Raw genomic sequence first — 136861 nt, 5'->3', positions numbered from 1 at the left:
GATGTACAAAACTTTCTCTGAATTTCGAGGAAGTTTGAGGACACCAGGAGAGGGCCAGGCCTTCTCTGGTGCCTTATTGAAGGTACAGAGCTCGCTTCCATCTCTGGTGAGGTTAGAAGTTTCTATGTTTCCATACCACAAAGGAACCTTGTGTGGGAGGAGAGACCAGATCTGGATGGCGTGAAGACCCCTGGGTCTCCCCAGAGAAAGGAAGAAATTTAAGAACCATAATAGCTTGGTCCTCAAATGTCTTATAAGTCATATTTTCTCAAGAGAAAAGCCTCTGTGTTTTCAGAAACTCTGAATTCAGAAGAAGAGAAGGAATGTGTGTAAAAAGAAGGCCACTGCTTGGAAAAAATTTCCCTCAATTTTTTGCTGGAGGCTTGGTGAAGGAAATGTGAAGAACCGAGTGACATGTGACATACCCCATGGAATAATGTGAATCTTTTTATAACACAGTGTTGTCATCTGGGATTTTTCTCTGAAGTATAAGTATTTCAGGTGATAATTTAAGCTGCTTGATCACACTTATTTGTGCAAAATTGATTTTTGTTTAATGTTAATGTTTTCCTGCTTAATTTTATATAACCTCAGAATTAGAAAGACTTCAAGGGAAATGAAAGGTCTTTAATTTGAGGAGCTGCATGTGTACTCTTGAACTGATAGGAGCGTCTGTTGTTGGTAGCTTCAAGTAATTTCTGTGGCAGTTTTTACTGTGCTGATTTTTAAAATAAACTCAGTATTTAAAGTACGTACATGTCTGTTTGATAATTTACATCGCCATTTTTTCCCCGCAGGCAGAGTGAATGTGATTTACAGAAACCACTGAGAATACCTGTATTAGTGCATTCTTTGCCACCCCGTCCCCCCAGAGAGAAGGAGATGATAGTAACACTGACATTTACCGAGCACATACCGTGGGTTAGGCCTGCTCTAAGTGCTTTCCATGTATTGGTTTAGTCACTCCTTGTATCATCTGGGTGAGGTGGATACCATTGTTATCCCCATTTTATAGATGTATAAAATGGGGCACAGAAAGGGGAGATAATTTGATCGAACAAGCCTGTATTCAGCAGTTCCGTGGTCATGGATTCACTTATCCCCGTAAGGATAATTGTCGCTATTTTGAGAGTTCACTCAAGTGCATTCTCCTGCCTCTTGTTGTCCCCGCTCAGCATGTCCTAGACGCTGTCCTCGGGAGCAGTCCCTTTCCTAAGCACTTCCTGTCCACTGAAGGGGTCAAGTCCGGGCTCCTGTGCTTAGTGTCAGGATCTTTCCAGTCTCTCCTGCTTCTCCCCCTAGATGGGTCTCCCGTCTCTGACTTGTGAGTGAGGTTACACCTGCCTCCGTGTCCCGTGTCTGCTTATGGCCCTGGCCCGGGTGAACTTCTGTGGCCAGGGCATTCTCCAAAGATGCAAAAATAAACTGCAGGAAGTAAGAACTTTCATTTAAAAATGGAAATTAAAAAAAAAAATAAAAATGGAAATTGAATCCTTACAAAATGAATTTTCCTGTTTGTAGCCTTGCAACTGTCCCAGACCTCTGGGATTTTTGTTCTTCTTGAATAAAGGCTGATCGTGTTTAGGTTGTTCTCTAATGCCCTTCAGTTTTCTCATGACCTAGTCTCGTCTTATTTTCAGAAACAAACGCATGGGTGTAGTATTTCTGTGTTACCTAGGCTGTCCCGATTTACGGAGATGCTGAAATTCTAAGAAGTCCCCACTCTGATTTGTCTGGCTTCACAGCCCCCGTTCTATGGGGTTTTTACCTGTTTATGTACTTGCCTGCAGTCTGCTTAGCTCCTTAAGGGCAAGGCCTCTGCCTAGCATGTAGTTGGTGCTCAGTAAATTCTTTTGAATTAAGGAAGGGAGGCACACGTTTTCTTGGGATTGGTTTTGTACAGGGGGTCTATCACATCTCTGTACGGTCCACAACAGTCTATGTTAACCTTTTGAATATAGGCAGGATGCCACCTATGAAGAACTGCCTGTCTCCCAGGCACTGATGCATTCGCAATTCCAACTCAGAATGTCGAGAACTTGCCTCCCTCCCATCTCCCAAAGGGTGCACTGCAGCCTCATGCTACTCTGGGCCCTCAGAGTGCCTTGGTCAGAGAACTGCAGAGAGGATGCGTGGGCTGGCAGGGCTTGTGGTGGCCCTGGACTTGAGGGCAGAGAGAAGTGAATGGGGGACTGCAGAAATGACTCTGTCTCCATGCTGTGGTCCCTTCTCCCTCTGCCTGTTGGTGCTGGGGGATGGAGGAGAGACGGTGATGAGGGAGTCTTCTTCCTCACCGCCCTTCCCCCACTCACAGGTCCTGCTTCCCTGAAGGTCCAGGGGGAGGGGGTGGATGGAGGAGTGGACTGCTGCATTCTGTGCTGTGGGTCTGGGAGGCAGGAGTAAGGTCTGAGTGAAGCCCCCAGGGCCAACAGGAAACGAAGGGGCTCTATACCCGAGTCGGATGGTTTCCAGTTTTCTCTGTGGCACCGTGTAGGTTTCCTTAACTCTTGTGTGTCTCTAGGAGGAACTCTGTTCTAGCGGCTTGTAAGTGCGATGAGAATTCCCTGCAAAACCTGAACCAGGGGCGTCTGCATCACCATTCAGTCATCGTCACCCCAAAAGTGCCCTTTGGAAGGACCAGCTGGTGAGAGCTCATGGTTCCTCGGGCTCTTGAAAAGCAGCAGAGAGGCAGTGACGTGTCCATGTATCTTCATAAATATTGGCCTTCTCCCTTCAGGTCTCCGTTGGTTCAAGAGCAGAGATCTCGGATCTGTTTCTTCACTGGCACGTTTTATTAGTTGGTTGAGCCCGATAACATGGGCTGGGTTGGAAGGACTTCCATCAGACATCCGGAGTGCTTCCTGTCTGTCCTCAGTAAGGGCCCCAGGAATTCCCAGATTGTGGCCTGGGGCCGGCTGTCAGGCCCCAGTGAGCTCAGTCAACTGATCCATCAGTTCCATCCATTCATCAGGATGATGGGATCCATCAGTCTCAGCCCACCTGGAGCGCACAGCTCTGATAACCAGACTGTTGATTTCATTTGTGATCAGGTCCTCCCCTCACTTGCCAGCCTGCCCTGTTCCTGTAACACTGGGCCCTGCTCTACTCTGACCAGTCTTCGCAGGGTCTGAAGTGTGGCTTCTGACCCTCAGCCTGGGGCGGGGAGCCCCGAGACTGCACCTGCCCTCCCTGATGAACCACCTTTATCTGCTGTTCTTCCTCGAGTCCCCTAGCTGTGCTCCATCCGCCCAGTAACTGTCATCGATTTTTCTTGAACCAAGCCTGCTGCCTCACAATGTTTTGTGGCTGACTTGCCATCTATCCAGCTGGACCTTCTCCTGTGGCCTGCAGCTGAGTCCATCCATTCCCACCACTGAGTGCCCCCTCAGCGCCCCAGCGGCTGTGTCCAGAGGATAGGCCCCGCCATGTCCTGCTGCCATGGAATAAGTAAGACACCACCTTCCACCTCCTCTGAGCCCTGGCTCTCCATGGGGTCTGCCGTAGGGGTTGCTCCCCTCCCACTCCTGGAGGATCCAGGAGAAGCCATTCGTCTCTCCTGGCTTCCATTGTCTCCTCCTGACCGCTGCTCTGCCCTGGTCACAAGATGGCTTCTCTCCTTGGGAAGTCCGAGCCATCGCATATGCCGTCCCCTTTCTCCCTGGTGGTGTCCCTCACTCCCCAAGAAACCCCTGGGTCTTAGAGTTTTTCTCCCTCCCTCCACCCATTTCAATACCTTAAAATCCTTTGTAGAGAACCTTAAAAAGTCTTCCCTGTAGTTTCTGGAGCACCCTTCAAAAGCTGCTTAAGCTTTCCTCCTCCTCAGCAGCCCGACTCTAAGTCCACCTCTGGGAGCTAATGCTTGCTCAGACACTACAGTCCTCCTCTCTGAAAGCCCTCGTCACAGGCTTCGCTCCCCCGGGTGCTATGGGCCCTTTGCTTTCATTGCAGCCCTCTACCTGCTCTGGGGATCTCCTCTTAGTTGCTTTCCTTCCCGCCCTCCCCCAGCCCCAGCCAGTCCTCACTGCCTCTGTCCCCCCCGCCCCCCACCCCCCGACTGAGTCCTGCATTTCCCTTCTGCTCTGCTTGGCTCCCTAGAAACTCCTACCCACACATCGTTCCTCTGTCTTCACTTCGGTCTTGGTGGGGTCAGCCTGAGACCTCCCCCTCGTGGGCTGCAGAAGGTCGTCGTGCCTGTGCAGAGAAGCCCACTGCACATTCCTGCCACCTCCTGGGTGGGGCCCTCAGGATCGCCAGTCTGTCTCTAGCCACACCTGGCCACTCGCTTGGGAATGGGAAAATTCCAGGGGGACTTCCTGCTCTGAAACTTGATCTAGGAAGCCGCTAGCAGACACTGATTCCTCAGGAGCGTGTGGGACCTGGAGTCCAGGGAGCTGGGGAGAGGAAGCTGGCCGCCAGAACCTGTGCAGCCACCTTCCTTTACGGCCCTGAAGACCTCCCAGGAGAGAGTCCTCTCTCCAGGGCCAGGCTCAGGAGGAGAGGTGGTTCTTCTTCACCCCCATCATCCAACACCCCTGCCTTGGAGAGTCAACCTGGAGGCCAGGAGAAGTTAGGTGAATACTTTGGGCGTGACACCATGCCCCATCTACTTAGCACTTCACGATTCACAAGATGCCTTTCAATCTGTTCTCTTCTCTCTTTCGGTCATCATAACCACCCTGCTTTGTGGAGCAACAGTAACTCTGCTGGTTAAGAACTGGAGCCATGAGTTAAAATCTCTTGTGACTTTGTTCCTCAGTTTCCCAATCTGTGAAGAGGGGGTAACAGTAGCACCCACCCAGGGTTATTGTGCAGACTAAGGAAAATAACCATGCAAACACCTAGAATAGCGCCTGGCAGATAGTAAGCGCTCAATAAATGTTACTATTGAGTTTATCGCCGAGAACCTTGGAGGAGGAACCGTGTGGCCTTAGTTCTGAAGTGCTTTCCTTGCCTCCTCCTTCCCATTGTGTTCTTTCCTGCTGACAATCCTGTTTCTCCTCGCCTTGCCCTTCAAACCGAACGCTTGGCAGCGCTTTTCCTCGCCATGCCTGTGGCTGCCCTGAGCAACGAAACGCATCTGGGTCCCCACTCCAGCTGCTCTCCCGGGCCGCCCCAGGTAGATGTCCCTTTTGGCCATGGGGCTACCTGCACCACGGACAGGGCTCCTGCAAGCTTGTTCTAGGGCTTCTAGTGCTGGCAGAAGCTTCTGAACTGGACCACATCTTTACGGGGCAGGCAGATGAAGTATTAATAGCCCCTTTTACAGACGAAGAAGTTGAGGCCCACAGAGATTAAGAGACTTGCTTGGGGTCATACAGACACACAGTGACAGAACCAAAACTCAGTCTGCATCTTTTGACTTCAAGCCTTGTATTCTTTCCACTCTGTGGCATTCGTCTTTCTCTCAAGTAGATGATTCTTAGATGGTCTAGAAAATCTTAGCAGATGTCAATTGTAACTGCAATCTCCATTTTTAAGTATCTGCTATGATCCTGCTCTATGCCAGGCGCTGTGCTTCGTTCCGGGCATACAAAGATGACTGAGACGTATTTCCTCCTTCCTAATACGGCCCAGCGCAGCGGCCCAGACGCCCAGAGCCGAGCTGCTGCCTGTTTCCATCCTCTCCACGGTCCGCCTCCCTCATTCCCGGCACTCTTGCTAGGGCTGGGCCCTGCCCAGAACCCAGCTCACAGAGTGACAGGGACGGCTGGAATGCCGACTTTGTACTGGGTGCTTTGTTTACGTGATCTCATTTGAATCTCACACTAATACTGAAATAGAGATTATTAACTCATTTTACAGATGAAACTGAAGCCAAGTGAGGTGGAGGTTTTCCCAACTAGAAAGTGGTTGTCACCGGGTCTGACTACAAATTTTGGCTCTTCCCAGTGCCCCTCAGTGCCCCTCTCTGGGCCCTGGCATCTAGCTTGCTGCTGGCCAGGCTGCTCCTCCCAGAACCTCTGCCAGGGGCTGGGGCTCAGCTCAGAAGGCGTGAGTCAGGCCGTAGCTACACACTGTACCGTGGGCTCACCTGTTGCCTCACCTCCCGTGCCAGGGGCACGTGCCAAATTGGACTTGCTGGCATCAGCCTTGCCCCGGTGGTTCCTGCGCTTGCTGTGCCCGTCAAGTACCGTTCTGCAGATGGTCTTCTGCTCCATCCGGGCCAGCCCCAGTGGCAAAGCCAGTGTCCCTAGCCCTCCAGGTAGTTTCCTCTTCAGCCTCCTAAAGGCATCATTCTCAGGCTGCTCCTTCCCACGAGGTGGCACCCTGGGCACCAGCAGCCCCAGCTTGACATTCTCCCACTGACAACCACAGCAGAAAGAAGCCCCTCATTCCCAAGAGTGCCAGCCAATGCCCCTGCGTTACTGCTTGTTGGCTCTGATTGGCCCAACTTGGGTAGCAAGCCGTCCTCTGACCTATTCACTGTGCTCTGATTGGTCAGATCTGAGTCACATGCCCACCCCTGGAAAAGGGATTTGCAACTTCTCAGCCTCATGGACTGAACGTGGATAAGGGGCAGCTTCCCAGAGGAGAACCAAGGCCCTGTTACCCGAAGCAGAGGGAATGGATACTGGGCAGGCAAAACCTGCCGGTGTGCTCTACAAAAAGGAGCATGTCTTCTTAAGACTAGGTAATAAGACAAATTTCAATTTGCATTAACATTCATTTAATGATTTAATGTTCACTGTATGCTATGGAAAAGCAGAGATGGTTAAGGCACAGACCCTCGCCAGGCGGAGCGAAGACCAAGGTGAAATAGAGAGGAAATCAGCACGCTGTGGTTGTACCTGGAGTGACTCATTTTTACTGAGTGAGGCTTGTGAGTTTGGAGGCCTTCACGGAGGAGGTGGCATTTGAATTGGACCTGAGTGCGTTTGAGGCAGTGAAGAGTGGCTTCGGCTGCTCATGACCCCTTCCAACAAAGAATTTTTGTCCAGCTTCAAGAAGATGCCCTTGAACAGGAATAAGCAGTTTCCCTCACCGCGTCCACCCTCCCTTCCCTTGAAAGCATGATTCGCCCCAGATTGCTCTTGCTCAAGCTTCCTAATCTTTATTCTGTTTCTAAATGGGGGAGTCCACTGGGGGCCCCAGGCCCCTGCCAAGCACTCCATCTGTATTTAATCAATCCCTTCTCTGAAATCCAATCTGTCATAAATTCCAGCCTCACAATAAACGTTCCCTGAGGTCTGCAGGGACGGGCTTTTATAGTGAATGAGAAACAGAATCGCTGCCCAAACTATTGAATTGAGAACAACGGGACTCCGAGGGAGGTGCATGCAAGAGGGGCAAATGGTGAAGCCTGAGCAACCGCGATGGGGGAGGCCGCGGAGCCCCACCCGCGCAGGGCCTGAGCCTGCACCCTCGGCAAGCCGGGCATGGTCCTCAGCCTGGCTTCCTCGCCTTTATTAGCTCTTGGTAAAGGATTTTATATCTGCTCAGTGTGACGGAGGCATCTTGGCAATCCTCAAAGACCTGCAGAACCTCCTCCCAGCCTCCAGTGAGAAGCCAGCAGCCTTCGTCAGCCACGTAGGTGGCTCTCCAGCCAACATTTACTTTGGTGTCAGAAAGAAATCCCAGGCACGTCTGAAACAGATGTGGGGCCCGCTGAGCGGTGGGGTCTTCCCCAGGACAACCCAGGCTGGGCCTTGGGGCATAGGCCTCTGTCGGGGTTGACCCTGTCCTTGCCTCTGGAGGGCGCCGGCCTGGCAGGCCGTCCCGCATTCCATGCTGGGCCTGAGACTCGCACGTAGAGCACTGCCACAGCCTTGTGACCTGTGGCATGTGTGACAGAAGGCCGCCTGGCCGTGGGAGGGGAGAGGGATGTTGGCTTGGCTCTGCCAAAGCTTTTAATTAACTCAGATAATCGTTCACAGCTCTAGACATGAGCAAGCCCCAGACTCCCTACACTAACTCAAGGGCCCTGCTTCCCATCTGCACAAACGGATGGACTAAAAGAGGAGTTCTTGCTATTTCGAAGGCTCAGGATCCCTTTAAAAATCTGGAAAAAGCTATGGACCCTTTCCTCAGAAAACACACACATACACACACATATATATGCACACGTGTATACGCATATGCACATGTACACACATGTATATACTTGCATGTATACACATGCACACGTATACACATACACACGTACACACACGTACACACATACACATGTACACACACTTGCAGTTTCGCATCTAGTTTCAGGGGGCTCACAGTCCCTAGTTCCAGGCAGGCCTGGATGCCAGGTTAAGGAACGCTGACCCCAGTGGTCCTGGGGCCCGGCTCCTTCCGCTGTAGTACCCTGAGATTGTCTCTGTACACAGCAGGGGCCCCACCACAGAGCGTTTCCAGTCTCCTACTCTGAGGTGGACAGAGGAGGATTTATCCCGTTTGCTGCAGATGAGAACAAAAGCCCAGAGCGGGGGCGGATCTCATGGGAAATCAGTAGTGAACCTGGGTCTAGACCCAAGGTCTTCTCTCCAGCCTGGTGCCCATCGCCTCCATCACCGTTTCCTCTAACTTTTTTGTGCCGTGCTCCCTTTTGATGCATGAAAAAAAGTCTTATTTCCCCCACCCCTGGAATTTCTAATAACCTGCTGTGGGGAGAGGAGCAGGAATCTACCTCCCCAAGTTGAGGTTCACAGTATCGTAGGCCAAGAAGGCTTTTGTTAAGTTTTATTTTCTATAGCTTGAAATATAATTTGAACTCTGAAAATCATAGTTGTTCATATTTCCCAAATATGAAATATTGTAATGTTGAAACATTGAAAACCATACAGCCTGCAACAGCCCCACCTAAAAAGCACTGTGGAGGGGCTGACAGCCTCTTCGTGTATTGGCATGGTTGATCTAGCCCCTTCAGGAAGTTTCCTGCAGAGGATGCACCAGGACCCTCAGGCACAGAGTGCCAATCACAGATGACTCTAGGAAGTGCCTTGCTCACACACCCCTAAACAGCAGACAGCAGCACTTTCCTGAAGGTTTCTGGAAGCCTTAACTTTGGCAGGGCTTCGGGAGTGAGCTTGGGGGGATTCTGGGGTTAGTGAGATGACACAGCCCCCAATGTCTAAGTAATTTGGAATTCATGATGCAGCCTCTCCTGGAAATTGTCCAGCCCTTCGAAGTATATGACACTCCCAGTGCCTTGGAATATCGTCTTATGGATACAGGAGCATACCTCCCTCGGCAGGATTCTCAGAGCTCCCTCGCCCACCCCGGAGGCTGGAAGCCTGGGGCATGCCCCATGTCCCAGGCTTGGCCAATCAGGCCTGGCTTGAATGGGTGGTGCAGAGATGAGGTTCCTTTGGAACTCATCCCATGGTGGACGTGTCCATGATGAAGAGAGCAGCCGTCAGGCCGGAGTCATTCTGCTACAAGATGGCTGTTGCGCTTTATGGTTCTTGGCTTTCTCAAGCTGCCTCAGTGCCTCTCTGCTCTCCAAGCCTGTCCTTGCAGCCTCCTTTGAGTCTCTGAGACCCTGGTAGCCTTCCCATAAATTCCCTTTTTGCTTAAGAGAACCCCAGTCTGTGCCAGTGACAGTAAGAAGCATCTGTGTTGCACGCACACTGTCTGGACCTCGTATTACTTCTGCCTGTGCACCAGCAACATTTTGCTGCTTCTCCTGGCAGCAAGGGAGGGGTGGAGGGGACACGGAGAGAGAGTAGAAGAGACTCGCTGTCACAAGCCAGTGACCATTGCTCCCTACACCTCCACGGGAGGGTGTGGGGAGAGAGCCCTAAGCTGGGAGCCTGGAGATCCTTTGCCACCAATGCCCTGGTTTGACGCCCTAGGACCTGGGGCCCAGCTTCCCCGTCTATACAGAGAGGTGCTGGATCCACTGAGCTGGAGTTGGATCTGGTGAGTACGGTCTGGAGGTCCTTCCAACTCAGACAGCCGCTGAGTCCAAGACACCCTTCTAACTGTTAGACTGCCTCCTGGGCACAGAGGAAGCCCCCCGCCCACGCCCACTTAGGCTTCACTCCCAGGCACTCTGAATCTGAAAGCAAAGAGCAGTGTCTTGCCCGCTACCCAGTGGGTCCCAGTCCATCACGTTCTCTAGCGCTCAACACCCCTCACACCTCTCCCTCCCTCCCTTATACATTTTGTCACTGAAAGTCAAGGTTTCCCAGGAATATAGTGCTTTCCTTTTGGTCTTTGCCTTCCTGCCTTTAGAAACTGATTTACATAAAATAACCAGAGGGGATTTCCAGAACTGCCTCTTTATTCACTCCAGCCCTTCTGGGCCAGGATGTTTCCTTGATGGACTGCAATCCTTCAGCCGGTAATTTAATTGGCACCTGCCCCGTGAAATGTCTCCCACCGCAGTTCACCGGGAGCTGCTCAGAGGGGGATGTTTCCGTCTTCGTGAAAGATTGTGCTGCCTGGATTCCCCAGAGTGTCCTTGCACTCCCCGAGTAATCTAGTATATCTTTAATAAGTGGAGTCAATTCACTTTCGAAACCCTTGTAAAATTCAGCCTTTTAGTCATTCTGACCAGATGCATTCAAATTCCAGTATGAAGAGAGAGCGCGTGCGGGAGATGTGCCCGAGGATATTAGGTTGACAGCCTCAGAGGAGGGAGGCGCTGACAGACTCGGCTGACTCAGATTCTCCACCTGCCCGGGCAGAGCACCTGCACGTGGGCTTCAGGAGACCCAGCAGCAAAGGTTCTGGGAGACTTGTGTGTCTGGTATAGACGAGGAAGCTGGAGACAGGGCGCGGCCGTGAATTGTCCGAGGCTGCGCCCAGAGTCAGTGGCACAGCCTCAGTCTCTTGCTGTCCTATGTCTTCTTTTTGTCTTATTGGTGTTTTTTTTTTTTTTTTTTTTTTTGTCTTCTTGCTTCTAGTGGTTAAGGTGGGTCATGGGCATCAGAGGGCTTGGGTTGGAATACTTGGTCCACCACTTATTGGCTGTGTGACCTAAAGAAAGATAGTCTTTCTGAGCCTCAGTTTCCTTATCTGTAAAATGGGAATGGTCATAATAATGCCTCCCTCATGTTGCTATAAGGGTTAAAGGAGGTAACACATGAAAAGCCCTTAAAACACTCCAAGGCACATAATCGTCACTCAGCAAATATTTATTACTGTCATCGTTATTGTTGTTGTTATTATTATTGTGTTGTTGTTACAGTAGGAGAGAATAGAGCAGACAGGAGGAAGAGCTTCCCAGCTAGCCTAACAGGTCTGAAGGTTTTAGCAGAGTCTGGAGGCAGGAGTATGGACAGAGTGACCCTTTCTTAGGGGTTCCCTCCACCTAGTGACTGTCTAGGCATTGATTCAGCAGCTGCCTGAGCCCCAAGCAGTGTGGGGTCCTCCCTGGGGAGTCAGGACTAACACACTTTGAGATTTGTATCAACAAGTACGGATTTTGCCTCCACAGCACGGAGCAGTGTGGGGTGGGCCTGTAGCGGGAGCTTTCGTCACACACGGGCGACAGGGCTGCCAAAGTTTACTTCTGCTGTACGGGAAGCCTTTCCGTGCTGACCGTAGCTCAGACCCCCACCTCCCTTCACCGCCTCCTGGGGAGGTTTGTGGTGGGTGCCACTGTGTTTGACGTGGAGGGAAGAGAGGAAATTTGAATCACAGACTGAAGTTCTTGCTCAGCGAGGCTGCAGCTGGCCTGCTGGCTCCCAGGGAGACTGCCAGGCGCCCCGGGGAGGCGGTGGAGTGTTCTGAGCCCGCGGAGCCCCAGGCTGGGAGTCAGAACACTTGGCTTCTAAACTAGGGCGAGTCACTTCCCTGCTCTCGGCCTCGGTCTTACTATCCGTCAAATGAAGGCACTGGCAGAACACCCTTTCTCCAGAGCAACTTGGCAATGCGATATTTAGGGAAATGTGGATGTTCCCTGCGGCCCCCCAACCCCAATGCAGTGTGTGCCCCAGAGAATCTCTCACACAGGAACACAGGAAGTGCAGGGGATGTTTGTCGCAGCAGCATCTGTAGCAGTGAGGAGCTGGGAAACCTAAGTGCCCAGTAAGAGGGGATTAGAAAAGAAAGGTAAGGTGTTTTCACACTCTAAAATATTATGCAGCAGTCAAAAGGAACAAGCCAAATCTCCAAATATCAATGTGGATAGATCTCAAAAACAATATTAAGTGGAAAAATAAGAAGCAGAACATGTTATCCACCAGGTGCCATTATGTGATGTTTTAAATGCATCCATACAGGTTTGTAATGTTCGTGCATATGCAGATAGGAGAAAGAGCTTTTGAAGGTAGATTGGGAAAACACATGTCTGGAGGAGAGGAATGGAGGATGAGGACAGAAGAGACCAAAAAAAAAAGACTGTGCCCAGACTCATGGAAGATACCCAGAGCTGAGGAGTAGGACGGTAACACCAACCCTATTATATTCTATTACATGCATCTCAGGTTACAACGAAATAAATAAGGATGGTTTGGGTCTAGACGGTTCCCTCAGGACCTTCCGGCATTGCCATCACTGTTTCCGTGGTACTCGGCCAGCAAGGCCAGAGCTGGAAACTCACTGGGGTCTGGAGCAAGGCCCATGCAGAGTGCTGGAGCCTGAGAGGACAGCGGTACCTGAGGCAAGGTGTACCAGAGCCGTAATAGGCGTAGACTGTATACTAGGTACAGATAAAGCTGCCATCTATTACACAATCTATTTACATAATCTGACTGTGATTTCCTGCCCTGGTTGATACCAGGTTGATATCAGGTTGATACCTGATTACATTAGTAATCAGGAACCACAGGGGATTTTTCCCCGTTGATCTATGGCTTCCTTAATGCCTTAACATGTACAACTGTTTGGTTTTCTGAGTTCTGGAATCCGTCATAAATAAACAGATAAATAAATAAATTAATTAATTAATAAACATTGTCTCCCAGGGCCAGGACAGGGGCGCAAGTGGCCGAGGTCAGAGCACCTGCATTTGCTTGTTTGGGCCCCCGGCGCCGATGGCTGCTGGCAGGAGTGCAGACTCGAAGGGCCCTTCCTGCAGCAGGTTCTAGATTTTCACCGGGTTCCTCATCTGTGTTTGGTCTGAGTGTGACTTGAAGAGAGTGGGCTTGCTTGGGGCCAATCTCAACAGTCCTGCCATCAAGCAGACACAGAACGCAGCTCCATCTGTAAATGCTGAGGGAGGGAGTGAGTTGTTGCTGACACTTCTCCGGGCAGAGGAGGAGGGGTCCTCTAGAGATCACCCAGCAGAATTTATTGGGCAGCCTCTTAGACAGCTGGTTCCCCACGGTCCCCTCCTTAGAGCAGCTGCTACATCTCTCTCGTCTCCATCCCACCACTCCTTTTCTTGAAAAACCTACCCCTCAGCCCCTCCAGACCTTCTCTCCAAAATCCCATCTACCAGCACCCCCCACTCAGTAAAACAGAGCGAGCTACACAGTGATCCATGAAATGAAACCCAGACCTGAGCCTCAGTCCATCTCAGCACTCACGTAAAACTGACGAGGTCCTGTCCAACCGGCTCTGCAAAATGTCCCCAAACATCTTTTGAAAATGCTGCAGACACACACATGTGAACGTCGTCCAGATTTCGCAGCCCGTCCTTGTGGGCGTAGAGTGGGTAGAACATTCGGCTTGCTCTACTGGCTGGGTGTCTGTCCTGGCTGGGGGCCCTTACACATGGGGGTCTAGGGCTCAACTAAGGGTCATTTGCTGATCGTAAGGGAATCTTCCTGCCTCTGCAGGAGACCACAAATGAGACCCTTGGCAACCCGGTGCCTCCTATAGTTATAGCATCTGCCGTGAGGCTGAGGCCATGGTTGTCAGCACAACTGCTGAGAATGGGCCCTCACCGGAGGGGATGGGGACAGGCAGCCTCCTAACCTTCTCGGGGTCCAAGGTAGAAGCACAGACAAGCTAAGCCACAGTTGCCAGTAAGGAGGAGAAGGACGAGCAGGGCTGGATGGTGGGCAGAGTAGGGGACAGCCTGGGGCAGGAAGGCGATGGTGAGAGCAAACCAGCCACTCTCAGAACTATTCTGGAAGGCTCCAAAGAAGAGCATCTGTTGCTGGGGCTGCTTTTGTGATTGGAGGCGGTCCCCATGGCAGTGGACAATAACCAAGGGACTTTGAAGTGTGGGAACCAGTGAGGAGGGCACCAAGCAGGGCATAGAGCCGGGCCAGGAGACACTGCAGGGAGGAAGGCATTTCCACAGGTTCCGGTGAGAGACAAAAATGTGACACTGGGCACAATGGGCAGTGGGACTTCCCTGTCACGGGCACCTTTGCTGAAGGGCTTGAGCTGGCCCAAGTCCTGCCCAGGCCTCCTTCCACTGGAGTCCATCGGCAGTGCGCACGGATAAGTCGCTTGACCAGCCCATTGTCCTGCTCCTGGCTCCCGTGCTGTTCACAAAGCCACCGTCAGCGCTGGGCAGCAGCTGAGCCAGGCCCAGCAGGCACGGCAATGCTGATCTCCACCAGCCGCAGCCGTGTCCAAAAAGGAAATGAGTGTAGCCTGGCATGACTGCCTTTCCACGGGGCCATGTTGGCTCCCAGTACTGTCACTTACCTTTCCAAAAGCTTGGACACCACCTGTCCAGGGTCGATATCCAGGCCTCAGGTCTGTGGTGTTGGAGTTGTCCCAGCCAGCTCCCACCCCTACCTGCCTGGAGCTCTCCGATCTGACCCCATCTGTGCGCACGTCCTCCCGGGGAATAGGCAGCTCTGGCCTCTGCACGTCTTTTCCAGTTCTCTGGGCTGTAGCGCTTGGCTGGGCTGGAAGCAGCTGGCCACTCTGGAGGCAGAAGCAGAACAGACTGTGGTCAGAGGAAAGGGCCTGGGCAGCAGGTCCCAGAGGAAGAGTTTGGTCTGGAACCCTGACACCGTCACTCTCGTCAGAGAGCTGGGAGGCCGGCTTCTGCTTCTCTCTCCTGCAGGCAGCGAAGTCTGCGTCTCTAAATTACTAGTTATTCCTTTCTTCAATTAAGAACGGTTCTTCTGACGCAGGAAGTTAACTCCCAACAGTTAATCTAATGGCCTTGAGTCCTGATGTGTTTGCTCTGTCTGAAGGCAGGGTCGGAACTTCCTTGGCAGCTGGCAGCAGCCAGCGCATTCAGGAGCTGCCCTGGGGGGCCAGGGCCCCACACCCCCTGTTGGATTCCAGAGCCACGCGCCAGGGCTGAACTTCAGAGCGGGGCTGGGGCTGTGGGGAAGGCTGAAAGAGGGGAAGCCATGATGGAGCCCGGTGTCGGTTCTCCTGTGGCAAGTCCCCTCCATCTCTGACACATTGTCTTCCCGTCTGAGAAATGGCCGTGGGGCAGGGGGTCTGGCTAGATGATTTCTGCAATTCCCATAAGCTTGGCCCCTCTCCTTAACTGCCCTGCCCACCCCCTCCCAAGTGTTTGTGGTGACTGGACTGCGTGGTGGGGAGGGTCTCAGTGCCCACCTCAGGGAGCATCTCCCCTGAGCAGGATGTGTTTACCTGTGTGTGTGTGTGTGTGTGTGTGTGTGTGTGTGTGTGTGTGTGTGCATGTGCGCCAGGAAATAGCAGGGTCCCTGCCAGATTAGGTCACTGTTGCCATTGTGAGCCAAGGGCCCGGGGAGGTGCTCAGGCCCGGGTGTGTCCTCTCTGAGGCAGGTTTTCTGGTCCTTTGTGACCACTCACACCCACAGACCAGCTGGACATTATCCAGGCAGTCAGGCACAATGACAGAGCACAGGCCTGAAATCTAATCCTGCATGGTCATGAGCATGGAACCTTCTCAGCCACTGTTCCCTTATGTGTAGACTGGAGATAACAGAATACACTTCCGAGAGTCCCTGAGGGTTAAATGACAGGACGTATGTCCAATCACTAGTCAGCGCTCTCTCCCCACCATGCCCCGCTAGTGGGGACGGGCTGCAGGGATCCGTCCACACTCTTGGGTGGTGACACTGGTGAACAGCTCCAGCATCACCACCGGAGCTTCTGGAGTTCTGTCTCCTGGAGTCAGCGCTGCTGTCTGGTTCCGAGATCCAGAGCTCTTGGGACTCAGGGCTCTCCTGGGATGCGGGACTTTCAGTCCTAAAATCAGGACAGTCTCTGGCAAGCCAGGATGGTTGGTCCCCATAGGTGAAGCCACACTAGGGAATCTGGACAGAGGACCCTGGGAAGCCTTGGTTTTGTTGGGTGAGGCATCAGAAGGACCCATAGGTGGGGCCTATGAAATGCAGATTTCAGCTCAAATGAGGGAAAACATTCTCACGGTCCACACCATCCAAAGAGGGATGAGCTCTTGCCTGAAGCATTGAACTCCCTGTCCTTGGGTGTAATCAACTAGGAGCTGAAGGGCCACTTGGCGGGGATCCTGTGGGTGGAGTCAAAGCCCCAGAGGGGCTGCTGGACTAAATGCCCGTGGAGGCCCCTTTAGCCCCTTGTGTGCCCAGTTTCCATAGAGTGGCTAACGGGACCCTGGAGTCAGGACTATGGCTAGTCCAAGGGTGAAATTATCTGATGGACCTTTTCCCTGGAAGGTAGGGGTGGGACAGGGTGGGGTGGGTGCCTGGCTGCACATTGTAACTGGTCTTTAGCCCTTACCGATCCTCAGAGGAAGCAGAGGGCATCTTCTCAGGGGAGGGCTTGGTGGGAGCTAAGTCAACTGAGGAGCAGCTGCCCCCTCCCCCTTTCCAGCAGCAGGGAGCCAGGCAGCTGGCTCCGGGGATGATGGGAGCTGCCAAAAGCTGGTCAGACATCTGTTGGGCCCACAGACCTGGCCCAGCCCGGAACTAGGGAGAGGACTGCTGGTCCCTGGGGCCTCCTCCCGCCTGGGCACCAGTCAGGCACCGCCCAAACAACGGCTATCTCCTGCCCCCTGTTGGGGCTGGGCTGTGGATCCCTGGCTGCCACCAGGCAGAAGCCACAACCCACATCTCCCCAGCCTTCCCCGAGCCTGTTCATGAGAACGTCTCCATCCCAGGTTTGGGAAGTGGAGGGGGTTCTGCTCACACCTAGGCTACTGGCCTTCCCAACCTCGGCTCCAGCCTAGAATGGCAGGTGGGATTTGCATGTGTTTTACATGTTCCTTTAGAGTTCAAGGCACAGAAAGCCCTTCCCCTCTGAGGCTAGGTCAGACCCTAGGAATGATCCAGAACTCCTGGAGCAGGGGCTGATGAGGGGTCTGCTCCTGTCTCTGATCCCTGGAGCCACCTCCCTCGTGGCTTGGTGGGAGCCTCTCTGTGCCCCTCCTTCCGTCCTCTCCCCTCGTCTCTGCCGGCTCTGTCACCGTCCCGGGGCCAGGCTCTCTAGTCGCCTCGGAATTTCTCTGTCTTCCCGTGGGTGTTTCGGCCCCGGGGTGTCTCTCTCGCGCGCGGTGTCTCCACGCCCCTGACTCCAGTCCGCGTGCCATCTCGGTCTGGACCGCAGTGTCTCCGCGTCTCTCGCGCGCTCTCTGCTCCACGTCGCTGCGCCCGTCCGGGTCTCGGTCGCCGTCGCCCCTCGGCTGCCGCCCCCCGCGCGGGCCGGAGCGGGGCGGGCTGGAGCGCGGCGGCCGCGGCCCGGGGCGGGGGTGCGGGCCGGCGGGGCGGCGTTGGGCGCCCTCCTCCGTCAGTCCCTCCCCGGCGGCGCGGGGGGGCCGGCGCGGCCGCAGCTCGGCGCCTTTAAGGGAGCGGGAGGGAGCGGCGAGGCGGCGGCGGCTGCGGTGGCGGCAGCCGAGGCAGCGGGGCGGGGGCGCGGGGCGCGGCGCGCAGAGTCCGCTCGGGGCCGGAGGCGGCTCGGCGGCCGGGGCCGGGCCCGGGAGCCGCGAGGAGCGCGGGCAGCGCAGCCGGAGCCCGCCGCCCGGGACATGGCCAAGGCGGGCCGTGCAGGTGAGGGCGGGCGCCGGGAGGGCAGGGCTGGTGGCCCGGGGGAGGGATCCGCGCGGCTCCAGGAGGGGCCGCCGGCCCAGGTGAGCCCCTCGCGCAGGTGGGCGGAGGTTCCGGGAGGGCGGGAGCGGGCAGCGGCGAGGCCGGACCCCTGCGCGTGGAGAGGGGGCTCCGCGCGCCCCGCGTCCTTCCTGCGCCCCCGGTCACCCCCTGGGACACCGCGTCCCCCTCGCCATGGCCCCGCCGGGAAGGGCCAGGTCTGCGGCGCCCCCGTCCAGTCCGGCTGCGGGGAGCTCTCAGCACCCTCCGCGGGCCCTGGGAAGACCCGGGCGCGGGGACCGAAGGGGCTGTCCCGCGGCCGCCGCTCCATCCCACGCCCCCCAACGCAAACCAGGACGCGCCCCCTTGTCCTGCCGCTCGCTCGATCCAGGACGCGACAATCCCCCCGCCCCCAGCTCAGTCGGGAGACCCAGATTTCTTCTCGGGAAGGAGGGGTGCTCCGCGCGGCGCCCGCTAGTGAGCCGTCCCGCCCCCTCCCCCCACCCCGACCCTGGAAGGCAGAGCCTCAGGTGCGGGGGTCTGAAGGTGGGGCCTCTTGTGGGGTCCTGTGGGCTCTGCACTCCCCCAGACTGAGGCAGTGTAGCCCTGGTGCCAGGGAGTGGGAGTTAGTCATTCGTTCATTCATTCAGCCAGACGTTCATTCACCAACATCTGCTCTGGGCCAGGCCCTGGGCTGGGCACTGGGGATCAGGAGGGGGACCAGACTCTGCCCCTGTTTGCACCCTCTGGGCCGGATGGTGCCTGGGGAGGCCTGGGTTGAGGAAACCCCACAGGGCCGGCCCTACAGTGGGTGGCAGCACGCCTGGACTCCGCAGGCTGGCTTTGTGAGACTGGCATGTGTAAATCGACCATAAACTCACACCCAACCTGTGACGTTGGCAGGTGCCGTGCCATCCCCTTGGACTCAGCATTGGCCTGGCATGAACTCTATCTCTCTACCCATAAGCCATGACAGTGATGGAATGAATGTGAATTCACCGGTACACTTGGTGTGAATACCACTGGGCTGTGTGCAAATCCACTGCCACCCACAAATGCTGCCCTGGACCCTGGGCCGGGTCCCAACTCCCCTGTACTTGCTCTGGGCATGTGATTTCGGTGCCTGAGAATGTACTCCTGTTCTGTCCCGAGGAGTCCTCTTGGGGTGGGGCTGGTTGTGTGAAACACAGCAAGTATGGAACATACCTAAACACCCCTTCTCACTTCCCTCCCTTTTCCCCTCCAGAGGGAGGCAGCATGAGATGACACCAGTGAGGCTGGGAAAGGCTGTATTCTCCTTCCTCACGCCCGGTCCTTTCCCACCCCCACTCCTCCCAGAGGGCACATGGCAGGGTGTGTGTCCCGCCTACCGCCCTGCTCTGTGTGTGCATGTGCATGCACACCCCGTGCACAGATCACCTACCAGGGCACTGTCATCCTAACGGCAGCTAACAATTGCAGCTTGTACTGTGTCCCAGGCAATGTGCTCCGCACTTGACTGTACAATGCTCCTGGGAGGGAGGAAATGTTACTCTCCTCCTTTTAAACATCTGAAAACAGGCACTCGGAGAAATAGCTCCCTGGACATGGCCCAGAGGGTCTGGGCAGAGCCTGGATGCAGAGCCGGCTCTGTTGGACTCTAAGTGATGTTTTTGTCCATCGCTACCCTGATGGGTCAGCCCTTCACCGAATGAGGGTGTGGTCCCAGTCCCTCTCCTTTGGCCTGTGGGTCCTTTGGTCCCTGGGCTGAAAGTCTGTGGGAATTTGTTGTAGTGACCGGTGGAAAGGCTGCCCTGCTCTGAGCATGGGTGCCTCTGCTGATCTAGCCTTTTGTCTTTCCTGCTGCATTCTCGTGCTCGGCCCTAAACCTCAGGGCAGCGCAGACTCCCCTCCTCTGTGGATCGAACTGCCCAGGCTCCTCTCTCCCTGCCTCAGCTGCCACCCCCAGGAGCCTTTCGGGACTGACTCCAGCAAGATGGGATTTCTCCTCCTTTTTCAGCTCTTCCAGGCTATTGGCATCTTGTAAATGTCTCTTCTTTAGGCTCCTAAGCCTGCTGAATTGAAAACAGCAGGCAGTTATGTGGGTCCGAGGAGGGTCTCGTCTCCCCATGGGCAGAGGCTTGTAGAGTAGATGGGGGAAATTGAGAGTAGAAGGAGTCCTTGGAGATCAGGAGCCCAAGTCCCTCTCTTTACAGCTAGAGAAACTGAGGCCCAAGGAGGGGATATAACACAGAGGGGTGGCTGTTCAGGACCGTCTACCTGAGATGGGCAGACTGATGCTCAGAAATGATCGGGTCTTCACTCTGGGAAGTGACACTAGAACCAAGGGAGGCTGAAGGCTAGGGTGGAGGCTGTGAGATCCTGGCCTATGAGTGAGGGGTCTGCTCTGTGACCTGTGATGTGTTCCCTCTAAAAATTAGCCAAGGGACCACCTACTGAAAGAAGAGATAGGGGGTTGGCCCCAGGGCTGCCATGGTGCATGATGCCAGGGTCATCATGTTGTGGTCTAGTGAATAGCTTCCCTGGGCTCTTGCAGTGCACAGCCTGAGCAGCTAGCCATGGACAGGAGCTGTGTCGGACAGGAGCTGAAGGGAGGCAGAGGAAGAACTTTCACGTTGCCAGGAGCACCCAGGTACAAGAGAAAATGTGATCAGGTCCCAGAAAGTATTGGATACATTGCAGAGGGTGGATCCCAAATGGGTTACTACCAGTTCTCAATCTTTGGGGAGATTTTAGTCACATAGACCAGGATCGCTATGGTGCCCCACGTCCAGTCTTGAGAGGAAAGACAGGGAAGGAAAGCCCTTGGCCTTGCCCTGAGGGAGCTCTCAGTCTGCTGGGCAAAGGAGGAGGGAGACCTACCTTTCAGATGAAAGTCAGCTGTAGGGAGGTGGGGGCCTGGGGTGGGGGAGGACCCAGGAGCTCCATTTAGGAAACTGTAATTTACAATAGAGAGCTCCCGGTTGGCAGGCCTCCAGTGCAGCACAGACAGAGAGGAGGCTGTGGTGGCCTGAAACAGTGGAGGCTGGATTTCTCTAGGATTTGGACAGGAAGGGGGCAAGGAGCAGGCTTTCAGGTGGGAATCACAGCTTGAACAGAGGCTAGGAGGTTGGAATGGGAAAGATGTAAGTGTGGAGGGACTGCTGTAGGGTGGGGATGCAGTGGGTGCACAGGAATGCCCAAAGGTGGAGAAAGCCGTCTGGCTGGGGTGGAGAGTTCTTGGAGGAGTGCAGAGAGCGGAAAGGAACTCTGGAGAGCATAGAAGACGGAGCGACACAAGATTGGGTGTTTCCACAGGTCCCTCTGGCTGCTACGGGAGGGCTCCTGGGAGAGTGGAGAGAGGCCAGCCTGGCAGAGCTGTCTGTGTTGGGAAGGGTTTGTTCTGGTTCCTGCCTGCCGCGTTGCCCCTCCCTCCCTATGTGGCCCTCCCTCTGCACCCAGAGGTGTCTGCCGGCCTGGGGCAGTGCGAGTGGCTGGCCCCTGGCTGGGCAGGAACGTGGGGAGCAGTCAAGAGGGTCTTGGAACCTCTCAGGCTGGGGCAGGACTGTCTGGAGAGGCAGGGCTGTGCCACAGGGCTGGGCCTTCCAGGCTGGAGGAACCAGTTTATTTGCTCCCAGGTGCTGGCCTCTGCTCTGAGGGGAGCGGCCGGTGGCTGGAGTGTATGAAATCCAGTAATTCGAGTCAGTAAAATACTGATCTGCTCCAGATACTCACGTTCAAAGCCCTGGCCAAGAAGGGGACACTGAGGCCTAGGGACATGTAGGTATTTGCCCAAGGCCACAGAACAAGGTGGTGGCAGAGCTGGGCCTAGAACCTGCGTTTCCAGAATCTCTCTTTGGACCTTGCTCTGCTGAGTCAGCTGCCCGCTCACCATCCCGGAGCTAGACTTCCTGGGCCCTCTCCAGGCCGTCTCCACCGCCGCCAGGATCAGGGACCAGTGCGGATCTCTCGGAGGAGGGAACATTAGAAGGCGGGGAAAGGGAACAGCACTGGGATGGATTCTCAGGACTCGGGGAGGTGCCAGAGGATTCGAGGCATGACTCTGAGAAGCTCCCAGGCTTAGGGTACCAGGATTGCTTTGTGTATATCTTGGGAAGGGCATCACAGTCTGCAGGGAGATTGCAAATTCACCTTCTCAGGTGCCCAGGGGGAAGGCTGGGGTCAAATCAAATGCCAGTGTCCCGACTCAAGGCCTTCCTAAGACTCTGCCTCCAGGAATCTCCGTGGGCTTCCCTGCGGGCGGGAAGCGCTGGAACGGGGCAGCTCTCTTGTTCCTCTGCTGAGTTCCCTGTCACAGCGGCAAAGCTGGCAGGCCCCGGCTGGCCCCGGCAGGCCCCAGCGTGAGACCTTTGCTGCTTCTCAGCCCTGGCTGTGGTGTGCTTGCATGAGTCCAATACAGCGCAGCTCAAACAGAAGTCCCGCCTCATGCGTGTGACCCGGGGCCTGTGACCCCCATCCCAGCTGGAGGCCCCTGTGACCTGGTGTTTGCAAGTCCAGCGCTGGGACACAGAGCGTGAGGACGAGGCTGGATCCTCTTTGCTGGGGCCGTGTCTGCGTCGGATTGGCCATAAGGTGTGATGTTTTCTCGCATCCATCTTAGTATATTGTGATAGTTCACAGCTGCAAGAAACTTGGAGCGCTTCTAGTCCCACCTGTTAATTATGCAGGGCGGACACTGAGGCGAGACAGGCGAAGGGCTCTTCTCTGAGGTCTGGTGTCTTCAAGGACAGAGGTGTGAGCTCCCAGAGACCAATGAGGCTTTGAGGACTGGGGGCGACCCAGCTGCCTCCCAGGGATTCTCTGGGATTCCAGGCTTGGGCGAGGGAGAGACGGGGTCGGGGTTAGCATCCTGGGAACAATCGGGCTTGTTGTTTTGTAGCGGTCTTCAACCTGCTTTGCTATCCAGTGGCTCCACGGCATGTTTGGGGTAGGGGCAGTGTTATTCCTGCTTTAAGGATAAGGAAACCGAGGCCCAGAAAGGTTAAGTGTCTGGTTCTAGAATCACACGTGAAGTTGGAGGCAGAGCTGGAATCAGAACTTAGGTCTCTTCTGCTCTTGGATTCAGCATTCCTAGGGGTTAAACTGTGTAACAGAAAAGAGACCTGGCTCTGTCACTGGTTGACCTTGAACTGCTCCTCTGGGTCTCAGTTTCCTCATCTGTAAAAGGGGAAGGGAAGGGAAGAGTTCAGGGGTCAAGATGAGCTTTAAGTCGCTCCAGCTCTGACACTGCTCTGTCTTCTTTCTGGACTTCCCTCCCCTCTGCCTTTATTTAGCCTTTAGGCCTCACCTCCTCCCATCTCCCACCTCACATGGACCCTCCCAGAAGGGTGATGGGGTTGGGGGAACAAATGGGGAGCTGAGGACTGGGGGTCCCAGGCCCCAGCCCATCCCCACATCTGCAGCCAGGAGCCACGTGGAAGGGGGTGGCCAGAGGCCCCAGGGGCAGGACTGGGGGTGGGAGGGGGAGGAGAGAATGCATAACACATGAGTTTAGAAATCAAATGAGATCTGAGCTCCCCACCCACTCCCTTAATCTCTCTACACTCTCTCTTTTAAAATTCTTGTTTTCGAAAGAGAAAGAGACTGCTAAATTGCACCCCCTTTCACAAAGGAATGGGTGCCTTAGTGAGTCACTCCGGAGGTAAATGCCACCTCCAGGGCCCCACGTCTGCCTGCGGAGGCCTGCACAGCTGTGTGGCCACCAGCCCCCATGGGGGTCCGTGTTTGGGGAGGGTGGATGTGTGTGGGGAGGCTGAACAGGGGGTGTAGGAAGGGGGAGCCTTCTGCCCATCTGTGGCACTGGGTTGGGAGCTGGGTCCCTGCAGTGGGGCCCCCACCCTGCATCCTCCAGGCTCTCCCCAGGGCTGCATTTGTGAGGTTCACTTGTGGATGGAGCCACGGCTCAGGCGGGGGCCAGGCTGAGAGCCCGGGTGGCCACATCAGGGCTCAGTTTGAGGCTAGGGTGACATGTGGAGCTTGGGCTGTGGCCTGTCTGTGGAGTGGATTCAGGCCTCCAGGGGGAAGGCTTTGTGGCTGTGGGGAGAGAGGTCAGCGTGTGCAGCCAGGGCCGGGAGGGGGCAGGTGCGGTTGCACCTGCCTCTGGAAACCAGAGTTCTCAGGTGTCAAGCTCTTCTCTCCAAGCGTCTTGGTAAGGTTCTCCAAGGCTGGCAAGCAGGAGACCTCGGAGCTGATGACCTGCCAAGGGAAGGTGCCCAGGGGTGTCCGGAGCCTCATCTTCCTTTGCAGGGGTCAGCCTGTTTATTTGCAGACCTGGGGCAGGGGAGGCCAGCGAGGAGGTGTTCCCCTTCCCAGATGACCCATTATTCTGGAGGGAGGGGAAGTAGCCTTCTGTTAGCCGAGGATGCCAAACAAGGGTTGAAAGCAAAAATAGAAACGCGGCGGGCTCTATCTGGGAGGGGCGTTGGGTTCTGGTGGATCTGAGAGGCCTCTCCTGAGCCCTCTGCTGCTGATGCTGTGTTTGCTTGCCTCTCTCTCGGTGTTTGCAGAGCGCGTCATGTCCTGCTTTCCTGGCTTCCTGGGTGTGCAGGATCCAGGATCGTGAGCTCCGGGGGCTGCAGCTCTTCTAGGAGTCTGTCTTTGGGAGGTTTGGAGTGACTGTGGCCCGTCACTCATACACCACTGACCTTTTCTGGACTGCTCCAGAGTGGTCCAGGTCACTGCCCTTTGGCGCTGCCGTAGGCCCCGTGGCTTCCTTCTCCTCCCCTCACCCCCACTTCCCACCCCCTGTGAGGCTGGTCCCAGCTGAGCAACTCTGGAATCATCCCTTGTGGTAAAAAGAGCTATTTTCAGCCTTCCCATTACTGCCCAGTGGGGGGGGGTTTATCCCTGGCTGCCTCTTTGTTCCCTTCTGGTACAGTGTAATGAGAGCATTATGCAGCCCCGCCTGCGGGGTCCTGGCTGGCAATTCCCTGAGCTGTAATTTGGCACCAAATGGAGAGCCTGGGGGCAGAGGCAACCTTGGGCCTCATCCTTGTTCAGTACCAACCCGAGTGGCGGGTGGTATGAATGGCCCACATGGCGCCACCTTGGCCCTTGCTAGCGGGGGCCTGCTGCTTGCCTCAGGCTAATGGTAGCCTTTGGTGCCCTTACCCAAAAGCTGGCCAGCTCATTGAGGTGGGAGTCTCAGAAAGTCCCCGGCATCTTCCACGGAGTCTGTGACCTCAACTCCCCATGCTCTGGTTGGGTGCCGGGGTCCTGGGCCTCTGTTCCCTGCTCCCCACAGGGGGCCCTGGGGTGATTGGAAGGAGTGCCTTCCTGCAGCTGCTGAGGGGACCCTCTGTCCTGTCTTTTGGCCCCCCTGAGGAGCCTGGAGATGGCAGAGCTGTCAGTGGTGCAGTGGCAGGTGCTATGGGAGCTCCCTTTAGAGGGAAGAGAGAGCTTCTTCCTTATGGAGCCAGAGTCTGGCGGGACAGAGGGGGGACATCTGGGGCTTGGGAGAATTGTTCCAAATAACTCAGAACTGTTGGGAGCCTAATTGGCAGAGCAAATGATAGTACAATAGATAGCCAAAGCTATTAATCACTAATTATCTCCTAAATAAGGTAATTAATGGGTATTTAAATGGCATATTTATGAGATACCAGCAGGTCTTCAAAAAGCACATCTTTTCCAAAGCAACTGGTTTGGCCAACTGTGTCCTGCTGGGAGACTGGGATTCTAATCCCACCCCAGACACCCCGGGGGAACAGGGAGGGTGACAGTGGGCAGGTCAGCTGCCTCCTCTGAGCTTCACTTTCTCATCCGCAAACAGGGATCAGAGCCCTCCTCACCTGACCTCACTGGACTCTTGTGAAGATGATGGTGGAGGCCATGCAAATCCTGGGCAGTGGTGTAAAAGGTTGCACAGAGTTTAGTGCTGGTGTGAAAATATCCTTGAAGTTATGTGATACAGCCTCTTGATTGTGCCTGGTGCTGTTCATGGCCAGGGTCAGGCCACAGTCGGTGATTAGAGTCATTGCTTGGTGGGTTGCCGAATTTGTGGCTGGGTCTGTGACTGGGTCAAGGCTTAGTCTGTGGCTTGGTCTGTGGTCAGCTTCATGGCTTGGTTTGAGATTGGGGTTGTAGCCTGGTCTGTGGCCAGGTCGCAGCTTGTTCTGTGACCAGGGTTATGACTTGATCTGTGGCCAGCTCAAGGTTCAGGCTGTGGTTGAAGTCAGGGTAGGGCTGTGGCTTGTCTCAGGATGATTCTGCAGCCTGGACTCTCAGCCTCAATCCTTGAGTCCATCCTGGACTGGTGGACCTGCCTGGTCACCCCGGAAGCTGGATTCCGTCTGAGTCCTCCAGGATCCGGGCTCCAGGTGCTGGGAACCCCAGAGGACAGGCCTTTCCGGCATGTCCCCAGAAACAGCCCAGCACACAAGCTCATCAGTGGCGCATACAGCAGTTTGGGAGATAGTTAGGACACGTTTCTATAGCAACAAACCCCCAACCAGCACTGGTTGCCTTCAATAATGCATTTTTCTGGAAGCAGCTTCTCCTGGCTTCTTGTTTCTCCTTGGGTGGTCCCCCAGCTCCTTGAAGGCTGAGCATGGGCTGGTTGGCCCAGGATTGGTCTGGTCCCTGATCCATCCTGACCCAGAGACGGGTCCTGAGGACATGCCCTCTGAGACCCTTCCCTGAGACGGGGCCCTTCTGAGATCTACCCTATGCTGGGCCATGCTGAGCAATACAAGAGCTTTCTCTGTTCCCAGCCCTGGACTGGGAGAGGCTATGGGCCTGGAGAAGATTCCTACCAGGTGTCTGCCTGGGAGAACCCACAGCCCAGTGGGGCAGGCAGACCTGGAACCCGTCTGCGGAGAGGTGCTGTGATGGGCACGGGTGAAGGACTTTCTGGGAGCACAGAGGAGGCAGGCACCCGGGCCAGCCTGAGGGTCATGGGAAGCTTTCAGCTGATTCCTTGGCTGATTCTGTTTTTTTTTTTTTCATTGGTAAGATTGGTTTATAACAGTATATAAATTTCACTCGGCTGATCTGAAAGCATGCCTGGGGATTGGGGGGTGGGGCGGGGATGCAGGGCGTTTCCGGCATCAGGACCTGCAGTAGCGAAGGCTTGGAGGAAAAAAACGTAGTGTCGGGGGCTTCTCGGTGGCACCGTGTTACAGAGCCCAGACTGGTGGGTGGAGAGGCTGGAAGAGAGTGTGCGTCCTGGCCTTGGGTAGTTCAGGTTTGGGGGGCAGAGGAGCCCCAACCCCTGGGAGTTGCACTGGGCGAGAGGAGAGAGGGGTCAGCCAGGTACCAGGAGTGGCCTGTGAGCGTCAGGGGGCAGGCACTTCCAGCCTCAGGGAGAGGAGGGCAGTTCCTCTGCTGCCCTCTGGGCTCCCATTCCAGGGGCCTAAGGAGAAGGAGAGGGCCCCACCCCTGAGAGCTTCCACAGATGAAAGGACAAAAGTCGGGCCTGTGGATGATCATGATTTATTTATTTTATTTAACAAACCCTTTTGTAGCATATGCTAAACCTTTTCCAAATATTCATTCATTTAATTCTCACAGCAACCTTGTGTGAGTACAGTGATTACCCCCATTTACAGAGGAGGAAACTGAGGCACAGAGTGGTGTGGTGACATTCACTCAGATCACCAACTGATAAGTGGCAGAGCTGGGATGTGAACTGGCCCCCAGGGGGAGTGGGACTGGGACCATGGTTCCCATGAGAGAAGAGGGAGGCCAGACTCCAGGGAGGAAGGGCAGAGGTGGGGTGGGCCTTTATTGCCACCCACCTGCCTATGGGGGGCCTCACCCAGACTCCACGTGTCTCACACTCTACATCCTGTGTGTGGACCCCTGGGACCTCAGGCCAGGACTGAGGAGCAGAGAAGGGTGATTCTAAATGTGTGTGTGAGGCTGTGTGTGTGTGCGGCTGCGTGAACTACATATGGGCTCCGGGCTCTACGTGTCCACGGGGCCCCCGCTGCCCGTGGGGAGTCCAGTGGCCTGAGTATTTAGCAGGATTGATTGTTAGGACTTAAACTAGACGCTGGGCTTGTAGAACCTGCCATTCTCCTGCCCCTGTGTGTGTGAGACAGTGACAGAGAGAGAGGAGACAAGGGGCCCACTGGAATGAGCCTGCGGCGGAGCAGCCAAGCCTTTTCTTCTCTTGGCCCCTCTCCTCTTTGGAGGCACAGATTGCTTGAGTCCAGCAGGCAGGCAGGCCGTGGTTTCAGACACAGCCTCAGGCAGGGCTGGGCACAGAAGCTGCGGCCACAGCCCCAGGGGGCAGGCCCAGTGCCGGGCACCCCACCTTGGCCCACTCAGAGGCGCTTGTGGCCCCCTGGGGGTCTGGGAATTGGCGAGTGTTCCTTGAACACCCGCAGAGCCATGGCTGTCACAGCAGACACCCATTTCCCCGCCCTTGTTTTGATGAGCCACACTTCTTACTCTTGGGGAGAAAGTTCTTAGACCTGGCTTCTCCTGGAAGACTCCTGATTGCTTTGACCCATGTCCCTCCTCCCTCCCACTCTGCCCCAGCCTGGCCAACCCTGCTCACCCTTCCTTTAAGGCTCAACTTGGGCCTCCTCCCCCAGGAAGGCCTCTGGGCTCCTGCAGCCTGCAGGGTCCCTGCCTTGGGGAATTGCCATCCGCACCTATGGGGCACAGTGTGTGTGGCACTTAGCCCAGGGCCAGGCTGCCCGCTCCCCGCTTGTCCTGTGCTCCGCGCAGGGCCAGCGCAGGGCTGGGCCCTGAGGCTGGCACCCGGGGTCAGGGACTGATCCAGTCCAGCTCTGTCCTCAATTCCTTCCTCCTGGCACCATCTGGCCCGAGGTCTGGCCCAGCAGAGTCGGCCAATCCCTGCATCCCTCACTTTACTGGGCCAGGGCTTTCCTCGCTGTGAGTGTCTGTCTCCTCAGTCTGGGCTCCTGAGAGCAGGTTGGTGTCTCCCTTCTGGTGGGGCTCTTGCCCTCAGGCTGAGGCTGCCCTGGGGTCCCTGGCATGGAGCAGCGCACCCACAGCAGCCTCCTGTCTGTCTGTCCATCTGCCTATTCCTGTGTCCCTGGGAGCCAGGGCTGAGGTGGGGAAGGTGTGTAAGTGCAGTCAACGACCTGAGCCAGGACCTCTGGCTGCACCCATGCTGGGGAGACCCAGGCCTGTGACAAGGTCCATGAGGCCACACTGGACCTGCAGCCGGTGGGTAGAGGGGCCAGAAGAGAGAGTGGGGATGGCTCTCGGCAGCTCCTCCCACCGCAGGGCCCAGCTTGGAGCTCTCCTGGGAGATCTGGGCACCGTGGGGTATGAAGGACCATTTGTTTCTCTCTGGATTGCTGGGGAAGGGTTGGGGTATCCCCCTTTCTCTTTTTTCCTGATTTAGAGTTTTAAATAAATGTGCTAGTGAAGGTGGAACAGAAGGAGAGTCTACTGGAGGATGTAGGCTGGGCCTTGGAGGACACAGAAGGAACTCTGCAATCTTGGGGAGGGCCCCTGGAAGCTGCCTGGAAGACCCCCTGGGCACAGGTGGCTGCTGGAGCCCTGCCTAAACCTTCATCCTGCAGCTGACGAGGGCCAACATCTCCCGAGGGCCAGGCAGTGCCGGGCATGTTAGTGGATGGTCTCAGATAAATTGCCTAACAGTCAGGTAAGAATTATGATACCCATTTTACAGATGAGAAAAGTGAGGCTCAGAGAGGTTAACTTGCTTCAGGTCATAGTAAGTGTTAACACTGAACCCAGGTTCGCATCGCTCCAAAGCTCATGCTCTAATCTTTCTGCTAAATTTTCAGCTATCGCTGAGAGCTGATCTGTGTGTGTGTGTGTGTGTGTGTGTGTGTGTGTGTGTGTGTGTGAGACACAGAAAGAGAGAGAGAATATATGGGAGCCTGCGTGCCTGTGTGTGTCTTAGGGATGGGCTTAGGAAGGGAGAGTGGCTGGCTGGGGAGGTTCACACACTCTGAAGAATGCAGACACACATTTAGATTTTCACACAGACACAAGGATACCCAGACTCTAATTTGCAGACCTGGTGGGCAGATGGTTCTATAACTGGGACAGCTGCCCTGGGGCTGGAACACCCAAGAGCAGCTGGGGCAGGCCTCCGGCACCTTGCTCGGCTAGCCAGCAGCAGGTGGGGGGATTATAATTGGCCAAGAGAGCAGGCGATGGAGAGAGGAGAGACCTGGGAGCCCCTCCCTGAGCTCTGATACGGAGCAGCCAGCATGGTGGTCCTGAGCACAAACCCCGGAGTCAGATGGATCTGGGTTCAAATCTTGCCTCCATCACTTATTCGCTTTATGACCTCAAGCAAACAACTTCCTGTCTCTGAGCCTTTATTTCTTTAGCTGTAAGATGGGGATTCATGATACCCACTCCACGGGGCTTAGTGAGGATGCCCTTAGACGGCACTGTGAGTCAGCTAGCAGAGCGTCTGGTGCACTGTATTTACTCGGCAGATCATTTTTATCCATTTGCTTGTTTGCCAAACACTTCTTGGCCCTCTTCTGCCTGGGACCGTGTACTGGACACAGGAAATGCAGGGGTGTAGGGCAGGGACCCACCTCAAGGGGACTGTGCTCCTGGGCCTTTGCCGTCACTGTTCTGGGATCGTGGTGCCCACCTTCTCTGACACTCAAGACCATGTGTGGCCTTTGGCACACCTGACCTGTGCCCCCTGCCCCGCCCCTCAGGAGGCTCCCTGACCCTCTTGGGTGTCTGTGTGCCCCTCTTCCTGAAGTGTGCCGGCGATAGACTCTGAGTGGGGGTTGGAACCTTAAAACCCGCCTGTTCTGAGCTCCCATCCACGACAGGCCCCCCCCCGCCTACTTTGCCCCTGTAGCTCCTTCATCCAGGAAGGCTTTCATCCATGCACGCTGCCTGTCCACGCCACACGTGTGTGCGGGAGCGTGCATGCATACACACACGGGCACACTTGTGCTTCGCACGTCTGGCTCTTTCTCGTCATTCAAGCCTCCACTCACCTGACACCTTTTCAGAAAGGTTTTTCCCTCACACTCTGAAGAGATTCTGTCCATCACTGTTTTCCTTTTTCGAAACACGACCTTTGCCATTTGCTAAAAAATCTGCATGCTGGAGAAAGAGATGAAGGGGGCATTTCCCATCTAGAAGCCAGGTGATGGCTGCTTCTGAACGTTATCTGTTTTTATGGGTTCTTTTTTATACAAAGATGAATAACCGAGATCCCCCCACACACCCACCTTTCCAGAGGTTGTTTTGGGCAGCCCCTGCCTAAGAGGGCGGAGGCATTTGTAGCACATTTAAACACACTTAGAGTATATATTTAAAAACCAATGCAGGTATGCATTTTGAAAACAAAGAGGATAACAGTAAACAAGATAAAATATACCTTTGAAAAGAAATTCAAATATAGATTTGGACCACAAAGGAGAGTCAACAACCAGGTGAAAGGTTCATCTGAAAGGAGAGGCACAGTGTTAGTTCAGCGTTTATGACTTGAATAAATGACAAAGCTCTTTTGATGATTGGGCCTATCGCTCTCGTCATTGTCCCTCGGTGGATGTACAGACCCACGTGTTGGTGCCTGTCTATTCTTTAGGCTACAATTACACTGTAAGAGGAAGGAAGACACGGTGGAGGTAGGAAGAGAGAGGTTTTCTCTTCTTCACAGCACTTTCTCCTGCTGAAATTATCTTTGTGGTTTACTTCTTGCCGGTCTGCCTCCCCCATCCCCCTGCAGAATGTAAGTTTTGTGAAGGCCCCACCCTGTTTCTCTCATTCGCCTTGGTGTCCCCAGCACCTAACTTAGTGCCTGTGGGATGAGCAGCTCCCTTTGATACCCCGAAGTCCCCTCCCTCTCTGCCCACCTGTAGCTGGGAGAACATCTCCCTCAGATGGAGCTGAACTGGCCTCCCCTCCCCTCCCTCTGCCCACTTCTCCCCTCTGGGACTCCCAGGAGGGCCAGCCCATCACACATGTTATCAGTGTAGCAGTGACCTAGGATGATGGTGGCCTGAAGGGTTGGACGCAGTGGGAGTGGTGAATGAGGGACAGGTTCTAGAACTTTCCTCCTTCCTTCAGGCTCTAACACATGCTATTTGTGAGGGGGAGGTTGGCAGAAATGTTGTTGCCTCTGTTCTTGGGTGGAGTGTGTCCTGTATAGAGATGAGGGCCACCACATCCAGGACCTTCTCCCTGAACCCTCGCTCTTCAAACTCAGGAACCAAGTAGACTCAGATAAATCTTCAGATGATCCCTTCACTACTGACACTTGCTGCTTGCCATCCAAAACCCAGGCACCAAATAGATGAGGGTCATATGACTGCCCCGACCATCCAAATTCTTGCTTCTTAGGAAGGGAGTAGATTTGGACAGCAAGGGGTATTTGTGTAGTAACATAGTATGGATGATACTTTTTATACCTTTAGTGCCTGTGAATTGAGAAAATATAAAATTATGAAAGATTTTGTATTTTTTGTATTCAAAAATTTTGAATCACAGAAATCTCCACATACATTTGATTGATGCCTAAGCACTTCTTTTTATTTTATTTTTATATTTTTGGTGCTATTGCAAATGGTATTATTTTTTAAATTTCAGATTCCATTTCTTCATTGCCAATATATAGGGGTGTAATAGACTTTTGTATATTGATGCTGTATCCTGTGATCTTGCTGTACTCAATTATTAGTTCCAGTAGATTTTTTTTTTTTGTAGATTTTGTAGAGGTTTTATTTTCTATATAGACAATCAGGCCATCTGAGAATAAAGGCAGTTTTATTTTTTCCTTTCCAGTAAGTATGCCTCTTATTTTTTTTTCTTGTCTTATTGTGCTAGCTAGAACTTCCAGGGTGCTAGCAGTAAATCCAGGGCCCATGGGTAGGAAATTGCTGACCAGCCTGTCATGCTGTCCACACTGGTGGGTGAGAATCAAAAGCTTAGAGGGTCCCCATGGGGAGTGTGGGGCAGATTCAGCGTTGCCCTTAGAGGTGACTCCAGGTGAGTGTTCCCTGTGGCTTCTGCCTTTTCTGTGTCTCAGAATGAGCTTCTCGCCTGGCTCTAAGCCATGGAGCTCAAGCTGTGTGTGTCTGGGAGTTTGTGGTGGGTGAGGCAGGAGGGGGGGCAGGAGGGCTGTGTCCCTGGGCTAACCGGGGCTGGCCTCTCCCTTCAGGAACAGTTTATGTTCTCGGATCTGAGCTCAGGGCAGGGAACAGTGCCAGCATCCTGCAGGGTGACAGGGCGTGGTGAGCTGGGGCTGCATCAGGTTCTCCAAGGAGTGCATCGTAATGTGCACTCTAGCCATGGCTGGGGTGAGTGCCCACCCCCACTTTTTTTTTTTTTTTGGTGAGGAAGATTGGCCCTGAGCTAACATCTGTTGCCAATTTTCCTCTTTTTGCTTGAGGAAGTGTCTCCCTGAGCTAACATCTGTTGTCAATCTTCCTCTTTTTGCTTGAGGAAGATTGTCCCTGAGCTAATATCTGTACCAGTCTTCCTCTGTTTTGTCTGTGGGACACTGTCTCAGCATGGCTTGATGAGTGGTGCGTAGGTCCGCGCCCGGGATCTGAACCCGTGAACCTTGGGCTGCCAAAGCAGAGTGCACGAACTTAACCACTACACCACCGGGCCGGCCGCCCCTACTCTGACTTGTTTATTGACTTCTGCTATGTACCAGACGGGCTCCTCAAACATCAGTCAGAGTTGAACAGTTTCAACAGACAGTCTCTGTCAGGTTTCTCATTGTACAGACAGGGCGTCGCTGATACAGGAACCCAGATCTCTCTGGAGACAGGACATGTGTGCCTGGTGGCCAGGGCTGAAGCCCCAGGGAAGATGTACCCTGTGTGTATGGTGGTTTTACTGTTTGCCATTGAATCTAAGATGGAATCAATTGTAAGATGCACCATTATTTTAGATACTCCAAGAAAGAATAAACAATGCCAATGAAATTGTGACATGCCATCATGTAAGATGCACCCCAATTTTAAAGATGTTAAAGTGTGAAAAAAGTGTACATCTTAAAACTAATAAAATAAGATGAATTTATAAAATTAATAATCATATGAAATTACATGTGCAGTGTAAAAACTGGGTTTTCCCTGCCTCTTCTATCAAATTCTACTCTCTAGAGATAATCTCTATTGACATTTTGGTGCGTGTCCTTCCAGACATTTTAATGAGTCTGTAAGTATATTTATACACTTGCTCTGTGCTAGGCCCTGTGCTAAGTACTTTGATGCATTTTATTTAATCTTTACAACAAGCTCATGAGGCAGTTATGAGCTATCCTCACTTAATAGCTGGGGAAACTGAGGCACAGAGAAGTGAAAGGACTTGCCTGATATCACACAGCTTCTAAGAGGTGAACTCGGAGTCTGAGCTCTTAACTAAAATGCTGCACGTATCCTCAGGATGCAGATATAAGTGTGTTTTTCAAGAATGGGGTCAAAAGAAACCATTCTGGGACCTCCCTGCATTTTTTCTCCTAACCGTACTCCATGGGCATCTCACCACGTCAACACATAAGGAGGTAGTCCATTTTTCTACCAGTTGCAAAGAATTCCCTTTATGGCTGTATTATGAACGCACCTTCAGTCCCCTATGGATGGACGCTGGGATTTCTGCCAGTGTTTTGCTGTTAGCAGAACACTGGCGTGATCAAGTGCACACTTCCATCTTCGTGTACTTCTCTGATTATTTCCTCAGGAAAATTACCAGGTCAGTTTTCTTCTAGCAATTGTATAGTTTTAATTTTTACAATTATATTTTAATCCATCTGCAATCCCCAGTGTTTCACGTGTCCAGGGAGCATGTGGAGGAGTTCATGCGTGTGCTGGGCACCAGCTGGTTCCACATGCGTCCCGAAGAGCCTAGTAGAGGGAGTTCAGAGGGCTGGGGGTGGGGAGAGAGGCTCCTGGCCCCAGCTCTGTCTCTGGCCTCCCTCCCCCTGGTCCTGGGGCAGGAGGTGGGTTGGGGCAGTGTTCAGGGCACGAGGCCACGTTCTCTGTGTGTCCTTGCTCCTGCCTGCTCCGAGAACCCCACGTCCTGGCCTCTGTAGATGTTAATAATAATAGCTGTTCTAACGATGCTGTAACTGAGCCTCCTGAGATACAGGTGCTGAGCATGCGTTATTTCTGATCCTTCGAGCTCAGGATTGATTGTTCTTGATATTTTATAGGTGGGGAAACTGAGGCTGCGGTATGGAAAGGGAATGGCCACACAGGCTGCCAGTGGCAGAGACGGGGCAGGTCTCAAGCTCCCCCTTCCTTAGTTGGGGTCTTTCTTCTCTCTGGAGGCTGCACTCCTGGCTGGGCCTGCGTGTGTTGTGTGTAATGGGCATTACCGGTGCTCATCAGGATGTCTGCTTCTCCCCTCCTCTCCCCTCTTGAAGTGGGCGTCACCACGTGACTTGCTTTGGCCAATGAATTGCGCACAGAAATGTGTCCCTTGTGGGAAGAAGCATTTACAACTGGGCGTGACTTTCTGAGCTCTTCTCTCCTACTTCTGCCGACCTTGAATTCTCACTTTGAGGTGGTGGCCTCATAAAGTGGTGCCTTTGAGTGACCGCCATGAGCGGGGCCCCCTTCCACCCTGTGTGTGAGTGAGAAACGAACCATGGTTGTTTTAAGCTGCTGAGATCATTTGTTAACACAGCAAAACATACTCTATGCTTACTGATGTGCCTTGTTACCTTGGCAACGTCTCTTAACTTCCTCCGGTCTCGGTTTTAGTGCACGTGAAATGGGCACACTCGTTCCTGCCCCGCTGAGCTATCTCACAGAGGCATTTGGGGCTTATGTGAAAGCATAGTAGCAGGAGGGCTCTGTGAGGTGCTGAGGCTTGAAGGGAGAGGGCAGGACACTGACTGACCCTTGGTCCAGGGGCGGTCTGGGTTTACCTCCCGCATGCCCGGAGGTGGTCTCAGGCTTGTCTAATGGGTGTGTTCCCTTTGGCAGGTGGCCCTCCCCCGGGCGGCGGTGCCCCTTGGCACCTTCAAAATGTCCTTAGCGACTCCGTGGAGAGCTCGGATGATGAATTCTTTGATGCCAGAGGTGAGTGAATGCCAATCTCCCATCACTGGCTGGATCACCTTCGTAGAAGCCCCAAGAAGGAAATCCCTGTTGGGAGTTAGTATCCCACCCCACTCAGACACTCCAGTTCCATGCTCCATACTTACCCAATTGGTGGGTTTCCTGAGGGCCGGGCTCAGCATTCATTCCTTCACTCCTTGAGATATTTGCTGAGTCCTTGATGTATTTCAGGAGCTGTGGTAGGTGCTCAGGATACTGCAGTGAACCAACAGCATGGTCACTGCCCTCATCAAGCTTATAGGCTGTGGGAGAGGCAAAGACTAAACAATTACAAAGGAAAATAGAATCACAAATGGGGAATAATGCCACTGAGTGCAAAGTACCAGGTGTTAATAGAAAGGGTGATCACGGGGGCTCCTAGTTTAGTTAGGGTGGTTACCTCATCTCTGCAGCACTGAGGGTAGGAATTGCCTAGGTGAAGAGTGGGAGAAAGAGCCTTCCAGACAGAGGAGACAGCAGGTGTGGTGGTGCTGAAGCAGGAAAGATGAGAGCATTCCAAGAACTGAAGGAGGCCTGTGGGGCAGGGAGGTAGTCAGCAAGCAGGGAGGAGAGATGGCGCTGCCTGTGACCCAGTCCATGACTTGTAAGATCAGCCCATGGATGGGAGGGCAGCTGGCGTGGAGGTGGGGACCAGTTAGAAAGGCTATTGCAGACATTCAGGTAAGAGATGAAGGGGGGCAGGACACGAGCTCTGCGTCCTGTGCTGGGTGCTGTCCAGCACGCGGGACATAGCAAGAGACGCTATTTAAGTGGGGGTGGAAGAACAAGATGCATTGTAAGTAGTGGAGGAGAGGCCCCCAGATGGGTGGGCATTTCAGGCAGAGAGATCAGCCTGAGCAAAGGCTCAGAGGTGAGAACACACAGGGCAGGTGTGGGGACCAGTGGGAGGTGGAGTCTGCCTGGAATTCAGGAGAGAGGACCCTCACGGCCATGCTCTCCCGGGCTGTGTGGGACGAGAGGCACCAATGGACCCTTCCCCAGCATAGAAGCGTCGCCACTTGAGAAGCTTAGCCCCACTCTGGGAAGTCATCGTGTTTTGGGGGGTTGCCTTATTCCTGAGATGGGGCCAGCTTTGAAATGCCTGGCCAAATGGGATCTTGAAAGAGAAACAGACTGTGTGCTGGGAAGACATCTGGACCTGGAACAGGACACTTGGGACATGGTCTCAGCATACCAGTGACTTGTTCTGTGATCTTGGGAGAGTCTTTCACCTTCCCTGGGCCTCGGTTTTCCTATCAGATCTGTGCCTCCAGATTTTCAGGGAAGCACGCTGGGCAGTGGAATGTTGTCCCAGCTCCAGCGCCCCCCCAATTCCTGGCTCTGGGTGGAGACCCCCCTTCCTGACGCCAACCCTAAACCAGCCCATTTGGGGCTCATTTCCTGTCTCCCATTGGCGTTTGATTGGAGTGACCGCCGGCCTGAGTTTCTCCACAGCAACTAACCCACAGTGTGACAACAACGGCTTCAATGTTTTGGTGCTTAGAACACTTTTATTTAAAATATTTTTGCAGTTTACCAGGGCCCTAGGTTCCCAGATGACGATGATGGCTTGCTGCGGGAGGCGTCTGCCGGTGGTGCGGGTCAGCTCTATCTCCATCCCTCGGGGCCCTGCTCACCTGCTTTCCCTCTGAGCAGCTGTGCACACGTCCTGCTCCCCACCCTGCTGACCACGCCTCCCTCAGCATTCTGTCCTCCCCTCCCGTGATCTCAAGGCTCTGTCGCTCTGTCTGCGCTTCCCACATTGGCCTCCTCTCTCACTCCTCTCTTATTGGCCGGCCCACCTCCTCTTCTCTCCCTGTGTCTCATCTCCTCCCCGCCTCCTCATCTCCATCTTTCCTTCTCTCCACTATCCCAAGACCCCAGACTCTCCCGTCTCTCTCTGTCTTCCGCCTCCCAGCACTCCCTACCTGACCTCACGTCTCTGCTCTACCCCCATCTCACCTCCTCCAGAGCATTTCTCCGAGCACATCCCAGCCTTCAGCCACAGGACCCGCCCACAGGCTGCTGGAACCCTCTTTTGTTCTGAGTTGCCCACTCCCCACCTCCTGTCTATCCCATGCAGCCTCCCTGGACAAGGCCTTTGAGTGTTTCTTTGGCTCAAGGCAGTAAGAGGTGAAGCTGTCTCCTTCTCTGCTCCCAGGAGCTGGTCCAGGCCTGACCCAGCCAGCTCTCTCAGCATCCAGGGTGAGGCCTTGGGTGTCCAGTGTTCTGGGGGTGCCTGAATGGCTACTTCCCTGCCCTCTGTTCTCTAGCCCAGGCTGAGCCCAGACCCTGACCTGGGATGTGGCTCTGTCGGCACTGAGTAGGACCCTGCATCCTGCTGTCTCTGCGGTTCCGGCTCTCGCCATGTGGAGCCACACGACTGAGTGTCAGTGCTGGACAGGCCCCTGGAACGTCACATCCTCCTCCTCCGTGCACTGATGGGGAAACTGAGGCCAGATCATGGAAGGGACCTCCCAAGATCACACATCAAGATGGGGGCAGGGGAACCCAGGAGCTTACTGTCTGGGTCAGGCCTTTTTCTTTGACTTATTACTGAAATTGGGACCTTCCACCCTCCCTTTCTTCCTTAAGCTCCAGCCCATTGGCCCTGCACCAGAGTTTACCTGATGGGACAGGAGACCCTCGTGGCTCATGGTCTGGTAGCAGAGAGGAGACTCTTAGGCTCTGGGGGGCTCTGGTTGTGTGTGTAAGGCATGGGAGGGTTGGGGGACACTCAGACAGGAGTATGGAGCTGTCTGGGTCCATAACCCTTGGGCAGGATGCCAGCTCCTTGGGCCATGGCAGCAGGCCTGGGGCCTCAGGGTGAATAGATTCTGCAGGGTGGGTGATGGGGTCCAGGCTCCCAGAGCCAGAAGAGGTGGCACTCCCCTTACTGTCAATACAGCCAAAGGTTATCTGGGGAGACACGGCCCAGTCTACAAAGGTTGGAGTTCAGGGTGAGGGAAAACCCAGGGTAGCTAAGAGTAGGTGTGCCTCAAACCCAGACCCTGTCAGAGCTGGGGGGCCCTCAAGGTCTTTGAGTTCAATATCCCTGCCCCACTTTACAGGCTGGGAAACTGAGGCCAGAGAAATTGTTCAGGGTTACATAGAGTCAGGCAGAGCAGGGGCCAGAATTCAGACCCATTCATTCACTTTTTAAAGTGTTTATTGAGCATCTGCCCATCAGGTACCAGGCACTATTCTAGGTGTAGGGGATACAGGGGCACGTAGACCCTGTCCCAGCCCTCCTGGAGCTTATAATATACAAGCAAGTAATTACATTGATAATTACCATAAATAAAATAACATAAAGGAACAGTCACCAAAGAAGACATATGAATGGCAAAAAATGAAAATATACTCAACATCATTAGTCATTAGGGAAATGCAAACTCAAACCACAGTAAGATACTACTGCATACCTATCAGAATGGCTGCTTAAAACAACTGACCAAGATATGGAGGAATTGGAACTTGCAAGCTCTGCTGGTGGGAATGTACAATTGGAAAATACATTGTAGCTTCTTAAAAAGTTAATTGTAGTTAACTAGCACATGAGCCAGCCCTTCTACTCCTAGGTGTTTACCCAAGGGGAAGAAAGCGTATGTCCATGTAAAGAAGTGTCCATGGATGTTCATGGCAGCTTTATTTATTATGGCTGCAAACTGGAAACAACCCAAGTGTCCATCAGTGGCTGAATGAATAGACCAGTTGTGGTGCATTCACACAATGAAATACTACTCAGCAAGAAGAAGGAACGAACTGCTGACGCATGCAACAATTTTGATGAATCTCAAAATAATCATGCCGAATGGAAGGAGTCAGACTGAGAAAGAGCGCATCCTGTAGGATTCCATTTATATAAAACTCTAGAAAATGCAAACGCATCTACAGTGACAGGAGCAGATCAACGGTTGCCTGGGGGTGGGAAGCAGGGATAGAGAGGGACAGGAGAAAACTTCTGGGGGTGATGGATGCAAGTTCACTATCTTGATTGGGATGAAGGTCTCATGGGTGTGTACATATGTCAAAACTTATCAAATTGTATTTTAAATATGTATAGTTTATTGCATGTCAATTATACCTCAGTAATGCTGTTAAAAAATGGAGGAACTCCTCCCAATATAGCATGAGGGGATATGATAGAGTGACTGGGTGACTGTAGGAGGCTCCCAGAGGATGCAGCCTTGAGCTGAGAGCTGAATAACAGGAAATGAGCCATGTGAGGATCTGGGGGAAGAGTGTTCCGGACAGTGGGAACAGCCAGCACAAAGCTTTTACCGGAAGAATGAGTAGGAAGGCGGGTGTGGCAAGAGTGAGCAAGAGGGCACTCGCTTAGTGCCGTTGGCCTGCTGCCCCAGCAGACCCAACCTAGTAGCCTCCAGATATGCTTTCCTGCCCGGGCTCGGGGATGGCCCCGGGACCCCTGCCCTGCAGGAGGCCAGAGACTCGGAACTCAGAATCTCTGGTGCAGGATGGACAGGCAAAATGGAAACGTGCCTGGACCTTGAGTGACTGAGCTCATTGTGGGTGGTGAAGATTGCTGGGTGACAGGTGGTCTGGCCAGAAACCATGGGTAAGGAGAGCTCAATAGGCCAAGGAGGGGCATGGTTTCACATGGTTCCTGGCCATGAAATGCTGAGTTCTAGAGAGAAAATGGAAATGTCTTTTGGAGTCGCTATTCCTAGAAGGATGCAGGTTGAGGCTAGAACGGCCACTGTGGCATTGGGTGAGTTTATTGGGGACGTGGTTGGATACGGCAAGCACGGCCTGTTTCTATAGCAAAACGTGTGTCTTCGTTTAGATAATATCACGTGCATCTTTGACTTTAACCTCCTCCTCAGATGCAATAAATAGTCCAACTAGAGGAAATCTTAAAAGCCATCAAGCATCTAGGTACCAACAATAGTTCTTACTATGAACTTAACTGCTGGAAGGTTGTGTTAGTGAGAAATGGCTTGAGGTAGCAGGCAGGAGACCTGCGTTCTTGGCCAGCCCTGGCCCTGCGGTGCTATGGGCCAGTCGTGCAACTCTGCATCTGTAAATTGAAGATGCTGGGCTTCACAGTTGCAGAGAGGAAAGTGTTGGCAGGGCTGGGGGTGAGAATGGGGGTTGGGTGGGAGGGGCGGAGCCAGGGTTTGTTTTCAGGGCACATCTGGCCCTGGGTAGCTTGACAGGGAGCAAAGCATGTGACTCCCTCCCTGGGCAGGGGGAGGGGGTTTCTCCTGGGTGGGAAGCTGGCAGTTTCTGCCTTTCCGCCTTTTGCCCAGGTCTTCTGTGTCCTCTGTTCTTTTGCTCTCTCCGTGCCCCGCAGTGGGGATCCTCGCCTCCCCACCTGGCAGGAGGCTGGGGGCTAAGGAGCTGGACTCTGTCTGGCAGAGACCCTGCTCATTGCCCAAACTCCCTGGTTTCTCATAGTGACCAGGAGAGGAAGGTAATGTAGGGGTAATTCATACCATTTGACAGACAAAGGCCCTAAGGGGTGGGCAGGTCTCGTGGAGAATGAGGGGCACCTCCCAGATCTTCTCCTCCCTGTCTGGGCTTTTGCTGTGATCACATGGTTTCTGAGGGTTTCCAACACCAAAGGAGGATGGGGAGAGTAGAAGAAAGCGATGCAGGTCGTCTGGGGTCAGAGGATCCAGGTTCTCATCAGGGTTGGGCCACCGACTAGCCACTGTCTGACCTCAGGCAAGTCTCGAGTCTCTGAGCCTTGGTTCCCCCTCTGAAACATGGCAGGGGTAGGGCTGTTTGTCTCATGGATATAGTGGGAGGGTGTCACTGTGGGAAGCTGGGCACAGGAGCCCTCACAGAAGCAAACCACAATGTGTGACTGACCCCTGGCCCTCCCTCTCACTGGGGGAGGGAAAGTGGGGATGCGAATGCCGCGGAGCTGGCCCCAAAGGTTTCTGGGAGTGGGCTGAGTGGGAGCAGTCCCTGTGCGATGAAGAGAGAGTGGTGGGGATGGCCATAGGTGGGGGGATGGGGGCAAGTGTTAAACAGTGCCAGGGGAAGGTTAGCATATCTAGGTCTTTGGAAAGATTGGTGTCATGGGCCTGATGCAAGGGGTAAGGGAGGTATTGGACCGGCTGACTGCAGAAGGTGACCAGGCCCTCAGCTCCATGAGCTGGAGGTGAAGCCTTCGTGGCATAGGACAAGGAGATTCCCAGCCCTGAAGTCCTGTGGATCCAGCAGAAGCAAAGGCCCCGGGGTAGGAAGAAAGGCTTTCCTTATGGCACCAGAGGTTGTGCTTAAAAAGTGGTGTATCCAGGCTTTGGTCAAGGTTAAAATCAGTCTGAAGTCAAGGCCAGGGTTGTGGTGCCGGTGGGTGAGGCTCAGCCTGGCACCTAGTCTGGGCAGAGGCTGGGGCTCAGTGGGCGTAAAGTAGATGCAAAACTGTGTCCACACCAGAGGTCACCGGGGATGCAAATTAGCATGCAGGGAACAGTCACTGGAATTCGAAAAGCAAAATCAATAACCAAGACATTTTTCCAAATGAGCCCTTTGTGGCCTCTGTGGGCCCTGTTAGGGGGCATGTTCTACAGTGAGGGGAAGTAGAGCGGAGACTCAGAGCTGAGCCACGGGCTCCCTGGTTTGCCTGAATGACTCCAAAAGGAGCTATCTCAGCTGCAGCTTCCCCGTGTGTGTGTGTGTGTGTGTTTTCTTGCTGCCACTCAAGGGACAAGCGCATTGTTGCCAGAGTGAAGATCTGAAGGCTGAGTGTTGAGAGCAGGGACAGAGGAGAGGCCCAGAGTGGGAGAGAAAGCATGTCTGAGAGGTGGGGGGTGGGGAGCAGCTGGAGAGACAGGGATGGGGCAGAGGGGCGGAGAGCACAAGAAAGCCAGGGAAAATATGAGAAAACAGAGGGAAGGAGAGCAAGAGAGACTCAGAGAGGATGGGAGAGAGGGACACACACACACACACACACACACACACACACACGTGCACACACAGACACCTCCAAGAGACAACCAGAGAGAGTTGAAAGAGACACAGTGACCCAGAGGAGAGAGAACAGACCAGAGAGAGCAAGAAAGACCTGCAGGGGTGGAGGGATCCTGAGGGGCAGGAAAGAGAAAGAAGAGAAGAAAGAAAAAGAAGGAAAGAGAAACCCAGAGAGCAAGAGAGATTAAGAAAGAGACATATCCACACCGAGAGAGGGGAGAGACAGAGACTGAGATAAGGAGAGAGCAAGAGCAGAGTAAAGGGGTGGAATGGAGGCCCAAGCAGAGAGAGGGACGGATGTGGCAGAGAGCGTCGAGAGCCTGAGCGAGACAGAGAAATACAGGACCGAGAGAGACAGAGCTCAGTGGAGAGGAATCTGGGGAGATCAGGGCCAGACATCAAGCATGAGAGGAACAGGGGGAAAATCTGAGAGGGAGATATATTTACTAGAAAGACAGACAAAACACCAAGAGGGAAAGATGGAGGAGGGTCCTACACATGACTAGGAAAGGAGGGAGAGGCAGAGGGCTGTGCAGAAGTAGGCATGCTCAGACCTTAGAGCCCTGGGAGGCCCCTTCGGGTTCTGATAGCCTCACCCCCAGGATAGGGCTTATGCATTGTAGAAAAACAAGAGCTAGGATGTGTAAGCACCTGCTGCAAACCTGGCACTGGCCCAGGAGCCCCAGCTCGCTCGTTTGACCGTGTTAGAGGTATTTACTGTTGTGTTTTCCACAAAAGTGGATTCCTACAGGATGGAGGTCATGTCTCACACTGCACACAGCAGGTGCTCAGGAATCCACTCACTGTGGAATGAATGTTAGAATGAACAAGTGGACCCCTGCACGCTCAGGTTACTGAGCCAGGACACATAGGCACTCCCGGTGGGCTGCAGGTTGATCCTGACCACCCCACTCTGGAGCTGGGACAGAATGTCCCAGGGGCAGACAACAGCATCACCGGAACCGAGAGTGAGTGCTGGGGCATAAATAACACCACATGCTCTGGTGGCAGTGGTGGTAATGGTGGTGGTGGTGATGATGATACCATCATCTTCACGTGCTGTTATCACATGTGCTCTTGCTCTGTGCTAGTCATGCTTGTAAACGCTTTACCTTCATTTAATCCTCACAGCAGTCCTATGACGTAGGCGTTATTATGATATCATTTTATAGATGAGGAAACTGAGGCTCATAAACTAAAGTTGCTGTCCAAGCTCAGATAGCTCAGATGGTGCATCTGAGACTGAAAAGAATCAATCTAACACCAGAACTGAGCTCTTGACCCCTTTGCAATTCTTCTTCCCCAAGAGTAATACTACCTGATATTTGTTTACAGCATTTTGGCTTGTGTAGCTTTTTTCAAATTTACTATATCATTTGTTCTCATGATAGCTTGCTAGAAAGACATGTAGAACCAGAGTTGTCATTGCCGTTTAAGAGATAAGAAAACAGGAATGGTTGAGGGACGTGTGCAAAGGCACAGGCTCCTATGTAGCAGAGTCTGGACTGGAACCTGGTCAGGGCTTTGTCCAGAACACAGTGCTGCTTAGAGGTGTACGCTGGTGCCAAGTTGGAACACACCAGGCTCAGGAAATTGTCGAGGTCTGTGTGGTGCCTGGCTGGAGTATTGGGCAGCCAATACAGGATGTCCAGGGCAGGCCCTCAGGATGGCAGGATTTGAGGACTCTTGAAATAGTATGTCTGGGTTTAAATCCTGGCTCTAGCCAGTGACCTTGGGCAAGTTACTGAACTACTCCATGCTTCAGTTTCCTTGTCTATAAAGTGGAGATAATAATAATTGTACCTTTTTAGTATTGTTATGAGAATTAAGTGAATTAATATTTGCAAAGTACTTGTAACAATCTCGATGTATAGCAAGGATTTGATATGTATTGTTAAATAAATCAAATAAAATAAGGCAGGAATAATAATAATAATAATGATATAATTCAGACCCCAGACAGAAATGGGGTCTGGATTACTGAGCGCTAGAGTTATTCAGAACTCTGGACAGCTCCCCAAGCTTGAGAGCCACCATATTGGTTCCACCTGCTCCGTAAAATTCTTTGGAAGTGAAATGTCTCATCCCTTTATTCTTGGTTATCATGAGCTTGAGGATTCTCCTCACCACCCTTTGATGTCTTTTCTATGAGGGAGGACACAAAAGCTCTTCACCAGGGAGGCCCATCTCTTCAAAGAGGGGGGGGTGCATTCCTGTTGGTTTGTTCTTGAGGAAGTGTCCCTTTTTGGGATGAGGGACTGCACCAGATGTTTGTGGTTGATGGGTGGGACCCAGGAGCTTGTGTTCAGTGTGGTTAGGGACTATGGCCCCACCAATTGCTCCCAGAGTAATCACTAAGATCAGATGGGGAAAGGGCAGGAATACACAGGTTTGTGGAGAGAAGCAGAGGGAGCATAGAGGCATTACTAGGTTCATAAGGTTGAGCTGTGGACTAAGAGTCCCACACAGCTCAAGGCTTGCGTAGAGCCAGGGGGCTTCCACCCCACAATCCAGAGCTGCTCCTGCCCCACTCAAATCCGAGTCTGTTCAAATACTGAGGGCAACTCACTTCTGATGTGAAGAAGCAGCCATAATGCCTCTTGTCTGTGAGCACCTCTATGTACCGAGACCTTTATTCCCATTATCTCATTTAATCCTCACAACAACTCTGTGAGGTAGACATTGCCCGTCCCATTCTATTGATGGGAAAACTGAGGATCAGAGAAGTCAAGTGACTTACCCAAAGAAAAACTGCTAGCAGGTGGCAAAGTTTTTCTTTTTCTTCTCAAACACACTTCCTCTCAAGAAATATCACTCTTAGTGCTAGGAATGGAGACTTCTTTGGGTTTTCAGCCTCTCTCATGAGTGTCCCTTCTTCCTTTCTTTCACTGTAACATGTGGAGGCCCAGCAGGATACAACAACAATGTCTTCTCACAACAAAAAAATTCCTGAATGTCTCATACCTGTCTGTAACTACAAACACCTCCAAAAGTTGAAGTCCACCTCAACTCAAAGGAAGAAAAAAGTACTCACTCAGATATAAGCTCCTGTTAGGGCTAACTCTATACAGCCCTGCCTGCTCATGTCTACCTCTGCTTCTTCCCACAGAGGAGATGGCTGAAGGGAAGAATGCCATCCTCATTGGGATGAGCCAGTGGAATTCAAATGACCTGGTGGAGCAGATCGAGACCATGGGGAAACTGGAGGAACATCAAGGTGAGATTCTGCTTCTCTCATCTTTGGGGTGCGTACACGTGTGTGTTGCAGGGTGGGATGAAGTGCTGGCAATTTGGGGATAGAACTCAGGTCTTCTAAGAAGAGCCATCTATCTGTCTGGGTACCTCCTCTCCCTGAGTCTGTGACCCCTGAATTCTGTGACCTGCAGGAATCCTCATGGGGACTTGTGCAGGGTTTTGGCAGAACATCTCCTGGGTGCTTCAACAGAGCTTCCTTTGCCCATAGGATGACCACCCCAGGAGCATGGGTAACTAAGGGCAGGTGGTGGGGTCCAAGCTCCTTGGACTGCCAGGCCTATGGTGTTGGAATCTGCTGGTTAAGGTAGGGTGGTGACTGGAGGCGCCTTTGAGAAGGGGCAGGGGAGAGGGGCAGCAGTGGGGATTGTAACTTCCTTTGGCTGAGTTGTTGAAGAAGGAGTATGTGGCTGGGGATTAATCCAAGAGGCTTTTTGTGGAGGGGAGCTTTGACCAGGAGCTTAATCAGCAGACAAAGCAGTCATATCCTTTTAGGCATCCATCTGTCTGTCCAGTTGACCATTTTGCATCACTAACAGAATGATTGTTGAGCACCTACTGTGTATAAGTGCTTGGTAGGAGGGACCAAAGGTGATTCAGCTGAGGCCTCTGCCCTGTGATGTGTGACATGGTATAAGTCAAGAAGTAAGGAGGTCAGGCTTCAGCTGAGGGTTGTTGGGCCTGAAGGGAAGAGGCAGGACATTTAGAAGGAAGCAGGAGAGGGGATCAAGGAAGCGTTCCTGACAACGAAGCTTCGGAGCCAGGCTTTGAAAGGCAAATGGAGGATGTAGCTGAGAAAGTCATAAAATCTGAGATGACATATGGGGAAACTGAGGCTCAGAGAGGGGCTGCATTTGGTTAAAGTTATCCTGGAGTGGGGCCAGAACCCCATCCGGGATCCAGGGTGCTAACCTCTGTACCTGTTATCCTGAGGCCAGTTTTTTCTATCCCTCCTCCCCACCCCCTATATCACTCCTCCTACTTCTCATCTGCCTTATCTCCTCCTTTCCTTCCTCTCTTGGCCCTGTCATTCCTCAGTCATGGATGCGCCAGAGTTGCTGACTGGGCAGGGCTATCCTATCAGGAGGTGTTCAGTGAGATGGTCCTGGCCTAGCCCAAGAGAATGACTGTCTTGGTGCTGGCCATCTTGGTGGTGGCCCTCTTGCCCCTAGCATCTGCTCCTCTCCTCACCCCCTATCCCTGCCTCCTTGGTTCAGAGCCCTCCCCATGCCGAAGTGCCCATCCGGAGAAATGGACAGGCCTGGGATATTCCATTTTACAAATAAAGAACCCAAGGCTCAGAGAAGCTGCATCGTGCCCAAGGCCCTCCAAGTTGATGGCAGCATCATGCTCAGGTCCCTAGTCTCCTGATTCCCAGTCCAGGGCTTCATCTCCCACACTGGATCAAATTGGAGGCTAAGCACAGTTCTGAAGTCCTGCAAAGTCAGGTCCAAGAAACCCAGAGTCTTAAAGGAGAGCCCCCCGGGCCACTGTCACATTCACAGGAAGGGCGGGCTCTGAATCTGGTCTCCAAAGCCAGTTCAGAGCCCATTTGCCAGTCCTCATAGCCACGCATTTGCAGATGGCCCTTTGTCTGCTCTTTCCTTCACCCCAGGAACCCTGCAGGGGGCCCCAAAGGGGTCATGGATTCCAGGTCCTGCCTTGGACAGGGCTTGGTAGCCATGAAAAGACAAACCCAGACTTGTACTCACCACCCATCTGGTCATCCCCTTCCCACCCCCACTCCTACTTGTCTGCCAAAGAACGTGTGACTCAGACACTGAGTGAGCTAAGGCAGGATTGAGCAAGAGGCAGTGTGAGCTGGGAGGGCAGGGGAGAAGGAAGCAGAGGGAGATTGATGGGAGAGGCTGAAACTGCAGCTTAGGAGCCCAAGAGGTCTGGGTTTGAACCTTGGCCCTGCCACTCTGTGGCTTTGTGGCCAGAGAAAGTCACACCACCTCTCTGATTCTCAGTTTCTTCACCTGCAGAGTGGGGCTAGTACAAAAGTTGTGAGGATTAAATGAACTAATACTTGCAAAGTGCATTTGATAACAGATAATTATAATTCTGGAAGAGGGAGAGAGGAGAGACAGATCTTGTACAAGTGATGCTAACAAATGCTTCGTGGTGCTCATGGAGGATGAATTGATGCTGTTTCCTCCCAGTACGGAAGGGGGAGCAGGAGGGAGAGAGGGAAGAGGGGATGAGGAAGAGGAAACTAGCTGTGTTTCCAGGTCCTTCTGAGGCCCGTTCCCCTGTGGATTCCTAATGTGAATTCCCACAACATGACAGAACACACACATTAGTTTCATTCATTTCAACCATCATTTATGGAGCCACGACAGGGGCTCAAGCCTGCTGTAGATGTGGGGGAAACAAAGATGAGCAGGCTGGCCTTGTCACCCTTTTAGGAGCTCACAGCAGAGAGGAAGAGACGATCCTAGTCACGGATACTACGAGTCTGAGGAGAGAGGCTCGGGGGACTATTTTGGGGAGAAGAAGTTCTGAAACCATTTTCTGGAAAAGGCTGCAATCAAAATTGGTGGTATAGAGGGGCCGGCCTTGTGGCATAGTGGTTAAGTTTGCGTGCTCCGCTTCAGTGACCCAGGTTCGAATCCCGGGAGCGGACGGATGCACCACTCATCAAGCCATGCTGTGGTGGTGTCCCATGTACGAAATGGAGGAAGATGGGCACAGATGTTAGCTCAAAGCCAGTCTTCCTCAGCAAAAATAGAGCGGCCAATCCTCCTCATCAAAAAAAAAAAAAATTAAAAATTGGTGGTTTAGATAGAGCTCTGCCTCCTTCAAGTTTCCTGTCCTTAAACGCGAGGCTCACCCCAGAGACCCCCTCTCACAGGTCACACCTGAGCCAGTCACAGCTACCCTAAGTGATGACTCCCAAGTCCATCTCCAGCCGAGACCTCTCTCCTGGGCTCCAGACTCACATTTTCAGTAGCTTCTTGCTTACCTCTACCTGGATGTCTGGAAGACTCTTCATGCTCTACGAGTTCCAAATGGAGCCGAGCTTCTTCCTCCTAAACCTTAATTATGTTTTAAATTCCATCTTTTTATCTCCTTAGCCATTGAAGGCATATGTGGCATCGGCTCTTTCAGACTGCTCTGTTATCTCCAGTTCCTGAAGGTGCTAATTCTGGTGTGTGTGTGTGTGTGTGTGTGTGTGAGTGAGTGTGTGTGCTAACTGCACCTCATAGGTTTTGTTTCTTCATTTATTTTTTGGGTGAGGAGCTCAGCCCTGTGCTAACATCTGCCAATCCTCCTCTTTTTTTTTTTCCTGAGGAAGACTGGTCCTGGGATAACATCCATGCCCATCTTCCTCCACTTTATATGGGACGCCGCCACAGCATGGCTTGCCAAGCGGTGCATCGGTGCGCGCCCGGGATCCGAACCGGTGAAACCTGGGCTGCTGCAGCGTAGTGCATGCACTTAACCGCTTGCACCACCAGGCCGGCCCCCTTGTTTCTTCATTTTTTATTGTGAACTCATCTTGGTCGCTTCTCTCCCTTTTTCTCTCCTGTGGGAATCTTGTGGTCCGTAGGTTGTGAAAATGCCCTTTTAGAGACTGGTCTTGTGTTTCTGCTGGGCCTGAGTGTTTCACTAATCTTGGACATTTTATATGCTAAATTTACAGTTGAGTGTTTCCATTCTATATGAGTGGTGTAAATTTAGACCCCACACCCATATGTGGCACAGGGTTTTAATTACTCATGTGTGACTTTTTTCCTTCTCACTGTCTGTGAATGGTAGATTTGCTGCTTCCCCCGGGGAGTTTTTTTAAAGTTCCCTTGTGGGTGGAGCAGGCCTTCAAGGATCCCTGCTATACCGGGGGCTCCCTTTAGCTCCTTACCTTCCACAGGCTGAGGCCAAGTCTGTGGAGTTGACAATATGTTTTTCAGCCTCTAGGCTTGGAGACTCTCGCCACCTGAATCTTCCATGGGTCTCCTCTATGTCAGCTTCTGCTTTTGTCTCTGGATTGTAATCCCTTCATTGTTTCTGGCACTTGTGTATTATCCATTCTTTATTTTGAGCTTGGCTATATATCTACATTTTTTTGGTAATATATTGCCCAGTATATGTGTGTTTTAATGGAAAGGTATTTTTCAACATCAGCTCAGTCCACCTTATTTTTTATTATTATTATTTTACAATTGCTTGTCTTGTTATTTTTATTTAACATTTTTAATTTGGTAAAATAAGCATAGTATAAAACTTACCATTCTAAGCATTTGCAAGTGTACAGTTCAGTGGCAATAGGTGCATTCACATTGTTGTGCAACCATCACCACCATCCATCTCCAGGACTTGTTCGTCATCTAACTGAAACTCTGTATATATTAAACATGAACTCTCCATTCCCTCCTCCCCCAGCCCCTGGTAACCGCCATTCTACTTTCTGTCTCTATGAATTTGGCTACTCTAGGAGCCTCATATAAGTGGAATCATGCAGTATTTGTCTTTTTATGTCTGGCTCCTTTCACTTAGCATAATGTCCTCAAGATTCATCCATGTTGTAGCATGTGTCAGAATTTCTTTTCTTTTTAAGGCTGAATGATATTCCATTGTATGTATATACCACATTTTGTTTATCCATTCGTCTATTGATTCGTCTATTGTTTCCACCTCTTAGCTATTGTGAATAATGTTGCTATGAACATCGGTGTACAAATATCCAGCTTATTTCTTGAATACATTCTCATTGTAAAAAAACAAAGAAGCAATACAAGGAAAACCAAGGTGTCCCTTATCTGCTTCCTCAGTTGCCCATCTCACTGCAGAATTTATCGGTGTGGAGGGTATCTCTGTAGAGACAGATCATATTAGATGTTATTGCTGCAACTTGTTTTTCATCCAGTGGTAGATCTTGGAGAGCTTTTCATGTGAGTATGTATAGATTCAACTCACTCTTTTTAACTGTATCTTAGTATCCTCTACAATAGATGTACCATAACTTATTTAACCATTCTGTAGTGATAGACATTAGAATTTTTCATTATTAAAACAATGTTCCATGGATTGAAAGTATAAGCACTGAAAATTAGATACTGCTAAACAGTTTTCCAAAAAGACCGTGCCAATTTATATTCACACCAACTATGGATTAGGTTAACCATTTCTCCACAATGTTATCAGATTTGATCATTATCAAACTTTAAAATTTTACCTGATTGATGGGTGAAGATATTTTCTCATTGTTTCATTTTGTGCTTAACTTGATTGCTAGTGAGATTGGTCATCTTTTCGTAACTGTGTTGACTAGCCCTATTTTCTTTTTTCTGGATTTCTTAAGCAGACTTTTTGCTCATCTTCTATTGGATTATTTGTCTTTTTCTTACTGGTTTTTAGGAGTTCTTTATATATATATTCTGGATATAGATTATTTGTCTACTATGTATTTGAAATATTTGTCTCTTGAATCCTGCCACTTGGCTGAGTTTTCTTATTAGTTCTAGTAGTTTGTTAGTTGATTCTCTTGGGTTTTCTAGGTTAGAGTATCATATCATTTACAAATGTTAACAGTTATATCCTAGCCAATATTTATACTGCTTACTTATTTTTCTTGCTGAATTGCGTTGGATCTCCAGATAGATGCTGAGTAGCAGGAGTGATGGCAGGCTCTCTTGTTTGATCCTGACTGTAATCTCTTCCATTCCTCCTCGTCCTCCTCCCTCCTGCTCCTCCTGTTCCTCCTCCTCATTCTTCTTCAGTTAAGTATATTGAGGTATGATTTCCCTTCCATAAAATTCATCCTTTTTAGTGTACAGTTCTCACTGCTGCTTCTTAAATTCTGTGACTTCCTCTTGGGTGTATTTCCTCTTTCCTCTGGAATATCTCCTCAAGTAATTCTTTCAGGTGCGAACTGTGGATAGTAACTTTTCCAAGTCCTCACATTTCTCAACGTGTCCTTATGTTGCCTTCTCATCTGAATGCAAGTTTGCTTGCATTCATGATCATGTTCCCAAACATCTTGGAAGACCTTCCTCATGGCCTCCTTCATTTAGCGGTGTTGGTGAGAAGTCTGAGGTAAATTTGATTCTCATTCCTTTGTGGGTAATGTATTTTTCCCTCTTCTTGAAGTTTTAAGTTTTAAAATCTCTATTCTTTCTATTCTGAAGTCACAAACAATGTTTGCAGGTGAGGTTTTGTAGTCTGTCATGCCCGCACCTGGTGTTCTCTTTCTTCATTACTGTGACTTTTTCTTTTTATTATTTCTTCAAGTATTTCTCTCTCTCTGTTTTCTCCTCCCAAAGCTTATATTAGATAGATGATGGAACCGTGTCTCTACTTTCCCTTCCTGTTCTTATTTCTTGGTCCTTGGTGGGTTCTGGAAGTATTCCTTGGTTCTAACCTAACCAACAGCTTACCAATTTTCTCTTCTTCAGCTGTTTCCATTCTTCTGGTCAGTGCTTTTGTGGATTTGTTTTTGTTTTTGTTTTTTTTTTAAACAATCATATTTTCATTTTCATGCATTCTGATTGGTTCTTTTTCATAACAACCTGATATTGATTCATAGACGCCATGGATTCATTCTGTGCTTTTTAAAGTCTTTGTCTTCTTGTTCTTTTTTTTTCCCCCCCAAAGCCCCAGTAGATAGTTGTATGTCATAGTTGCACATCCTTCTAGTTGCTGTATGTGGGACACGGCCTCAGCATGGCCAGAGAAGCGGTGCGTCGGTGCGTGCCCAGGATCCGAACCCGGGCCGCCAGCAGTGGAGCACGTGCACTTAACCGCTAAGCCACGGGGCCGGTCCTGTCTTCTTGTTCTTTTAAGTTTCAGAGTTTTCTGGTAGGTCAGAGGTGGATGGGAATTGACCGCACACACTTCAGATTGGATTAATTAACCAAAGATCCATAAGTGAGATTATAACAGAGCAGGAGCAAGCTTAATTCTAATTATCTAAGGAAGCACACAGCTATCATTAACATTCTCCAAGTAAAGTAGGTCTTGACAAATTCAGTTTTTTAATTGAGACAATTCATGTACCACAAAATTCACCCTTTTAAGTTGTACAGTTCAGCAGTTTTGAGTATATTCATGAAGTTGTGCAACCATCACCACTATCTAGTTCCAGAACATTTTCATCACCCCAAAAAGGAATCTCATACCCACTCCCCATTTTCCTCTCCCCAAGCTCCTGGAATTTCATGTAAATGGAATCAAATAATATGTGGCCTTTTCTATCTGAAGTCTTTATCTTAAAACAATGTTTTTGAGATTCATCCTTGTAGTATGAATCAGCATTTCATTTCATTTTATGGCTGAATAATATTCCATTGTATGGATATACCACATATTGTTTATCCATTCATCACTTGATGGACATTTGGATTGTTTGTACTTTTTGACTAATTATGAATAAAGAAGCTATAATTATTCATGTACAAGTTTTTGTGTGGACATATTTTCAGTTCTCTTGGGTATATATCTAGAAGTGGAATTGCTGTATCATGATAATTCTGTTTAAATTTTTGAAGAACTGACAAACTCTTCCAAAGTGGCTGTACCACTTTACATTCCTACCAGTATGGTATAAGAGTGTCAATTTCTCCACATTCTTGCCAACACTTGCTATTGTCTGTCTTTTTCATTATAGCCATCCTGGTGGGTGTGAAGTGATAGTTTGAGTTGGTTTTGATTTGCGTTTCTCTAATGACTAATGATATGAAGCATATTTTCATGTGCTTATTGGTAGTTTGTTCATCTTATTTGGAGGAATGTCTGTTCAAATCCTTTGCCCATTTTTAAATTGGGTTATTTGTCTTTTTATTTTTGAGTTATGAGTGTTCTTTATATATTCTGGACACTAGACCCCTATCACATATATGATTTACAGATGTCTTCTCCCATTCCATGGGCTGTTTTTTCACCTTCTTGATAATGTTCTCTGGAACACAAATTTTTAAAATTTTGATGCACTCCAATTTATCTATTTTTTCTTTTACTGTTTGTGCTTTTGGTGCCGTATCTAAGAAACCGTTACCTAATACAAGGTCATGAAGATTTACCCCTCTATTTTCTCTTAAGAGTTTTGTAGGTTTAGCTCTTATATTTAGGTCTTTGATAGACTTTGAGTTAATTATTGTATATGGTGTTCAACTTCCTTCTTTTGCGTTTGGGTAACCAGTTGTACTAGCACCATTTATTGAAAAGACTATTCTTTCCTCCATTGAATTGTCTTGGAACGCTTGTCAAAAATCAATTGATCATAAGCATATGGGTTAATTTTTGGACTCTTAATTCTATTGCACTGATATCTATGTATATCCTTATGCCAGTACCACACAGTCTTCATTACTGTACATTCGTAGTAAGTTTTAAATCAGGAATTGGGAGTCCACCAACTTTGTTCTTCTTTTGCAGGTTTGTTTTGGCTATTCTGCATTCCTTGCATTTCTATATGAATTTTAAAATCAGCTCATCAATTTCTGCAAAAAATCCAAAAAATTTTGATAGAGATTGTGTTGAATCTGTAGATCAACTCGGAGAGTACTGCTGTCTTAACAATATTAGTCTTCCAATCCGTGATCATGGGATGTCTTTCCATTTATTTTGGTCTTCTTTAATTTCTTTCAATGATGTTTTATAGTTTTCAGTGTACAGGTCTTGCACTTGTTTTGTTAAATTTATTCCTAAGTGTTTTATTCTTTTTGATGCTATTGTAACTGGAATTATTTTCTTAATTTCATTTATGGATTGTTCATTGCAAGTATATAGAAATACAACTGATTTTTGTATGTTGATCTTGTGTCCTGAAACCTTGCTGAACTCATTCATTAGTTTTTTTGGGGGGGATTCCTTAGGATTTTTTATATATAAGATCATGTCATCTCTAAATAGAGGTAGTTTTACTTCTTCGTTTCCAATCTGGATGCCTTTTATTTCCTTTTCTTGCCTAATTTCCCTAGCTAGATCCTTCAGTATAATATTGAATAGAAATGGGGGAAGCCAGCATCTTTTCTTGTTCCTGGTCTGAGGGGGAAAGCCTTCAGTCTTTCACCATTAAATATGATGTTAGCTGTGGGTTTTTATAGTTATCCTTTATTTAGTCGAGGAAGTTCCCCCCTACTCTGTGTTTGTTGGTACTTTTGTCATGAAAAGGTGTTGGATTTTGCCAAATGCTTTTTTCTGCATCTACTGAGATGAACATATGGTTTTTGTTCTTTATTCTATTAATATGATGTATTACACTGATCGATTTTCATATGTTGAACAACATTGCATTCCTGGGATAAATTCCACTTGGTTCTTGCCATATCACTAATCTTTTATGCTCAGCATTTACATATCTCTTCCAGAATACTTATACTAACAGTCTATGAGGTGACACTTAAGGGACTATTTACAATGAGGGCTCTTCTTGTTTTTGAAACAAAGTGTCATCAAAGCCACTTTCTCATTGAGAGGAAGGAAGCAGTCACTGCCTAGGTGTCGCTGATCAATTTCTCTGCCTCTAGCTTTCTAGAGAGCTAGTTTTTCCTACTGTTCACCCCCTGACTCTAGTTTATGTCCTTATATCTAGATATGTGCTTCTCCAAGAGTAGTCACTGGACCAACAGCATTAGCATCACTTGGAAGCCTGTCAGAAATGTGAGTTTTGGAGCCTCATCCCAGACTTCCTGAATCAGAAACTCGGGGAGTAGGGCTCAGAATCTGTGTTTTAACTGATGATTTGGGTGCTTGCTAAAATTTGGGAACCATTAATTATGAGAAGTTGGTTCAAGGAATCCACAGATCCAGTTCCCTGTACTCTCCTTGCTTCAGTCATTGAATTTGATGTCTTTCTTCCACTCTGTTGGTTTTCCCCTAATATTTAGTAATATTTGGACGTGTACTCCACTCTGTATTTGTAGCTCCCTCTTGGCCTATCTCTGAGTGATGTGATATATCTGTTTGCTGCGACCTGCTGTCATCTAATTGCTGGGGAGGGTAGAACATGCTGCTGGGTGCAAGTGTCTCGGCCTGCAAACATTCATTCCTTCTCACACCTGGGGACAGATGCTTCTGCTTAGCATAAGCAGGGGTTGAGAGGAGGACCCAAGCACCTGGCTCCTCTCCCATGGAAGCCTAGACAGTTGTAAAAGCTTCCTGTGCTCCTGTATTTTCCACCCATGACCCTGCTGTCACCTCTGAACTGCCCCCACCTTTGGCCACAGACCTTCCTTTGCAGGACTGTGGTTATGGTTTCCACTCTGCAGGGTTGGCTTTATGGGCATTTGACCTTTGCAACCACACAAGCTCCACACTTAGAAGGGCCTCACACTTGATTTTGTGCTCTGCTGTTGCCATCTTGAAATTCTTAATAATTTTGAAGAAGGGCCTCACATTTTCATTTTGCATGGGTCCTGCCAATTATGTAGCCAGTCCTGTCTCCCTCCATTGGATCTCTCTGCTTTCTGCCTTTCAGGCAGGCCTCACTATTTCTGGTCTGCTAAGGATACCCCTTCTTATTTTACAGTGCTACCAAAGATTAATTCATAGAAAAATATTTAATGTCATAGTCTAGGGACTTGGGGCAGGAGAAGAAGGCTGGATCATGTTACCAGTTTACTATCTTTGTCCAATCCTACTGTGATGCTTCTAAAATAAAAATCCAGAAATATCATTCTGCTATGGAGCTGGCAACTAGGTCTTCATTGCCTGTAGAATGAGGTTTAAATCCCCCAGGCCGGCATGTAAGGCCATCGCAATTTGGTTCTAGCCTTCCTTCCAACAATTATAATTGTCCAGGGTTAGTAAGTTCCTCATCACTACAGGGAGCAAACAACCCTGGAATGGCTACCATGGGGGACGTTATAAGGGGGCTGCCGGGTCATTGCTAAATCTGACCGTCTCAAGGTTATCTCTGCTCTCGTGTTCATGACTTCCGGCCACACCTCCCCTCCTTTCCCGTTCACCCCGTGTTCTAGCCAGATGTCCAGGGGCTGCTTGCAGGCCCTTGAGCCCACTTGAGCTCGTCAGCTTCCTGCCTTTGCCCCTGCATTTCCCTTGATTTCGTCTCTCGCTCTTGCAATCCTGTGCACTTCCTTAGGGAGCCTCCCTGATACCCCAGCCTCTCCCAGGCCACCCCCTCCCACCCAGCACAGCCTGCTCGGACTGTCCCCTGCGGTGCTGACTAGTCGGCTTACAGTTGTGCCTTTCCAGGTGTGTGCTTTGCCTCCCTTTCTGAACCTGAAGCGGTGAGGGGCTCTGGGAGTATTCACGCACTCCCTCCCTCACTTCTGCATTCAGCACACGTGCACTGATACTCACTCTGTGTCAGACCCTGTGCCGGTCAATGTTGGGGACACATTGATGACTCAGAAAGGGACTCAGAATTGATCAGCTCCCAGACTCCAGGGTAGGGCAGTCACAGTCCAGTGAGCTAATTGCTCTAACAGAGTGGAACAAAGGGCAGAGGGATCAAAGAGGATGTGGAGCATCAGCTGAGATAAGAGGCTCTAAGGAGGCCTTTCTGGGCTCTGGACAGACCCAGGAGGGTGCAACGGGCAGGGGCAACCGCAGGTGCAGAGCTGTGGAGGGAGATAGGAGAAGGTAGGGAAATTTGGGGAACCACACGGAGTTCATCTTGACTGAAGTTGGGGTGCAAGGTGTTGGGCTGGGGGATGGTGAAAGGGATGGGAAGGGCTTGGAGAAGAAGTGGAGTGGGAAAGCTGAAGATGAAGGCCTTGAATGTCAGGCTGAGGAGTTGGGGCCTTCTCAGGAGTGCCGCGGAGGATCCATGGAATAGTTTAAGCAGGGGAGTGACAAGCCACTTTTTAGAAAGATCATTCTGGAAGCCAATGTAGAAGATAACTGGAGGGGCCGGGGAATGAGTGTAGAGGGGTTGCGATGGGCCGAGTAAGAGATAATGAGGGCAAATCTTGACCCTGCAACTCAGCAGAGTCTCAATGTTTGGGGAGCACCCTGAGCAGGGATGGGGCAGTGCTTCTCAGCCCTACTGCATGAACCGGTTACTAGGCTAGGCCAGAGCCTGGGTAGGGCTCCCAAGGCCTGGAAAATCTCAAGACTTCAGCTGCTCCCATCCCTGCTCCATGGGGTCTACCCAGATACTTCGTGGCCTATCTGGAGAATTCCCAGTTCCTTCTTCCCCAAGGCCTGGTCTGCCTGACTTGCTCCCCCAGCAGCCACCCATCCTTCCCCTTGGAGGCAGGAAGATGCTCCTGTCAGCTGTTTGGTGAGAGCACTTCTCTTCTTGGTTACACATTTTGCTTCTCTTGCTCTTGAGGAGCTCACAGTTTGTTAGAAGGGGATTGAAAAGAGGAAATATAAAATCACAGGAAGCCACTGGCTGGACTTGACAGCATCTTCTTAGAGGAGATGATGTGGCTCAGACATGCAGGGCTGTTTGAGTTTGGGAGAGGCAGGACTAGCGGGCTGCCCCGTTCCCAGCCTCTCTGTGTGTGTAGCCCATCCTGTTTGCAGAAGTTTCTGGCATCTTCTACATTTGAAGAAAGCTCCAGCTGATGCGAGGCTGTGGGGTCTCATTGAGGCAGTGGCTGAGCCAGCTGCACATCTGGTTAATCACCGTCATCCTGGGAGCCTGCTAATCAGAAAGCCGGGTCCACAGCCGATTCCTCTGCCTGCTTTCTGGTGGCTGCGAGGGAAGGCGGAGCGGGGCCGGCCGGGGCTGGGCAGGGGAGGCCAGCTTCCTGCTGCCGGGGCTCCACACTTTCCTTCTCGAACAGCAAGCTCCTTCTTGCCCAGGTCGGTGGCCTCACCAGCCCCTGCCCCTTGGAGGCCTGGCTCAGGCTTCACTGCGGAAGAGACTGAGCCTGAGGATGCACCAGTCAGCCAAGCCTCTGGACCCTTCTCCTCAGCACCACTTGTGAACACCCCCTTCTCCGCTCTCCCTGCTCCCCACTCCTCAGCCCCTGGCTTGTCACAGCCTTTGTCTGCCTCGATGACTCCCTTCTTCAGGAAGCACTGCCCACGCTGCCTGAGCCATCCCAGGCAGCCCCCACTCTAGAAAGTCCCCCCTCCATAGGAGACAAAGGTGAGGAGGAGCCCTCAGCAGAGTTGGGGTGTCAAATGGGACCAGATCTAGACCTTGAGTAGGTGACTTTATCCTGCTGAGCCTCAGGTTCCTTATCTGCGAAGAGGGCCTTTTGGCACAGGTGTGAAATCTCAACCATTTCACAAGTGGGGAAGCACGGGGCACACCAGGGACAGCCTTTCCCGTCTACACAGCTGAGCCCACACTCTCAGGATTGGCTCTTAACTCCCTTCCTGACGTCTTCCTTCTCCCCATCTGATCCCCGTGTGAATCCTGTGCACGACGAGCATTCCAACCACACTCCCTCCTGGCTTCTTCCGGCCTCTGCACCCCTGCTCCCAGCCCCCAGCTTTAATGACCCGCTCCACTTCCCCACCAGGCATTAGCGCCCATTGAAATCCTGCCCAGGCTACATGTCACAGTTTCTTTCTGGTAATGAACTGTCGCATGGTATCAGCATCTCATTAACGGTCCAGGTGAATCGCTGCTGGGGCCTGGTATGAGAACATGGTGGTCATGAATCGGACCTGCCCGCCCCTCAACCAGATGCCTCCCCTTCCCTCAGCGTCTGGCACAGAGTAGGCACCCAAGAAACCCCGGGGGCGCTTGTGTTGTCGTCAGGGCTTGTGACCAGTGCTCTGAAGTGTTTGTGGCTTAACGTTCTGAATTCTGAATAATTTTATCTTCAAGTCTGTTTTGTAAGTGAAGCCTGATGGGACAATGAAACATGCGCTGGGGCCTTGGAGCTTGGTTCATGTGTGGTGCTGCCTCCCGCCTGCTCCCTGCCTCCCAGGATGGGTTGTTGGCCTCCGCTCTTCTGACCTCTGGCTTCCCAACCCTGCCCAGCTTCCTTCTCCCTGCACCAGCCCATAGACGGCTGCTGTCCTTCCCCACGCAGGGGCCTGGGTGCAGGGAGGGTTGGGGTCATACCCCAGAGCAGCCGTCCCTTCCCCGGGGCTGGCAGTGCCACAGTGCATTTGGTGGGTGATGCAGAAAGAGTAAGCCTCTCATCCACCCCCATCCTGGGGCCTGGTGGATTTTGGTGTGGAGGTTGCAATACTCTTGGGGGTCACCTGTCTGCCCTGGGTTGGGGCAGCAGACCCGCTGGAAGGGTAGATGCATGGCCCGACTTCCCTGCTCTCGGTCATGGCACGGTACATGGGTGCAACGGCTGGTGGGAGGGGGAACCTGGTAGCTGGTGGCTGTGTGCGTGTGTGCCAAGTGGAGGAGTGGGGCCCCCAGGCGCCTGTGAGGGTCTGCACTCACCCCTCGAGTATCTCTGTGCATGAGGGAGCACAACATTAAGTAGCAAATAAAAAACACCATGAGAGGTCGAGAGAGAGTCCTCAGGATAAAGGAAAACACTTTATATTTTAGTACCATTCACAGCACTTTTTCTTGCTTTTTGAACAAGGTCCCCTGCATTCTTGTTTTGCACTGGGCCCTGCTAATTATGCAGCTAGTTTGAGGTGCAGTAGAAAAGGCAGGAGACTGGGGTTTGGGAGAGTTACTAAGCCCCTCTGCCTATCCAAATCTCAGCTTTCTTATCGGTAGATGGGCTTCCTGCCCAGGGCTGGGCCCTCCTACATCCCTGCTCTTCCTTGTAGGCAGTGTGCTGTGGACATTGTCTTGCTGGCTGCTGGGACTGCCTTGCCCTTTCCTCTCCCTGAAGCTCAAATCTAGGCTCTGCCTCACGCTGTTCCAGGGTCCCTCGGGCAGAATGAATCTCTCCCTCCTCCTCTCTCATCTCACCTTGACTTACTCACCTCCGCATCCCCCCCAGCCCCCAGCATGGTGCTCAGCAGACAGATAGAAGGTGTTTGTAAATGAATGTCTTAATCTCGATGTTAGGGCCCTGTCCTGCTGGGTGGCAGGAGCTAACCTTCCCTGTGGGCCTCAGCTGACGCTCACACACATACTGGTCTTTGCTCCTGACCTACGCATCTGACACCGGGACTTCCTCGCTCAGTCTGCATCTGTGCTGCTCTTGCAGCCTGGGAAGCCGTCTGTGGCCACCTCATCATGCTGGCGGGGGACTACTCTCTGAGGGTGCCCAGGCCTCTGTCTCTGTCTGGGTCCCTCTTGCGCACAGGCTCTGGGGAGCACTGTGAGCCGCACACGGAATTAACCAGTGAGTCTCTCCTCGTGGCTCTACCTGCAATTGTGATGGCAGAGACAAGGTCTTGAGCCAATTGTTGTAAGTAAATAAAATAACAATAAGAGCAATCCTCACTTACTGAATGCTTACTGTGTGCCTGGCTGTGTGCTAAGGGCTTTGCACATACTATCATTGGATATTCACACTAACCCTTGAGGTAGGTACCACTGCTATCCCCATTTTATAGATTAGAAGACTGAGGCACACCGAGGGTAAGTAACTTGCCCGAGGGTATACAGTCAGTAAATGAAGGAACAGGGATTTGAATCCAGGTGTTTAACCATAATTCAGTACTACCCAAGGGCTTTCAGTACTTGTGGGGTCCTTAGAGAGCATTGGACACGTACTGTATTGTGGGAACGAGGCCCAGAGAGGGAGAGTGACTTGCCTCAGGTCACACAGTGAGTCAGTTGGAGCAGAATCTCAGCCTCCCAACTCCAACTGTATGCTCTTTCTCCTCTTTACTCTTGCCTTTGAGAGTGCCCAGGGGCCCTGACCCCGTGGAGGAGGGAGATGGACTAGGATTCAGGCACAGGAGCTGTGAAGGCAGTGCTGGCAGGCAGGGGGCTAGGGAAACAGGGTGATGGATTCCGGGGGATGGCATCTGGGAAGGCTTCATTCACATGGAAGGGAGTCGCACATCAGCCCCTGGACTGTTGGTGGGGAGGCGGCAGAGTTTCCTAGATTGGAGCTGCCCTTGAGTTCTTTCTGCAGGGGAGGGAACAGGGCAGCTTTTCATAAGGAAGGGCTTTCTGGGCCCCCAGGAGAGGCCTGGAAGCAGCTTCTCTCTGGGAAGCCATGGATTTAATTTTTTGGGGAACTCAGAGTTGGTCAGGAAGCTGGGGGTGCCAGGCCCGGTATCTGTAGGTTCTGCCAGCATGGTCAAGTTCAGAAGAGACAGTCCTACCTGGGCAGCAGGATCCTGCCTCTAGTTAGAGTTTTCAGGCTGGAGGCATGACCTCTACATTGCTTACCCCAGGCCCCAGACCCCAGTCCAGCCATTTTTGTGCTGTCCCTCAGGACACCTCGCCCTGGGAAGCAGAAAAGGCAGAGCTGGAGGACCCTTCGGCATGGTAGAGTACCACCTTCTATTAGTCAGATGCGAATAATTGAGACCCAAAACATGGTGCAGCAGAGCCAGGGCTAGGACTCCTGATGCCAAGGGGCTCCCCCTGGCTGCAAAGCTTTGGGGGGCTCAGACAGAACTGTTGACTGATTGGCTCTCATTGGGCTGTGGTCTGGTGAGCTGAGGACTGAGGACTCCACTTCTCAGATTCCAGCCTCACTGTGGGTACAGGGATGTCAACTTATAAGCAAATTTGCTTATTTTACCCCCAAAACGAATTTATTCGGGAATAGCCAAAGAATTGCAGTTCAGGAGATGCATGCTATGGTGAACTATAGGCAAATCTGGAAAACAAAGGAGTGGAGCTGCTTTTTTAGAGAAAAAGGGGGAGTAGGGAGGGACTGTTCTAAAGGAAAGTCCATTGGGGGAAAGTACCCGTTCAGGGCGGCAACAGCTTCTCATTGGCTGAGTTGCGGCATTTCTCATTGGCTGGGCTGTTGCCGGGTGGGAAGAGAAATATTCCTTCAATAGTAAAGTAGCTCTACTTCCTGTGGAAGATACAAACATAGGTCTCTTCCTGTTTGGAGTAATCAATGAGGTATGATAGGATGTGAGAGCTCTGACAACAAGCCCTCCTACCTCCAATTTAGTTAGGGTTTCTTTTATTAATTTCCACAGGGAGCTTTCTAGCTCCTGGGGGTTCTGCGTAGGTCCCTTTCTGAGCCTTCCAGTCAGGAGGGGTGGGCTTGAGGAGGGCATTCAAGAGGGAAGGGAACTGGCCTTTGCTGAACCTGAGCCTGTGCTGGCCCCTGGGACCCAGAGCTACCTTTGAGGACAGAGGTTGTGAGAACCAAGGCTTCTGGGAAAGAATCTAGCCTTCATGGAAGGGGTGGTCCGGGGTTGGTTTTCAACCCGGCCTGCAGGACACAGCGGGTTCGTCAGAGAAAGGTAGAAGAGCAGAGAAAGGTGTGCAGGTTGTGCAGGTTCAGAAACTGTGATTTGGCTGGTGGAGGGTGAGCGGGAAGGGATGGGAAAAGGCTGGGGAGGTGGGCAGGGGCCACTGTATGGAGAGGCTTGCTTGCCAGGGTCAGAATTCAATGATCACGAGCCGCTGGACGGCTTTAAGAAAGAGAGTGGCCTGGGCATGCTAGCTTTGGAAAGATTCATCTGGTGAAACCAGAGGCACGGAACAGACAGACAGATGTAAATGCCAGGGAAGTGAGTATCTGTTGAGAACAGCACTCACTTCTGCTGCGGGTGGGTGTGTAAGTGGGATACACACCTCACAGGAAAGCAATCAAGCAGTAAACATTAGTGTCACCGCCAAATAGGGGTCCTCTACTCGCTGCAAAGGCCACAAGCCAACAGTCCAGGGGCAAGGTGGTAGGAGAGAAAGGGTCTTTTATTATTACAGCTTGCCAGCAAGGGGGAAGATGGCGGACTGGCATCTGTAAAGAACCATCTTAAAACTACAAACTTTTGAAGCAGTTATGTAGGGCAAATGGGCTGAAAGAAGGGAGGTCTCAGAATGCGACCATCTGGTGGTGTAGTCCTTGAGACGCCGGATCATCCCTTTTCCTTGTCACCAGTGACGGATACCAGCACAGGGCTCCTTCCTGGAGGTCGTTACATTCCTGAGAAAACTTAAAGAACAAAGTTACTGCCTTATCACAATAGGGAGGTCTATGTATATATATAATATATATATATATGTGCCAAGGTCGAGAAAGTAGCAGAGCATGCATTTTGCTCACAAGCAGGTGTGGACTATGTGCAAACTAAAGCATTGCTGACTCAGAAAGGGGGGGGTCTTGAGGGTCACGGTCATTTATAGCTCCAACATGGTTCCCTTCTACAAGATGGATTCCCTTATGCTAACCTATGACTACATATCTATCATAGCTATTTAAGCAGCGCTAACGTTAGGAGCCTTAAAAATGTTCCTACCCTTTGACCCAGAATTCTCCTTCTGTGGACGTATTTTAAGGAAATCACAAAAAAATGCAGAAAGAGCTTCAACCACAAATGTGTTCATTGCAGCAGTAATTATAATGGTGAAATTTTGAAACTTTCCACCAACAGGATAATTTTAAAGTTAACCATGATATATCCTCTGGATGGAATATTATATAGCCATTGGAGTGATGTTTACAGAGGTTTTGTAAGTTTGTTGGTGAACCATTTATGCTTCGACTTGAAGTACAGAAGGTGTATTGTGTGCTTCCTTATCATTTATGATGCCTTCCATGAGCCAGCCATTATCTGTTTTTTGGGAACACAGAGACAAATGACACAGTCCCTGCCCACGAAGAGCTGATATGATCTCAATGAGCCCCAAAAATGCGTATAGAAACAAGCCTGGAAGGAATGACATAGAGGGATCAGTAGTTTTCTCAGTGGTGGGATGATGAGGAGTCTTTTTTCCTTCTTTATGTTTGTTAGTTTTCCAAATTTCCAATAAGGAGCTTGTATTACTTTCATAATTATAGAAAAAAGCTTCTCATTAAACGAAAGAAGCTATTGCAATAGTCCGAGGAGATAGGGTGGAGTTCTATATTTGGGTGGTGAGGGTGTGTGTGTGTGGGGGTCATTCATTTATTCATTCAGCAAATTGAAAAGCACTGTTGTGGGCCTGGGGACACACTGGTGGACAACACTGGGCAGTCTAAATCTGGTGGAGAGGGAGCAAGTCATGAAGAGAGAAGGGGGCGGACCCTACAGCTCTCTGTGACTGACTTGTGGGCACGAGGGAGGGAAAGGGTCGTGGCCGACTCCCAGGCTGGCAGAGAAGGTGATGCCTTCATGGAGGCGGGAACTTGGGAAGAGGGGCAGTTCCAGGACCCGCAGTGGGGTCCTGGTGAGTGTGAGCCACCTGGGAAGCATCCAGAGCCCATGTCCAGGAGGCAGCAGGAGATATGGGTCAAGAACTTAGGAGACAGATTTGGCAGTTGTCTGCGGGACGTGGTGTTCAACGCTGACTGTCAGAGGGGAGAGTAAGTGTGTAGAGAAGGGTGACAGCAGGTCAGCAGCTGCTCTAGGAAGGCGGGAGGAGAAGAGGCGCCAGAGAAGAAGGCCGAGGTGAAAGGTGGCCAGGCCACACATGCCCAGGCAATGGCGCCAGACTCCATGCTTGTCTTGCATAAAGAGCCAAGAGCTGAGTGGGCAGGGGCGGGGCAGGGCCTGAGGGGGTGGGAGATCCCTCTGCCCACCCCCAGATCCGGGAGGGGGCCAGCTTGAGAGGAAGAGCCGCAGCAGCCACAGCTGGCCTCCCAGTGTCCAGCCAACAGTGATGGGGAGTTGGCTCACGTTTCTTTTCTTTTTCTGCAGGAGAAGGGAGCGCGCCGTGCACGTCTAGCATCCTGCAGGAGAAGCAACGTGAGTTAAGCCTGGCCCCCAGGGTCTCTTTCTTTCCCCTTGGATGCGTCCAAGCTTCTTGGGCCTGGGGCCCCCTTGTCCACTCAGAGCCCAGAGGGTGGTGGGATCTTCACCACCATGCCCACAGCGGGATTGGAGGGTCTGGGGCTGCTCTCTGCCCCCTAAACTGAGCTCCTCAGCTTCTGAGTTCTCACGTGCTGGGGAGCTCGGGCGTCAGAGCCAGGGTGAGGGGCCTGGGGCTGGTGGGCAGAGGGCGAGCCAGGCAGAGCAGATAGGGTCGTGGAAAGCCTCGTTTGTTGTTTGCGTGTGGAGAGAGAGAGGATGGAATGGGGAGCAAGCCCTCCTGAGCCTTTGAGACCATCTTCTTCAGGTGATAACTTCCAGGAACCACAGAAGGTGATGTGGTGATCAAGGTCAGAGGCCTCTCGTTCAAGGCTGTGCTGGGGTCATGAGTCTTATATCCCATCACTCAGAGGCCATGTCTGCAGAGCCCATGGCCTGTTGTGCTTCATGTCATACAGGCTTCTCCAGGTTTCCTTCTGCCTGTGTTTTCTCAGGGGACTGAGCACAGGACTGGACCCAGGAAAGACTTGGTAAAGATGTCAATTTGCTGACACAGTGACCTCAGATGTCTTCCCTGGAGGTTCTGGGTGAACCTGGTGGGCACTGTCAGAGCCAAATGTCTTTGCCTTGGGCAGTACTGAGTTTCACGTGAGGCTGGGGTTGGGGAGAGGAGTCTGTGTTTGCGGGGGAGGGGCGTACGCTCAGAACTTGCCTTACTTCTCTCTCCTGCTATTTTGATCTGTGGTTGCAGCTTTGGGGGGCTCAGCCCACTCTGCCCACCCCCTTCCCCGGCTGAAGCCTTCCTCCAAGCTCTTCCGTCCCTCAGCTGTGGGAGGAGTGCCTGTAATCCCAGCCTGCCCAGAGCCTGGGTCCAGCCCTGAGTAGATGCACAGGCCTCCCAGGAAGCTTCCTATGTTGCTAACATCCAGTGGCAAGTCATAGACAGAGCCCCCCCGGGGCTGGGAGGCGTGAGTGTCTCTGTCAGGGGCACCCCCAAGGCTCAGCCACAAGTATACTGGGCAAGGGGAAGGGCAGTTCAGAGAGGGGGCCGTTCCGTTTCCTGTGTCCTCATAGAATGTAAGGAACTGAGTTCAGCACGAGGGGAGCCTTGTTAAAACGTGCCCAAGGGATTTTAATTTACAGAGGTGACTGAGTGAGGACATGGAGAGATCAATACCATTGACAGAAGAATTTACTCTTTACATTTCCCAAGAGGAGGGGCACGCACTACCACGCAGGCCACAGGGGAGACACCAGTTCTTGCCAGGAGGCAGAAGGAGCTCGGGGAGCACATGGGCCAGTGCCTTTGTTGTGTTTTTGTGGAAAAAGCAAGGCAGGGCACAGGAAACAGCTTAGGTCTGGCTAGTCTGAATAATGTCTCGGGCTCTGGGCTATAGAGGTGGTCTCTAGTTGTTGGTACCTGGCCCTGGGGTGATTTAGGGCAAAAGGAGTATTAGCTTGGTGTGTGAGAGTTAGATAAAAGCCATGGTTGGAGGCATGGACCTGGGATTGATTGGTTTGCATATGAGAGGCCTGTTATGGTTGGTTGTTTATTATCTCTAGGAATTAGCGGGCCCTGGGAGGGGCAGTCTCTCCCTGCCCACTAGGCCCCCCAAGATGTCAAAACATCATAAAATAAAAAACATGATTAATACAGAGGTGTCGACACGTTCCTCAGGAATGTGAGAGAGGGAAGGAGCCCAAATCTTTCCTTCGGGGCCTCTAGGAAGAGGAAGCCACAGCAGCCTCAAAGTGACAAACACAGCCCCCCGCCACGGGGCTGTCTCCGTGATGCCAAACCACAGCGCCGTTTCCACAGTCACAGCTGAACTGACCAGATGTCTGGTGTCTTTTGGACCTGGTTGAAAACAATGCATGTTTAACTAGACACAAAGTTTTTTTTACACCATGGTTATAGATTTTAGTCAGAATTATGTTGTTAAAGCCTGTCCAATTCTGCTCCTTAAGGCTATTCTTATTTAGTAAACAAGAACAGTAGATGCACAGAAGAATTTTGGAGCTGAAATGGTCCTTGAGGCCAGTGATTTCCAAGTATAAACCCAACGTTTTTGAGAGTGAGAAAAGCAACAAGACTGTAATGTATTTTTCCATAACGTTGGATGCATTCAATAGAGAGGACTGCCTTTTATTCCACAATTAACATCCTGTCTACAAATTTTGGCGTTCAGATACTTTTTCTTTAAGAAGTGGTGATGGTAGTTGATGGTGATTTGTTTATTTTTAATCCAAAATTGGCAAAATAAAAATCTATGACCCTGAATAAAAACAGAATAATAGCCATGCCTGACATTTATGAGGTGCTGTACTGTTTACAGTATACTTCCATGTATATTATCTTATTTAATATTTCCACTTGGTTTGGAAAACCTCACTAACAACAAGGTGGGAGGTGGTACCAGTTGCTCTGGACCGGGAATCAGAGAGTCCTGGGACTGTGCTATAGCATCTGAGCTTTTAAGGTATCGGGCCTGGGTTTGAAGCCCAGTTCCTTCACTTACTCACTGTGCCGCTTTGGGCAAGTTATCTAACGTCACTGAGCCTCAGCTCACTCAGTTGTGCAAAGACGACCATGATGTCTACTGCCTAGAGTTGCTGAGGGGTAGAGATACTATACGCGGGTGCCAAGGTCCACACCTGTCACACAGGAAGCATTTAATGGGTCTCACTTGTTGGCTTTCGGATGAGCCTTGGCCACGGGTACACCTGGTACAGGATCTCACCATCTCACAGAGCTCAGTCTTTTCGATGCTTTGCTGGTCCTGTGGCTGCTCTGTTGTCACTGTCACGGAGGTGTTTCCTCAGGGGTCTGAGTCCCCAGGTAGCCCTCCTGAGCTGGCCATTGAGCACCGGCCTCTGGAGTTGTGAGGGCAGGGAAGGAGGCCTGCACCTGTCTCTCAGCTCATGTGCAGGCGTGAGGTTGCAAGGCCATGGCTGGCAGTGGCCTTGGCGGGGCCTGTCCTGGAATCCTCCCTCCCTGGCGGGTGTGGGGCAGCCCGGCCTTCATCCTGTGGTCGCACAGGCGGCCTGGCAGCCTGCTGCCTCCCTTGTGCTTCTTTGGAACCAGACTTGAGGAACTCCAGGGAGCCATTGTGTGTGTGGCTGGGTGGGGGCAGACGAGAGAGCGCCTCAGCTGGTGGGGTCGGGAGACCTGTGTCCCTCTCACCGATTTGCTCTGCGGCTTCAGCTCCTGCCTGTGGCCAGTCTCCCATCCCGTCTGTACTTGGAGTCCCTTCTAGGCTGACATTGTAGCCATCTCTGAGTTTCTGTTGCTGCCTCTTTATCTGGTTTCCCTTATCTGCATGTCTTGCTGTTCTGCCGTGTTCATGCTGCTCCATGCACAGCAGACATTCACAGAGCGCTTCTAGCGCGCCTGACATGGTGCTGGGTGCAGGGACTTGGGAAAATTAGCATCTGCTCGTGGAACCTCTCTCCTGTTCTTCTGTCCAAAGTGAATGGCACCATTTTCCGCAAACTCAACCTAGAAACCTGGAGATCCTTCTAGATTCCTCCCTCTCCGTCATCTCCCAGAGCGAAATCAGACCACCGATAGCATCCATTCTACCCCAGCAGAGCTCTCGACACCTCCACCCTTCTCCTCCAACACCCCCGCCCTGTCCTTTCTCTAGTTGAGGCCACCATCTTCTCTCTCCCAGACCAATCCATCCTCCTGCACACCGGCCTCCATGCCTCCAGTCTTTCCCCCTCCAGTCCTTCCTCCAGAGTGTCAGAGAGACCTTTACAGGAGGCAAACGTGTCCTCACGGCCCCCTGATGCCCTCCAGTGATTCCTCGCCAATAAAGGATGAGCCTCACCCGGCATGACCCAGCTGCCCACTTTTGCCACCTGCTCTCCCCCTTCCTTCCACACTGCCTTCTAGAGGGAGCGTGCAGACTTGAAACACAGTTTTCTCAGAAGCTGGTTGGAAAGATTGAGCATTCTGTCCGTCCCGGTGGAGGGGACTCAAGCAGCTCCCTCCACAGCAGATGGTAGGAAGGACTTGGGGTCCCAGAGTGATTCTCTTGGGACCCAGCACTGTTGGCCCCTGCCCTTTCTGCCCCATTCACCGCTGCTTGGATATGGGAGCCCACCCTTCCCTCCTGGGACCTGCCACATCACGGAGGAGGCGGAGGTAGAGCTGTGGGCTGGGTGGGCACAGTGACGCTCCTTCCTCTGCTCCGCGCCCACCCCCAGTGAGGAGCATGGCCCTCTCCCAGGAGACCGTGGCGCCTCACCCTCCCGTCCCCTCTCTCTTCCCCTCTGGCAGCTCCACGGTGTGCAGGGCACTGGCCAGGCCGTTCTATCTGATCTTCATGATGACCTAGCAGCTGGGAAGAGCTGCAGTCATTACAACTGTGTCACATTGAGAAAACGAAGACTCAGGAGTAAATAACCTTCCAAAGAAGGCACTCAAACCCAGGTCTCCTCCCTCAGCCATCTCCAGAGCTCTGTCCTGTGTCTTGTTCGAGCTCCCATTTTCCTGCCGTTTCTCCTTTCCATGGTCACTCCAGGTACCTGGGGATGTATCCCATTGTCCCCTGTGTCACACAGGTGCCCCCTCAGGAGCAGCTTCGCTGAACCTTCTAAAACCTTGGGGTCCAGGATGTGCACAGGACAGGAAAGTACGAGTTAGAAAGCCTTCTTCTATCTCATCCCCATCTGGTATTGGGAGGCAGATTCCCTGGGGCAGGAGGACTGACTGCTGGGCCCTCGAGTTGAACCCAGACCGTGTGGAGTACAACGTGACCTGACACATGTGACCCAACTCGTGGTTGTCAAATGGCTTTCCCAGGACCAGTAGCTGGCATCAGGTGTGGGGGTGGGGCCAGCAGGTGGCCCGCCAGGTGTGGGGAGGGTCTATCCGTGGCCATGTCTGCTCATAGAGTGAGTGCTCAGTGGGACTCTGAACTTCTTCTTGTCTCTAGACCAAGACCTGACAATGGCCCAGACTGAGACCCAATCCTGGCCCCAAACTGACCCCTGATCTTTATCCCTGACGGAGCCTCTAGCCACCAAGGGAACCCTGATTTGTACCAGGCTGTGTCCTGGCTCTGGTCCCTGGTCCTAGACTGAGCTTGGATTCTTGACCATCAACTGTCAGACAAACCTGTGTGGTTGTCCCAAAGGGGCAGAGAGAGAAGATGGGGACGCTCAGCATCATGGGTCCCCCCCGTGGGGATGTGGTGTGACCTCCCGTGCCGCTGCCTAGCGTCGGTGACCAGAGGAGCAGCTCTGGATGTCCAGACCAGCCACTAGGGGGCTCCCCTCCTGTGCGCCCTCGGTCCCGTGGACTCCCACCAGCCCCACACGGGCGTGGTGCAGGAAGCCCCTTGCCCATGGCTGGCCTCCCGCTCCTCTGCCTGGAAACTGGTGTCTTTTCCTGGCCTGTGTGGGCAGCTTGCTGAGCGCAGCTGCAGACGGGCTATATTTAGCCGGCTTTAATGAGCTCGGGGTGGCAGACATCCACCTTGGGAGCACTTTTCTTGCATGTGTATGTGTATGTCTGTGCTTGGCATGGTCCCTTCTAGTGTGTGTGTGTGTGTGTGTGTCTGCATATGTGTGTTCACATGTGTGCCCATGCATTTGTGTGTGTGCATTAGCGGGTATGTCAATGTGTTGGTGCATTCATTTACAGGAAGATAAGTATGTGCTGATGTGAGTCTATCTGGGTCGTGTCTGTGCTTTGCTGGGGACACGTACAGCTTCTGACACTTATTATTCATTCATCCATTTGTTTGAAAAATATTTAATGAGCGTCCTTTTTCTTTTTTTTTTTTTTTGGTGAGGAAGATTTGCCTTAAGTTAACATCCGTTGCCAATCTTTCTCCCTTTTTTTTTGCTTGAGTAAGATTAGCCCTGAGCTAACGTCCATGCCAGTCTTCCTCTATTTTGTATGTGGGTTGCTGCCACAGCATGGCTGACGAGTGGTGTAGGTCCACACCCTGGATTCGAACCCATGAACCCAGGCTGCTGAAACAGAACGTACCAAACTTAACCACTATGCCACAGAGCTGGCAGCTTAATGAGCATCTTTTATATGCCAGCACTTTGATAGTCTCTGGGGATAAAATGGAGCAAAACCAAACCCAGTTCCAGCCTTTAAAGATCTTATAGTCGAGGGGCTGGAGGAGGGGAAGTCAGAAATCAAATAAGCACAAAACTGAGAGTATTAGGATTAGTCCCAGGAAAGAGGGCCATGGTGCCTTTGGGGGAGGAGAGTAAGAACAGAAGGCCACCAGGAGCGGAGAACACTGAAGTTTCAGGGGGAACTCTCTGGGCATAGGCAGTGTGAAGGGTTCAGGCATAGAGAGAAACGTGTGCAAAGGCCCTGTGGTGACAGGGAAATGGGATGTTTGAAAACTGTCCAAAGGACTGTGGTTGACCTCAGAGAGTGAGGGGCGACTGGTGGGAGAGGTGGACACAGAGAGTGGGGGCTTGTGGGCAGACCACATGGGGCCTTGATCAGGATGTGGGAAGCCAGAGGAAAGGACAGTGCGGGCTGATGTGATAAGATTTTTGTAGAGCAGTTACAATCTAGTGTGTGGTTCCGTCAGGGCTCCAGCAGGATAAGGAAGGTTCACCAAACTGCATGAGGGGAGGAGAGTCTAGGAGAGGGACTTTATTCACCGGTTTAAGGAAACCCACAAGGCACAGGGCCATGCCCCGGGCTGTTCCCATCCCTAAAGACAGCTGCGTGGAGAACCCCTCCCAGCCCCGCAGGAGCTGTGACCTTCAGGAGAGGGACCGACCTATGGTGACCCAGCATGGAGGGAGCGTCACTCTCCTGGTTCTCCTCGGTGCCTTCCACTGGCCGAGCCCAACCGGAAGCAAGGGAGCCTCAGCCTTGGGGCAAGTGGGGCAGGAAGGATGGAGGGTGGGTCTGGAGGGGCGCATGGACACCATGCTGCACAGTCCACTGACTCACACGTAAGAGGACAACCTTTTCCTTTATTTCTCTATAAGCCAACTTATGATCTTGACTCCGCATACCCGCCCAACTGTGCTGGTGAGAGGCTCCCCTCTGTGGTTCCGGGGGCTTCCCTCTTCCTCATTCTCCTGCTGTTGTCCCAAAGCCTCCAGATGTCTTCCCCAACACCCTGGTGGGTGGATGTTGTTTGTGTGAGTGTGCGTGCATGCGTGTGCATGCACACATGTGCAGGGAGCACTCCGTCCAACACTCGTGAGCACCGGGGGGCTCCGGCCCTAGCCTGGTGCTCCTTTTTGCCCTGGCCTGCCGCTCCTGGCCTAGGTCCAGACTCCCTGGGGTACAGGGCGGCCGGGCCCTCTGAAGCTGTCCTCCATCCTTCTGGAGTTGCGAGGGTGCCTTGAATTGGGAGGGCACCCCGCATCGGTCTCTCTTCTCCCCACAGCCTGGGTAGCAGGTGGGATCTCTTTTCAGCCTGAGGAAATCTCTGTCTCCTCAAATCCTTTTTGACTAGTAACAAAAGGGCTTTTGGAAACAAAAGCCAGGAAGCTCTGCCGCAAACCTCCCCAGAGGCAAAGACGCCAGAGCAGGGAGAAAATATAAATTAGTGTCTCAGAAAAAAATCACCCTGCAACAGGCGCTTTGAAAAATCCTTATTTTAATCTGTCTTTTGAGTAGGTAGCACATGGACCTGGTATAAAATTCCAAAGGAAGAAAAGCTGACGAGTGTGCCTCCCTCTCCTGTCCTCCAGCTCACCCTGTCCCTCTCCCCAGAAGCAATGGTTATGACTGGTTTCTTATAGACCATTCCAGAGACATTGTCTGCATACAAGAACATCTCCATGAATATTCATTTATATATGTTTTTATATCTATCCCCCACAGATGGGAGCCTACAGTGCTTTCCACTCTGCATCTTGCTTTTCTAAGATTAGAATAGATCGGGGTTATTTTACTATCTCAATACATTTAGAGACGCAGCACTCTTTGCAATGCAGTGTCATATTTCACTGTGAAGTAATTTATTTAACCAGTCCCCAACTGGTGGACACATAGGTTGCTTCCTGTCTTTTGTCTATATTATAAATAGTGCAGCGATGGTTAGCATTGTACACAGGTCATTTTGCACATGGACTTGCAACAGCTGGGTCAAGGGTGTTTTGTATTTTGAGGTTGTACTGGTTTTCACTTTCCCCAGCAGTGAACGAGGAGGGCTGTTTTCCCACACCCTGGGCGGCCTGGTGTTGATAATTGTTAATCTGAGAGGTGAAAAAAAGGCGTTTTAGAGTAATTTCAGCGAGCAGTCCTCTAATTTAGGGTTCCGAGATTGAACACCTCTTCCTATGTTTAAGAGCCGGACCCGCCCCTTTTCTAGAGCCCACATTCATTTTGAAGGGATTACCTTTGGGGGTGTGCAGGTCGGAGCGTGCTGTTTCTTTGTGCGCTGACTTCCAAGCAGGGCAAGGGGTTGCTTGACAGGGGTTCCTTAGGGGATAGGGCCCCAAGGCCCGAGCAGCTTCCTGCTCCTGATAACAGCCTCTCCTTCCTTTCCCCCTCCCTGCCAGGGATCACTCTGTGGGGCAGGCTGTGGAGTGAGGCATTTGAAATAGTGGAGAACTCCCCTTTCTTACTCTCCTCCTTTGTGGGGCCATGCTTCAGGAAGATGAAAGAGCGCTGGCCTGGTGACCTGGGTTCAAATCCCCACCCCTTCACTGACGTCCTGAGATAAATCACTTAACCTCTCCAAGTCTCCATTTTCTCATCTGTAAAATGGGGAGAGCACCCGACCTCCCAGGATGCATGTGAAGATTCCTAAGACACTGGATGAGGACTGGAAACTCAAGACACATCTTAGGGGGGCTGCATGTATTACAGGAGACTTGCCAGGATAGGGGATGCCAGCCCTTCCAGCATCACTGTGTGGCAGCAGGAGGATCTGGAACCTTCACTGGGCCTGATTCAAGATGGCAGCACTCCCGATCTGAGCTGGGTTCTGCCAAGAGGAGCTGCTTCTTGGAGCTATCCCCATGCTCACTTGGGTGGCCAACAGCATGTTTTCAAGAGTCAGGATCTGGGGCCCAGACCCTAGCAAGTGTCAGGCCTTAGTCTGGGCTAGTGTCTCCGTGGGAAGCTAATTGACCCACCAGGGCTTTGGCCTTATTAGCCAAATGAATCTAGGCTGACATTATTGGATTCTGACACTGAAAGGGTTAAGGAGTCACAGGAGGGACCTCAGCATCTAGGTCCCCCAACCCTGGGTGGAAATTCCTGCCCAGCGTCCCTGCTAAGGGGCCACTTACATAACTTGCTTTTATAAACTCATGAAAAACTCGCTGCCTCCAGGCCAGCACGGTCATTTGTGAACTGTTGTAAACGTTTCTGAAGTTGTGCTGAAACTTGGAACTCTCCAGAAACCGCCCCACCCTCGTTCATCCCGGCTCTGCCCTCTGCTCCCATGACCCAAACACGGCTCAGCAGGGATTTGCAGGCAGCCACTGTGTTCCTTAGAGTCTGCTCTTCTCCAGGCTGGGCCCTCTTCCACAGCTTTCCTGCTGGGTTACTGGGCTCTAGACGTGCTCTCAAAGTGGCCCTGGGCTGCAGGGGCAGGGCAGGGACGTCCCTCCTTCCTCTGGACTGAAGCCTCTGGTGCACGCAGCCTTAGAGGCAGAGAGGTAGGGTTGGCAGTCCCTTTACCCTGGCTCAGGCGATTTGCTGCCTTTGGTAATAATATCTAGGCCTGATCTTTGTCATGTGACCTGGCATTGATCATGTGACCCTTGGGTCTTGCGTGATCCTTGCAGGCACGTGCTGTATCTGATTGTCTTGATGTTTTCAGCCCTGACACAGTTTGGGCAACAACCAATAGAGTAGGAATTGGCAAGTAACGTCAGATTGGTTTTTTTAACCTGAACGCAGGATCTTAATTCACTCATCGTGCTTCACATCTATTCTTTCCTTCTGCAAGCGTCTCTTTTCCTTTTCACATTCCCTCGTTAGCCTGTCGGCTCCCAGAGGGCAGGACAACGTGTCTCTGCATTTAGTAAAGTGGGGGGTGGTGGCTTGTTTAAAATGTTCTTATCATAAGCATGACACGTGCTTGCATTGTCTAGTCAATAGGTGTATTCATAGTTTTAAACTATTTATGGGTTCACTAGAGAAAAATTGGAAAATAGAGAAAAGTAGAAAGTGAAAAAAAACATCACCCATTGTCTCACCAGCCAGAGAAAACCACTTGTGAACATTATGGTGTGTTTGCTTCCCATACACGGCCCCCAACCCCCCCACCACCCCTCCACCTAGACTGTTGTTTTTCACAAAGTGGGGGCAGGGGCGCTGTGGAGGGGTGGCCTGGGGTCTGGCTGGGGAACAGGTGATGGCTTTTTAATTGTGCTCTGTGGAGCCCTCAGGGGCTGCCTAGGGGCAGGGGTGGGGTGGAGTAAGGAAGTGGGGCTCTGGGCCCCCCAACTTGCTTCAGCCAGAGCGGGGCCGCTTTCAGCTGTTTTGCAGAGGGGGCTCCTAAGGGAAACCACACTGGATAAAAGATTTCACTGTTTTCAAAAAGTTTTAAAACCATCAGACAGGGGCCCCTTCTTTCCCCTGCTTGATGCTGTCCCATCCATATCCTGCTGTGGGCAGGGCCTCGCGGGATGCTGGGATGCCATGGAGGCTTCTCGCACTGGCCCCAACTCATTAACCCAACTTCCTGAGCTGCTGCTGTGAGAGCTGCGGGTGCCCTACCTGGCTTGTCATTCTGCCGGTGACTCCCTCCTTCCCAGATGCCCCAAGTCCTTGGGGTTCCCACAAGTTCCCAGGCCAGTGACCCTACTCAACAAACGAGGAGTTAGGTTGGCAAGACACGTTCCAAGCGAATCTATTAGAGCTGTAGGCACCGTTGCTTCCTTTCCTGAGGGCTCCCAAAACGCTGGTTTATTAATTTGCACGAGGCCTTGCCTGGGAGTAGACAGCAAGCTCCCCAGCTGGAATCAACCACTTTGAAAATCCAGGTGACATTTGCTGCTGGGTTCCTCTTCCTTCGTCCGCAGTCCCTCAGAGCAACTCACCAACCATGCCCGCAGCTCCCGTCAGGGGCGTGGGGACCAATTCTGCTGGGCTCGGAGGCTGGGACCCACACAGGGCACCGTCTCCTCATGCTTGGATTCAGAGACTCTCCAACCGCCTTGGTCTTAAGAGGGAACGTAGGCCGACCCCCTGATTTTGCGGTGGTGTGGAGAGGGCGTCCAAGGTCACCCTCCGACTAGGGCGTTCATTTCCCACCCCAGGACTCTTTCCATGGCCTGTTTCCTCCTGTGTGTGTCCCTCTCCGTGTGGGTTTACCTGGGGGTCTGAGCCCATGATGGCTGCTGAGTGAAGCTCTAGATCTTCCCAGATTTTCCCAGGTATGTCTCCTGTATCCCACATCAGAGCAAGATAGCACAGCCATTGGGTTCATCCAAAATATTTGTGTGTTTATGGCCGTGCGTATGCTTCCACGTGCCCATGGGGAATTAGATTGGAGACTTTGGTAGGTGCTTCTCAGGACATGCCCCACGGTCTCAAGCTGGGCCCCGCTCTGCTCAGTTGACCCCAGGGTTGACTAACGGAGGTGAGGGTGACTTCAGGGGCTGGCAGGATGGAGGGGGAAATTGAGTGGTCAGCTTTAGCCAGGGGACACCCCCAGCATCCACCCCTTGTGGGTCCCAGCAGCTGGTGGCAAGAGAGGTGGAGAGGTGAAGTCGGATTCTTCAGCTAAGCCGGGTGACGCTTTGCTTAGGGTGACGAGTGTGAGGGTGGTGACCTTGGCTTTTGTCTCAAGAGCAGTGTGGCACATCGGTAATTAGAAGGGATGATCACGATTCGTGCCTTTCCAAGGTTGTGATTAAGTAAAAATAGCCTCCATTCTTCAGCCAGCAGGAGGAGCTGTGGTGAGCGGGGGGCCCTTGGTTCCAGGGGCAGGGCTGGCAGGGGTGCTGGGAGCAGGCGCTGGCGTAGCTGGCCTGCCTCAAGCTTGTCACCAAACGTTGTCACAAAAACAGCTATGGGCTCTCCCCACCGCAAATCTGGGCACCGTAGGGACCCTGCCTGAATAGGGCCATGCAGACAGAAATGAATAGGAAGTGGGAAGAAATAGGCAGCCTGATAATGAGGTCCTGGGCTCCTGGCATGTGGCTCCCCACCACCCAGGACCCCATGCCAGCAGCTCTTGTCACCAGAGGCTGTGGGGTAGCCTCTGGAGGCGGAGCCATAAAGCCCAGGCCAGGCTGTTCTAGAACTCCCAGAGGCTCCTCTTACCAGCTCCCCTGGGGACTTTTAAGAAATGCGCTACCCCTTGGATGATGCTTCCCTGAGCCCGATTTCTCCCAGGGGGTTAACAGCATAGACACGTCTCACAGACCATGTGTACCCTGGGATCTTCATCTGCAATAAGTTTTCACAAAAATGTCATGCTAGGCCCTGACAGCTGATAAATCCTGCTCTCAAGGGGTCCCCAGTCTGATAGGGAAATAGACAAGTAACCTCACAGCAGTGAGCCAGGCCCAGCTCGGCATCATCTCTGCCTAAGTAGATCTGAGAAGGCTTTCCAGAGGCGGTGACAGTAGAGCAGGGTTTTGAAGGACAGGTAGGAATTTGTCAGTCTGCAAAGGGAGGAAGGGCTTACCAGGTGGCGGGCTCAGCATGAGCAAAGGCGTGGAAGAGTGAAAGAGCTGTCTTGTGGTTGAGTCAGAGCCAGTGGCCTCAGTTATTGTGGTGGGAATGTCTGGTTCTTGGAAGAGCAGACCCCTTGTTGGCAAGGTACAGGCAGGGGGTGCCTCCAGGCTGCCTTTCTGCTTGTCTGCTGTGAAGTCTCTGTGAAGACTGGAGACGTACCTTCCAGTGGGGTAACTCTGTCTCGCTCAAGGGGCCAGAATCTAGATCTGGCAGGCAGATCTCCCCTTTCCCCTCTCCCAGAGCAAAGCATTTCTGGGTTTTGTGCATTGCAGGGAAGCAAGGCTCCATCCCCAAAGAGCATGGGAGGCCAGACTCTTTCCCTTGGCTAGGGAGAGAGTGAGGGATGTGAGGACAACCCTCTCAGTCTCCCATCTCCCAAGCCAAGAACTGCCTCAGCGTCATTTGCAGCCAGGATGCGGTACTGGTCCACGGATTCGATGCCCAGAACATCATGCGGGCCCCAAGGGAGCTGACCGCAGGCAGATCAAGGATGAAGGTGCTCCTGGTCTGTGTCATCAGTGAGGGCGAAGGATGCAGCCCCCTCCTAACAGAGGGCATGGTGCCTGGGAAACGGCAGGACCCTCCTGTCTTCCCAGTGACTTATTTATAGTCTCGCTATGGTAATTTGTATAATTTGTGGCAATCACAGTATTTAATCCTGTAATCACACTGCACGCGGGCACCCAGCCCGCCGAGGCCAGGAGCCTGCCAGGGCTCAGGGAGGGGTTTGGGGGAGGGGCAGGAGAGTGTGGAGGCAGCTGTGTCCCCATCAGCCTGCGGGCCCATCTTGTCAGGTGTGGCCCTAGCTCTGTGCCCCTGCCCCCATGCATCCTAGTAATAACAGCAACAACAACTAACGCTTATATAGCACTTACCGTGTTCCAGGCCCTGTTCTAAGCACTTTGTGTATATAAACTCATTCATCCTCATCACCACTCTACGAAGTAGCTACTATTATTATCCCCATATTCCAGATGAGGAAACTGAGGCATGATCACACAGCTGGTAAGAGCTAACATTTGAACTCAGGCATTCTAACTCCAAAGTCCATGTTTTCAGCCAGATCCCTCCCTCCCAGCCCCAGAGGTGAGGGGTCTTCTAGGCTCCATGCCTGTGACCTCATCCTTGCCCCACTCCTGGTTCTTCCTGGTCTGACTGCCCCAGAGCCGCCCACACCATGAAGTGTGGCTGCTTCATGCTGGGGAAGCCACACTCTGCTTCCCTCCCGGGCGCTCTCTTTCCTGCTAGCAAACTGTTTCACGTGTGGTGGGAAAAGGATTCATGGGGGCAGACCTGGACTTCAGTTCAAGGTGCCCATTATCAATTTGTGCTTCTGTTTCTTCTCCTGCAGAATGGGGAGTGTCACGTCCACTTCCCCGGGAAGCTGTGGAGGTCGGGATGCTCGACCTTGTCGAGCATCATCTTCTGTTGGGTTCATGTGCCAGCTCACTCAGTCTTATTAGTTGTACAGCCTGGGGCAAGCCACCTAGGTTTTCTGAGCCTCAGTTTGCTCATCTGTAAAATGGGGCTAATAACAAGAGGACCAATGCTCAGAGGGTAATCGTGGGGACTAGATGGGATGAGACATGTACAGCACATCGTCCTGGGATATGAGTGCTCGGTAAAACTGAGCCATCTTCTGTTGTCTTTTATTACTCTCCTGTCCTGAGGGCAGGGCCCAGGTCTCTTCTAGGCGGGGTCTACAGACTGTTAGAAATGAGGCAGCAGAGTCTGAGCCACTGGAAGGAGCGTTACTAAGTGCTGGGCAGAGCCAGGCCTCAGAACAAGTTTTTCCTCCCTCTCCTCCAAGCCAAACTCCTCCATCATCTAGGAAACGATTTCCTGTCTATGTGGGCAGCTGCTCCAAGCTCATAAAGTAGTTACCCTTAGACCAGGGTGGTGTCTGTGAGCACAGGATAGTTTGGAAATGCACTTCCCTGCTAAGAAAAGCTTCTAGTTTGGAATTCTTTGCAGACGCACCCTCCCCTGGGGCTAGTAGTGGCTGAAAGGATGTTGACTCAGACGCACCTTGGCCAGGGTGCCCACCCACGCCTACTGCAGGGTTGCCCAAAAGGCCCCTGGGAAGGATCCTCCCCAGGTGTGACTCCTAGCGGGGTGCGGCAGGCTCGTGGCAGAGGTGGGGGTGGAGCGTGAAGAAGGCAATTGCCATCCTTGTCTAGAACCGGCTGCTTTAGGAGATAAATGAGTTCCCCGTCATTGAAGGCAAACAAGTGGTTCACAGTCTAGCGGTGAGCTTCAGCCACACAGAGAAAATAGCATCCTTCTCCTGGGGGAGAAAGGAGAGGAGACGAGGTCAGCTTGATGGAAGGGAAGATTTCTCAGGGTGGCAGTCCTCATCGGGTGGACGGTGAGGGGGCCCTCTCTCCACCCGAGAGTCCAATGCAGTGATGTTCAGGAACGTAGGTGTTAGCTCGGGGTCGGCATACTTTTCTGTAAAGGGCGAGATAGTAAATATTTCAGGCTTTGCGGGCTGTGAAGACTCTGACGCTCAGCTCTGCCACTGTGGCACCAGAGTCGCTACAGACAATACGGAAATGAAAGAACCCGGCTGTGTCCCAATAAAACTTTACTTACAAAAACTGGCGGCAGGCCAGATCTGGTCCATGGCGGTGGTTTACCGATCCCTGTGTTAAGAGGAACGAGAGCTCGGGCGGGGCTAGGTGCCAAGAAGCGCCTCCTGGAGGAGGAGGTGGCAGCTGAGAGAAGCAAGGCGAGCATCCTGGCAGTGGCTGGCGTCACCCCAGAGCTGTGGGTGATGACGAGTGTGGTCCCAAATGCTGCCTTACCTCTCTGAGGGTCCCCCACCCTTGGACCAGGTCCCATAATTCAGAGCCTGGCTATCACTCTGATAGCTCTAGCTGTTTTCAGACGGATGCTTGGCCCAAATTTCCGCCCGTAACTGGAAGTGGAGGTCACCAGATGACACCCACACTGTCGCTGTTGTTGGTGGAAAAAAGCAGGGTAGTTCCTTTCTGGGACACCCCTCCTGGCCTTGGGGATAGCATCCGCCGTGGCCTCACCCCGCTGGTCGTCCTTTCCTTAGGAGGAGAAGGTTTCAGGGTGTGTTGATTTCAGAGGCAGGGGGCTGGACGGAGTGACTCCCTAGTTCCGGATGCTATGGTTCCAGCTTGCCATAAGCCCGGGCCTCGTGCCAGCTTGGCCCCAGGGAACATCCACTTGCCATGAGGGAGGCCTGGAGACGCTGAGTTTCCTCTTCCCGCCACAGGAGAACTGTACCGGGTTTCCTTGAGAAGACAGAAGTTCCCAGCCCAGGGAAGCATCGAGATCCACGAAGACAATGAGGTGGGCTGGGTTTCTGGGGGTGTCTGGGTCCGCCTCTGGGGTCAGGATTTCAGGAAGAGCCCTAGGCTGGTAGACAGGCTGCCTGGTTTTCACCTCGCTCTTCATTTGACTTGCTGGGTGACCCTAGGCAAGTCCCTGTCCTTCTCTGGGCTTCTGGCTCCCCTATGAACAAGAGAGGCCTCTTGGCACCCTTCCTGCCCTGACTTCGAGGGGCTTGCCCTCCTGGCAGCTGTGCCCCTCACTCTGAATGCACAGGAGGTCCCTTCACATGGGGGCTAGAGAGCTCCCCGACTTGGAGCTGAGATGGGCTGGGCACAGTGCCTGCTTCTCCAGCCACAGTGCCCTGTGTGTGTGATCCTCTGTGTGCACCCCTGTGCCGGCTTCCTGCTGCGTGTCTCTGATCCCCACTGCCGTCCCTCTCAGGAAGGCTGCCCGCAGCGCTCCTGCAAGACGCACGTCCTTCTGCTCGTGCTGCACGGGGGGAACATCCTGGACACGGGCTCAGGGGACCCCTCCTGCAAGGCGGCCGACATCCACACCTTCAGCTCTGTGCTGGAGAAGGTCACACGCGCCCACTTCCCCGCGGCCCTGGGCCACATCCTCATCAAGTTCGTCCCCTGTCCTGCCATCTGCTCGGAGGCTTTCTCACTCGTCTCCAAGTGAGTCCCTTTCTGCTTGTCTGGACTGGCTGGGGTGGGAGGGGACTGAGTGGAGGGGCGGCCCCTCCCATGTGGGTACCTGGTGGGCAGGGGGTAGCTGCCAAGGCCTCTCTGGGATGTCAGATCCTGACAGACCACGAGCATCACTGGTGCACCAAGTCCTCTGCTGGGCCCCCACGGCAGCTCCCCTCCTGTGCTCCACGAGCTCTGGTCTCAGAGGCCCAGATAAAGAAGCTGAGGCGTTGAGAGGTTAAGCAATGGCCCCCAGGGTGACCCAGCGAGGGGAGCCAGGAGTCAAACCCAGGCAGCCTCACTCCCGAGCCACACGATTAGAGCCCAGCAGGGGTGTGTGCTGGGGTGGAGGCGCGACGCTGCACAGTGGACACCCAGAGACAGTGCCGGGGAGACTTCCCTGAGGAGGTGACTTTTGAGTGTGCTTTGAGAGTAGCATAACATGGTTAAGTGTGTGGGCTCTCTGGTCAGCCTGGGTTTGAATCCCAGCTGTGTGACCCGGGGAAGTTGTTTAACCTCTCCCTGTCTCAGTTTCCTCATCTGTAAAATGGGGATAATCATCGTAATAACTACCTCCGGGCATTTTTGTGAGGATTCTGTGTGCTGGTGTATGGGAAGCCCCTAGCACAGCAAGGGGAGTCCTGGTGACTCACATCATCACCCCGGAGGGGAGAAGGCACTCCCTCCGTTGGTTGGTGGACATGGGCTGGGGAGGGAGATGTCCCGACTCCAGCAGAGAACCCGGTCGGCAGGGATGAGGCAGCGTGCTCACCGGGCCTTGGTTCTTCATCCCAACCCGCCCTCGTCCCTGTGGGTGACAAACCGGGACCCCAGGGGCCCCTGCAGGACCTGGGGGCCTCTGGGAGATCCAGCCCACTGCTCCAGGACCCGAGGGCTCCGGTGCCCCCAGGTGCTGCCCGCTTGAGCTAGCCGAAGGTGGGAGCCCTGGCTGCTCACAGATGAAATGGGCATGTGGCAGATTGCTGGGACTGGGAGCCAGGAAGCTGGAACTTTCCATACTTAGGGGTGAAAGGGAGGCCGGCGGCCCCTCTAGCCTGCCCCTCTCCCCTGTTCACGTCGACACTGCCAGAAGCTTGGGGCTTCCGTAGAGAAGAGCCCCTGCCCACTTGGGGAGGATGGACAGGGCGTCCCCAGCCTGGAGAAGGATGGGGAGCCGTGTGGCTGGTCAGGTGTGGCTCTGAGGAGGGGCTCAGCTGTGCGGAGGGGCAGGAGGCCCCTGCCCCAGCTTCCAGCGGTTGGGAGAGAGCTTGGGGAGGGTGTGCAGGGGCCTTATGCTTCCCTTCCGGGAGAGAAAGGCAAGTTCCCTCTGCCTTCTGGACGGGGAGCGGAGACTCGCCCTGATTTGTCTGTGTTCCCGGGACAGGCACAGGGCAGATCTCAGTCAGAGCTGGAAGGAAGATTAAGTCAGTAGTTCCCCAACCTGGCTGATGGCCAAATCCCCGTGTGGTTCTTGTTAAACCGCGAGACTTCAGCCCCACCCCTGGGGCGTCTGAGGGGGGCAGGGAGGAGCCCTGGAACCTGCATCTTCACCGACTGCTCCGGGCTTCTGCTCTGCAGTGAGGTTTGGGAAGCTCCGTTCCCTTCACACTCCAGCTTCGGGAGTTAACTGTGCTCCTTCGTAATCAATCTCAGGACCCCCACCCCCTCGCCCCCAGGATCTGACCTTCAGAGCTGGGTCACCCAGCCCAGGCCAGGAGGATCTCCAGGAAGACGGATGGCCAGCCCCTCAAGGGGACCAGGGGACCGTGGGAGGGAGCGTAGCCCCCACCCCCAGGCAGCGCCTTGCCAGGGCCATCCATCACCCTAATCACTGCCGGGATGGAGCTCTTTCCCGGCTAATTAGGATCTCTCCGGCTGCAGTCCAGGCCTGTTTCCTCTAATTTGTGTTCTCTGGAGATGAGGAATGGCTGTTAGGCCGGCCTTGCATACCACGAGGTCTCTGCCACCTGCCCAGGGTGCCCTTAGCCCTGTCACCTGCCCCATTCCTGTCAGGTCCCCAGTGGGATCCGTATTGGGCCCTCGGTCAGCCTGAGCTTAGAGCATGGGGGAAGGGCAGGCTCTGGGTAGGGGGTGGGCATTCCCTCCCTCTGTGGTCCCTCCTGGCCAGCTGGGTCCCAGGGGACGGAGGCGGGAGGGGTGGGGGTGGGGGTGGGGTTGGGGGCAGGCAGCCAGGAGCTGGTCCCAGATAGGTCTAAGCCACCCAGAGAGGGAGGGACTTGCTAGTGGGGAGGCAGGGAAGTGAGGGTGGCCATGCAGGGGCTGGACGATCCACTGGCAGAGGAGGTGCTGTAGGGCAGGCTCCCTTGTCCTTTCTGGGGTCACAGCCCTTTCCACAAAGCCGACGAAGGGTCTGGATCCTCTCCCCAGAAAGAAGGACACAATATTGTGCGTGCAGCTGCATGCCCACCTCCAAGTTGTGGGTGACATGTGATCCCCCTGTCTTGCAGATCCTCTTTCCTTCTTTCTAGCTTCCCTAAAGCCTTCCTTGAGGCCTACTTCAAACCCCACCTACTCCAGGAAGTCTGCCATGATATGTCCCCACCCTGACCCACACCAGTAGCTTCCTTCACAACTGGGGTGTCTTTTGGGGCCATGCAGAAGAGGGTGAAAGAGCTCTGCTGTCACGGGAGACTCCAGGGCCCACAGCACAGGCTGGCATGGAGATGGACACGTGGGGGTCAGCACAGGCTTGGCTCCCCTCCAGCCCCCTACTGCCTGGGCTTTGTCTTGTCTGGCTCCTGCCTGGGTCCTTCTGAAGAGCCCCGGAGCAGAGGCCCAGTTCCTGGCCAGGATATGCTGTCTTCTGCCTGGCCTGCAGCTCCAAACCCACCCTCGGCCTGATCCCGGCTGGGCTTACCTTGCCCCCCTGTCTGCAGCCTGAACCCCTACAGCCACGATGAGGGCTGTCTCAGCAGCAGCCAGGACCACGTCCCTCTGGCCGCCCTGCCCCTGTTGGCCATCTCCTCCCCGCAGTACCAGGATGCGGTTGCCACCGTCGTCGAGCGAGCCAACCAGGTCTACGCAGAGTTCCTCAAGTCCCCAGATGGGATCGGCTTCAGTGGGCAGGTAGGATGGCCCGCCCTCGCCTCCCCATCCCCGGCCCTGCCCTGAGAGAGCCTGGGGTCTGCCGGAAGGATCTAGACCAGGCTGATCAGGAGCTGTAGCTTCTGAGATCCAAGGAGGATTTTGAGATATTTGGGTTTGTCCTCGTTTTACAGATAGGAAAACTGAGGCCAACATCTGAGTTCCGATTCTGAGCCCATGCTCATCCCTGGCCCGATTTGACCCCAGCCTAGCCTGATTCCTGTCCTCAGGCTGACCCTGGCCCCGTTTGACCCCTGACCTAGCCTGATTCCTGTCCTCGGGCTGACCCTGGCCCAGTTTGACCCCTGACCTAGCCTGATTCCTGTCCTCAGGCTGACCCTGGCCCAGTTTGACCCCTGACCTAGCCTGATTCCTGTCCTCAGGCTGACCCTGGCCCCGTTTGACCCCTGACCTAGCCTGATTCCTGTCCTCGGGCTGACCCTGGCCCCAAAATGAGTACCCCTCCCCCTGTTGGGGCTCTCTCAGTGCCTCCCTGCGACAGGTTCCTCATCCCCCCGTGGACAGGTGACCTGCACTCTGGCTGGGTCTGGGGGTGAGGAGTCAGCGGCGGGCAGGCCTGTAGTCCCAGCTGTGCCTTCTCCAGGTGTGTCTCATCGGGGACTGTGTGGGGGGCCTCCTGGCCTTCGATGCCATCTGTTACAGTGCGGGGCCCGCGGGTGACAGCCCTGGCAGCAGCAGCCGGAAGGGGAGCATCAGCAGCACCCAGGTGCGGGCCAGGTGGTGGGGATGGGGGGGGTGTCTGCCCTTGGGAGCTGCCCCCAGTCCCAGGGGAGCAGGGGCCTCTCTGGGGGAGGTAGTCTTAGCCCTAAACACCTGTAACAGTAATATCCAGGTTACAAAGTATTTATCACATCCTACAAGACTAGCAAGAGACTGTTATCACAGGGGAGGAAGTTGAGGCCCAGAGAGGGCTAATTTAGGGTTGGGTCCCAGGGCAGCTGTCCAGAGTCCCCCTGGATCGCCTTGTGGATACAGGAGACAGCCCTGTGCCCAAAACCCCACCATTCCCGTGTCGTGGCTTCCACACTCCTTTTGGAAGAGGTATTTCCTCTCACATCTAGGAGAAAGGGGCTCCTTTTCCTGGGAGGGGCGGGGCCCAGACTCTCTGGGGACCGCAGCGCCCCCCTGTCCTCTCCCTGGCCCCAAGGACAGCCTGCTTGTGGCGGAGGAGGAGCGCAGCCTGGCCGGGAGCAAGCGTCTCAGCAAGAGCAGCATTGACGTCTCCAGCGTGCTGGAGGATGAGGAGCCCACGAGGCCGTTGCCACGGAAACAGAGCGACTCCTCCACCTATGACTGTGAGGCCATCACTCAGCATCATGCCTTCCTGTCAAGGTAACCGCGCCCTGTGCCCCACCTTCCTTCCTGCACAGCGTCCAGGGGAGGGAGGACCTCGGCTCAGAGTCAGCTGCGAGGCCTGGGACCACTTGTATGCCCCGGGCCCTTCCATGGGGCCCAGAGACAAGCACTGAGATGCTGAGTCCAAGGCCACTCCCGGTGGGCCCTGCACCAAGACCCGGGACCCTGCGCTCTGTCCCTGCTCCACCCTGACATGCAGAGAGACGGGACAATGCGTGTCACCTCTCCGAGCCTCAGCTTTGTCTTCTGCAAAAGGGTGAACGCTGCCCAGCCTCCTGCACTAGTGAAAGAACAGATGTGGCTGTGTTGTGTGAGCTGCTCCTGGTGTGTGTTCTTATTATTTCGCAGATGGGGCAGCAGAGGCTGAGGAGGTCAGGAACTTTCCTGGGATCACACAGCCAGTTACTGGCGAGCTGGGGCCGGCATTCTGGCCTCCCAATCCCCAGTACACAACACACTTTTATTCGTAGCCCAGGCAGGTCCCTCCACGGAAGGTTCACCCTTTAACTTTCTAGAAGAGCCATGTTATTCGACACTGGCTAAGTGAATTAGCTGCACATTTATTCAGGATACAAATGGGTATTGGACCTAGACCCAAATTGGAAGGAGTGCCTCTTTTCCTCTTCCCTTTTTCCTCAATTCATTCCTCCCTTCCTTCTTACCCAGTGATGAGTATCCTGAGGTCGTTACAACATTTGCAAAACAGATCATCTTACCACCCAGAGGGAACCACGGCTAGCACGTTGGAGTATTTCCTTTTATTATACTTTTTGACATGCTGTGCATATAGTTTTACTTTTAAAAAAGACTTTTATATTGTGAGCTTTTCTCCCTATAATTAAAAATCCTTGGTAAATATTTTTAATAATATTTATTCAGTGAATGGACAGCATCTTAATCCCAGTAACTGGACACTTTGGCTTTTTCCAGTTCTTTGCGCTCCAGGGAATATTTCTGTGCATAAACATTTGTGTATGTATTAGGGTTATTTCGTCCGGATGGACTCCTGGAGGAGGACTTCTTAGGTCAAAGGCTCTGCATATTTAAATCTCTGACTATTTAAAGCCCCTCTGACAGATTATTCTTTAGAAAAACCTCTACATTTCAAGTCTGGGTTACAACGTGAAATCTCCACATTTCTGGTTTGTCCTTGAAAAATCCCGTAAGAGAGCCCCACGTTTGGAAAGTGACAAGGAGTTGGAGGCTTTTGGTAGCTGATCCAACACAGCCAGCTTTTCCTGCTGGTGGAGGGACAGATGGCTGTTTCTTTGGCGATTAAGTAGTTGGTGTGTGGTTGGGGACTATGCTGTACATGAAGTATGTATTACACACAGAGTCGGGATCCTCGTGGTGAGATGCTCAAACGTCGAGGGGCAGAAGGAAGTGTGTGGATTCAGATTCAACTTTCCGGACCCTCACTCACAGAGAGTGGGGGACTTGCCCACACAATTCAGTCATTGTTTCCAAAATTCCACTTCTCCTCCAACTTGAGTATTTTTGTTGAATTTGCATTCAGTTAATTGATTCATAGGTCATGTGATCCCACTGGATCGTCTTAAACTCTGAGCTACACCTAAATGCCAGCTGGAAGGTCAGGGAGGTGCCCAGCTTTCCTGCCCACTCTGAGTCTGTGGCTACACATCATCCACTCGGACTCTTTGGGGCAATGAAAGCCTGGGATGGGAATAGTTGGAATTCTGTGTGTCTCGTGTTTTCCTTTTTAAGCTCTGCTTCGTCTGCAGGCTGGAGGGGAGGGAAGACCAAGCTGTTTGCATCTGTGTCTGCGGGTTGTCTGGAACATGAGTTACAATGAAAGCCCTAATCCTGGCAGGAGCAACATCGTCCAGCTGGGCTGTGTATTAGCCAAGCTGGGCTTCTCTGCTAGATGGTGCAGGATTTCACAGTGCGCCCATCACAGAGCCAGCACGAGGGGGCAGGCCCGCCACCACGTAGGATGCTTAGGTGTCCTCAGCCCATTTCAATAAGTAAAGTTTTACTGGATCACGGCCACGTGTATTTGTTCAAGTATCGTCTATGGCTGCCTGCATGCTACAATGGCAGCGTTAAGTAGACGTGATAGAGACCATATGGTCCCCAAAGTCTAAAGTATTTGCCATCTGGCCCTTTACAGAAAAAGTTGGCCGACCCCTGCCTGAGCCAAGCCTTGGTGGCCAATGCTGAGATGGTCGCCAACTTGTGCTGATGGTGTCTGGCAAGTGGTTGCGGGTTCTGAGCCCTGCCCCAGAAATGGTGCTGCCCTGCTGAGTGAGCTCCCACACCCTCGGTCCTCCCTAACCTGTGCTCCCGTGTCTTCTTCCCTCCGGCAGCATCCACTCGAGCGTGCTGAAGGATGAGGCTGAGCCCCCTGCAGCCGGGGGGCCCCAGCTCCCCGAGGTCAGCTTGGGCCGCTTGGATTTCGATGTGTCTGACTTCTTCCTCTTCGGCTCGCCCCTGGGCCTGGTCCTGGCCATGCGGAGGACGGTGCTGCCTGGGCTGGACGGTGGGTGTGTGGCAGGCTAGGCCTGAGATAGCTTTGTGTCACTCGGTCACTGTGTCAGGGCCTCAACTTGGGGAGAGTGAGGGTGGGGGACAGGGGCAGGAAGGGTCGGGGAGTCGGGGTAGATGGAGAGAGAGGAGAGGCGTCAGAAGGAGGGGAGGGGAGGGAGAGTGGGGTAGTCCCCCAGATGGGGCAGAGGAGAGGCAGCCCCGGGGGGATTTCACTGTCCCTGTCACATGCCCCGGGCTGATTTGTGGTCCTATTGTCCTGTTGTCAGACCCTATGGGAAGAGAAACCATAAATATTTACCCTATTTCACCCCACCCTCTCCTTCCCCAGTGCCCAGGCAGACCCCCTGCAGCCAGGTCGGCTTACTGACCCCTGCATAGACCTGAGCCCACCTCCATGCCTTTGCTCACGCGGTACCCGCAGCCTTGAGTGCCTCCTCCCATTCCTCTAAGATACACACCGAGGCCATTTGCACCAGCGGGTGGGTTAGCAATGATGCGAGAACACGAGAGGCTCGAGGCACCTCGGGATCAACAGGTCAAGGCTTCTCAAACTTCTGCATCAAAGCTCACCAACAAATTGCTACGGAGCAGTTAAGAAGGGAGGGTCTCTGCTTGAAGTGGGGAGAGGAGGCAGAACTCCACGGCTGCCCTTAATGTCACTAAGGAACACTAGGGCTCCGTGGGTGCTGGACCGGCCAGTCCCCTGACCTGGACGGACAGGGAGGCACACTGAGGCCTCAGTGGAGACACCTGCTGGTCAGGGAGAGAAGTGTACTGCCAGCTCTAGTAAACCACCAACTCCGATGATCCCCAGGCCCAGGAATTGAGTGGGGCCAGAGGAAGGGGCTGCTGCTCCTGACTGAAGGGCCTGGGTCGGCTTCATAGATCTAGTAGCAACTAAGCAAAAGCTGGAAGAATTTAAAGGAGTTTGACCTGTGGAAATAGTGGAGGGAGGGCCTGCCAGGAGGAGGAGACAGCTTGAGCAAAGGGACAGGGACAGGAGAGCAGCAGCCTGGTCGAGGAGCTGCAGCTGTCCACCATGGCTGCAGTGCTGGGTGCCTACAGCACTGCTCCCGAGTGGGACAGGTTGGCAAGGCCTTGAGTGCCAAACTGAACATAATGGCTTTGAGCCTGTGGGTAATAGGGAGCCATAGCAGCTTCTTGAGCAGAGGAGTAGGCTATGCAAAACTGCACTCAGGGGAGCCGTCTAGGCCAACGGTTCTAGCAAGGGGCCTCCTCTGTGTATCCTCCCACCCCCCAGGTTTCCAGGTGCGTCCTGCCTGCAGCCAGGTCTACAGCTTCTTCCACTGTGCAGACCCCTCTGCCTCACGGCTCGAGCCACTGCTGGAGCCCAGGTTCCACCTGGTGCCGCCTGTCAGCGTGCCCCGCTACCAGAGGTTCCCACTGGGCGATGGACAGTCCCTCCTCCTCGGTAGGCTCTCGGGGGTGGGAGAGAGTGTGCTGGGCTGGAGGTTGGGCCTCAGCCAGGCGGCACTCGAGGACCACCCTCTCCAGTCCATTCCCTCCAAGCTGGCAGCTGAGGGAGTGACTAGACTCAGCAGAGCAGGGTCTGTGTGCTCTTGGGGGAGAGGAGAACAGGAAAACAGCTGACTCACCTGCCTTCCGAGTGGCCCACCTGTGTGAGCACTTGCTCTGTAGGAGCCATCCTGGGGCTCAGAGACTCAGGCTCTGCCCCCAACAAGCTCGCCCCGGCTAAGCTCCTGTGACCGGGGCCAGCATGATGCTTGAGCTGTCAGACCTGATTCCAAGTCCAGGGATCCCTGCTGAGTGCTGTTCCCCAGTGCCCAGCCTGGACTCTGGAGGTGCAGGGCAGGGAGTGTGTCATCCTGGTGGGCTTCACGGAAGAGGGGGCCTTTGGCCAAGGCATTTGAGCAGGTGGAAAACAGCGGGAGCATGGGAGTTTGGGGGATCTTCTAGGTGGAGGGAACAGCAGCAGCAAAGGCAGGTGGGTTTGGGGAAAAGCCAGTGGACTCCAGGGCTCACGTAGGGTGAGCAGGGCATGGACTGGGGCGTGGTCAAGGGGAGACCCGTGACGTACAGTCAGGGGTTTGGAGATCAGGTCAGAGGAGGTTTAGCCAGAGCCTGTTCCGGGGTTTGGGCCAGATTGTGGGGGGAGCGCTGTGCATGTGGCTCATTCAGGGTTAAAAACCAGCCTCACCCACTTCAATGGAAACTTAATTTCCACAGTCCTCCTTTGTCAGGAGCTCCCAGAGATGGAAGAGGCTCTGAAACCTCTGCCATCCTGAAATGTGTCCCTCTTTGGTCAGGGCCTCCCCCTGCCCCCAGAGGGCGCTCTAGCTCCCAGGGAGTCCCCAGTCTCTCCCAGGCTCCACCACAACCCTTTGTGGCCCAGGAGAGGAGTTTGATACAAGAGCACGTGGTTGCGGGTCACCCCGTCACAGACCTCAGCTGTGCTTTTGGGGGCAATCCCCCAGAGGCACCCTTGGCAGCAGGGGGTGGGGGTGATGGTTGGGACCCCAGCTCGTCCTGGCATAACTCATAACTTAGAGGAGGAGAAACCCAAGGATGCACTACGACGGAGTCTGGCCAGGCCCTGGAGGAGTGACAGGTGCAGGTTGCCCGTTGGCAGGTGAGGGAGCAGGGCCAGGCTGGCTCCTCTCTGAGCGCCCAGCCTCCCGCCCAGCGCGGGCTGGCACGGTGTGTGGGCTCTGCTTGAGTCATACTACTCGGCCCTGACTGCGAAATTCCCCTCCAGCCGATGCCCTGCACACCCACAGCTCCCTCTTCCTGGAGGGCAGCTCCCAGGGCAGCCCACCGCTTCTCGACGCCCCTGCCTCGCCCCCTCAGGCCCCGAGGTCCCAGCGCCTGGGACGGAGGATGAGCCAGGGCAGCTCCCACAGCGAGAGCTCAGAGTCCTCGGACAGCCTGGCACCCGTGGGCGCCTCCCGCAGTGAGTGAGGGTCTTCGGGGGCCCTGCCTGGATGAGAGGGAGAGGGACCTTGCTCTGGGTGGCCGCTGGTCCACCGCCAGGGCTGCAGAGGGCGGGGGAGAAGGGGTAAAGAAAATCTAGACTGAACTCTGACCTCAGAGAGAACTTTGACCTCTGACCCTGGACAAGGCCCTGACCTCTGACCATGGGCCGAGCCATGACCTCTCGAGGCCTAGACTGAGCTCTGACCTCAGCCCGAGCCCTAGTCCCAGCATTCAGTTTTCCCACTGGGAATCCCTGCTGACCAGTGGCCCTGGGTGAGACAGTGGGCGTCTCCACGGGTCTCACTCCCGAGGCCAGTTTTCAGCACGCGTCTTAGAGGAGGGGTGCGGGGCGAAGGGGCTGTGGGTTGTGAGAAGGTGGGAGGAGGAGCCGCACGTCCCCCAGAGCTCACTTCAAGCTGGGCACTCCGGCCCCAAACTCGTGCCCTGAATGGCCCATCCACCACTGGGTCTGTGCAGTGGGGTCCTGCGCCGCCCCTTGGGTCAACGCCCCAGGCAGGCCACTCTTTCCTCACCTCCCTCTCGGACCTGCAGTCACGGCCAAGTGGTGGGGCGCCAAGCGCATCGACTACGCCCTGTACTGCCCGGATGTCCTTACAGCCTTCCCCACGGTGGCACTGCCCCACCTCTTCCATGCCAGCTACTGGGAGTCCACGGACGTGGTGGCCTTCATCCTGAGACAGGTACTGCTGCCCCTTCCTGGGCCCTGCCCCCAGGGCACCTTTGGGGGGTCCCATCCGTTTATGTCTGGAGAAGAGCCTTGCTTTGTGGGCCATTGGGAAGGCATTGGAGCACTTAGCCAAGTCGGGGGTGGCACGGTCAGATGATGGGTTTTATAAAGAACACTGGCTTCTGGCTAATGATATGGTACTTTCTAGAAAGTTAAATAGAAATTACATGGGAGAATGTACCCATGTGTCAGCTTGAAGACTGGAGTAATAAATGCCTGCTCCCCTGTGGGTCTCAGTGTCCTCATCTGTCACCTAGATGGGGGAGCAGAGAGGCAGTGACTGAGGGAGCATCTGGGGGAAGGAGGGTGGGAGGTGGGTGGGGGTCAGATCACGTGCAGCCTCGATGGCCAAGGTCGGGAGTTTGATTTTATGCTGGGTCTGATGAGGAGCCACTGCAGGGTTTTGAGCAAAGGAGAGATTAACTGACTTGTATTTTTAGAAGCATGAGGCCCATTATGAGGCAAGTAGAGGAGCCCACCTTCTAGACGGCAGCTTGGGCTAGGATCCTGGTGGAGGAGGTGCTGAAGGGCAGCTGGACTTGTTGTGGTGACAGGCCCTGCTGATGTCTGGGGGTGAGGGAAAGGGGAGAATCCAGCGGGTCCTGTTTTCCACTTGAGTAGCTCTGGCGGTGCCATGCCGTAGGGCGGGGAGGAGCAGGGCTGGGCCGGGCTGGGCTCGGGGACACTGAGTCTTGGGTCTGGGCCTGGGGAGTGTGAGGTGCCTGTTGGACATTGGGAAGGCAGGTGAGCAGAGAGTCCAGAGCTGGGGGAAAACGTCAGGCTTAGAGAGAAATGTGGGGTCATCAGAGCTTGGATGGCGTTCAAAGCCAGCGTCGGGTGCGACACTCTGACCCTGAAACCAGCTCCAGCGTGTGGGTTTTCCCCATACCATGCAGTTCTCTGGCACCAGCTGGGTGTCCTACAGTTCAACTCAGTTCTGACACTGTCTACCTGGAGACGGCGTCAGGTTCCACAGGTTAAGGGCTCAGACCCTCTGCACCCCCCCCAATTCAGATGCTAATCGCACGTCCAGGTTGTCACCTGGGCTTCTGACCAACTAGCTGTAGACTGGAGGTTCCCACGACCCCCTCCCTGGGTTTGATTAACTTGCTAGAGTGGCTCACAGAACTCAGAGAAACAGTTTACTGTTGCAAAGGATATAACTCAGGCACAGCCGGATGGAAGAGGTGCACAGGGAAGGTGTGGGGAAAGGACCTGAGCTTCCCTGCCCTCCCCAAGGGCACCACTCTCCCCAGATCTCCACGTGCTCCCCAACCCGGAAGCTCTCTGAATCCTGTCCTTTTGGGTTTTGTGGAGGCTTCATTACTTAGGCACGATTGGTTAAACCATTGGCCCCCGGCAGCTGATCCAGCCTCCAGCCCCTCTCCCCTCCCCGGACGTCAGCTTGGGCTCGGAGGGCAGAGCATTTGGGAGACAGTGGTCTGGCTCCGCCGTCAGGACAGGCGGGCAGGGAGATGGGTCCTGGGGCCTCCAGCCTCCTGAGGGTTCCAGGCTGGGAGGTGGGGAGGCTTGAGGAGGGCCCCGCTGGCCACAAGCTGGCGGGCCCTGATGCCCTGGGCAGGAGGGAGAGGGGTCAGGACGGCCTGATCCTGCCCTGCTGTTACCAGGTGATGCGCTACGAGAGCGTGAACGTCAAGGAGAGCACTGGCTTGGATCCTGCAGCGCTGAGCCCCGCTAACCCCCGTGAGAAGTGGCTTCGTAAGAGGACCCAGGTCAAGTTGCGGGTATGTGCAGGCTCGAGTTGCATACGGGTTGGGACTGTGGCCTCAGGGAGGTGGGGCTGCCCCTGGGGGCTTGGGTGTCCACCCGGCAGGTAAGGCCTTCATTTAGGCCTCAGAGATTCGTGCTCACACAGGCGGGGATTCATGCTTAGACGAGGCCCACGGCACTGCAGTGGGGCAGGCTAGGGGCTGGGGAGTGTGAGATGGGGGAGCTGGTTCCCCGTGGCCTGGCTTCACAGGAGCACCAAGGGTGGGCCGTCCAGGGCACTGGGGATGGTGAGGAGATGCCAGTTATGGAGCAATTGCTACACGCCAGGCCTCTGTAGATGTGGATGTGAATCAGAAAGAGTCCCACCCACAACCACGGGGCTCACAGTCTGATTCATCTGGTGTGGTATTTGCCATGACAGAGGGAGGCACAGATTAGGAAGAAGATGGAGAGAAGAATTGTCAGGGCAGGCCATGCAGCGCTTCCCTGAAGAAGAGTCAATTTTGTAAGGTATTGAAGTATGAATAGGAGTTCAGTATGCATACATTCATTCATTTACTCAGCCAACAATCCTCAGTGCCCATTGTGTCCCAGGCCTTGTGGCTGGGGAGTGGAGCATAGGGATCTACAGACAGAGCCACGGCTATGGTGGGCACTTCCAGTCTGGTGGGAACATCAGACAAGGATCCCAAGAACAGTCCTGAAAGGTAGAAGGTGATCAGTGCTCCATGAATCAACTCCTTCTTTGTAAACATATTTATTGAGATATAACCACATTTTATACAATTCACCCACTTAAAGTATATAATTCCGTGGATTTTAGCGTATTCACAGATGTGTGCAACCATCACCACAGTCAATTTTAAAACATTTTCATCACCTCAAAAAGATGTTCCTTACCCTTTAACTATCATTCCATTACCCCCATACCCCCAGCCCTAAGCAGTCAGTAATCTACTTTCTGTCTAAGTAGATTTGCCTATTCTGGACATTTCATAAAATGGAATCATACACTATGTTGTCTTTTGTGCCTGGCTTCATTCACTTAGTGTAATGTTTTCAAGGTTTATCCATGTTGTAGCACATGTCAGTACTTCATTCCTTTTTATGGCTAAATAATATTCCATTGTATGGACATACTACATTTTGTTTATCCATTCTTCAGTTGTTGGATATTTGGGTTGTTTCCACCTTTTGTCTATTATGAATAATGCTGCTGTAAATATTGGTGCATAAATTTTGTGTGGACCTGTGTTTTCATTTCTCTTGGGTGTATACCTAGGAGTGGAATTGCTGGATCAAATGGTGACTCTAGTTTAATTATTTGGGGAACTGCTAAACTTTTCTAAGGCAGCTGCACCATTTTACATTCCCAGCAGCAGTGTATGAGGTTCCAATTTCTCCACATCCTCACCAACTCTTGTAATCTGTCTCTTTGATTTCAGTCCTCCTAGTGGGTGTGATATGGTGTCTCACTGTGGTTTAGATTTGCATTTCCCTGATGACTAGTGACGTGGAGCATCTTTCCATGTGTTTATTTCCATGAATCAACTCTTCCCTCTCCAGGGTTCTTGTAGGGGGCCTGTGTCCCGCACTTGACTGTCTCTGGGTCAGGATCCATGACTGGTCCCTCTCTGCGTCCCCAGAGCCCAGCTCAGGGACCAGTGCAGATGAGGTGCCTGCAAATATTTGTTGAATTGAACTAAATACTGTGGGGACTGAGAGGAGGTAGAGACCATCTTTGGGGAGTCGGAGGGGACAAAGTTGTCAGGTCAGAGTGGATGGGCTGGAATGTGGGGGCAGAGGGTTAGAGATTCCATGGAGAGTAGGGGGACCAGTGTGAGCACAGGCCTGGAGGCCCTGCAGAGCCTGGCCTGCAAGAACCAGAGGGGTTTAGAAGGGGAACAGCAGGAGACAGACTGAAAAGGTTGCCCAGGCAAGGCTTGACCCTGAGCTCAGGATTCAGGCTTCATCCAGAAGGCACCGGGTGTTAACAGATCAGTGCTTTATAAAGACGATGGATCTGCCGTGGGGTCTGTTTTTGAATAGGAGCTCCATTGAGAAGCTATTAGCAGAGTCCAAACGAGAGGTAATGCAGGTGTGGGGAGAGCAGAGTGTGTACAGGAAGGGGCACCCGGTTACATGGTTTGGGTCTTGAAGCCAGGCTGGGGGCAGTGGGCGGTTGGGGCCAGCGCAGGCCTTTGAGCTGCGGAATGAATTGAAACCAGAGTGAAGAAGGATGGGGATGTTGGGAAGGTACAGACAAAATGATGCAATGTCCAGGATTGCTCCAAAATAATCCGGGGTGGGGTGGCGTGGGGTGGGGTGTTCTGCAAGGGCAAAAGGAAACCATTCTGGTGCTGACTAAGCCATGGAGCTGGGGCCAGGCACACGGGAATCGTTACCCCATTCTCTCTACTCTTGTACGTTGGAAATCTCCACCTCAGAAAAGACGGGTGGTAAATGGCCGTTGGACATGGGCTGTGATGGGGAAGGACAGACTGAAGGTGACCCGGTAGTTTCCAGCCTGGAACACTAGGAGGGGGACAGGCTGTGTGGACTGGCTGTTACCCCAGGGCCGTGGGGCAGAATCGAGAGCAGAGAATGCTTGTCTGCAGGAACCCCAGTGCTGCCTCGAGACAGCGTGAGGGTCAAAGGGTCTGTTTTCCTCGTGGGTTCCCAGGGAACACATCTCGGAAACTCTACCAGAAGTTAATAGGAAGGCACGATTCAGCAGGTCCACACCCCGCAGCTAATCCTAAGGACAATATAATGAAAAGCAAGGTCAAGCCCCCCTTACAAGGTTGAGCTGGTTTCTGTCATTCCAGAATGTCACTGCTAACCACCGGGCCAACGACGTGATTGCTGCCGAGGACGGCCCCCAGGTCCTGGTGGGGCGGTTCATGTACGGGCCCCTCGACATGGTGGCTCTCACCGGAGAGAAGGTATGCAGGCTGGGCCATCCCCTCCTCGGCTGGGCCCTCACACACCAGGTGCCTCATGGTACCACATGGCACGTGGGCCGAGGGCTCAGTGTGGGCAGAGCTGTGCGTGGTGGGAGCACGGAGCAGGGAGACACTTGTCCTGCCGGGCAGGTCAGGGAAGGCAAGCAAGGAGAGAGGGATGAGCTTGGTGTGTCTGAGGAGTAATGAGAAGCCAGCGTGGCTGCAGTGGAGAGAGAGGGGGAGAGAGAGGATGGTAGGAGCCAGGGAACAGCATCACGCAGGGCCCCAGTCCCTGCAGTCTTGGCAGAGAGCTCCCCGGCCCGGCCCCTGAGCCACGCCTGCAGCCCCCCGGCCTTCAGCGAGTCCCCTGGCCCCCTCACTGCCTGCAGGTGGACATCCTGGTGATGGCAGAGCCGTCCTCGGGCCGCTGGGTGCACCTGGACACGGAGATCACCAACAGTAGTGGCCGAATCACCTACAGCGTGCCGCGGCCCCGGCGCCTGGGGGTCGGCGTCTACCCCGTGAAGATGGTCGTCAGGTAAGACTCAGGGGACATTCTCATGGCAGTGTCACATTTCTGTGGCCCTTCCAGCCAGGCCTGTCCAGAAGACGGGGTCTTCGGGTGCTCTCTTTTGGGTCCCATCCCTGTCTGCGTGGAGAAAGGAAGACGGACGAGGTCACCAGGCATGGCATCAGGAGATGCCATCGAGATTCTCTCTGACCCTGGCCCTGACTGAGCTCTGCCCCAGCCGCTGGCTGACCTCAGGCCTCAGGCTGACGCCTGTTCCTGAGCGCAGGGCTGACCACAGGCGGGGACCTTTCAGGGGCGACCAGACCTGCGCGACGAGCTACCTCACGGTGCTTCCCCGGGGCATGGAGTGCGTGGTGTTCAGCATCGATGGGTCCTTCGCGGCCAGCGTGTCCATCATGGGAAGTGACCCCAAGGTCCGGCCGGGGGCAGTGGACGTTGTCCGGTGAGTGCTACCTCCCTGCAAGGGACATGTCCCCCCGGGAAAGCAGCTCTGGGGGAGATGGGTGTGTTTTTTCTGGTTTCCTCCAGGAATTCCACTGGTCTCCAGGGCAGGAGCCGGGAGGTCCTGGCTGCACCTCCAGTAGTAATTTACTGAGGGTCCTTGAGAAACTCCTGCTGCTTTCTCGACTTTAGTCCCTTCCTCTGTCCCTCCCTGCCTTCCTTCCTCCATTTATTCCAACAGCGTCTGAGCATTCTGATCCCAATCAGGATAAAATCAGTGTGTTCTGATTATCTATGGCTGTGTAACAAATGGCTCCAATCTTAGCAGCTGAAAATGATACTTTATTCCTCTGTCTCATGTTCTCTGCATGGACTGGGCTCTGCTGGGACCTTTTCACATGGGGTCCCTCCTGCAATTACAGTCAAATGGTGGTCTGGGCTGGGGGTCATCTGAAGGCTCCCCTGGGCTGGATGTTCAAGATGGCTTCTGAACTCATGTATCTTGTTCCTCCGCTGGGGTCTCTCTTTCTCTCTCTCCATGTGCCTGCTCCATGTGACCAGCCTGGGCTTCCTCCCAGCATGGAGTCTCAGACTAGTCAGACTTGGTGCATGGCGGCTGGCTGTCCTGATGGTAGCCGGCTTCCTCTGTGTCTTAGAGACCCAGGTGGAAGCTTCAGGCTTCTTATGACCCAGCCGTGGGAGTCCCAGTGTCCGTTCCACTGTGTTCTATTGGTTATGAGCTGGTCACAGGTGCAGCCCAGATTCAAGGGGAAGGGACCACATAAAGGTGTGGATCCTGGGACCCGTGGCTCACTGTGGGCTGTCTTTCAAGACTAGCTGACACACAGTGCTAACTGAGAGATGGGAGCTATTACAGCCGATTGGAGAAAGCAGAGCAGGCTTCCTGGGAGAGGTGGCATTTGAGATAGCCTTTGAAGGATGAATGTCTATATATTTTTATTTTACAAAAGCCATCCATGCCATTGGACAAAGATTAGCAAATGCAGAAATGCAAAAAGAAGAGAATACAAAATTGATTTTGATAGGCCAAGAAGGAGGACACAGGGTGACAAGGACAAAGATGAGCAGAGCATGTTTGGGGACCAGGTGGAACAAGTTCATGGCAGTGGGATTGTGGAGGCCAGATTAGGACAGGGCAGGAGGTGTGGCGGGAGACGCAGTCCCCCAGGGCTAGTGTGTTGCTAAGAGGGGTGCGGAAGGATTTTGCCAGTAGAAAAGCAAAAGAGGTCCACTTGAGTGCCTTCCTCCCTTCCCGCCTCCCTGTCTCCATCCATCCTTCCTGAGCCAGGCTCTGTGCTGGGCCCTGACGCAGAGGGAGCTCATGGTTGGAGGAATCTCACAGTCTAGCAGGGAAAACAAGTCAGGGCCATGAGAAACTGTGACCCAGGACTCCAAGAGATCAGAACCCCAGGAGTGGAACCCATCCTGGGCCCTGGGAGTTCTTGGGGTTGGGCGGGGCCTGCCCTGCCTCAACACAGTCGCAGTGGTCGCTTTGGGGAGAGAAGACTAGCCTGGCTCAGGGGCTCCTAGGAGGCCGCTGACCTCAAGATGCCACTGGCCCTGTGGGAACAGGCCCTGGACAGGCTCAAGCTCATCTCAGGGGTCAACCTCCCCCTTGTAAGGCTGGGTCATTTATTCCCATTACGACGTCTTCTCCAGACCCCTCCCGAGTCAGCGTCCCCTCCCACAGCTTGGAAAGGGAGGCTGTGGTCCTTCCTCTCTGGGGCTCCACCTGGTGCTCCCAGCTCCTTCCCCTGGGGTCCTGGGGCCACTGTGGTGCTCTCCAAACTTTGCTAGTCACAGAAGCTGCTCTTTATCATCACAGGTCACTGGGCCCCACCTCAGAACTAACCAGAATCCCCGGGGTGACATCTGAGACTGTACGTTCTTACAAAATCTCCCCAAATCTCTCAGATCATCTTCCAAGTTTGGAAACCCCCAATCTGTGGTAGCCAGTTGGTGGCTAGGGCCACAAAAGCCCCCAAACTGGTCTGGGCTCGTCTGACATGTTGCAGCCAGGATTCCATGTGACGTCACGGAGAACACTTTCCCATTGTGCTGCGAGAAAAGAGAGGCTGATTCTGCTGGGGAAGCAGGGAAGGCTTCCTGATGGCAGGGGCCTGGAATGATGGGAGGATGGGAACACAAGGAGATGGAGGCATGAAGGCGGTCTAGGGGAGGGGTCTGCAGCAGAGGAGCACAGGGCTCGTCCAGGGCAGCAAGGCATCTCCGTGTGGCTGGAGCGAAGCCAGGCTCAGAGCAGAGCATGGAGGGCCACCAGTGCAGAGGACTTGTGACCTGAGGGCACGGGGGAGCCATGAATGGGCGAAGGAGAAATGGGGTTAGAGTCATGATTTCCAGAAATCACCATGGAAACAGTACGGACAATAATAAAGCCACTGTAGAGCGCACACCATGCCCAGGCATGTTGGGGGGAGCGGTTAATTCATTTCATCCTTAGGACAACCCTATGTGGTAGTTGTTATTATTACCCCCATTTTACAGATGGGGAAACTGGAATCTTAGGGTTAAGTAACCTGCCGAGGTTGCACAGGTTGGACTGGAGTAGGGAGCTGGAGGGAAAGAGGCTCCCAGGCGGCTCTCATAGTGGCCCAGGCGAGAGTGGGGTCCTGAGCTCAGGAGAGAAGTGGGTGACAGTGAGAGGCTGGAGTGAAGACCCTGCTGAGTAGAATGAAACACTCGCTTACTGATGGGGGAGGAAGGAGGAGACACAGAGGGAAGGGGAGGAGTCAAAGGCGGCTTGTCTCTTGCTCTGGACACTTGAGTGACAATGGCGGCATCATGCAGGAGGGGACAAGAGCAGAGGGGGCAGCAGTGAGGAGATCGGTTTTGTTGTGGGCATGTGGGGCCTGTGGGTCATCCAGGAGGGATGTCCAGGCTCAGGGGCTCAACCAGGACTGGGAATTTGGGGGTCCCCCTTGTTTCCCTTAGTGCTCCTTGCAACAGTCCCTCTGCTTCTCAGGGTGGGCAGCAGGCAGAGCAGGCCGCTGGGCAGTGGGTGGCCTGCATGGGGCTGGGGCCGGGCTGGACCCTGCAATGCTGTCTCCCAGGCACTGGCAGGACCTGGGCTACATGATCCTCTACATCACGGGGCGGCCGGACATGCAGAAGCAGCGGGTGGTGTCGTGGCTGTCCCAGCACAACTTCCCACAGGGCATGATCTTCTTCTCGGACGGGCTGGTGCACGACCCTCTGCGGCAGAAGGCCATCTTCCTCCGCAACCTCATGCAGGAGGTGAGTGTCCAGCCCCGGCGGGGCTTTGGCCAGGGGCGGGATGAGACCTCCACGTCCCTCCTCCACTCCTCCTCCATCAACCCCGGGGGCCTCATCCACTTGTTCTGCATCCTCCAACTGTGCAAGCCAATGCCCAGTTTGCAAAGTACATTCCCCTGGATCTCAGTGGCTCCTTTGACAGCCCTGCAGGTAGGAATTATCATCCTCACCACCAGATGAGAAAGATCAGGCTCAGTGAAGCCCAGGACTTGCCCAACATCTCAGAGTCAGACTTCCCTCCTTCATCTCCTGACCCTAAAGCCTAAACTCTTGTCTCTGCATCTGGTTATGCATTCAGCAGACACCTCAGTGCCTATCGTGTTCCTTCTGTCCTCGGTGTTGGGGCCACATAGAGACAAATAGAACCTGGGATGTGCTCTCTGGAGCTATGACCTGGAGCTGTGTTTGGTCCTCACAGTGTGTTCCCAGGACCCGCAGCACGGTGCCCCTGGAGCGCAGTAGAGATGTAGAATCTCTGCCCCACCCCCCACAGACCTCCTGACTCAGAAACTCTGGGGAGGGGGCCCAGCAATCTGTGTTTTAACAAACCCTCCAGGGGATTCTGATGCTTGCACAATTTTGAGAACTGCTGATCTAGAGCAGGGGTTGGCAAACTGTGGCCCACGGGCTAAATCAGGCCCACAGCCTGTTTTTATGTGACCTGTGAGCTAAGGATGGTTTTTATACTTTTAAATAGTTGGGGGGGGCGGAATCAAAACAAGAATAATATTTTATGACGTGTGAAAATTATATGAAACTCAAATTTCAGTGTTTATAAATAAAGTTATTTATTTATTTATTTTTTTTGTGAGGAAGATCAGCCCTGAGCTAATATCCATGCTAATCCTCCTCTTTTTGCTGAGGAAGTCCGGCTCTGAGCTAACATCTATTGCCAATCCTCCTCCTTTTTTTTTTCCCCAAAGCCCCAGTAGATAGTTGCACGTCATAGTTGCACATCCTTCTAGTTGCTGTACGTGGGACGCGGCCTCAGCATGGCCAGAGAAGCGGTGCGTCGGTGCGCGCCCGGGATCCAAACCCCGGGCCACCAGTAGCAGAGCGTGTGCACCCAACCGCTAAGCCACGGGGCCAGCCCTATAAATAAAGTTTTATTGGAACACAGCCATGTGATTTCTCATGTATTGTCTATGGCTGCTTTTGAGTTACGACGGAATAGTCAAGTAGTTGCGACAGAGTGCACAGCCTAAAATATTTACTATTTGGTCTTTTACAAAAAAAGTCTGCCCATCCCAGATCTAGAGGAAGAAAGACATGTAGATCAACAATTTACTTATGGGTAATTAGACAATTTACTGATTGGCAAATAGAGGAGACAGTACTGGGGAGGCCAGGGAAGGCTTCTGGGAGGTGGTAACTTTTGAGGTGAGTCTTGAAGCATAAGTATGAGTTTGTCAGGTGGACACGGAAACAGCATGTGCAAAGGCACTGACATAGGAAAGAGCCTGGGATGTTCTTAGAGCTGCAGGTGTCCAGGATAGGGGTGTGTGCAGGGTCAGACCTGGTCAAGTGGGAGCTGAGGCCCCAGAGGTCATCAGGGACCTGGGCTTCGCAGGCCATGAAAGCCTTGGAAACCAGGCCAAGACCATGAACTCTCTGCTGGGGGCAGTGGGGAGCCATGGAGGGGCTTAAAGCAGGGGAGTGGCAGTGTCTAATTTGGGTTGTACAAAGATCCCTCTGGCAGCTGTGTGGAGAACAGATTGGTGGGAGAAATGAGAAGCAGGGAGACCAGTTGGGGGCTGCTGCCCAAGCAAGAGACAGAAGACCAGGATCAGGTGGTGGCCATGGGGTGGGGAGAAAGGCACGCACAGGCGGGAGAGTCAGGAGGGGGAACTGTCGGACTCAGTGATGGCTGGATGGGGGCGTGAGGAGCTCTCAGATGTCTGTCTTGGGAGACCAGAAGGGATCGAGGTGCTACTACCCTGACCGGGGTCTCCGTGGAGGCAGAGTTGGTGTCTGTTTTGTCACCGATCTGTCTCCAGCACCTGGGGCAATGACGGCACATGGCAGGCACTCAGTAAAGGTTAGCAGAATGAATGAGTGAATGGATGGAATGAGGGGGCACAGAGGAGGACCGGCTGGAGGAAGACGAGCTCAGCTGTGGCCACATCGAGGCTGGTGTGGCCGGGACACGAGCCACGTGAGCCGCAGGGCGTGGCTCAGGGAAGGGGCTGACTGCAGGTGGAGACGAGGAGTGTCAGCAGGGTGCAGGTCCCTGAAGCCAGGAGACGGGAGTGGGAGGAGTCAGTGCTGGGCCCCGAGAGCAGGCAGAGGAGCTGGCGGAGGAACCAGCGAGAGCCAGAGGGGGAGGAGGCCAGGAGAGAAGCTTCCAGGTGCCAGGGAGGAGAGTGCCCTTCTTGTGGGGAGGTGTGGTACAGCGAGGACCGTCCACTAGATGAAGACTGGACACTGATGGCCTCGCTGGGGTAGGGACACTTCACAGGTCCAAGGGGGCAGAAGCAGTGGAGTGAGAAGCAGAGAAGGTGGGTCTCAGCTCAGAGGGGTTGTGCGGTTGGAGAGGACTCACTGGACTGAAGGTGCAGGAGTGAGCTGCTCCTTCTGAGCTCAAGGCCGGCTGAGAATAAAGCAACCAACGAGGAGCAGGCAGTGGGCTGAGGAAGGCCTCCCTTTGGTTCATCCAAGGCAGAGTCACCTGCGGGACTGGGTAGCGGTTCAGGGAGGGAGGTAAAAATCGGGGAGAGTTTTTCGGTGGCGGCAGAAAGGCTGTGTAGGGCAGGAGCCGTGTGGTCCTGTGTTTCTCCTGCAGCCCTCGGTAGCTGGCATATAGGAAGGGAGAAGGTGGATGGTGGAGAAATTCCAGGGCTGAGGCATGGCCAGGCGGGGGTGGGAGGAGGATGAGGGGGCCGGAGTGGAGGGGGAGAACACAGGGGTGCCACAGGGAGCCCAGGCTGGATGAGGAGGGGGTGAGGCAGGAGGGGATGTGCACAGAACACAGGCGTCGATGAGGCTGGAGCGCAGCTGGGGTGGGAGCTGTAAGAGGCGTGGAAGGGAGGGAGCGGGGTCAGCTTGGGGATGCGGACGTTCAGAGTTCAGAGAGGGCAGTGCTGGAGGTGACGGCCACTGACCTTAAAGAGGCCTAGAGGCTGAGGTGGTAGGTGGGTTATCCACGTGGGCAGGAAGCCATCCCAGTGATGGCGGGACTTAGGAGGAAGGAACGCTGAGACCGGGGACCACAAAAGTCTCCAGTGAACTTGCGGGGAGGGTGAGTGAGAGAAAAGAAGACGACACAGATGGGGGCTCAGAGTGAGGAGCAGCTGGACGGTGAGCCCCTCAGAGGAGGGAGTGGGTGAGGATCTGAAGTGACACTGGGGCGAGGAGGAGCGTGGGCAGTTCTCTGAACTGGGAAGAGGCTTCTGGGGAGGATGTGCGACCAGTTAGCAACAGGCAGCAGCCGTATGGTGGGCCTCAGTCTGGTGTGGTGTGGCTGGCCCAGGGTCAGGGGCCAGACAGAAGTGGCCTCTGGTCTTGGCCCTGTGATATGTAAGCTAGGAACTCGATTTCCGTGTCCACGAAGGAGCACTTTGCCCCCTTGTTACATAACCTACGGATAGTGCTGCTGGAGTAGGGTCAGCAGATGGTGTGGCCATGACTTACCAGGAGAGCCCTGCGTCAGGCCTGGGGTCTGGGTGCGGCATGGGAGCTGGGAGAGGGGGCCACTGTGGGGGGTGGTTCCTGACACAGGGCAGACCCATGACTTGGAGTCTAGGTGGGCAGATGAAGCGTCCCTAAACAGAGGCTCTCGGGGTGGGGGGAGTCTAAGAAGACTTCCTGGGGGGTCTCCCTCCATGAGCTGCCCTGTCTTTCAGTGCTTCATCAAAATCAGCGCGGCCTATGGCTCCACGAAGGACATCTCCGTCTACAGCGTGCTGGGCCTGCCACCCTCCCAGATCTTCATCGTGGGCCGGCCCACCAAGAAGTACCAAACCCAGTGCCAGGTGGGTAGAGGCATGGCTGGGGGCCAGGGAAAGGGTTGGGGGAGTAGGTGGTTCATTCCTTCATTCGTTCTATCACTTGCTTATTCATTCATTCATTCATTCATTCAACAAACACTCCCGGGACCTGCCTTGGACCAGGCCCTGTGCTGGCTGCAGGGGAGATCCCTGGTGGAATCGGATGTCACGTCATCCAGTCTAGTGGGGGAGATGGGGAAATTGGCAGACAATGACAGTGCAGTGTGGCAAGAGCTATAGTGCATGACGGGCAGCACAGGGAATTGTGGGGCCCCAGAGAGGAGCAGCTAGGCTGGACTCAGGGGCAAGGTTGGTTTTTGGCAGCTTGAAGGAATTGTCCAGAAAGGGCCTGAGGTTGGAGGAGCATTTGTGACAGCAGCAGCAACAGCAAAGGTCAGGAGGTGACAGAGCACATGCATATTCTGGGAACTGCGAGTGACTCAAGCTGGCTAAGTGTGATGTGGGAGGCAGGGGAGAGGCGGCCGGAGCAGCAGGGCGCCTCGATGGCCTGTGGGCCTTGCCAGGTTGGGACTAGGTCCTCTAAGTCTTTGCAGTAAGTTTGTGATTCAGAGAGAGCACTGTCAGGCTGCAGGAAGGTGGATAGAGGAAGGAGACAGTTGATGCAGAGAAGGCAAAGAGTCTGAGAGGCCTTCCCAAGGGAGGACGGATTGGATTTGGTAATGAATGGATCAGAGGTGTGGGATGAAGGAGGGGAAAGCCAGACTGGCACCTCGGTTTCTGGCTGGGGTGATGGGGCAGGTGGTGCCATTACTGGGACTGAGAAGCAGGTTGGAGAAGGAGCAGACTGAAGGGAAGGTGATGATCTCCTTCTGGGGCATGTCGGGTGTAAGGTGTCTGAGACAGACCAGCAGGTGGAGGGTCGGGAAACGGTGGGACCTCGGGGTGTGGAGCACTGGAGCAGCGCTTCTCAGACTAACCGCCCCCGCATCACGGGAGATCTTGTTGACATGCAGGTCCTGATTCCATTGGCCTGGGGTGGGGCCCGGGCTTCTGCCCATCAAGGGTCCAGGTGCTACTGATGCTGCTGGTCCATGGACCACACTTTGAGTAGCAAGGCTCTGAGGTCACGGTGGCGGCAGGGATTGGCAAGAAGGGCAGCTGTGGGGGCCAGAAAATGACAGAGTTATACTGGGAGAAGCTGGATGGTGGGAGAGACTTACATTTTGAGATTTTAGTGAGTGACAAGGATGGGAGCTTCATCCCCAGCGAATCTAGAGAACTCTGGTGTATCCCACCCATGCAGACAGAAGCGAGCAGTTGTCCAAAGCTGGGTGGGGAGCCTTTAACGGTAATGAGCTCCCCATTTCTGGGAGGTTCCCTGGAGAAGCTGGAGACCCTCTGGTAGCGTGTTCCAGGGAAAGGGCCCTGTTGGGGGGGCAGGACCAGGGGCCTGGCCGCCCCGCTGGCCTGACGCCTGTCCCCTCCGCAGTTTCTGAGCGAGGGCTACGCCGCGCACCTGGCCGCGCTGGAGGCCGGCCACCGCTCGCGTCCCAAGAAGAACAACTCACGCATGATCCTGCGCAAGGGCAGCTTCGGCCTGCACGCGCAGCCCGACTTCCTGCGGAAGCGCAACCACCTGCGCAGGACCATGTCGGTGCAGCAGCCCGAGCCGCCGGCCAACCCCAAGCCCGAGCGGGCCCAGAGCCAGCCCGAGTCCGACAAGGACCACGAGCGGCCCCTGCCCGCGCTCAGCTGGGCGCGTGGGCCCCCCAAGTTCGAGTCGGTGCCCTGAGGGCCGGGCTGTGCGTAGAGTAGGGGGACCCTACCAGGCTGCCTGCGGGGATGGCAGGGGCTGCCTTCTCCCCGACACAGGCCTTTTCCTGCTTTTTCCCTCCCGTGTCTGTCCAGCAGTGTCCAACCAGAGCGGGGAGGGACCCTGCCCAGCCCTGGGGGGTTCCCTGGGCTGCGAGGGGGGGGGATCCAGGGGTCTCGGCGCAGCTGCTGCTGCCTGCCCCGTGCCTGTGACTGCAGGCCCGAGTCAGGGTCGATGTTTGTGTGGTCCTGGGGGCAGGCCAGCCCGGAGCTGGAGGCTTTGACAAAGTCGACCGTCGTTCTGAGTTGCTGAGGCTTCAGCAGCGATGCTAGGCGGGCCCCGAGGGAGAAGCCACCAGACTAGGGCTCAACAGCACTGGCAGGTACAGCTTCTTGGCCGTCTGGTGGAGGGGCCAGTGGCATTTGTGCCTGCCCTCCCTGTGACATCCTGGGTCACCATGTTGGGCCTGGCTCTCTTACGACAAAGTGGCCACTTTCTGGAGTGAGAAGATGTCCCCTGGGCTCATCCTATGTTCGCTGTGTCTGTCCACTGCCCGGGGGGTGGGGTGGGGTCTGGTGCTGACCGTCTGTCCTCCTGCAGCTGTCCATTGTCCCCCCTTCCTGTGCTCAGTATCCTCACCCTCCTCCCGTGGCCCCTGAGGACAGGCGTTCCTCTTCCTGGAGTCCTGCCTGGTGCCCTCCCTTGTGAGGCTGTGGCCTTGGGCTCTGGCCTAGCTGGGCTGGCTGTGAGCCCTTGAGCCTGTTGCTTGCCCTCTCTGGGCCCTGCCTTCCTTATGTGATTGGAGGGGGTCTCCCCAGCTGAGATTGGTGCGAGTTTTTGACTCCTAGGCTGTCCTGCACTTCGGCCCCTGAGGCTTTTCAGGACAAAGAGCCCCTCGGAGTGTCCAGTGATCTGTACCTTCCACATTGTCTGAGAGAGGGGCTCTGGGTGGGCCAGGAGGGGGCAGCTATTGCTCCACCGCTTCAACGGAAGCCCTTCTTGGGTGTGGGGGTCGCTAGGAAGGAACCCCTGCTCCACGGAGAGGTTCGCTTTGCACTGATGTGTAAACCTGGTGGCCCAGGGACAGAGACATTCCCCCTACAGGGACTGATCTGGCTCCCCCTCCCCAGCTCTGCTCAGACTGATTTCTCCCTTTCGGCTCCTGGAAGGCATAGAGCTGACATCCCAGGGTTCTGGAGGGTCACGTAATTTTGGCTCAAACTGTTGTATTCTCTTCCCTTCCTTCTGCCACTCAGCTTGGTTTGTGCCCATGACCTCCTCCTGGGTCGTCCCCTGAGGGAGGCAGGGCTTGGCTCTCCTGGGGCCCCTTAAAGCCTGCCCAGGCCCTCCTGCTGCTGAGCCCCTGGCCTGGGCATTGGTCTCCTGCACTCCCCCTGTTCCCTGGCCATGTGGGCTTGCCTCTGAGCCCCCAAGGGCTGTCACTGAGGTTGGTCCCAGCTCTTTCAGCCAGAGCTCCATGTCAGAGGCCAGGCTGCCCCAGGGCCCAGGCGTCTGTGAACAGCAAGCAGCTGTGTCAGCTCAGTGTCGCTTCCGCTCAATGTCTACCTCTTGCAGCTCCCACGTGGCCAACGTCCTCCCCGACAGTGGCTGCTGGTGGGGGCGGCTGGCACCGCTGCTGCGAATTACCTGTCAAACTGGGTGCCCTGCTGAGGCTGGAGGGGTCCGAGTCCCAGCCCCCACCCCTGCTCTCTCTACTAGAAAAGTGTCTTCTCCAGCCTGCCAGATCCTGCCACGTCCGCCAGACCTGTCTGCCAGCTCTCTGCCCCACTTTCAGCCCTGCATCAGCACCCGAGCCCAGAGCTGCTGGCAAGTCTGTTGGGGCGGGGTGATCACCCTCAGCCTCCTCTCTGGTCCTGCCTCCTGGCAGTTCACACGGGCCCATCCTTCTTTGCCGTTTCATCCTTCTTGGCTCTCCATAAGGCACCAGCTCATATGGCACAGCCACCTAATCCTTCCCATCCTTTCCAAAATGTACCCTGAGTTAAACTTGGGCAGACTTGGTCTGATTCTCTGCAACTCCACCATCTCCTTTTTGTAGAAGCCACTGATGTATTACTCTCAAATGATGAAATTATTAGTGTGAGATACTTCCCCCTCCAGTTAGATTCCCTCTGCCCTTCCTGAGAACCCCAGGCTGGGAGCAAGAGAGTGCGGGGACCCTGGGGAATCTGGAGTCCGAGTGAGCAGGGTTCTGTGGTTCTGGGGTCGGAGCTGGGACACAGGACACAGCAGGAGGCCACCACCCCTTCCTTTCCAGAGCTCAGGATTGGGACTCTGATGACTCACACCTGAGATGCTGACCGTGTACAGTGAGAGATTGTGAACAGACTCCCTGGAGCTTTAGTTGGCGTGTGTGAATGTGTGTGTGCGGTTCTGTACAGCGACCAACCCAGACAGCGTCCGTGCGGTACAGCTTTCACGGCAACCCTGTGACCAGCGTGCACTTTCTGTCCTAGTGGTTTGTTTCGTTTTGTCCGTCCAGTTCAGTTGGAGGAAAACAGAGATCCAAGTTGTGTTGTTCCCCGGAGGGGGTGCTGCTGCCTCTTTCCGAGCAGTTCTGTGACCCCCAGTCTGGCTGTTTTCTAGAGACTCCTTCCAGCTCCTGGTGTGCCTGCTGCCTAGGAGCTGGAAAACAGATCTTCCTGCCTGACCAAAGCTCCTTGTTTCTCGCGTGGCATGTTTGTTCTCCTCGACCCGGTGGCTGTCCTGACCGAGGGCCTGCCTGCCGCCTTCCTCGACATTCGCCCTGTGGGGGTCCAGGGAACATCCTGAGCCAGGGCCTGCCCTTCCAGCATCGTGGTGTTTCCTCAAGGCCCTGAGGCTCCACAGAGTAGTAAAGAAGTGTAGCCTCTTCCTGCATTTGGATGAGTGGCCCTCCTGTCTGGGTGCTGGGCTGCAGAAAGAAAACGTGTTTGCGTCCCAGTATTCTGGAGATTCCTGGGGGGTGGGACCTCTGAAGGAAGGGAGGCTGGATCTCATGGTTTTTAAACCATACTTTTACCACTTTGGAGTCCATACCCACACCTTGGGAGTGTCCAGCAGACAAAACATGGCGCCATTTTTAAATGAAGGCCAGACCCCGAGGCGGGTAGAAATGGGTCCAGAGGTGGCCCCAGTTTTGCATGGACACTGCCCCACCCAGCCCAGGTGCGGCCCCGCCCAGGAGGGGCGCCCTGACTTCAAAGAGCCTTGCAGCTGACCCCGCCTTAAAACAATCAACTTTCCCGCCAAATCCCGGGGGTTTGGGTGCCAAGTGCTCTGGAAACCTATTCTCTTTGGTTCAGCCAAAAGAAACACCCCCTCCCTCCTTACTCTCCTTCTGGGCTTGGGGGGACTTTCTTAAAAATCATAGTTAGGGTTAAGTCCAAGCAGTGAGGCCTGGCCTGGGTCATGCTCTCCTTGCGGAGAGACCACCAGGGCGGTTGGGAGGAAAATCAGAGTTTGAGCCCACCCTTGGTGGGACAAGGAGAGGCAGATGACTCCAAGGAGGGGCCGGCCAGGAGGGCGGCTCACTCACGGGGACCCCCACCCTCGGACCCCGCCGTCCTTTTCTATTCGTCTGCTCTGTGGTGGCAGCCTGTCTGACCTTGTCCGTGGTCTGACTGTTCCTAAGTGTGTAACTCTCAGTATTATCTGTGGTGGGTGGTTCTGTGGTGGAAAAGGTTCATTCTACTCCTCATGGCTGCCTTGTACAAAATCCGTTAGAAAAGAAAATGTAAAATACCAGATTTCTAACAAGACACAAAGAGCATTACGGAGTTAAAAGATTTTTACAACTGGTCTTGATTTTGATGTGAGCTGCTTTTTAACTCTCAAACGTTGTCACTTAAATAAAAATCTTATTTGCCTTTAAAATGTGCTTTGTGCTGAGCTAAGCTGAGAAAGCTTTCCTGTTGCTCGTGTTCTCCCTGAGCTGGGTGCAGGCGGGCTCGCAGTGGCGGCGGGTGAGGGGAACAAAGCCGGGCCCCAGACCACAGACCTATAGCCCAGAGGGGCGAGGGGCGTGGCGGAGACAGAGAAGAGATGTCAAATATGCAAAGAGAGTCTTTATTAAGAAAAAGCAGCATTATCTAGGAAAGTCACACACCGGTTTCTTTCTAATAAAATGACAAAGCAGATTTCTTAAATAATTTACAAAGGGCAGAAATTGCTTGTGAACAGTGCCACCCCTCCCTGCACACCCACAGTGCCCCGCGCTGAGAACATCAATAGGTACCCGTGGGCACAGGGTCTTGGAGCCTGGGAATCTCTGCTGTCCCCTCTCACGGAGCTCCGATGGGGGGAGCAGGGGCGGGAGGTGGGTACTGAGAGCCTCGGCACTGGCGACACGGGATGATTCCCCACAGACCCCACTCCTGGGTACACAGCTTGCAGATTTCAAATATCTTCTGGTGCCTGCACTTCACGTTGCAAACGAGCAACCGCAAGGCGCAAGCGTGGGATGAGTTTCTAGTCCAAGAGGGTAGTGGCATGAACAACTCCCGCCCGCTGAGGTCTCCCCGAGTCACTCTTTGGCTGTGGTAGGAGGTCATGGTGGGCCTCGATATGGCCGGAGCAGGAGAGCAGAGGCCCCGGAGCAGCTTCCCTCTGGGCCCTTGTCAGTCAGGTCTTTGCTAACAGTGCCCCAGGGGCGCTGCTGACTCCTGGGGGCTTCCTCTGGGAACTCACGGGGAGGCACGGAGCCTAGGTGTGAGGGCATGGTGGCCAGATATGGCTTGTTTCCTGCAAGACAGAGCTCCCTTCATGCCCCTCAAGGCAGGGGAAGTGGGGACACCTTAGCCTTCCTTCCCCCCAAAATGAGGAGCTGGAAGGTGGCACTAGCTACTTGGGGCTCCGGAGTGCTCAGTTAGTGATGGGGTCGGTGGGGTCAGCAGTCTGGCTCCGAGCAGGTAGGAAGACTAGCACCCTTCCTACTCTGCTGGGCCCATCAACTCTGTGGGTTTTTCCAGAAAAGACTCAGTTCTTTAACTTGCCTCCAGATATGCATATGTGCTTATGCCTGAGGAGGAGGAGGAGGAGGAGGAGGAGGAGGAGGAGGAGGAGGAGGAGGAAGACACTGAGAGAGATGCGTGGGAGGGAGCATTACCTGAAGGGCGCTGTCCTCAGTCACGAATGAGAGAAAGGGTCATGTCGCCACTAGAGACGGGAAAGTGGGAGGGACAGATGCCATTGGGTGCGGCAGGCTCTGAGGGGCCCTCCCAGCCTGGACTAGACGAGACCAGACCTGGCAACGTGGCGGGAACATGGCCCACCTGACGTACTGTCAGGGCTGGCAGGGCCCCACCTAACAGCTCATCACGGCCACGTGCAAATGGGGAAACCGCCCCAAGTTAGGGCAGCTCCTGACCCAAGCCCTGCCCGCAGGACGGGGTCCTCAGCAGACAGACCAGGAACTCCACAGCAGCCACGGAGCTTTTCCCAATTCCGTGGGCGCGCAGGGCACAGAGGAGCGACGAGGAGTGTTGGGGGAAGGGCAGGTCTTTCAGGAACTGGGTACCTGGCCACACGTGCGGTTCCAGGTGATGGAGAAACATGGGAGCCCAAGGCCCAGGGGGCCACGCACACCCAGGGTGCATCCTTAATCACCACCCCAATCTAGGTCTTTCATCCCCTCTCCTATTGCAGAAGAGGAGACCGAGGCTCAGAGAGGGGGAGGGGCTGGCCAAGGTCACACTCAGAGCCAGAACCAGAGGCCTGCCTAGAAACACGGCACGCGCAAGGGGGACCCCCCGGCCGCTTCACTTTGAAGCATGGGATGCCAACTCACCTCTCTTCAGTGACGATGGCCTCATCCAGCTCTTGGGACAGCTTCTGGAGACGCTGAATTCCTGCCCCCACAGGCTCTAGATCACTGTCAGACTCACTGAATGGGAGGAAGAGCCGCATGTGCCAGTGATGGTTGGAAACTGGTGGTAGGAGCCCCTCCCAACCTGGCACTGGGGCCTGGTCCACAGGCCCAGGAGATGACTGGGGGGACTGGGAATGCCTCACCCCAGACCCCCCCTCCAGGAAGTGACATTAGAGCGACTTGGAGCAGCTGGCAGAGAACAGATGGACCAAGGCCCATGAAGCCAAGGTCAGGGGCAGGTGACCTTGCAGACAGGTGAGCTCTGCTGCTCCCCACTTGGAAACTGAGCCTCAGCCTCCAGATGTCTTCAGAACTTGCTTTGGGGCTCACCAGGAGGTTTGGGTGAGTGTGACACTGTCAGAGCTCAGCTCCCTGAAGGACTTCCCCAGGTCCCCCTCTAGCGGGGGGCAGAGCTGGGCCAGAACTCGGATGTGACTCAGCTCAGGGTGCCTCTGGCTCCAGGTAGCCCCAGAAGGGGCTCAGAAGCCCCTGGGGCCCAGTTGGTATTTTGGGGCAGGGCATTTTCCTCATACCTGGGGGAGCAGAGGGGCTCTGTCGAGGAGTAGGGGCTCCGGAAGGCAGCCTCCCTCCTGGCCCGTCGCAGGGGGTGGCCACGTGGGCCTATCTGGGCGGAGAGGCCGTGATGCTCCCTCTCCCAGGGGTCCAGGGTTGAGTGGGCAGGGGCAGCTCCAGACAGCCGGGTGCTCCTCTGGCTCAGGCTGCGAGCTGGGGGGCTACTGCCCTTCTGTGTCCCTCTCTTCCTCCTCCTGGCTTTCACCTGGGTTTCCACCAGCCACTTGGTACCACTTTGGCAGGACTCCTGGATTCTCTGTGACAGGTACACGGAAAGGTGAGCACAGACAAGCCAAGGAGGAGCTACCCCGAGTCTCCAGGCTGTACCTCTACCCACTTGGCCCACCAGCTATCCTGCAAGTACAGGCAGCTTTTAGTCTCAGGAGTGAGGGATGTGGATGAGTCTGTGTGAAATGGGTGCATGGCAGGGACCCAGCTCAGAGCTGGGTGTGAGAGCAGTGGTCACAGCAGAACCATTCTTGGACGTGGAGCCTGCATTTGTCTAAGCCCAGCCCCTGTTGTGGGACACACGTTGACCCAAAGAATCAAAGGCAAGGCCCAGGGAAGACCAGGCTGACCCCCCAGGATACCATGAGATAATTGGTCTCCCTGCCTCTGGTCTCACTCACTTTATCCATCCTCCACATTTGTGCGCAGAGATCCTTCTCAAGGGCAGCTCTGACCATGACACTCAACAGCTCAAAACCCTTCTATGGCTCTCACTGCCCACAGGATCAAGCCCTAACTCATGGGCCTTTCACTCCAGCTGGGGCACGGCTGTGAAGGCTCTTCCTCAGCCAGGCTGTCTTTGCCTCGGCAAACCAGAGTCTGGAGGTTAGAGACTCGAGTTACCTTCGGTGAGTAACTTTGGTGACCTTGGGCAGCCTACCTCATTTCATTTCTCTGATCCCTGGGGTATAAAACAATCACAGGGCTCTTCCAGACAAGGACTAACATTTGGCTCAGAGACCTTTCTGCAAAGGGTTCAGAAACAGCTTCCCTCTCCCAAATCTTGAGATTCTCAATCAGACACAAAGGAGATTCCTCCCTCCCCCCAGTTCTCTCCTTGGAGGTCTAGTCACTCTCATGGCCTCTGTCCTTTCTAGGGGACACCTTTCCACATCTCCAGCTCCGGGTTTGAAGACACACCCACTTTGAAGGCCCACAGGTACCTCACACCCAACATATGTGATATCTTCTTGCCCACACATCTCATCTGATACCAAATCTTCTCACATCTACCTTCTGAGTAGCTCTTAAAGTTGTTCACTCCTCTGTAAGGCTAGGGCCCCAGGCCCCCTTAGGGGGAATCTTCTTCTAACTCCTTTTCCATCGAGTAGCTAAAGAACAAATTCTAATATGCTAATTGGACCCTATTCCCACCCTGTTGAAAATTCTTCCCACTGGTTCCCATGGCTCCCTATCACTCTTGGGAGAGTCTAACACCTTCAGCACACCAGATCCCTCTCTCTTGCACCAGCTTGCTCTCTGTTCTCTGGCCACACCCAGACTAAGCGCCTGTCAGTTCTCCTTCATTTCTGGCTCTGGACTCACACTATTGCACCTGCCTCATACATTCCTCATTCTTCCTCTTTTGTGGGTGAATTCTGCGGAATCACCTCCTCTGGGAAGGCTTCACCCACCGAGCTTGTTTTTGGTGTCACCCCCCATCAGCCACTCCTTGCAATTTCCTATCACAATACAGCTCTTATCACCTTGTACTGTGAGGATCTATTTCCTCCATGACACTGTTTTCCTTCACTCATTCAACTATTTGTTGAGTGCCAGGAATTATTTGGGGTGCTGGGACACAGCAATGAAAACATCAATGTCCCTGTCCTCTTGGACTCTGTATTCTTTGGGGCTCCTTGAGGGCAGCAGCTGTCAGCACCGAGGAAGCCCTCCATAAATTGATGGTTCGCGCTGTCAGCATTACCTGGGACACGGCACCCAAGGCGTTCTTAGCTGAGCGGGCCGCAGCCTGGAGACCCTGCTGCCCTGGCTCTGGGGCTTCCAGGCGTTTCCAGGAGGGGCCCACCCCCAGGTTGAGGCTGACTGCTCTCAGAGGCAGCCTCCTTTGGAACTGTCTGCACAGAGAGCCCAGGGCCCCACTGGAGGTCTCCGGATGGCTGACTGCAGGCTGCAGCATCTCACTCTCCTCCAGCTGCTCCTGGTCCTGGAGAGATCTTCGGCGCAAGGAGACCCCCACGCTTGGCCACCGAGAGGCCATCTGCCTGGCCAAGAGTCTATTCTGTCCACCAGACCTTGGGAAGGAGGTCAAAAGGCAGGTCAGCAAGGCATCCCCCATGCCCAGGCTCCACAGAGACCCTGGGTACAGGGGAAGAGATGGGACGGAGGCCCATGGGGTGGGGTGGATGGCCGAGGCCGGGGGTGAGGGCACTCGGCAACTGTGGGAATAGGAAGGAGGATGCTTCCTAGAAGGCGAGGGCAGCGAGGCCCAGAAGAGGGCAGAGGCTGTACAAGGCCGGTCAGCATCTCCTGCAGTCCCTTGCTGCAAGTGTCTAAAACAGCTGTCCTTCCATCCCAGCCTGCTTTCCGCTTCCTGCCTCAGGGAGGGAGGCAGAGTCAGGACCGGCCCTCCCGAGCCTCAGCACTTGGCCAGGGCACCATCAGCGGCTCTTTCACAAACTCGCGCTGACCCAACGCGATCCCGCCAGGACCCCGCATACTGACCAGACACCCCGATTTCCACCTTGCAATACCCAGACGCCCACGTGCCGTGCCCATCCTACCCGCTCCGCCCCGGTCCCTTCAGAACAGAAGCCCCACTACGGCCCGGCCCGCACTCACCCAACAGCCCCCAACGTCGACCGGACGCCCGGCACAGCTGCTCCTCGCCCACTCCGGCCGATTTGAAACTCCGCGCGGATCCGCCCCTGGTCCTGTCGTCACAGCTGATTGGCTCCGTTCCCGCATCGCTGCCGCGCCCGGGATCCGATTGGCTCCCTGCTCTCGCGGCTGTGAATCCTGCCCGCGGATTGGCCCGGCCGTTCCCATTCATCCCTCAGGACCGCGCCAGGCTTGGCGCGACGAGATGCTTCTCCTTTGTAACTGCGGGTCCCGACCGCGCCCCTCGCCGGCCCAGCCCCCGCGCCCCCTCGCGGACGCTCGGCCCCAGGCCACTGCGGCCCCTCCTCGAAATGCAAAGGGTTCAGGCTGGTCGGACTGGGCGGGGCAGAGACACGGGCCCGGGCTCCTGGGGACCCTCCCATCCTGTCCAGAGTCTCAGATTATCCGTCAGAAACAGCCGGCAGCTGGGAGCTCGGAGCCCTGGGTTCCCGTGGAGGTTTTGTTTCAAACTTCTCTCTGCCTTCCGGAGACGAGGCACTGCCCTCCTGTGTTCCCCAGACTCCACCAAACTCTGCCCCCAGGAAATCCCATCCTGGAAGAGAGAACAGACCAGAGTACATCACCCAGCCCTCCTCCAATGAGCCCCCTCCCCACACCCGGTGTGCCCCACTGACGCTCCTCTCTCTCCAGTCGAATGCCTTCCTCTAGAAATCTCCCGCCACCATCTCCCTCTTTTACCTGACCTCACAGCAGCACTGGCCACTGTCCCCATCCTCACCTGGTTTAACCCGCCCCCTCACCTCTCTGGCCACTCTCTTGCTGATGTCTCAGCTGAAGGGCTCCTAGAAGCTCTGTCCTTAGCCTCTTCTTTATCTCTGGGTGATCTCACCCACTCTCTGGCCTCAGTGACCCCCCACGGGATGGTGAGTGTGATGAGCATGTATGGGGCGCTCACTGTGCACCAGGAAGCTGTGTCCCAAGCACTGTATATTATGAACTCATCTGACCCTCATTGCAGCCTAGAGGAGAGGAGGAGACTGAGGCAGAGAGAGCTTCGGTTGGGTCCCAATCTCCCTTAGTTAGTACAAAGCAGGGCCAAGGATTCAAACTCTGTCAGTCTGGCACCAGCGTCCACGTGCTGCACCACCACACCACACCACACCACATTGCCCTTCCTTAGCCTGTGCCTGTCCCCTCATGCCCATCTCCTCCTGGGGCTGTAGGCACCTTAAACCCACACGCCCCAATCGACGTCACCCTGGTCTCTCCCAACCCTCCTCCTCCCTCCCCGTGTCCCCTCTCATGTCTTTCCAAATATCTACTGGTGTCTGACAGATGAAGCACTGTGCTAAAAATGGACCAAAGGTCAACAAACAGACGCATTCCTTACCCCCACGGAGCTCAAATCTAGTGTGTGGGGAGAGACCGGCATTAACGAGTCAAATAATAATCAATTAATCAAAGAATATTATGACACAAAAATTACGTCATTTAAAGCTGAGATCCAGAGAATGAGTTGACCAAGCAAAGAATGTACGTGCGTGTGTGTGTGTGCGTGTGTGAATGCGTGTGTGGAGGGTCTTCTCGCACAGGAATGTTCAAGGCAACATTGAACAGTACCCGTGTAAGATGCCCAGCACACACACATATGTTTAATGAAACAAGCTTTCCTGAAACTGTGTGATGGGCTTTGATATTTTATTATCTACTTCATTTTTTTTAACATGCTGGTGACAGCTCCCAATGGCTCCCTACTGAGGTGTGAGCTGCAGTTTGAACAACCCTGCTCTGGTCTGCCTCTTCCCCCTTTTCCCCCATTAAGTTATTTCCCAAGCATCAGAGGTGTTTGTTCCCAGCCCTGTTTGTGCCAGTTATATTTGTTATTGGAATTAAAGAATGTAGTTCAGGTCCTCTACCAACGAGACATAAGGGGGAAAGCAAGAGTTGTTTTATGAAAACTAAGTTGAAAGTGTGGGAAAGACTTAGAAAAAAAGTCTCTCAAATTGGGTTGCCTTGTTACAATTGCGTCAAGGCCTTGTCTCCGTGCCTCTAGCAGTGCCTGGCACCTCACTGGCGTCAATACGATAGCTTAAGTTGGTTGAGCCCTTAACACGTGTGCGATAAGTGAATTCCTTTATTCTTCCTTAATCCTCACGGTGACTCTATGACAAATTACAGATGACACAACTGAGATTCAGGTGGGTCAAGTGTCTTACCAAAGTTGGGATGGAGAGTCAGAGCTGGATCTTAAATCTTGGATGTCTGACTCGAAAACCTGAATTCTTAACCTTAGATTACACAGCCTGAATGAATGAGTGAATGAACCAGAGACAAGGCCCTCCCTGCTTGGGGCTTCACACCCCCTTCCCTCAGAACCATAACTGGCGGGCCAGGTGCACAGGATCAGTCTCCATGGCAACGATAGGAGGAGGAAGAAACCTGAATGGGAAGGCTCTCCCTCTGCCCTGCAGGGAGTGAAGTGAGGGAGCAGCACGGAGGATGCGCTGAGGTGAGCAGGTGCCCAGCGGAGGGGCGGTGGGCGCAGGGGCTCCTGCTCCTCCTCGTAAGGAGGAAAAACCACAGTTGTTCCGAGCTGAGGCTTTTTGGGGTCCAGCTCCGTCCTCGCCTCTGCTGGGGAGGAGGATGGAGGAGTGAAGGAGGAGCTCCAGCCCTGCCCCGCCCCGGGGGCTCCCTGTCCAACAGCAAAGCTTCCACCGGTTTCCTGGACCTCATGGAGCTGTCAGTGTGATGGAAGCAGCAGACATTAAACTCTGCAAGATGCCACGAATGCGAAGTGCTAGGGGCGACGAGGGGGTGTAAGGGGGTTGGGGAACCCCACTTGATTTGGGGGTGAGGGTAGGCTGCCCTCAGCATATCATGTTTTAGCTGAGGAGTTAGGAGGACAAAGCGAGGGGAAGAGGTTTTCTGATTGAGAGATCTGCAAGGGGACTGCCCAGGCTGAGTGAGATGGAGAGGGCGGGGCCGGGGTGGCAAGAGGTAGGGGCTGCAGGGCTCCCTTGACCGGGGAAGGAGCTTAGAATTTATCCTGAGGGCAGAGGGAAGCCTGAGTTTTGAGAGGACCGTGGGGTTGTTAGAGCTGCAATTTAATGAAGTCCATTAGGAGGTTAGTTTGGGGGCCAAGGGGTGGCGGGGGGATCCGTCTGGAGGCTCTGGCCTAAGCATCTCATTCTTCAAAGCAGTGAAACCCCGGTCATCAGCTTTAACACCCCCTCCCTTCATGCCCCCACCTCTCACCCCGCCCACCGTCTGCCAAACCTCTCAGTTCTACCTCCTCTAATCCGTGGGTGCCTCCTGACCCTTCTACAGAGGGAAGCAACGGAAACAGCGGGAGAGTTTTAAGCAGTGTGAGACGTGATTAGACCTTTTTCTTCGTTGTGAATTTTATCACTGGCAGAAAAATGGCGAAAACATCAAGTCTCGTATAATGAATACGTGTAAAGCCAACAGCCGTGTACCCATCACCTGGGTGAAGAGACAGCACATTACTGGGACCCCAGAAGCAGCCCCCACCCCCTGTTGTGTGTCCTCCCTCCGTCCCTGGACTTTTATGGTAGTCGCTTTTATTTTTCTTTGTAGTTTTGTCATCTAAGTATCCGTCTTCCCTCCTATGCATGCAGATGGCTGGCTGGAACGGAAGAGAAGGGCCTCTGCACCCCCACCCTGATCCCCTGCCCCCAGAGAGGGATGGAGCTGGGCCCTGGGGGCCGGGGGGTCTGGGCGCTCAGGGAGGGGTCCTGGAAGGGCCTGATCCGACTACCCCAGTCTGGGTTCTCTGGTCCAGACCAGCTGGCCCAGACTTGGCCCCCTCTATGCCACCGGCTCCTCATGGGAGTCAAGACTCTTGGGTGTGCCGTTTTGGGGTCCCACTCACTGCTCCAGGGAGGCCCTCCACTTCCTGGAGAGGGAGGCAGGAGAGGTCGATTTTCCTGGTTCAGCTGGGAAACTGGAGTTAGGATGGGGGACACCCAAGGCCACAGTTCAGAAAATAAGAGGTGGGATCAGCTCTTTGGAGGCATGTCTATCGGCTGCTAGTCCAGTTCTCGTCTCTGCCTGTGGTGGGGCCCCGTGTCCCTTCTCCCTGTAACAAGTCCCTCTGGAGTCAAGAAGAGGAAGGCTTTGGTGCTCAGAATCCTCCAGCACCCTCAGAGCTCTGAGGAGACGAAGCATAAGAACTTGAACAGGCCACAAGGTGGCGCCAAACACCAAGCCTTCACATTTCTCACTTTTGGAACAGAAAGGGGATCCCTGATGCCCTGAGCAGGCTCTGCCTGGGCCTCAGGCACAGGGCTGAGACCCTCCAAGGGGGACAGGAGAGCCAATGCCCCCAGCCAGACCTCGTAGGGGAGACAGAAGTGGTGCTGGGGAGGGCTCCACAACTTCCCCCAAACCTGCACCCTTCTCTTACTCCATTTTAGTGTTCTCCTGAGCCAGAAACCTGCCCCCCTGCCCTCCTGCCACAATGTCACATCCTCTTGCGGGAAGATCTTGGGGAGGAGAGAGGAGGAAACAGGAAAGAAGGAAGGTAGGGATGGAAAAGGCCGCAGGGCCCTGGCCTGAGGTCCAAAGGGGCCATGAGTCTGAGACCAGGGCCAGCACCCAGACCAGGCAGGGCAGAGGGGCTCCAGGTCTCCCCTCCTTTTCCCTTTGGTGGCCTGAGGCCTCCGTCCTGCTCACTCCCTCTCTCTGTCTTCTTGATGGTCTTAGCAGCATATTTTTGAATACTGTGTCTACTTATGCAAGGCAAACAGAAGAAAAAATAAACAAATGGGACTACATCAGGCTAAAAAGCTTCTGCAAGGCACAGGAAACCATGATCAAAATGAAAAGACAACCCACCAACTGGGAGAAAATATTTGCAAATCATATATCAGACAAGGGGTTAATTTCCAAAATATATAAGGAACTCATACAACTTAACAACAAAAAAACAAGCAACTCGATCAAAAAATGGGCAGAGGAGATGAACAGACATTTTTCCAAAGAAGATATACAGATGGCCAACAGGCACATGAAAAGAAGTTCAACATCACTAATCATCAGGTAAATGCAAATCAAAACTATACTAAGATATCATCTTACACCCATTAGAATGGCTATAATCACCAAGACGAAAAATAACAAATGTTGGAGAGGATGTTGAGAAAAAGGAACCCTCATTCACTGCTGGTGGGAATGCAAACTGGTGCAGCCTCTATGGAAAACAGTATGGAGATTTCTCAAAAAATTAAAAATAGAAATGCCATATGATCCAGCTGTCCCACTACTGAGTATTTATCCAAAGAAATGAAGTCAACAGTACAAAGAGGATCATGTACCCCTATGTTCACTGCAGCATTATTCACAATAGCCAAGACGTGGAAGCAACTCAAGTGCCCATCAACTGATGAATGAATAAAGGTGTGGTATATATACAATGGAATACTACTCAGCCATAAAAAAGAGAAAATCGTCCCATTTGCAACAACATGGGTGGACCTGAAGGGTATGATGTTAAGTGAAATAAGCCAGACAAAGAAAGAAGAACACCACATGATTTCACTCATTTGTGGAAGACAAACAAACACATGGATAAAGAGAAGAGATTAGTGGTTACCAGAGGGGAAGGAAGTTGGGGGGTGGGCATAAGGGGTAAAGGGGCACATACATATGGTGACAGATAAAAAGTAGACTATTGGTGGTGAACAAGATGCAGTCTATGCAGAAACTGATGTATAATAATCCTTCTTGGGGTGGGATGAAACCAAAGCTGACGCTGTCATGGTGGCCATCAGGCTGGGGCCGCATCAGCCGAGGAGCAGTGGAGGAGGCCGAGGGCTAGGCTGCCCTGTGGCCGTGATGAGCAGCCTGGGCCCGGGCCCGCCTTCCTTCTCCCACTCACACCCCTCCCGGCGGAGATTATCTCAGCCTGGTCTCCGCAGCCTGAGTGCCCTCCTCCCAGCGAAGTCATCGCAGCCTGGGCTGGACGTCTCCCTCCACCCGGAGCCATGGATGCCGCTCTGCTCCTGAATGTGGAAGGGGTCAAGAAAACCATTCTGCACGGGGGCACGGGGGACCTCCCAAACTTCATCACTGGATCCCGAGTGAGTGAGGCCTGCCCCCTGAGACCAGACAGGGGTTCCCATGTAGCCTTCTGCATTCCAGCTGTGCCAAGTGGCCCCACAAACAGCCTTCGGCTTTGTCAGCCCTTCCTGGAATTATCAATCCCGGGGCGTCTGGGAAGCTCTGAATTGATGCCCATTTTCCCGGCATTTTTGATACTTTGCAAATTAAACTTCAGCGTGGGGTGGGGGGAGGGCTTTGGGAATTTTCTGGAGCCCCAAATCTTGACTGAGAAGGAAGGGCCCTCAGAGGTCATGGTGTTTGTCCACAAATCTCTGGTGGGCGTCTCTGGATGATGGAATGGCTGGGTCTGTGGCCTCAGATCTAGGGCTTATTTAAGGAAGGACTTCCTGACCTGCTGAGTTGTTGAGGGTGGGATGGGGTCCTTTAGGAGGGAGTGGGTCCCTTGTCCCTGGGAGAGTGCAGGCAGTGGGGGATGCTCTGGGGGTCTGAGGCTTCTGATTGGGGTTGGGTGGGCTGAGCCCTGAGGGCAGCCCTGGGAGTCAGTGACGGGGGGTGGCTTCTGCCGGGCCTTGCCGAGTGTGTCCAGACCAGAGTCCCCTCTCTTGGTGACCAGGTGACCTTTCATTTCCGCACCACAAAATGCAACGAAGAGCGGACGGTGATAGACGACAGCAAGCAGGTGGGCCAGCCCATGCACATCATCATCGGGAACATGTTCAAGCTGGAGGTCTGGGAGATCCTGCTGACGTCCATGCGGGTCAGCGAGGTGGCCGAGTTCTGGTGTGACACCATCGTAAGTAGGCCTTCTGCAGGGCCCACCCACCCACTCTGCAGGGCTGCTGCATTTCAGCCAAGTGCGGGTAGAACAAAACTCTGCAAGGCGCATCCTGCATCCTCATCCCCGCCCCTGTAAGATGGAGATGGGCTCACCCAGAAGAACAAGCCCCTGAAGTGACCATCTGTGTCGTGGCTGGCTGGTGGGGTGTGGGAGCCTGGTGGGAGGGAGCCTGCTCGCCTCGCAGTCCTCACTCTTTGTGCAGGATTATTAGATCCTGAAGACTGTTGGCCACTGGTCACTTTTATTCCTTCCTCCTCACTCCTACCAACATTGCAAAGTTGTTTTCACGTTGATGGCACTCTTACAAATGCCCCGTACAAGTTAGCTTCCTTGTTCTGTGGCCCAGATAGAAATGGCAACACTCACTGACCCTTAAACAAACATTTCTTATGGAAACTTTCAAACACATACGAAAGTCGACAAAAGTGTACCAAAATTCCAAGTACCCATCACCCAATGCCGGCCACGATCCACTCGCGGCCAGTCTCCTTTCATCTGCCCCCGTCCACTCCCTTCCTCAGCCCACGTGGTTAAAGCACATTCCAGATACCATGTAGTTTCAACTGTAAATATTAAAATATGTATCTCTAAGAAGAAGGGAATTAAAAAATCGTAAACTCAATATCATTATTACATCCTTTAAAAACACCAATAATTTCTTAATACCAACTCATATCCAGTCACTGTTCAGATTTCTCCAGTTGTCTCGTTTATTCTGTATGGTTGGTTTGTTTAAATCAGGACCTGAAGTCCGTGCACGGTGCTTTGTTGATATGTCTCTCAAGTCTCTTGTTATCTAGTCTTCTCCTCCCTCGTTTTTTCCTTGACGTGGTTTTGTTGAAGGAGCTGGGTCACTCGTTCTGTAGAAGTTCCCACACTCTGATTTTGTTGGTTGCTTCACCATGGAATTGTCTAACATGTTCCTCTATCCCCACGTTTCCCATACATGGTGCTGTGTACTTCCCATTGGGAGACACTCCACCTCTGCTCACCTCTCTTCTTGTGGTGTTAGGATTGGTGGATGGGCTCAAGTGTTGTCAATCCAGCCACTACGAATTTTAGGGACTAATTCCCTTGTTTTACTGATGAGGAAATCTAAGACTCAGAGTTACTCTAGGTCAAATAAGTTAACAGACAGGATGAGGGTGGGGTCCCTGGTTCCCTCACTCCTTATCAAGTGTCTGTTTTGTGTTACATTGTCTAACAGAGTCAGGCTGCAATGCTGCCTCTACCCCTAGGGGATCCCATCCAACGTGTTACTCATTTCTTCATTCCCTTCGCAAATACTAGTTGAGCATCCTTCCTTTGTATCAGTCCCTGTCATTCTTTATCTTGATGTTTTGAATTTTTAAAAGGATGTTTTATTTTTAACCATCCAAGTCTTCAGAACATCGGATTCTTTGCAGTTTCAGTTAGTTTAAAATGACATCTACTGACTTTGCTTACGATGAGGAGCTTCTGCAATTTTTAGACCCATATTGACCTGTAATTTGGGCCATATGTTAGACAAGGCTTGGTCGTCAACATGGGCCCCTTCTCCACAGGATGCATTGGCTAACGCAGGAGAGCTGTGTGCATAGAGTGCTGTCAATAAATTCTTCATTGGTTGATTGATTTGTTGTTTGCAAAACCGCAAGCTGCTGTTATTCCCGTGATGTGGACATGACTCTTGGTTTCCTGTGGTGTCTGTGTTTTTTTGACCACGTCAGTAGTCACATGAGTGCACTGCCCATCTCACAGGCTGGTAACTTTTATGGCACAGTGACTGCTGGTTTTTCCAATAGCCCCCCACATCTCCTCCCAGCCCACAGTTGCCATGATTGCGCGCACACACACACACTTTCCAGAGTCATTTATCTCCCTACATATCCACCTTTTATCCATCCTTCTATCCATCCAGGCACCGAGGCATCAATTCATCCATCCTTCCCTTCAACCAATATTATTGATAATCCAGTCTTCCATCACTAAGCATCCGCCCATCATCTATCTGTCTGTCTGTCTGTCTGTCTGTCTGTCTATCTATCTATCTATCTACCTACCTACCTTTCTATCTATCTGAAAACATTTACTGGGCCTGTGCTGGGTGTCAGGAATGAAACAAAGTCCCCATCCCTCAAGGAGCTTAAATACTAGAGGAGGAGCAGATACCTAAACAATTACAATGCAGGGCCGCCAGTGCCTTGACATAAGTTAAGTGAGAACAGAGTGCTTTAGGGCCACAGGAGAGGGGCAACTAACTGCTTTAGGGTCTGAAGGGAGATTTCTTCATGAAGATGACATTGAGCTGGGTCTTGAAGGATGAATAGGAGTTCGCCAGGCCTAGAAATGGGGGAGAGGTAGCATCCAGGCCAGGAAGTGTGAAAAGGCTTGGCATGTTTCATTTAATTAGCCCCTTCTCCTCTATGAGGCATCTCTCCACTTGACAATCTGAGCTCTGGAAAGACTAAGCCATCAGTTGGACAACTAGGTCTATTTGACAAAGGACTTAGGAGGGCCTGGCTTCCCCCAGTGCTTGCTGCTCATCACTCCCTGCAGAGCCCCCTGCCTGGACGGTCTTCCCTGGATTACCTTGAAGTTTAGGTCTCTGCAGGGCAGGGGGCTTCCTCCCTCCTTCCCCTCCCATCTAAGCCAGGGGGGCAGGGCCTGTCAGATGCTCTGGGAGCTTCTGCCCTGAAATGCACTCCTCGTCGTCCCCCACTCTCCCTAGAGAGGACACTGGTCTCTTTGTGGGAGTTTTTGCAGGTGCCCAGTCCTGTGAGGCCAGGGGTTGCAAACTCAAGTTTCACAAAGAGCCAAGAACCCTGGTCAACTGGAGATCATCTGCTCCATCTAAGGGGGGCAGCTGCTCCATCCACGGGTGGCTGCCATGTGAGAGGGGAGGCCAGGGGTGGCCGGATGTTCGGAGTTTTTGAGACAAGCCAGAAATCTTCGTTAGCATGTGAACTTTTTCACTGTTTAAATGTTGGCAACTAATAAACAAAAAACCCCACGATGTGATGGATAAAACAAAACCAGCCTACAGCACGCTGGTCTGCAACCTCCAGTGTGGACACAGAACCAGGCTCTGGCCTTGACGCCCCAGAGGGGGGCAGTGGTCCGGGTCTCCCCCTGCCCCTGTCACAGCCCCAGTGGGCTGAGTGAGTCCCAAGGGCTGGAGTCTAGCTCCGCAGAGACACACGCTTGACTCTGGTTGCCCCACCGGCATGTAGCCAGGCAAGTGGGGCTCAAGAGCAGGCACAGAGCCGAGATCTGCACACCCCTTCCTCCTTCTGAGGTGCTGCCTGGGGGATGCGGGACTCTGGAGCTCTGCCCCTTCCCCTGGCCTTCCTTCTCCTTCCCGGGATTTCTTCCCGCTCCTGCCAGCATCCCACAGCCCACCATGCTGACCAGGGCCCTGGTGGCACCGGGGTGGCAGGTGTCTAGCAGGGCAAGGCCTGTGTCTGAGGTGACGCCCAAGCAGCTGCCTGGCCCAGGGGTCCACAGCTCACAGTCGACTTGCTGGGAGGCAGGGGCCCGCTGAGCTGGGGGCTGCTGTGTCGAGGCCAGGAGTGCACCCCCTACAGCAAGGTGTCCTGGGGCCTCTCCCTCCCTCAGTCCAGCCTTAATCCCCACAGGCTTAAGTGCCATCTGGTCGTCTCTCTCACAAAGAAGCTAAGGGCGTTCGGGGCTAATCCTGGCTGGTGGGGGTGACCTTCATGCCCATGCTGGTGACTTGGAGGCCGAGCTGAACCGTTTCTGCCCTTCACATTCCCAGTGGCGTGTCTTTATTGGAGCTGCTGTGTGGGAGCCTGAGATGGGCCAGCCCAGGACCCAGCCCCAGGAGAGGGCTTCTCAGAGACCGTCTGTGGGGCTTCCCAGCTCACAGATGGGGAAGTGAGGCCCAGCATGGCACAGGCCTGGCCTGAGGCCACCTGGCTGATTCCCCCAGCCCTCCTCCGCCCGAGGGCGGCAATCCCAGCTTCCAGTGCCAGGTGCGGCTGTGATGAGCCAGACTTGTAACCCCACCATCTCATTTAACCCCACAACGGCCCGACTCCTGGACAGGTGCAGCAGAGGGGACCGGAGCTCAGGGAGGGGCAGGGACCTTGGCTCACCGCTAATCAGCAGCACCCTCAAGATGCCAACCTGGCCCTCTTGGACCCCGGCACCCTGCTCCTTCCACTGCTCTCCACACTCCCCTCCCTGTGAGTCACAGGATTTAGGGTCTCCTTGGGAGAGAAATGTGTTGGAGTTGACTACAAGGGCCAGCAAGAGGCAGTGTGGCACTGTGGCTGGAGTGTGGCCTCCAGAGCTGGGTTTGAATTCTGGCTCCATCATTTCCTAGCTGTGTGACCTTAAGCAAGTTACATAACCTCTCTGGGCTCTGATTTCCTCATCTGTAAAATGGGGATAATAGTAACGCCTCCCTTATGGGGTCAGCTCAAGGACTGAAGGAGCTAACAGATTGGAGCACTTTGCCCGGCACACAGTTACCCTCAGTTATTAGTGGGGGTGTGTTGGGGGCAATACGTAGCGATAGCCATGGGGCAGGCGTGGTGGGGTCGCAGGATTCCTGCTGTGGGGGCTCAGAGTGGGGGCTCTTTGTGGCCCAGCTAGCCCGGTGCGGACAGCCCAGACGCCATCCGTCCACCCTTCCCCACAGCACACAGGGGTCTACCCCATCCTGTCGCGGAGCCTGCGGCAGCTGGCGGAAGGCAAGGACCCCACGGAGTGGCATGTGCACACGTGCGGGCTGGCCAACATGTTCGCCTACCACACGCTGGGCTACGAGGACCTGGACGAGCTGCAGAAGGAGCCGCAGCCCCTGATCTTCGTGATCGAGCTGCTGCAGGTGTGCCCCTGGGCGCCGGGTGGGGTGGGGGAGGGCTGTGCCAGCATCAGAGAGCCCCCGGGGTCAGCGGGCATCACAGGGAGCCCCTCCCCCCCGGTCACTGGACGTCACCCAGTTTCTCTTTAGAGAACAAGAGAAGGCTCGTAAACCACAGGAGAACTGGAATTCCGCCCCCCTCCCCAAAAGTCCTCTGCCTTTTCCAAGGGAAAAGCCCATTCGGGACCAATTTTTTAAAATGTCATTTATTTTCATTTGGGAGGCATTTTACTTCTACTCGTTATCTACTTCCATTTTTGTTCACAAAACTTTAGAATTACATCCTCATCCCCAGTCCCTGTGGTTTGTGTGTTCAGACCTGGTTCTCCAAGAGTGGGAGAGGCTGCCTGGAACTCTCCATCCTTCTCACTCAGACCCCAGAGTGACTGATGTTTGGGGGGTGGTGGGAGAGGGGCCAGCCCGGGTCAGGACTCAGCTTATGGCCAAGGATGAGGTTCAGCCTGAGTGCTACGTGAGTGAATACAAATAAATAAGAGAACTGTGTCAACAAAGGGCCTTTATGGCCCTGCTGGAAGAGTTGTGCGGTGTGTACACTGCACAAGGGCATCACCTCTAAGGTGCTCATTACAGACAGTGCGTATTTGTACATTTTGTACAGTTTTCCAGCAGGTGGCAATAACGTGTCTTGCTCTCACAGAATGAGTATCATGACAAGGCTGTGACTATTGGAAGTGAAGTGTGTTGACAAAGGGGTGCCTTTCCTAATTTGCACAAAGGTGCTGATTTAGGGTAGGGCGCTGGGGGACCCACAAATAGTCACATGTATTCCACCGGCAAGCACGATTCGGCGGCCGAAGCTCACTGCGGAAAATGCAGCGCTGACTTCAGCGAGGCAGGCCTGGGTCCCCTTTCTCTGGCCCCCATCTACTGGGGTGCGGGCACCGGGGTCCCCGCCTCCCTGACCTGCAGCTTTGGGCCAGGTCGAGGCCCCGAGCGAGTACCAGAGGGAGACGTGGAACCTGAGTAACAACGAGAAGATGCAGGCAGTGCCCGTCCTGCACGGGGAAGGAAACCGGCTCTTCAAGCTGGGCCGCTACGAAGCGGCCTCGGCCAAGTACCAGGAGGCCATCGTCTGCCTGAGGAACCTGCAGACCAAGGTGGGGCCGCCCGCCGCGAGGGGGCGCTGTGAGGGGAGCAGCGCTGCCCGGCCAGGGCCGCTGCGGGGTGGGGGCGCCCTGAGCTCTCGGCCGACCCTTGTCTGCCGGGCAGGAGAAGCCGTGGGAGGTGCAGTGGCTGAAGCTGGAGAAGATGATCAACACCCTCATCCTCAACTACTGCCAGTGCCTGCTGAAGAAGGAGGAGTACTACGAGGTGCTGGAGCACACCGGCGACATCCTCCGGCACCACCCAGGTGGGCGGGGGTGGGGGTGGGGGTGGGGGCGGGGTCTCACCGGGCCGCAGAGTCACCCCCCCCCCCCCCCCCCCGTGCCCTTCTCCTCTGACCTGACAAGGCGCCAAACCCTGCCTCCGCCCGGCAGGGTATCCCCGCGCCTGGATGCGGATCCCGGTGAGGGATGAGCAGTGCTGGTCGTGGGAGGTGTTCTATTTCAATGTCCATTAGGACGGATGCGTCAGTAGCTCACCAAACCTGTGATTGCCTGGAGAGTACAGGTTTTTTTAAAAAAGGGGGGCAATCAATATAGAGAACAGTGTTAGAACATACTGGTGTCTGTGATGCGTGGATGTGGCAATATTTGTGAAGATGGTATCCGAATAAGATTCACAACAACATCAAATCTGCATTTGTCATTCACTTAATCCTCATAGTAACCATCTGGGACAGGTGCAGGGATAGGGCCCGAAGCTTCCACCATTTGGGGAGCCTCTATAAGAAAAAGAATAAAAGTTATGAATATAAAACGAGCTATAGGGCCTTGTCCCTGCAAGGGAGGGGAGCAGATACTGCTGTTATTATTATCAGCCCGGTTTTGCAGTCGAGGAGCCGGCTCAGGACGTACAGCGAGGTTAAGGATCACGGTCAAGGTTAAGGGTTTTTTCAGCGGGGAAGGCCCGGTCGGTGGGGGCTGCCTCTGGGGCTGGACCCACCGCCCAGCCCCATCCTCCCTGCAGGCATCGTGAAGGCCTACTACCTGCGGGCCCGGGCTCACGCGGAGGTGTGGAACGAGGCGGAGGCCAAGGCGGACCTGGAGAAAGTGCTGGAGCTGGAGCCGTCCATGCGGAAGGCGGTGCACAGGGAGCTGAGGCTGCTGGAGAGCCGCCTGGAGGAGAAGCGCGAGGAGGAGCGGCTGCGCTGCAGGAACATGCTGGGCTAGGCGGCAGGCCTCCCCGTCCTCCCCTTCCTCCTCTGTCCCCCCTTGCTCTCCCTGCCCTCCCCGTCCTCCCCGACTGCCACCCTGGCACCCACCACTGCACAGATCCTGCTGCACCCACCAGACAACTGGCACCAGGCAGCCAGCAGTTGGCCTGGCCATTTCTGGTTCAGTTGGCCAGGATTTCAGTGTCACTTTTTAAAATTTAAAATTAATTTATTAAATCAAAATAATACATGCCCATGGTAAGAAAAAAAAAAAAAAACCCAAAAGGGCACAGAAGAGCTTGTGAATAAAAGTGAAGTTTCTTGCCCTCCCTCTCCCATTCCTTAGCCCAGAGCTAGCAGTTTGAATTGACTCTGGTTTTTACTCTTTTGGTAGTTTTCTCAATCTCCAAAGAATATATTTAAATCACAGTTTCTCCATGTGTCATTTTTACCCCATGTCAAGGAAAAATGAGGATTTATTTAATGCTTTGACGCTTCCTCTTCCCTTCCTTCTCCTGCTCCCAATTTTGGATAGTGATATTTTTGGTTCTTGGCTTGGTTATTTTTGTAACTTTGTACAGTTCATCTAGAAATCTCTATTCTATTGACGTGCATCGGTTCGGTGACTCTTCTGTGTAGGATGATGGTGGCAGCGCTGGGACCCCTCCCTCCATCTCCCACCTCCTCCCACCTAACGATCTGATGTTTGTTTACTTTTCCATCACCAGTCTTTTTCTGCTTGTAACCAAAATTAAGTCTTCTGTGCTTTATCCATAGGTTGACCCTAAAATTTGAAAATCAATAAACAGCATGTACACGATTATGGCCGCGTGAGTACGTTTCCCTGCGGTCGCTGCATGGAGCTGGGATTGCGTTTATTTTTCTGTGTTTCCTAATTCATGACCCCGGGGCTGCCAGATGAGGATTTTCCTGGCATCAGGAGTGGCAGTGTATATTTTAACGTGGGAGTGTTTTATTTTTTCTCTTCTTCCCTTCTTTTGCGGCACGAGGAGATTCGAGGTTTACGCCCTCCCACCGTGGAGGAAAGAGGGTTAATTTTTGGTTGATTCACGCTCTGTGTGTAATGGGCCATCCAGGTATATCGTGAGAACTGGGAGGAGATTTTAGAGGTCAAAGGAAGGGGACACTGTGAGTGCAGAATCAGGAAGGGAGGAGGGTCCCGAAGCTGGAAAGAGTGCCCTGAACTGGAGACCCTGGAGCAGGGGGAGGCTGAGGGAGGCGAGCAGAGGGTCCCCTCACCTCTCCCGACTGCCCGGGGAGAGAGGCTTGGACGGCGTCTGAGCAGTCAGCTGCTCAAGTGTGGCTCAGAAGCAGATAAAGAACTTGGCTGCGGGCATCATTTGAGGACCAGGAACTACGGCCCACAGACTTCCCAGCCTCCGTTGTCCCGTCCATTTCCGTATGCAACATTCCACTGGCTGCCCCTTTTCCTGGGGACAGTGAGGATCTCACTGCATCTCCAGTCCCTCCAGCAGGACTGATGCCCGAATGTGTCCCAGGACCCTGTGTGGTCCTGTCCAACTCATCCTGTGTGGAAGTTTCCCCTCCTGATGCCCCAGGACATTTGCAAGCCCAAGAGAAATGAGAGGTGGGGGCCAGGACCCTGAGGAGTGTGGGGACACCCTGGCATAGCACTTGAGGGGGTGTTGGACTAAAACAGCTGGGGACGCCCTGCCCTCCCCCAAGCTGGAGCAGTCGAAGGATATTTCTGTTACAAAGGCCCCAGGAGTTCCTTCTTACCCGCCTTGTCCAGTGGATTAAAGTCAAGCCGCGTTTGGTTCATGGCTTTCTTGGCCAGCGTTCCCCCAGCCTCACCTGGCCCAGCGTTTCTAATTGCCTCTCTTTTCTGTGGGGGACGCAGAGGATAATGTGCCTTTGACATACCCTGGGGTTTACACAGGCTCTTCATCACGGTACTGCACCGTCTCTCTTCTCTTCCTGGAGGCAGCCCTCTTGGAGCCTTCCCGGTGGACTTCTGGTCGTTTCTGCCTTGTCAAGCACGCTTCTTACTTATTTGTGTGCTTCTGTTGTGTGAATTTGTGTGTGTGAGAGAGAGAGAGAGCAGGGACACCTCATCCTATTGTACTATCATCCAGAGGCAGAGAATGGGACAACAGACCACTTTTCAGAAACCGTGGCATCTCAGACCCCACCTCCCTAGTTCAGAGGAGGCGGGATGTGGGGATGGGGAGAGCCGCCCCAGGGCCCCACAGCAGTCAGCCTCCCCATCCAGGCCTCTGGTCCCTGCACCGGCCTCCTTGTGGGCCTTGACAACAGCTCCCAGGAGGTCCTGGGGGGATGGACGCAGGAGGTGCAGGGGGCATCTCCTGAGGGTTCCTTTCAAGGGATCCAGTTGGAAGCTTTTGTTTGAAGCGGCCAGCAGGGGGCAGCAGAGAACAAGCGGATTGTGGTCCGTGGGCCAGGAGCTGAGGTTCTGGGGGACCTCTCAGAGAAAGTTCTGTTCTGTGGACATGGCGGCTCTCCACCAGCCCTGACCCCCTACTCTACAGGCTCAGGCTGGCTGGCGACAGGGAAGCATGTGTTTAGAATCATGGAATCAGAATGCCGGTAGACTAGGGCCTCAGTCCTGTCTCCTTATACAGATGGGGAAACTGAGGCTCAGAGAAGGGCACTAACTTTCTAGACCCCACTTCAAGGCTGGAGTAGACCCAGGATTAGCATACAAGTGTCCAGACTTCTGGGCTGGGGCTTTTTGTGCCACATTGTGCTGCCTCCCTCACCAGACAGTCCATACATGGGTGTGATGTATTACAAAAAAAAGGAAAGGAGAAGGTATGAAACTTCTATTAGGGAGCAGCCCAGAGCATGTCCGGAGCCTTTGTTTTGGAGCAGCTAGAGGGGTTAACATGATAGGGGCCTGTGTGGGCTTCACAGCCCCTCGGGCCCGCTCCCTCCCTCTGAGAATCATGACTGGTTCACCTGGGCATTTGCTCCCGGGTGTGAGCCACCTTTCTGACCTCTGTCCAGCTGGACTTGACATGGACCCCACGACCAGAGAGTGATTTGGGAGCGTAGCAGGGGGCTGGGTGGCCAGAGGGACCTCATGGGTATTGTGCAGTTACGTTCGTTTCCTGTTGCTGCTGTAGCGAATTACCGCAGACTAATAAAACAGCACAAATTTATTCTGTTATAGTTCTGGAGGTCAGGAGTCCTGAAATGGGTGGGCAGGGCCCTAGGGGAGAATCAGCTTCCTTACCTTTTCCAGCTTCTAGCGGCCACTTGCATTCCTTGGCTTGTGGGCCCTTCCTCAAAGCCAGCAGTGTACCATCTTCCAGTCTCTCTGCGTCCCTGTACTTCTGTCATCACATCCCCTCTGAGCGTTTGTGACCCTCCTGCCTCCCTTTTCTAAGCACCTTGTGAATGCACCTGAAGAATCCAAGATCACCTCCTCACCTGAAGATCCTTAACTTAACCACATGTGCAAAGTCCCTTTTGCCATGAAGGTAACCTGTTCACAGGATCTGGAGATTAGGGTGTGGGCGTCTTTGGGGGCCATTACCACAGCCAGTTAGTCTCCGTTTGTCCCCAGATCTGTTCTCTGGCCTGCTCTGTCCCCTGAGAGGCTCAACATGCCAATGTATCCCGGCCCCCTGGCCTTCTGGCCTGCACTTGGGTTTGGCCACAGGAGGCCCCAGCAGGAGATCTGCGTGGGAGGAGAGAAGGCTGGGCCTTTGTTCCTCCCCTCCCTCCTGGCTGGGCTGGGGTTTGGCAGGAGCTGTGCTCTTTGACCTGTGGTCACAATTGAGGTCAGGCAGTCCTTCCAGGCCACAGCTCTCCCTGCCCCCAGAGCAGCAGGGCCTCCCTGGGCCCTTCAGGCCTGAGTGTGGCAATGTTTCCACCCCCACTAGTCCCGGGTGCTCCCCGTTCCTTCATTCCCTCCACCCCACCTGCACCTGCATTCAGCTCTCCGCAGCCGCAGCTTTGAGTGGCCCCTGTTTTCCATCAAGCCCTGCCGGTCAGGTATGATGTCTCCTCCAGAAGGGACTGCATTCAGGCCCAGATGCTGCAAATGGGGGCTAGAGCCAGCATTTTCCTGCCCCACTGGGGCACAGCCCCCTCTCAGGAGACGAGGATGCCTTCAGCCGCAGGACCGCCTGTCATGAGAAGGGCTCGGCCAGAAGTGACACCTAAGGGGTTTGTGTGCATCCTGAGGGGGACATGGCAAAGGGGTATAGCACACACCCAGTTACTGCTTGTCACAGGACAAGCCACCTCCTTGCCCACAGGAAATGGCCAGGTCACCTCAGTCAGAGGCGTTTAGCCAACAGTTCAACCTTCAACAGCACAGGCTCTGCGGGTGGCTTGGCGGGAGCCCTGGGGACTGACACGGCACCCCTTCTCTGCTTCATGGCGGGCAGCATTAGCGCCACTTGGCAGAGGAGCCTCAGCTCGGGGGACACGGCTCACCTGGGTCACACAGCTGTGAGTCCCCGAGCTGGAGCTGACACACATGGCCTGGATCCAAAGCTCGGACCCTTTCACCCGCACGTCTAGTGCTCAGTAAGCGGCAAAGGCAAGGGTGACCAAACCAAATAGAGCAGAGCTGGCGTTTCTTTTGATTTCCTGCAAGGCCATTGCTCCTGTGGGGCCCTGGCAGCAGGTGTGGGTGGAGAGAGCCCGGGGCGAGGATCCACCTGGGCCTTCCCTGGCTCCTGAATTCCCCCAAGTAACAGATCCTCCATGGAAAGTGCGGGGGCCCTGGCCTCCCCGTGTCACCTGTGATGACATGGCAGTCCAGGTTTGGGACTCTGGACGCCTGGTTTTCACTCTTCCTGCCTGAGCCTGTCAAGTCTCGTACCAGAGACCCAGTCTTGGATTTCTCCTGATTGAATGGTTGGGTGAGGGGCCATCTTGATGGCTCCGCGTACCTGCCGTGTGGGAGGGGCTGGTCCTGCTCCCCCTCTTTGCGCAGCCCTCCCCTCTCGGGGCTTTCACAGTAAGGTTAGGTAAAGCGCCATTCTTATTTATGGTGGTTCCGAGCGGGCAGGGTTCCTGGCTTGATTACAATTGCTCCATTACTCCAGGTATTCTCATTAGTGTGAGAATCTGATGAACAAAGGGTCTCGCCTCTCCTCCTGGCACCGGTAAAAACATCATTGGAAGATGCAGTGGAGCGTTTGTCTCTCTCAGCATCTTGAGGCTGGCGGCTTTTACGGAGAGTGACAATCTCTGGGGGGCAGAGAATTTCGTCCGTTTAACTCACTGCTGAATCCCCCGTAGCTAGAATACGCCCGGCCCCTACCAGGGGCTCAGAAATATTGGTTAAATGAGTCAATTTCTTTGTGAAAAACCCATCTCAATTCTCCCACGTGCGAGGACCCTCAGAAATCGTCTAGTCCAACACCTTATTTTGCATATGGAGAAACAGGCTCAGAGAGGAGAAGGGACACGTCCAAGGTCACAACAGTAAGTCACCAACAGAACCAGGGCTGGGATGAAATCCGTTGAATTCTCTCCCGTGTTTACCAGCCCACTGGCAATTTGTGGCTCTATTTCCCTTGCAACATTTTCTTTCTGCCTCACCAACTTTTTCTCTACCCTTTGGTGGCATTCTAGGATTCCCCCCCTTTTAAAACGTCCACCCACGCTCTGTGCTTCTCCCGCATTTCTGATGGGCCTCTGGTTGCATGCCTTCTGGCTAACAGGCTGGCCAGCCCGGCTCCTGGCTGGGGCTGCCTGTTGGTGTCACCTCCCCAGCTGCTTAGGAAGGAGCAAAGGAGGAGATCTCAGGCATAACTGGTTAGCACAGGGCAGGACGTGACCACAGTCAGGGCTGCCGGATCCTTCG

At 53.8% G+C, this 136861-nt stretch overlaps 3 protein-coding genes across 4 annotated transcripts; 2 read left to right on the top strand and 1 right to left on the bottom strand.

Annotated features, from left to right (window-relative positions):
* Positions 1–17640: 17640 nt before the first annotated feature.
* Positions 17641–111673, top strand: PITPNM3 (PITPNM family member 3). The gene is made up of 20 exons (XM_058560007.1): positions 17641–17756; positions 35666–35761; positions 45834–45941; positions 65537–65584; positions 81544–81620; positions 82044–82279; positions 85189–85378; positions 86001–86123; positions 86565–86749; positions 89101–89273; positions 90543–90713; positions 92019–92213; positions 92789–92937; positions 94613–94729; positions 97544–97660; positions 98050–98198; positions 98485–98634; positions 101726–101909; positions 105791–105919; positions 107385–111673. The coding sequence occupies exons 1-20, from the start codon at positions 17735–17737 to the stop codon at positions 107685–107687; spliced, it is 2922 nt and encodes a 973-aa protein (XP_058415990.1). The 5' UTR covers positions 17641–17734; the 3' UTR covers positions 107688–111673.
* Positions 111674–111760: 87 nt separating this feature from the next.
* On the bottom strand, positions 111761–117037 carry PIMREG (PICALM interacting mitotic regulator). 2 transcript variants are annotated; one of them, XM_058560009.1, is made up of 6 exons: positions 116962–117037; positions 116087–116414; positions 114111–114406; positions 113497–113592; positions 112816–112865; positions 111761–112451 (listed from the first exon to the last, which is right to left on the bottom strand). In XM_058560009.1, the coding sequence occupies exons 2-5, from the start codon at positions 116378–116380 to the stop codon at positions 112832–112834; spliced, it is 720 nt and encodes a 239-aa protein (XP_058415992.1). In that variant the 5' UTR covers positions 116381–116414; positions 116962–117037; the 3' UTR covers positions 111761–112451; positions 112816–112831. The 2 variants fall into 2 exon arrangements, with proteins under 2 accessions (XP_058415992.1, XP_058415991.1); XM_058560008.1 differs by having other exon boundaries at positions 111761–112865.
* A 5929-nt stretch (positions 117038–122966) lies between these two features.
* On the top strand, positions 122967–131075 carry AIPL1 (aryl hydrocarbon receptor interacting protein like 1). Its single transcript, XM_058559282.1, has 6 exons — positions 122967–123062; positions 123659–123838; positions 128529–128717; positions 129695–129871; positions 129984–130125; positions 130845–131075. The coding sequence occupies exons 1-6, from the start codon at positions 122967–122969 to the stop codon at positions 131045–131047; spliced, it is 987 nt and encodes a 328-aa protein (XP_058415265.1). The 3' UTR covers positions 131048–131075.
* Positions 131076–136861: the final 5786 nt, after the last annotated feature.

This window comes from Diceros bicornis, chromosome 18 (genome assembly GCF_020826845.1).
Source record: "Diceros bicornis minor isolate mBicDic1 chromosome 18, mDicBic1.mat.cur, whole genome shotgun sequence".
NCBI classification, from domain to species: domain Eukaryota; kingdom Metazoa; phylum Chordata; class Mammalia; order Perissodactyla; family Rhinocerotidae; genus Diceros; species Diceros bicornis.
The sequence above is the reverse complement of the archived record's forward strand: the minus strand, read 5'-3'. Positions and strand labels throughout refer to the sequence as shown.

Coding starts and splice junctions, on each gene's coding strand:
- PITPNM3 (XM_058560007.1), top strand. CDS start 17,735: ATGGCCAAGGCGGGCCGTGCAG. Junction 86,124..86,564: donor GGAGCATCAGCAGCACCCAG/GTGCGGGCCAGG, acceptor CCTGGCCCCAAG/GACAGCCTGCTTGTGGCGGA. Junction 98,199..98,484: donor CCCGTGAAGATGGTCGTCAG/GTAAGACTCAGG, acceptor GGGACCTTTCAG/GGGCGACCAGACCTGCGCGA.
- PIMREG (XM_058560008.1), bottom strand. CDS start 116,380: ATGGCCTCTCGGTGGCCAAGCGTGGGGGTCTCCTTGCGCCGAAGATCT. Junction 113,593..114,110: donor GAGCCCCTCTGCTCCCCCAG/GTATGAGGAAAA, acceptor CCTCCCATTCAG/TGAGTCTGACAGTGATCTAG. Junction 112,866..113,496: donor GCCATCGTCACTGAAGAGAG/GTGAGTTGGCAT, acceptor TCCCGTCTCTAG/TGGCGACATGACCCTTTCTC.
- AIPL1 (XM_058559282.1), top strand. CDS start 122,967: ATGGATGCCGCTCTGCTCCTGAATGTGGAAGGGGTCAAGAAAACCATT. Junction 129,872..129,983: donor TGAGGAACCTGCAGACCAAG/GTGGGGCCGCCC, acceptor TCTGCCGGGCAG/GAGAAGCCGTGGGAGGTGCA. Junction 130,126..130,844: donor CATCCTCCGGCACCACCCAG/GTGGGCGGGGGT, acceptor TCCTCCCTGCAG/GCATCGTGAAGGCCTACTAC.